The 124518-nt window shown below is 40.8% G+C and overlaps 2 protein-coding genes across 5 annotated transcripts; one reads left to right on the top strand and one right to left on the bottom strand.

Moving 5' to 3' along the window:
* Positions 1–16333: 16333 nt before the first annotated feature.
* On the bottom strand, positions 16334–68584 carry FRMPD2 (FERM and PDZ domain containing 2). The gene is made up of 46 exons (XM_026050452.1): positions 68461–68584; positions 66465–66622; positions 65472–65537; positions 64529–64714; positions 63954–64080; positions 62127–62258; positions 60674–60758; positions 58328–58478; positions 55775–55846; positions 54923–55097; positions 54031–54181; positions 53792–53930; positions 52776–52928; positions 51079–51264; positions 50021–50177; positions 48289–48499; positions 47704–47807; positions 46606–46704; positions 45736–45843; positions 45504–45620; positions 44761–44996; positions 44088–44192; positions 42789–42882; positions 42238–42323; positions 41913–42060; positions 40735–40949; positions 39651–39749; positions 38188–38540; positions 34989–35271; positions 33919–34077; positions 33085–33259; positions 32148–32358; positions 30864–30901; positions 29429–29515; positions 28957–29021; positions 27793–27954; positions 26883–27054; positions 25340–25425; positions 23201–23274; positions 22008–22117; positions 21277–21425; positions 20760–20850; positions 19267–19601; positions 17612–17827; positions 17314–17376; positions 16334–16423 (listed from the first exon to the last, which is right to left on the bottom strand). The coding sequence occupies exons 1-46, from the start codon at positions 68582–68584 to the stop codon at positions 16355–16357; spliced, it is 6582 nt and encodes a 2193-aa protein (XP_025906237.1). The 3' UTR covers positions 16334–16354.
* On the top strand, positions 67686–121637 carry MAPK8 (mitogen-activated protein kinase 8). Of its 4 annotated transcripts, XM_026050311.1 has the most exons (14): positions 67686–67747; positions 69300–69400; positions 83308–83419; positions 101491–101657; positions 103647–103776; positions 105050–105108; positions 105220–105358; positions 109695–109860; positions 113798–113869; positions 116111–116293; positions 116716–116840; positions 117762–117825; positions 118806–118883; positions 119413–121637. In XM_026050311.1, the coding sequence occupies exons 4-14, from the start codon at positions 101536–101538 to the stop codon at positions 119556–119558; spliced, it is 1284 nt and encodes a 427-aa protein (XP_025906096.1). In that variant the 5' UTR covers positions 67686–67747; positions 69300–69400; positions 83308–83419; positions 101491–101535; the 3' UTR covers positions 119559–121637. The 4 variants fall into 4 exon arrangements, with proteins under 4 accessions (XP_025906096.1, XP_025906085.1, XP_025906091.1 ...); XM_026050300.1 differs by lacking the exon at positions 69300–69400; XM_026050306.1 differs by lacking the exons at positions 69300–69400; positions 113798–113869 and adding an exon at positions 114227–114298.
* Positions 121638–124518: the final 2881 nt, after the last annotated feature.

A 124518-nucleotide genomic window follows, 5' to 3' on the forward strand; every position in this document is an offset into this window, starting at 1 on the left:
TACAGTTTCTGATCTAAAAGACCATGAGAGAATCTGAATTAACTCCAGAATCCCTCTGGATTTATTCAAGTCAAGCCACGAGCAGAATTCATGCTGCTGCTCTAGCCATCCCTCACAGCTGCTACTGTGTTTAAGGAGAGAAGAGGATAACTGCTGGTTTGCAAGATAAGGCAAGAGATAAGGTTGAGTATGATCCAACAACCATAGGCACCACTGGCGCTAAAATTCTATTATATATGTTAAGTACATAACTAAGAGGATAGAGGAAAAAGAAAGCAAAAAATATCTTGTCATAATCCAAGTCTAGGTAACAACAGGGAAAAATACTTTGCACCAAGCCTTCCCCTCTCTCTCCACTTTCTTCCCACTGTTTTAGTATCAAATATAACCCAAACTTTGGAGTGCCTCAGCTATTGGACTACAATGTTCTTTCGTGCCTGATTTCCATCTGAGTTTGGAGGCAGAAACGCTGTAGTGCCACAAGAGAGGCCCCTCGCATGCTGCTTCTGATCATGTCCAGGAACTGGGGCTGCCCCCAGGAAGGGACTAGATGTGTTGCAGGATTAGTGGCATCCGCCAAGAGCTGCAGGTGCTTTTATAATGCCAAGCCCTTGGCTCCTTAGAATTCACCTTTGTAACTGGACACATGTAAACTTCCCTCATGGATCTATGCAGGATGTGGAGCCTTTCCAGACATTGAATTGGACCCGGTCATGACAGCTTGTGTGAGCTTATCGTGGAAAGTATTGTGCAAAATGCTCAAGAAGGATGATAGGTTTCAGCTTGCTTAACTGTCTTGCACATTACAGCTCTTTCTGAATGTTGCTGTTAATGTCACAGAAAAAAAATATCCTAAGTTTCGTAAAGTATAGAGATAAGGAGTAAGAATGTGTCATGACGTTGGTTAAGCTTGTTAGCTTTAAAATATTCTGGGGGCTTTGCAGCAAAATGCCTCTATCTTCCCTTATCCTGACAAAGTGCCCTCATTAAGGCATTAAAGATGTTTTTGTAATATTGCTCATAATGTATACACTTTGAAGCCCCTTGCATCTGTTTTCTGCTCTGTGTATCTAATCATCAAGACCCCTATTCATATTTGCCTTGCAGATAACAGGGCAGGATACCAAAGGATTCCGGGGCTGAGAGGAAATGACAGAGGGTTGGGGTAATGGACTAAATAAAGACTTCAAGGTCAGAGGAGAGAGATCTGGGATTCTGAGGCGTGGAGAAACTCGCAGCACTACCCTGTTTCTACATGAACAAAGACGTGTTCAAAGCTGCATGATGGCCACATCCCAAAGAACCAAAGAACATGCCTTGCCACGTCACGCGGCCTCTGATAAGTGGCTGATGTTCAGCCACACATTAAAGGGAGAAGACAGGCTCTACTCTGTACGTGATGGACTATGAGGAAGGCAGACAACTTGTGTGAGCAGAGAGCTTGTTCCTAGGAACTGACAGGCCCCATCCGACTGGATCACACCTTTTCTTCGTTCTTGCTAACCTGTTGATTGAATCCCTGTTTTAGACAAGAGAGCCCATGGGCAAGAACATTTCTGCTCTCTAAAGACTACCCAATGTTTTGTGAGGTTCTTCTTGGAAGGCAATTTTAAAGAGATACTTGAAGAATCTGCAGTTCGCATCCTCTACTGCTTCATCTGACAAATGTCACTGGCAAATCACTTCCAAACAGATGCCTGTGCACTGATGGGAGAAGATGTGCCAGATCTGAGACCCAAAGCTTAGAGCAACATAGAGTCTGCAAGAGCAATTGTCCTATCTGCATGCTGCTGCAGCTTTGCTCTTTCCTGGACATTCCACAGCTCTAGAGATGGAGCTGAGGGACTCAATGAAATGCTGTGGCAGCTGAGCGCCGGCTGCACGTTTCCTTTAATACGACCAAAAGCATGTCCCACAGGCAGGTGTTTGACAGCCCCCCTTGAAAGTCCCATGCTGTGGCAGAGTATTTCATGCTGTGGGATTGGAGCTGTGTATTACGTGACCAGAATTGTCATGCACTTGAGTGATACTGGTCACAGCTTGCCTTATCGGTATAGTTGCACTGGTGTGACAGACCTTGCCTTCTGCTGCCTCTGTAACTGGCTACGAGGCTCGTCTGCTTGGAAAGGTCCCATCTCGGCTTTAGAGCACGCAAAACATGAATTAATTTGGGGCTTTTGCAAACTTCTGTCACTGCATCAGCATCTCAGTTTGGTTCTCAGTTTGGGTTTAGGGAGAGAGCGAGGAGACTGCTAGATTCTCTAAGTGAGATTTTTCTAACTTAGAATACTAGTAAAGACAACTAGTAAAGACAACAGGAGCTGGCTATACGCTGAAGACTCAGTGGAAAATCTCTTGAGTTCATTGTAAAATTCTGTCTTCTTTCAATTTTTCCCTACATCATAGTTCTTTTATTTATAGTGGGCCGAATCAAACTTTCTTATTTGAGCTCTGTGAAACTAATAGAAGTGTGATATACAGATCAGAGCAGCAATTCAGACACATTCCTGATTTCTGCTCAAGCCTCTTCTTGGGCACTGGAACAAGAGGTGTTTGTTTGCAGCTGCTTTTCCTCCATAAGGGTGACCTGGCAGAGCGGTGTACCAAAGCATACATAAAGTTCAGGATGTGCAGTGAGATTGTTTTAGCCAGAACTGGTTGTTGTCCTAAACTAAAATCTCTGATGTTTGAGGAGCTGGATGAAAGGGATCTAGTGCTGGAGCCTGGAGAGTGGCTAGCATATAGCCCCCCTCTGACAGGTATTATAGCTACTTATCCATTACTAAATCTCCTGTTTGCTTCTGCTAATCCATGCAGGACCTCTGGAGATGGTTTACTTGTGGTATTGTGGGAAAACACATTACAATAATCCTAGTTTCCTATTTCCTAAAGTAATTTTTACTTCACAGAAGTGCCATGGGATATGTTTTCAGAGTAGTGAACAGTAGGGCTGGAAGTGGGCTTAGTGGTTTAGAAGATACAAATTCTTTATCTGACTCTTCTCCTGGCCTCCCAGGAACACTAAGTCAATTTACTTTTCTCTACCTCAGCCTCCCCAGCACTAAAGTAAGATATCCTTTGTAAAGCACTTCAGAATTGATGGGTGAAAAGTATAAGACTGGTTCACCAGAACGAGAGCCTGGAGTACTCCGTACTGTACTGCTCTCTCACCCTCTCTTCCTCTTTCTCACACACACACACATACAGAGTTATATATTTTATCATCATATCTGTTATATCTATCTATCTATCTATCTATCTATCTATCTATCTATCTATCTATCTATTTATCTATCTATCTATCTATCTATCTATCACTAGCAAAGAAAACCACTTTTCTGTCATTTTCCCTGTCTGGATTGGAGATCATCACCTAGTTAGAGGTGTGATAGGCCATTCTTTCCCACCTGACCAAGTCTCTGTTCATCATTCCCTCATCATTTCGGGGCAGAAGGCAGTCTCCCTCCGTCCTGTTCCTGTGGAGCAAACTGAGGGGAGGCAGTGGCCTGTGTGAATGGCCGTGATGAGCAGCACACCCCTGCTACCTGTCACAGTCACATGTTAATCAGGGTACAGTAATTTGTGAGAACATTAATAAATACAAATCACTCTCCAGGAGACCACAATACATTATTTTACCTCTCAACAATAACAGTCCTTGTTACCTTGGAGGGAGATGCTCCTGTCAAGGCAATCAAGGATGGCCACTTTTAATGAAGACAAATGATCTCCTTCAAAGGAGCACTGAGCTTTCATTTAGCTTAATGGCTTGCTAATACGAAGCATGGATTTAATCAGAGCTCCAGCTTCTGTCATGCATGGACCTTGAAGTCAGGTAATTGGAGGCAGGTGCTAAGTACAATTTAAATGAAATATCTGGTCAATAAGGACAGTTGGAAACGAGCAACTTAACCCTCTCTCGCAAGCCCTGGTCCTCCCAGGGATGTGGAGTCAAACAGCTCTGCTAGGGCACCAAATGAATTAATTTCTCATCATTGCCCCTCTCACTCCCAGCACTGTGCATATGCTTTAAGCCTGTCATATGTCCTGGCTGAAGTGATGCTCCTACAAGATAAGACGCGCCCTGGAGGGATGGTCAGTATGGGTTTGTTCTGGAAGAGGCAGCTGAACTGCAATTCAGACAGAGATCTGGTCCATCTGGCTTTTAAGCGTGTCTGAGTCCAGGGGGGAATCTGGAATCATATTCTCATCACTGCTGGTGGCTGGAGAAGGAAATGTGAACATATCATCCAAAGCAGCTGCCTCATCAACCCAACATCTGAAAATAAACATTTGAATTTTAAAATTTTGAGGAGGGACTGACTTCTCCCTCTTTTAAGGGAGGGAGTGAGGAGGATGGGTCGGCCTCTTTTCAGTGGTGGCCACTGATAGAACTAGAGGAAACAGCCACAAACCGGGGCACCGGAAATTCTGCAGGAAGTTAAAGAAGAATTTATTTCCTGGGAGAGTGACAGAGCCCTGGAACAGGCTGCCCAGAGAGGCTGTGGAATCTCCTGCTCTGGAGATCTTCAAAACCCGCTTGGACGCAGCCTGTGCCATGTGCTCTAGGTGACCCTGTGTGTGCAGCGGGGTTGCACTAGATGATGTCTAGAGGTCCCTTCCAACCTTAAGGATTTTATGATTCTATGATTCTGTGAAATTGGAATGCAAATATCCCTGTGGGGACTGCATGACTAGAAGAAACCACAACCTTCAGCTGTTTCTGTGATGTGCTTCTGGGAGGCTTACTTCGTTTTTTCAGTCAAGGGTGTACCCAATTGCAAACAGGGTGCATTGGTGGAGTTGAGGAGCTAGATGCCTCCATGAACTTTCTTAGGATGTTATGTGTTGTTTTGCTTTGCAAAGGGTCATGCAACAGACAGGGCAGCCTCTCTTCCACACTGCCAAAACTTCTAAAATTGAGCTGTAGTAGAAGCATCTATTTCTGAGTGTGTGGCGTGGTAGTAATAGGTGAAATAGATTTCTCTCCATACTCTCCTGCTCATATTGCAGCAACTGCCTTCTAATGGAGCTTCTTTAGAAAATAATTTAATTGATTTCTCAAAGGTCTCAAATTCCTGTCTCTTGTTTCCTGCTTGGAAGCAAGAATTCTTCCTGGGGCCCTTGGCAATTTTGTCTAGATTTTGGGAAACCAAAGAAGTTTTGGCTTTTCAGATATATTTTGAAATTCATTGTTGATTTTTTTTTATCTTTTCTCCATTGTCTAAAGAGGGAAAAATGACCATCTGTAATTAACAGATGAGACATAGGACAACCTTGAATGGGGCAATGGGTCAAGAAGAAAGATGAGAAAAATATGGTTATCTTAGATTAGTTAGTGTTCATCTCATCATACTCCTGCTACTCGCCTGCTTTTTGGCTTGAACGCCTTCCAAATACCAGGTAGTTAGCCCGCCCGGAGTGTGGAAAAGTTCCTACCAGAGACAAAACAATTAAAAGGCAAAATGCTCCATCGACTTTTTAAGTCTACATCAACATTGGATGTGATTGCAACTCACCTGCTTGTAAAACAGCTACTAGTTATTCAAATTAATAGATCTAGCTAATTTGGGACCCGAAAGCAGTGGTTATTCAGCAGCATGGACTGCCTCACAAACTGAAAAGTCTGTCTGGCACCTGAGCAAGGTCACAGTGTCACATGTGAACACTTGTCAGGGCGCCCAGGAGTGAAGGCACAGTGTGGAGATGTTCGTTCTTCTGCACATCTCCCCATGCTTTGTGCATGGCATGGAGCAATGTGCACTGTGTTCCCAGCTACCTGGGGTAGAGAGGTCCTTTGCCGTTGTGGACAAGGAGCTCTTCATTACAGTGCCATTTGAGAGAGGAGACACAATGGAAACTAAGCAGCACCAAACCAAAGCAAGCAGGGTGTAGGAGCAAGGCACTAGGACGAGGTTCATTTGTGCTTCGCAGGATTCACATTCCCTGCTCTGAGAGATGTTCACCACGAGGCAGTGGCCAAGTTACTTTGTCTCAGTGAGTACTTCGGTGTCTGTAAAAGGCCGCAAATAATGCTACTGGCCTCAGGAGGGAAATGGTTTGAGGCCCTCCATGAAAGGTGCTATAGAATCCCAAGCTGCCATTGTCAACCAGGCCCAACAATAGCTCAGGGAATGTGAGCCCTTTCCATCCCGGCTGGGGCCGCGGGAACAATGTCCCTTCAGGACAATGGGTGCCTGCAATTCATGCGGAATTTCCTTTCCTTCTCTCATTAAAATCCATTCATTTCCCGTTCGGCCTCTTCATTCTCAAACATACATCTTGGATATTTGTCAACTTCTATTCATCCTATTTAGTCTGCGCATCTAATCTCTTTGAGACTAAACATTTCCTCCGATGGCAGAGCTTTAAGAGTGCTGTTCTGCCAACGGGGATGTATTGAGGAGAGCCTCTTGGCAAGCCAGCTCATGCTTGGGGAGCACACATATTTGAGCAGTGAGACCTCAGGCATTTGTGCTGTGCAAGGGCCCACAATGCTGAGCACTCAGTGGAGCTCAGGAAAGAGCCGCTGCCTTGGAGAGCAGGATGCTCCTGGCGAGCGTTCTGCGAGACGGCCGTGGAGAGCTGGCTTCAGGGCCCACTTCAGCCCTTGACTTCCCAGGCAATTTCAGCACGACTGTTTCAGAAGCTCTACCTGTGGAGTAGTGACTCTACCTGTGGAGAAATTTCCTTCTTGTGCCGTTTGCCACCGTTCGTCGCACCTGCTCTGCTCGGTATTTCAGGTAGAAGTGAATGGAAAGGCTTAGTGGAGGTGGTCCCTGGTGGCAAGTGTAGGGAGATGGACTCTGGTCAGAGTAAGCAGCTTTGCTTCAGTATCAGTCAAGCAATAGTTGATCCGCTCACAAAAAGTCTCTGTCCTCAGCTCCTCACACTCGCCTTTTTTACCCTGTTCTCTTTAAAAGAGAAACATTGAAACTCAGGCAGGAAGCTCCTGCTGGCCGGACACCGGCGATCCATGAGGACTTGGTGACAGCTGGTGGCAACAGGGAAAATTACAAGCCTTTTGCTGCCATTCTCTGCCACCCTCCTGCACTGTGCTTTTCTTCAGGGCAGGAAGTCTCTCAGGACTGGAGCTGTGAAAATCTTAGGAAAATATCACCTAAAGGAAATCACCTTTTCTTCTTTGTCTCTTTTTAGGATTTGTAATGGAATGAGAAAGAATGAAAGTAGAAGGAAATGAGTAAAACAATGATTGAAATTTTCATGACTGATTGAGAAGGCTACGCTAGATCCAGGAGCTGCTGAGAGTCCATCACGTAGATTCACAGCATCTCCTGAAATTCATCCCCCTTACAGGATCCTGAACTTGAGCTTTAAAGTCACGGTAAGCTCACACAGCCCTTGCTGCAACCTATTTACCATTTCTTCCTTCAGTAAAGGAGGGTTAGGGTGGAGAACAAGGTAGATGTTCAGGGTGAAATCCATCAAGTCCAAAGCTGATCTCCTCTGAGCTAACAGGAGGCCGGGGGAACGTTTTCACTTCAAGTTGCTTGTCTTGAGTTCCTCAGAGCTCTGCATCCCCTCACACACCAGTTCCTCTCCGCAGTGATGTCACAGCATGTAATATCACTGCTGGGAACCTTGTTAGCAGAGCTGGTTCTCCAAAAGCCTCCCTACAGGAGGCTATAGAATGAGCTATGGCTGTATTGTTTATGACAGCATTAGGTGACCTAATTCACTCCAGTGGGCCCATCACACATGTCCTCACAAGGTGTTTTTCCCCTCTGACAGGCCGCTGTCAGCACCCCTTCTTCTGGTAGTCTGCTGGCCCTAGTGTCACGTATATACATGTGTCCCCTCCCAGGAGCTAGTTAATGGGTATTTGCAGGGCATAGTGAGCACAGAGCTTTAGAATTCACTGTCTTATTACATGGGAATAAGCAAAGTTGGTAAATCTACACTGAGAGAGAAAGTCGTGTTCACCCCACGCTGCATGTGCCAGCTATACTGAATGTGATGGCATCTTTGGGGCAGAACTGAGATTCTCCATCACAAAACAGAGACTAAAGCAGGTTTTGCTTCTCCGGAAGCTGGGTAGACCTGGTGCTGTCCACAGACCCGGTGCCTCTAACTAAGGAGGAGATAAGAGATTTAAAAGCAGAGGTCACATCCCAGGCAGTGTTCAAGGAACAGCCTGATGGGAAGAGAAGTGCTTAAGTTTTGGAGAGAAGCCTCAAAAATAACTGAGCATGTGTGAATCCTGTGGCTTAAAGCTGTGGAAAGGAGGCAGCCTTGGGTGGATCAGGAGAAGAGCTAGGACAGATCTCACAACACATCAGTCAGATCATTTTGGTTCAAATGTAGTTATGCTTTGTGTGGTGGAAAATAAGAGATGAGCCTGAAGTTAAAGAGGGCATCATCTTCAATGAAAATACTCTTTTCCCTGCCCAAGGCTGTAATCATTTTGGATGGGCCGCAGTGTAGCATTACTCACAGTTTGGTATAAGGTCGCTGACAAGCAGAGGTAGCTTTGCTGCCCCTTGGATCCCTCAAGGACTTTAACACCTAACTGTGAGCAAAGGTACTCTGTGAGAAGCGGGTGGTGGCTGGTGTGAGAACATGTTGCCGTATTCACCAGACAACTAAGAAGGGAGAACTGTTGCCAAGGGGGAAGGAGGGAAAGTTTCATCTAATGGATATTATTAACATATTTACTTGTTGGTGGTGGCCCCTGCTTATTCTGTGTCCTTCTCAGTACTGAAGGAGATAATTGAATTTCACTAGATGCTTTGATAGAGCTCAAACCACTATTACGTAAGTGCCCAGGAGGAGCCGTTGGGTAACAGAACCTGGCCTTGTGAGCTGCTGACAAATCTGGCAGAAGAACAGAACCAGCAGCCACCCACACTCTTAGAGTAGGATCTAAGTGAATGTTGATGAGAGGGGGAGTAGGTGGAGAAGTCTCCATGAGATTGAAAATCCCAGCAGGAGCTGGCATGGAGCACTGCGGAGAGAGATGCTGTTGCCTGGGGCAGTGCTGCAATGAGGGAGCTGAGTGTTTGTGTGGAGCTGAGAGGTGCAGTCATCCCACTGCTGCCCACATCCCTGGCTTTGTCCGCATGCGGATTAGGGGAACGGTTTTAGAAATTTTGATCTGAAATTGCTGTCAAGCAAAAGCAGTGATACTCAGTCTGTGCTAAATGGCTCAAGTTAGGTGCTGCTAATAGGATTTCTAGCTGTGAAATAGCCACTTCGGCCCTATTTGCTGCTCAAATGATATTTTAGTAAAATCTTCCTCCCTTCCAGAGATCAGGTGAGTTGGATGAAAATGACTCTGAGTCATACAAAATACTTGTTTTCTTTAATGAAGTAGCAATTTTGTGGTACCAAGATGGATTGCTGCTTGTATCCTAGCACACATACAGCAATGCTGGTGAATTTATGGTAATAAAAGGGTAAAAGCATGAAGAATATTTTGTGATTTGCAGTATCTTTTCATGAGCACTTCCCTGACATTTTGCAAGCATTACCTGTGAAACACATATCTCCTGTAAGTTGGAAAAATAGTAGACAGGGAAAATGAGGCATGATTTCATTAAGTAGCTTGTCGTACAATTACTTGTAAGTGTGGTGAAGAGAAGAATGCAGGTGCTGTGGAGGGATTTGTGTAGTGCTAGTCCAAGTTCAGTAATGAAACACTTTATTTGCCTTTTATCTCCTGAAAATCGAAATTCCTCAATACAATTATTTCATCTTGAATCCTAAGAAAATCAGAAAGCACCACCTATTGAATACATAACTGCAAATTTTACCTGGGTTTGGGGGAGAAAGTAGATGGAAACAGGGTCATTAAGTGGGAGATCAAGGTTCTGCTCTTGCCCCTTGTGTATGACAGCCTTCAGGTCTCTGTGACAGTGTTACCAGTAGGTGGTTTCTTTATGTGGTGCTAAACCTGCAATAAAATGTGGAGCCAACTGAGTGAAGTTTGGGATTTCCTTGCAATTAATCAGCAGTTTGGGAACACTGAAGTCTCACCCAGCATTTGCGGAGGTGTGTGAGCAAAGAGGGAGCTAAGTTGCTGTCTGCCATAGGTGTGTTTTTGTGTGAGGAACTATCTGTGGGCAGGCTGCAGGCCAAGCGCACTCTCTCCTGATGCTGTAGCCCCTGCTCCTGCTTTATCAGCCCTTTCACATACACAATAGCAGCAGTTTCCCTGCACTCATGGAGAGGATTTGCTTTGTGGCTACTAGTGTTGCTATAGCTACATTTTCCTAATGTTCATTATTTCCCATAGTGTCCTTGTCACTTATGCAAGGATGCTGGCATTAAGCAAGCTCACAGCATGTCCTTTCTGCCTTGGGAACCATTGCTAGGTGGACTGAATGGACCAAGAGGTGCTGCAGCTGGTGCCTTGCCTGGGATAAATCTGCTTCAACCATGAAGGAAATGGTCAAGGAAATAGGAGGTTTTTACAGCAGTGTGATGGGAAGGGAAAGCCTACAGTTCCTAGGGCTCCTTTCCAAGGGAGCTGAACTGGAAGAAGGAGAAGGGATTGTCATCTCTCAAGAGAACAAATGAAGGGAGGGGAGAGCGTGTAGGCAACAGTGGTTAATTGCTGGGTTGTGTAATGAGCTGGGGCGCTGGGCAGCTACTGTATAGTCCCCATTGTGTCTGTCGCCTGGTTGGGGGTGTACTGCTCTCGGGCATCTTAGCTGTTTTTTTGTTTGTGAAGGGTTTAATGAGAAAGCTAAATAGCTCTGAAATTCAGAGCAGGATCTCTAAAAGCTCGCGGTCCCTCACATGTGTGTGTATCTGGTGCTGTGCACACAAGGCAGTGAATTCTCAGCAACCACCTACTTTTCTGCAGGAGAGAGATCAATACAGGGATCGCAAGGAAAGACACTGAAGAGTCAAGGTTAGCTAAGAAGTAGAGCTGGTCACTGGCAGATCTCACCAGCTGACTTCAGAGAGGTTCTTCTGACTCTGCACCCTCTTTTAAACACTGTCTTAGTTTCTCAGGGCTTGATTAGTGCTTAAGTGATGTTAAAACAGCAGCTCTCTAAAACCAGTCAGTACAAGCAAGCAGTGTATCTCCTAATTTCTATGGGCAGTTTTTGGATGGAATCCCTTCTCTTCCTTCTCTTCCTTCTTTCCCTCCTTACTTATCTCTTCCTTCATCCTTTGGATGGAATCTCTTCTAGTTGTCATTGACATGTTAGAACCAGGAAGGTAAGTAAGGGATTGGAGTATATGTCAACAATTTCAGTCAAACAGACTGAGAGAGATGTGGTTGTTCCACCTTGAGAAGGGAAAGGCTCAGGGGACATCTTGATATGTATAAATTCCTTGACAGGAGGGAATAAAGAAGATGAAGCCAGATACTTCTCATAGTATAGAGTGAAAGGACAAGAGGCAATTGGTGCAAAGTGAAGTACAGGAAATTCCATATAGAGATAAAGAGAACTTTTTTCTATGAAGATGGACAAATACTGGAACCAGGTTGCCCAGAGAGCTTGTAGTGTCTCCATCCTTGGAGATACTCAGAACCCGACTGGACATGGCTCTGAATAACCTGCTCTGGGTGACCCTGCTTGAGCAAGGAGGTTGAACTGGGCCATCCTCAGAGGTGCCTTCCAACCTCTACTGTGTTTTAGTTTTGTGATTCTGTGGTACCTGCTCAATGCTCTCAGGTCTGAAGAAGCATGAGTAGAGAATGAGTTACCCTTCTTCTGGTGTGCACTGAGGCATTGATCGCAGCAGGGAAAAATTACCCCTTTATGGCACTCCAGTGCACTCTTCCAACTTCACAAACTTATTTCTAAACCTACAGAGCTACATCAGAGCAAAATTATGGGCAAATAGTACTTTACTGTTATACATGGCTTTTTAGTTCCTGTATCTTCCCATCACACAAGCTATTGGACATTTAAAAGATCGAACTAATAGTTAACTCTCACCTTCTGTCCACTTAAGCTGCACAGACCGTCTCTCTCCTCAGGGTGGAGATGTTGTCTGGCATCCATTTTTTATACTATTAGGATAATAACCAGTCATCTTTGCAAGCACTAGGCCTCCTGTTGATCCCAGAACTCTGCTGATTTAACAGCTGTTGGAAATACTGTTGTCCTTCACTGGGAACAGACACACAACAGTTTCTCCAGTCTTCCTTCTACAGATGACTTTGCATCACACCTGACTAAACAAATCAGTGGCCTAACAAGAAAAAGGAGCTTACGGTGTTATCTCACACTAAATATGCCCAGCTAAGGTTTAAATATCCATGTTTAAGCTGATTCACCTCATCACAGTGTTTAATTAAAAAAGTGCTTATAAAACTCCGGTAGGATTTCAGAAAGTGGAGAAAATGCATCATTCCAAAAGCAGCCGAGCTCCCAGATGAAGAAGAGGCTTAGGCACGAGTTAGGCTCTGCTCAAGAACTGGCCAGAGCCAAAGTCCTGGCCATGTAGTATCTGCTCTTTCCTGAGGTAGCCACAATATTTCCTAATTCTAGGACCGCTAGGACGAGCGGCAGGCGCTTGCCTGGCCCCGCAGAGCTGGGGAGAGCTCTGCCTCCGGCCCAGCACGTCCCACAAGACTCTGGGGAGAACTTGAGCACAAGCCAGTGGAGCAGTTTCCTCCCAAGGGCTCGAGTGGCTGCCTGTGATTAATATTGCAGCACTGGCGGCTTGCCCATAGGTGGTGGTGTGTGCTGGCTGTTACTTCGTGATACGGGCGGCTTTTACATTTACTGCGTTTGCGCCGTTTGCGCCCTCGCGCCACACTTTGTTGCCAATGCCCCAGCATTCCCGGCCTGGGGGATGCAGCTGCTGTGATTTAGGATGTCACTGGAGCAATGTGGCGATTGCACCTCATTACTGGAGGTTATATGCCCTGTTGCAAGGGTGCCTGACATGGGTTTCCTTCCTATATTCCAGTTATTGCAGTTCCTCATATAGGGTGTCAGGTGTAATTATCTTCATCAATCAGAGCTCATGAATCAAAGCCCAAACTGGTTCTTTTTATCATCTGTACACCTCAGTGTAATGATTATGTCTAATTTCTAGTCCTGAAGATGAATGCAGCAAATGGTATCTATAGTTATAAAATTACATTTTTATGAGCAACAGTTTTGTGGATTTAGATGACAAGAAACCCACCAAACAGAAGTATAAATAGTGTGATATTTCACCCAAAGGCCTGTGGGCAGTGACAGGTGTGTTGTGCATCACAGCTGCACACTGGAAAACCTTTCAGAGAATTACAAGAAATAAAGCAAGTTTGTTGTTTCTTAGTTAGAAGAAGTAGGGAATCTTGAATTAGAGATAGGTCTGCTGCTTTTCTTCCCCATAAATACAGCTGGTCACCAAAGTCATTACTTCTCTGATAGGCACTTCTGATCAGCATTTTTAAAAGCAGTTGGCTCAGAAATAATGCTGTGACTGTTTATAAGAAGTTCTTTTCCAAGGCTGGCTTCAAATTGGTGCTTTCATTTTTACATACTCATTTACATACATCAAAACTCTTTTTTTTTTCCCCCTTACTCCTGCAAGCATATATCTCAAGGAGCTACAGCTGGAACACAGGCTTACAGTGTGTTCACTTGAAACCATGCACATAGATCTGTAAAGCCATGAGCAGTACCTAAGCATTGCTGCCGTCAGGGGCCTCATTATATAAGAATTCAAACATTCATCCTCCCTCAGAAATAGACTTTTCTTATACCTGCTTATCTTATGCCTACCTGTAGAAGGAATGTTAACTAGAGAACAGTCATCAAAAACATCTTTCTGAGGGGAAAGAAAAACGAATTCAAAAATTTCTAAACTTTTCCCATTGTGCTCAATGAGTGCATGATCCTGGCACACGTATCAGGCCCTCAGAGATGAATGGGTGAGAGATGCTAGTTTGGGTTCAGATATGAACTTGCAAGTACAAAACAGCTCAGCAGAGTCCGGGCTTGCGGAATCTGGGATGTATGAGGTGCCCCATCTGCGCCTGCGGCCACCCCGTTATCCATATTCCTGCGAGGAAACAACCCATTTCAATCTCTCCATGAGAATACTTCAGCTGGAAAAAGCAGATTCCCTTGCCAATGAAATTCGCTATGCTGAAATGAGTCTTAAGAGTCTTCTGTCTGTTCTGAGCTTATCTACACCTCAAATTCAGTGGCCCAGTCTATAAAGGACTTCCCCCCCACGGGGGAATTTAAATATAGGCCCCTATTAATAAAAGATTAGTTTTCCCCAAAGCTCTTGCTGTTTGGTTAAGTATTACAACAGCCATTTCACACAAAGCAATGAAATGAAACCCAAAGTGTTTTTTTTTTTCAGAAATCTTTTTTAATATCCCTGTAAAACAAGAAACACTTCTGTTACACAGCAGCAAAGACGATGCACAAATCTGGAGGAACAAACAGTGCCACAAGAAATATCTTCCCAATCCAAATTCTTGTCCTAAACTACAGGGAAAAAAAAGCATCTTTGCATAAAGTCTGGGAATATTTTCACTGAGGAGCTTTTTGAAGTTGTTGTGGTACAAAAAGTGAATTGTGCATTACTGTGCAGTGTTACTTTGCATAGTAGTACATGTACAATAAATAAAGTCAAAGTAAAAGGCCAAATACCAAGTGGAGGTAACAAAGTTATGAACAAAAAATTGGCTGATGATGCTTGACAAAATTGTGCAAATAGTCGTTTATATGTAACATAAATATAGTAATTCATAATATAGAGAGAATAATAATTTCTAGAAGACTCAAATTCAATTAATTTAAGACAAAATATTAGATTCTGTTTATATTTATACCAGTGTAAGTCCAGTGCTACTCCACTGATTCAGAATTACTCTGGATTTCTATCAGTGTGATTGAAATTAAGCATCTGGCTCATATTAATCCTATTTCATTTTTTTCCAGCAAACTATCTGAGGCCAGAAAATCAAGAATAGCCATTGGCCTTAATTATAATTGTATTACAGAGACTTTTTCTAAAAGTCATACTTTTAATTTGCATTTAATGCCTCATTCTTTCTGAGTCATAAATCTCTCATTTCATTTTATTGTCTTTTTCAATACTGTAGTTTTATAGTCAAATGCCTATTAACATTTTCTCCTTTTTGAAATCAAGGAAGTTTTAAAAATATGTACAGTTTAGTTAAATAAATGTTGTTATCATTTCCTATGTTTAAAAGTTCCTCTTTCTGTGCATATCTAACAATACCATTTCCATATCTATCACCTTCCAGATAAAGGAATTGGAACTACTATAGAAATAGTTACAATCTTACTAACTCAGACAAATGAAACCCCTCAGTGAACCTCCCTGTCAGAAACACCAGAGAGCCTTCTAGAGTTTAATTCAGGTTTCAGCCTCACAAGGGCAAACAGTAGCTGTCTGCTCAAATACAAACTGAACCACTTTTTACAAGGAAAATAATATGTACAGATAGTTATTTACTTTGACTTAAAGATCTGATTCTTCCCCTACTGAAATGAATGGGATTTCAATAAACTGGGCCAGGTACTACATAAGAATTATGAGATATTTAATCAATGGAAATGATCAGGAGAAGAAGAAATGTAAATGGGTGCCACAATACACCCATGTACATGGTTATTTCGTCTGGTTTAGTATTGCATTCCTTTCCTCATGGACGCCCAATGAAAGGAAACCAACACTGTCTAGAGCTGTTTCTATCATTGAAGAAAATGAAAATTCCTTCAAATTTCTGGAGTTCTCTTGCTGCTCTGAAGAGCACTAGCTATGGTTTTGGTGTGTCCTGGCTTTCTGTCAGTCTCGTGATTTCAGATGTCCAGTGATGATGGTATGAAGTCCCGTGCTGGAGTGATGCCTGGAAATGATTCGATATTGTTCAGACAACTAGAGCTACACAAATGGAGTCCTTCTGCAGAAAAGCATAACTGCACTAGGGAACATTGAATTGCAGTATGGGAGTCAAAAGCTTGCAAGAGTAGGTAAGGATCAACCAATCTTCAACCAACACCAATAGATCTTATAGATCTTTTAGATCTTTTAGGTTTTAGATCTTTTCTGCTGCTCTTAGAACACCAAAACTGCTTCTAGAGGCTGCTTTCTCTTCATCACAGTCCAAAAATACCTTCCTAACAACTGGTGTGTTATTGCAGAGAACGCTGGAATTGTCCGTGGTGGTTTAACATCATGTTGCAGTTCTGGCTGTTTCTCCAAATGGTGAGCCAAGATTTGTACAACTTACCTAGGGCAAAGTTTTAAGATGGTTTAAAAATCAGAATAATCTTACAGAGCATGTAGTACAACACTTGTCTGTCCTGGCTTAACATTGTTTTGTAGGATAGTTGAATGATCCCAGGGAGTCCAAGAATAACAGCAACAGGGAAGAGTCTTACTGCAGTCTCTAGGGATCCATGGCTTGAATGTTCTGAAGGACCTTCAGCACAACTTGATAACAGAATAAATACTGATCCTGTAGGCAGAGGCACCAACATGAAGTAATCAGTAAAATTCAACATATTATAGACAAAGAACAATGAACTGGCTGAAATGTTGCTTATAACAGAAGCAACTTTGCAACATGGGTACAATAACTGAGACAGTTACTGTTCTGAGACATCCTTATTCATTTTATTCATGCATAAAAATTCAGGAATGCTCTCTTCTGAAATCAAGTATCTGTTGAAGTCTCACTGAGGTCAGAGGAGGTTATCTGCAGGCTTAAATTTAGGCCTATGTTCAGTCATTACCCTGAAGAAAGATATATCCAAGCATGTGCCTGAATACTGGTCTACATAAAGAAAAGGGAACACATAGTGGCCTCTGTATCGCTTAGCCCAGTCTTATCCTGCTTTTCTTCACACCTTCTGTTTGCTCAAAGTTCAGCTAAAATCACCTTGTCTTTTCCTTTATAAGAATTCTCGGTGGGGGCAGGTTTGGTCAAATAGATGGTTTTACTGAGACAGGAGCTCAGCACAGAGCTCAGATCTCAACTGAAGATTGCAATTTTGCAGGGCAGTTTGTTTGAGATCTTACCTGTTTTGTTCAAAGCCCTGTTTGCCTTTCTTTTTGCCTAAAAGAAAATAGTTGGCCCTGTATAGTTGGCCCCTGTACAATATTGCTGTTTTGTACTAAATTTCAGGTGCTTATAAGCTACACCAAAGATTGTTTTCTGTTTTTTATTTCTGTTATTTAGGAAGGACCAGAATTTTTGTATTTGACTCTATCTAGTAGAGCTGTTGTTTTCATCAAGTGAGAGGGCTGAAGTTATGCTTTAAGCCCCTGGTTTATCAAAGCATGTAGATCTGTACCATGAATTGGGCTTTTAAAAATCATACTCTGCCTTGAATATTGAGAACTTACCTTAGTTTGAATCATGCCAAAACGTTGATGTCTCAGATCTCTCACTATCTGCTTGATGTTGAACTGTCAGAGAGAACAGGTTTTATATTATTGAAGTCCAGCTTAAAAGGGAGAATTTAAACATATCCTGACAGCAAAGCTATTCCTCAGTTCTTTTACAAATAATGTATTGTTAGTTAACATCTCTGTTGTTCAAAACAACAAAAGCCGGTCCTACCCACACGTATTGTTAACATACATCCGAGTTTGTAGTATATAAAATACTGCAGTACTTACCAATGACTTGTTTGATACTTACACATAAATCTTTTTCTATATAGCTCAACAAAACTTCAACACACAGCAAAACTCCACTTCTTCCAATCCCAGCACTGCAGTGAGCTACAACAGGTCCTGTCTTGTGAGCTTTTCTCATGTAATAAATAAATTTTACAAGCTGCTCTGCCAGTGTGGGAGTACCGTGGTCCGGCCAAGTGGTAAACTGCAAATGACTTACACAGCGTTTCTCTTCTGTCTGGAGGAAAAAGATTGGATGTGTATTGACTGAAATATTAGCATATGTATAGTTAATAGAAACTATATTAGTATAATACAGGTATATAAAGGCAACTGAAAAAAAAATGAATACAGACAACAGAGGAAGAAGCTTTTGCTTCCAGTGTTTTCGTCAAAAGTGCTAAATTTAAAAAAAAAAAGGAGTAGTGTTGTCATATTATGGTACACTTGTATCATAAAGACCTGAGTCTCTTCACTAATTCTTCTGCAAAATCATTATTTAGGTAACTGAAGACAACACAGAAGATTCCAGGAGCTTTTAGGACTCAAGCCTTCCTGATAAAAGTTCCAGTCAGGGTTACTTAAGGAAATAAAATGACCTTTGCAAACCAGGACATTCAGTGAAATTGAGCCAAATTAATGTCAAGGTCAAGAAAACTTTCTTATTTTGTGAGCTTACTTGTAGAAAGATTGTGAGCTGCAAGGCAAATACCAGCAAAGATGGGTGCGCAGAGAGAAGATGGCAGTGGCTGCCCAAGTGTACCAAGTGTTAGACCTCTGGGGGCTAGGCTCAGGATGCAGTAAGTACATGTGTTTTAAGTATTTTCTAGCTTTACAGAAGTGCACTCTCAGAATCCAGAAGTCTGAGAAATGTGCTTGATATAATTGTGCATGAGATACTGAGGTTTTATTGCCCCATAAGGCTGTAGTTATCTTATTTGTTGGTTAGAATTAAAAAAAAAGATATTTTTATCAGAACACTCTAGTGTTCACACTAGAGAACACTCTAGTATTGTTTACTGAAAATGAGTTTTGCACTCACCTAAGATCTATCATGTTTTCTTTATAGAGAAAAATAGTTTTCTTGATGGAAAAGGAATAAAGTTGGTCTGGAACAGGATAGAATGTCATCAGAATTACTTGAATTAATCTGTCCTTCCAAAATTACTGTGAATTTTTACATTCCAGGTGCCATGTTCTTGCAACTAGTTTCTGTTTTTGTTAGGCATTTAATTTGCTGTCAGCAAATTTGTAGCTTCAGCTGCATTCATGTCTTTTCATGAATGAAAGAAGTGTCATTCTTTCTACATTCTGGAATGAAAACTACCTTTACCTCCCCTTTCTTTCCACCCATCATTACCGAATAGGAGTGCACCCTGGCAGCTCTGATCAAAAATGTGATTTGCTAAGAATGAAAAGCAATTCTGTACAATTCTGAGCACGCTGGTTCTGTGCCTATTGAAGAAATAATTTTGAACTTTCTTGTCCAAACGTGTGCAATATTGGATCCTCTGCTTGTTGGATGAGCAAAGTAGCATCCCATTTACCCTAAATCCACACCTATTTTTCAGATATTCACATTTTTAAAAAGTACCTAAATGTATCAGAAGAAACAAACAATAATCTCAGTATTTATTCACATAAACAATTTCTTCACCTACAAAAATATTAACTTACCTGCTTGTTGATCACTTCTATTATTCTAATAATGAAGTACTCTAATATCTGGTAAGTGTCTAGCCTGAGATGGAAGTTAGCAATGTCTATAGATTCCTGTGGAGGCTCAGGCCAGTATCGATGACATTTGGCCTTTCCTAGCTCCACTTCTTTTGTCATCATGGCAATCACGTTGGATTCATTCTCCCAAACCATTTGCCAGAAATCAGCTATGGTGGAAGGCAGAGGCCCCTGGGTTATAATATAGAAATGTTCCTCTTCTCCAACTTTCATTCTAATGTAGCTTGCGTTGATGTATCCATTGTTTTCTCCAAGAGGAACTCGTGTTTTATCGTCTGTACGGAAACAAAAAGTTGCTCTTTCAGCTTTAGATCTGAAACAGATTTCTACCATATCTAGGATTTAAGAGTTGTGGAACCTGAGCCTGTGGCAGCCAAGTGTTATCTCTGGTTTTTAGAATACATTTGGCTAACAACACTAAGAGCAATCTATGATAAGAGGGATTCCTATTCCAAGTACATCATGTGGTTCACTGCAACTCTGTTTCTCTTAAGGTACTTCCACCACACTCTGACCAGCATTCTAATCACCAAGGAATTGTTTGGCACTTGTTCAGAATAGTGTGTTCCACGCTAGCATTCATTTATAGCATGGGACCACTGCCACTGATACTGGGATTACGTAATAGGAAATCCAAAATGTGTCACAAATTTTGCACATGTAGTCCTGCTGCATCAGTTTAGAAAGACTTCAAGAACTCAAAAGTAAAGGGTTTTCTTGTTGTCGTAATATCTCTCAGGGAGTAGTTGGACAGGACATTGGAGATTGGGGTTTAGAGATCCTTGTTAACAGCAATCATTCAGCTCTCGATTCAAGTCTCTCTTCTAAAATCAGTTTTCAGTTGTGAAACTTCCTTTAGGTTTAGAAGCAGATCAGAGTCGAGTAGCTGAAAGATCAGGTTGGATATCAGACTTTCAAATACTTGTGAAAAGAATCTTGTAGCTTCACGAGAGCTACATATTTCTGATTTTCACACTTTCCAGATTATATATGTATTTCTCTCAGTATGTGCTTTCCACAGCTCCGCTGTGTCGCAGGCAATAGATATAACTGTAGATTTAAATAGATTTAAAGAGCTGCTATTACAGTTCAAGTTACATTTCCCCACAGAAATACAGTAGATGCATGTCCCTCAGAAAGAGGGAGGGAAACACCAAGAGAGCTGGCCTCCTACTACACCAGGTTACGCCTCATGGAGGATGCTGCTTCAGAAGGTGACATATCTTGCAGCAAAGACATCCTTACAGAAATTGTCAAGTCAACCCCCACCTCTTTTGGAAGAATCTCACACATTTCATTATTAGTGGCGCTGTTCGTGATTCAGGATGCATTAGATTTGCCTCCTACAACTCAGTTTTAGAACCATTTCTTTTGATTTCCCATGTCTTCATCCTCTGAATTTGTGTGTGTGTCTCATTAGTGTGCATACTTACATGGAAGAATATCTCGGTATCTGTTTTTGTCACGGTTTTCTGGTGCTTTGCCAGTTCTGCAGTCATCTATTGGTTTTACATTTTCTAAAGCCTAGAGAAATAGTTAATCTATAGTTAATGTAGTTAATATAGATAATATAGATTATATATATGATATATAAAAAAGAATATATATAGATAGTAGTAGTTAATCTTTTTTGCTCTGCCCTGCAACACTTCTTAGGCTTAAGTTCGACAGAACACAGGGAGAACTGAGAAAAGGTGATCTATGCAAGAAAGGTTAATTATAGGAGGAACTTTGGACAAGAAACAATGCAAGCCAGACCTGTGTGTAATGAGAGAGATCCAAATGTAACATTCACTAGAAAACACAAAGCAGAAGCCACATTCTAGCTGGAATAATTCTCTGAAAAGGTGGAAACAGTGTAGATAGAGAAATAGATCTCCCATACAAGTAGAAAGCTAATAAAAATCACTTTGCTAAATACTCACATCTTAAAAAGAAATCACACTTTACCATAAACTCTTTAAAGACCTCTTGGTTCTCAATCTGCAGCTGAAGACCTTGAATAAGACCTTTGATGCCAGTCCTTGGACCTACTCCAGTCATTGAGGATTTAAAGTTAATTAACTGAGCTGGTCCATCTTCAGAAACAGAAGTTCTGCCTGTGCATTAACAAAAAGAACAGAAGAGCTTTTGCTGATTATTATTCATAGAATATAGCCTTGGATTTAAAAAAAGTACAGTTCAGTACAATGAATGAAACTTCGATACAATTTTTTTACTTATACTATGGCAATGAAGCAGAAAATATATGGGACTTAGGTTCACCAGGAGAAGAAGAACTCAGTACCATGTATCCAGACAACATCAAGTTTCTTGAGATTTGAAAATGGATTCAACTGCTGGAACTTCTGCCCTTACACAGATTCAAAATAGTCTCCTCTGAATGAAATGTTCTTACAAAATTGTGAGTTTTAACATCAGTTTGTGTAGGAGACTCTCACCACATCTTTGTAGTAAATCACTTTCATGATTCTAACAATTTTCCTACTAAAAACAGTCTTGTCACACCATACTGTTAGGAATTGCCACTGTAAGTTCTTCCACATGGCCAAAGTTAAGACATAAAGACCATATTCAGACCAGATTCTTTGCTTGTAGAGGAGGGATTAGTGTTCATCTCACTGTACATGTACTGAGGGCCTGGCCTGTTACATTAGGGAAATAAGTTTTAGCAAATATACTTCTGTGTAGAAAGGAAATCCTGCAGGGTGTTTCATTCTCTTCACTGGTCCAGTTCTCTGACTCCGACTGCTGACTTTCCCTTCTTGTACAGCTTTTACATCCTGCACATCTGTAAAACAAGGTTAGATGAATAATTATGCTAGAAGTGGCATAAATAGTGCTAGTCTGGCCTGTCCAAGAGTTTTGGTTTTAATCTCTTTTCAATTGCTTTTTAGTTTCTTGAACAATTGTTTTCAAGAATTGTTGTGAACTTGGAAGAACATAAGCTCAAGGATTAATTTCATCTTTTTCTCTGGGGTAGTATTTGCAAACATAATAAAAAATGTTCTTGGTAGAAAGCAGGTCTGCAGTCCAGAATACAGCTGTAGTGTGTACAGAATAGGTCAGATCTGCCTGTGCCAGCCAAATCCAGTACTCTGCACAGGTAACATTTGCACTTAACTCTTTTAGAAGGCTTGAGTGTATTACAGTCTTATATAATCCTATCCTACATAGTGTCAATTATAATACATAATGCAAGAAGTAGAAAAAAAAAGAGGGAGAATAAAAGAAGGGAGCAAGTAGCAGCTTGGCAAATGTCAGTAGCTGTTGAAGGTTGTGCAAGTTCAGGTTAGCTGGAGCTAACAATACATACATTTGTTTACATCAAATAGAGCAAGATAATTTAATAGTAATCATACCTTATTACCTGGTATAGATGAAGATAATTTTGTATTAATGATGAGGAAATAGCTAGCGGCACTGAGCCCATGTTCATGTGGATGTTGTCACTTCCAAATGCTCCCAGGGCTTCTTTCAAACTCTCTATGCAAGTAAGTTAGGGAAGATTTCCAGGTAAGTGTGTAGTCTAGCCTGGTAAGTTCCAGACTAGAAGTTAATGCTACAAGTGGCATTAGTGGGAGCAGAATGCTGTTAGTGCCCCAGAGAATGAGGCCAGTAAGACTATTAAGAAAACAAGGGAATTTGTATATAGGTATGCTTAAAGAGTTTTTATCACATCTCTTAGTTGTTGCATGAAAGTTGTTTGGCAGCTCTTTTTGCAGATGGAACTGCATTTTGATAGAATTGTGTTTAAATAATTTGGGACATCTGAGTGCGTTTGTGTATCATAGAGGGAGAGATCTGGAACCTATCCATATGGTAACCTGTCCTGTCATATTTTGATAATTTTTCCTGTGTTTGAAGGACTTACCCATCTGAATTCTTGATGGCAATATCCTGATGTTCTGGCTGACTTTGAAGGGATCTGTGTGTGCTTTTGGAATCCTGTAGGTATTTGTAGGTAACAAAAATGTGTGGAAAAAAATAGTAAAAAAGAAACATAAATAATATAATTACTTTCATCAGTAGTCTTATTATTTACCAAAAATATATTCTTCATCAAAATGAAAGGAAGGGAAGATAGAAAGTAAAATTTCCACTTTCAGAAGAAAAGTACAGAACTGATTCAGCATTGCAGGATGAGTATAAAGGCCCAGCAGCCGTATCTGTGAGCTCCGTAACAACACGGTCTCCCAAAGCCTCTGTACAGGCTGGCACGCACGGGTGAACTGGGAAAGGTTGGTGTTAATTACGTCCTTGCTGATCTCATAAGGAAAGTGCAGACACAGGAGTCATGATCCACAGTCTGCTCTTTACCTCCCAGCTCTTGGCAGCAGCAAGCAGCAGTGTTGGAGCCAGAAGTGCTGGCAATGATTTCTTTTTTTATCCCTGACACAAGGATGCCAGCTGTTAGAAGCAGACTGCAGCTGCTTGCAGAAGAAAAATGCCATGGAGGAGGCAGATGCTTGATTGCCCTCCAGGTGGAGTAGAGGCAGTAGCACTGGTGGCTGTTCTTCAGTACTAGACAATGATAACTGGATTCTGCATTTATATTATGAGGCAGAACATCTGCCTTCACTGTCTGGAAGTGGCCCCTGCGGAACTGTAACACTTGACAGACAATTATTTAAATTTTAGTTCAGACTGGAGTTCATCATCATCTTCTTTCCCTACTTAATATTTCAGATGCGTTCCGAAAACCACTTTAGCACGTTACACCGTATAAACTATTGAATGATCCAAAGAATCATTACAGTAGCTGTCACTTGTACCTTATTTTCTAACTTTCATCTTTATATTTCTCCATTAGAATAATTTGTGTGTGCATATTTAACCACAAATTCATTTAGCCAGTTTTCAGCATGGAGATGATTGGAGAATCAGTGGGGTTTTGTTTTCTTTTCTGGGAGGGAAAGAAATTTTACTGCTGCTTTTATGTATCTGTTCTTTTTTTATTTTTATTTGGTATCTTGTTATTTTCAAAGACTCCATGTTTGCAGTGGACTGCAAATAGTTCCTGTTCATAGGAGACAGTGCTAAAGGCAAGCTGAAAATAATGAAGAACAGAGGCTTTTAAGAAACTAATTCAGCAAAAATTTAAGCATGAGCCTGAAGTTAGGACTATCCTTTTCTGGACCAGATGGACTTCTCCATTTATTTTTCAGCAGGTGATTAATAGCTTGCTAGCACTGGAGTGTAATAAGGAACCTGAAACCTTAGCAGAAACTCTCACTTCTCCTTAATCTTATTTCTTCTCTTTATTAGATCCTAGATATAACCTAGGTTTGATACTGTATTTTATCAGTCTCTAGCAGTTTATTTCCAACATTCATCCTAACTACACACTGAAAACTTTCTCATTAGATTTCTCTTAAAGGTTTTCCTAACTTATTCAGTACAAGGATTCCTTCTGTTTTCCCTTTAGTTCCATGAAAATTGCTTCCGACAGGGTTTGGGACACCTTTTAGCTCTTGAGATTAGAAAGATTTACATTTATCAGATTTTCTGAGGAGAGATTTTCCAGTTGTATACCTCAGAAAGGACAGATGCTGTGAAATGAATGTGGAATGTTTTGGAGGACTTGCCAGGATTTAAAAACATAACCCAACTGAAAGACAGATAATAGCCTTAGTGTTATGTATTAAGAGGAAGACAGGTGAACAGCATTCCTCTGAAGTATATTATGTTTTGAAATACTAAAGGAATGACAAAACTGACCTGTCCTTCATGCCCAAATTATACAGCACTAGAGCTGGCATTGCTTGTGCAGCTTTCCTTTGAGCACCCCTCATTCAGCACCGATACTGCGCTCATCATGAGCTCTTGTCTCAGTGGAATCCCTGACGCACTGGCGCGTTACCAGCCCCAGTGACACTTCCCGCAAGTTTCTCTTTTTGTCATGAACAAGGTGGCACTCTGAGGTCACCTGCCCGCATGGCGCCAAACCCTCTGTGTCAACAGGCACGAGCGCAGGGCCCGGTGATGCCTAGAAGTCCCATCCAGCACTTACCTGGCTGCCCAGCTGGTCACATTCCTGTGCTTCTTTGAAAGGGGAAACAGGCCGAGCTCCTGTGCTTCCCTCAGTGCTGGGGTCATCTGAATATGAAAAAAAAAAAAAAAAAACAAAGTAAAATATCTCAAAAACATGAAAATATAGCTCCATTTCTTCTGGGTAGCCAATGCCAAGGAACTTTGGTCTCTGAAGAGGAACTGAGGTACAGAAACAGAAGCTAGAGGAAAATGTTCCTTTCCTGGTTGCTCTGGGAGGAGCTGAAAAGCATAGCTGGCAGATATATAGTGCCCTTTAGGAAGCCAATACAATTCAGGTAGCAAGAAGATGCACTGACGTAGCTGCCTGCATAAGTAGAGGTTGTAAAATGATCCCTAACAGAATTTAAGTCTGCCCTTCCGTATCCAGACCATTCCTCTGCGTTGATGAGAGACAAATAGCAGAGCTTTCCTTTCATGCCGATCCTTGCTTAATTACATTGGGTTTTACAGATTCAGGAAATCAGATGGAGCTCCCCAGCAACTCTCTGTTTCACCAACATCATGCAACAATCCAACAAATGTTCTTCTACTAGTCCTTCAAATTTGCGCACCAGGAGGGAAGCCTGGTCTCACCAAAGCTGGTGAATGTTTTGCCAAACCCTTCAGTGGAGGAAGAAATGAGTGAGTCTTCTTATACCTATCTGCCTTTCGTCTTCTGCCTCATTTATGCAAAAAATGAAATGGGAGCTGGGATGGGGAAGTGAACCTTTCCCTTCCCAGCCAGAGCTGAACACAGTTCCTTCAGCCTTACAGAAATAAAAGACTGATTGAAAAGTCAATTGCAAATCACTGAGAAAGAGGGAGGAAAAGTTAAATACACTGCTCCCTTCCGTTACTTCAGATTCAAGGTAACCCTGAGGACATGGCCTTTTCTGACTTACTGACAGTCCTAGTTTGTCTACCAGAACCCCCACTTGTCCTACGCCTTCTCCCCAGCTCCTCATGACAACCCTCTTGGCATCTCAGCATCTCTCCCAGCCCAATTTGTACATCTCTTCTTTTGGAAAAACCCTGCTCTTGAGCAAAGCAAGGGGCTCTCCAGTGGTCATTGCACAGGGTAGGAGCATGAGCTGTTAAGAAAGGGAGAGGAGCTCTTGGCTGGGGAGGATTACAAGTCGCAGGGCTCCATGGAGGTAAGGGAAATGGATTTTAGCTGCTGGGTCAGGAAGTGGATGTTATTTTTTATCAGTAGATTCTACAGAACTAGGTAAGTTGGGGCAGAGCAGGAACGATCATGGGCTAAAAACACAAGCCAAGTTAAGGTGCCTATGAAGGTCCCACCACCTTATCTCCACCATTCCAACACTCCTGGCATTCCCTGTGCTCTGTGTCTTACCTGGCCAGTGCTACAAAGCAGGATGAAAACTTGCTTATATTAACAGCTATGAATTAGGCATGACTGTAAAGTTAGGGAAACTAAATTGTTTTGCTGATGGGAAAACTGAGGCCGGGCATCACACGATCCCCCCTTCAACATGTCCTGAGTGGGGACAGCTACTTACCAGGCTGGGCCGCCGCGGCGCGGGGGCAAGGTGGGCTGCTGCTCCGGTTGCCCGAGCTGGCCCAGCGCAGGGCCGTGCTGCGGCACACTGTGAGCTGCACCGTGCCTCGAGCCTGGCGAAGCAGATCTATAACAGCTTGCCGTGGCAGACCAGACACGAACGTCTCGTTCACCTGAAAAACACGACGAGGGGCCGCTCCAGATTCTTGTAGCAGAAGGCTGTGACATAGCACTGAGCATATGCTGTACGTCTCTACGATTCCTCTCACTCTCTTCCATTTTAGTAATTCACTTGATCCTCTCTGCTCTGTTTCTATACCATAATTGCCAGCAGTGCACAACAGAAGTGTAGTCTGTGCTTTCTGGCACATTTCGAGGGCATCATTTCCCTCCACTCCTCAGATGGCACAAGTAGGAGACAAGGAAGCAAATGAAAAATAGAAGACAACAGTAAAAGAGTGAACCTCTTGAAGTGGGAGATAGGAGAAAGGAAAAAATAATGTGGGGTACAAAACATGATTTGCCATTAAAAGTTTGCTGGTACAGAAAGATTAAAAAAGAAGCTTCACAAGCCCTAATCCGTGTGCTTTTAGACTGCCTTGATACTACCTGACTAGTAGTGTCACTACCATTGTCCTGTTGGTCTGCTTTGTATGCATGTTACAGTCAGCTAGCTGTCATTCCCCTAATTCCCACATGGAAAATTTTCACAAAAAAAAAAAAAAGCAGGGCAGCAGAAGTCTCCCAGAACATCATTCTCACTGCCAAGAGTCTAGGACCCTTTCTTCTGCATGTCCCTGGGTCAAGCAGCCTCCTATCTTTAGTCTGTACAATCTTCATCCTGAATGGAGCACTCACTGCAGAGCCACTGTAGTTAAAGATGTCCCAAAACAATGAAGAACAAACATTACCTTCAGCAAGATGTCACCAACTTGGAGCCTCCCATCTAGATCTGCAATGCTGTCTGGGCTGATGGCTTTTATTAGGATAGCCCTGCCATTTCTTCCACCGACCAGTGCAAATCCTAGGCTCCCATTTTCTGCTTTTTCCAATTCAATCTTAATGATAAAGTCCTATAACACAAAGGACACAATTTAAAGTGGAGCTTATTCAGAGCTGTGTTTTATTTGTATTTTTAATCCCCCCAAATCCCAGTATGCTTCACAGTCCTCACTGACTGATGTAAATTATAGGATACTTTCTTGTCTTGAATGGAGAGGTAGAGATTCCAGTGATTAACAGAGCAGCTGCATGTATATATCAAAAGGAAAATGTTACATAGGAAATGTTGTCATGAAGTTTCAATTTGAATATTCCTTTCCATATATTTGTGTCTGTTCATTGACAAATAACGTAATTTTGCACCTGTAAGAAACTTGAATTGTATGTTGAGTGTGAAAGCTGTTTTTTTTTTTTTTTTTGAATAGTATTGTGTATTTTGGGAATCCATCACTTCAAAAGTACCATCACACCATTACATAATAATAATTGTAAACTCCAACCATTTTGATTTATGTAAACATTGTGTAATACTGTAAAGTTTTGGAATCATTTTACCTTTCTTCAAATGCCCCATATGAGAATTTTGAGAAGTTTCAAGGATTGTTTGGCTTTGTTGTGAAAATAAGTTATAATTGCAGTTACACTTCTTTTCTAGAATCCCATTTTGTGCCGTTATGCCTTAGGCTTTATATTTTCTGTACTGCTTTCTTTATAAGTTAGGGCTTGATTTTATAAGCTACTAAGAGTTACATTAAGACCTAAGAGAGGAGTTAGGTCATATGAGTCTTGCTTATATTACCAAGCTGGTGAGATAGTGATATTATATTATTGAAAACAGCAGTAGGATGGTCTGACCCCAGAAATTGCTCAGCATGTTGTAATTCATGAATACTGAGCCAATTCCAAACGTGACAAGATGCCCCACAAATGTATTCTGTCCACATTTCCAAAATAGAAGGAAATATATTAAATTCTAAACCATTTACTACTATTGCTAGTTAAATACTACTACAGATCCATCTAGATCACTTTAGTTGATGGGCCGTCTCACAGTTGGCTACACTGTCACTTACTCTGTGCTCTGGGGAATCCGAAGTGTTTTGCTCATCACCAGAATTGGCTTCCTCCAGATGTTTCTCTATGAAAAAGCAGCGAGAGTTTTTATCCAGGTGTACTGGAAAAATGTTTTATATTGTAGCATTCAATCATAATACAGACATTATAAAATATTGCATATTTGACATTTAAAAGAATGCAAAAAGACTTGATCCACTCCTGGACCATGAGACTGTGAGCCGAGCTTTCTGCATCTTATCTGACCTTATGCTTCTCAAAAGCCAGTTTCCAAAATTAGGATCAACGACTCCAGCTGGACAATAGGTAACATATGAATGTTCTGTGATATATCAAGGAAGACAGTTTTGCTTATTAATAATTAATCTTTTCCATGAACTGGCAGTACCACCTGCAGACATTATTTTCTTTTGAAGAGATGGCACAAAATTTTACAAATGCTATTTCAGAAATGCAAAATAAAGTCCTTACCATGCTGCTCGGGTGGATGCTCTTCTTGTGGATTCAGGTTTTCATTTGACAGAGAGACACTGTCTTTTTCCGTCTCCACAAGCGACCCTAAGAACATATATTTTAACTGTTTTTAACTGACAGACATTCCACGAAGCTACATATACCCCAGGGAACTTAAACTTGTATAAAGCAAAGAACCAAGGATCATGTTTTCTCAACACATCCAGTACAAAAGCAGTACAAGACATGGTTACACATGGTTAAGTTTCCCTATTTGTGCATCCATATAAACAATTATTTCAAGAACTGCAGAGATACTTGTATCTCAGTCACTGCTGGTTTTCCGAATTATGACAACACTCAAAAGCTAGACTGAATCCTTATAGACATGAGGTACTGATTAAATAGGGGAAGAAATGGGGTGTATTAGTGCTCACGGGGATGGGTGTGTGAGAAGCCAAAATACTTTTTTTTTCCAGTTTTGAGTTTTGCATTGTCATTTATCTTATTTATCTATCACAAAGAACTTCCAATCTATGAATTATAGAAAACAGTGAACATTCTATAGTTAGTATATAAAAAAGACCTCCTTATTGTAGCTGCACTTTTAATTTACATTTTTGTAACTAAGAGAATATGCAAAGTGAAAGCATGCCTCCCTCCATAATGGGCATTTTTTTTACAGATTTTTAGATAAATTTGTCAGAGTTAATAGCAGAGAGAGCAGCACCAAGCACAAACTACAATAGACCTTTGAAGTAATTCACAAAGGCAAGAATTCTTTATTATAAATGAGAAAGAAAGGCAGGGTGCTGCACTATTGTGCTATTAATGAAATTGCATCACAGGTAGATGGTGGCTGGCAACCTGTTTTGGAAATGTCTTGAGAAATGTATATGTGTGTATATATGTACGCATATATATATGTATGTATGTGCAAGCACACACATGAGCATTGATAGTAATGCTATTTTAATTAAGAAATGCTATTTTAATTAAGAAATATCGGTACTGCCTGTGATTTTCTCTAGATGTGTTGATATCAGTTTAAAAATTTGGCCTAAGTGATCAAGTAGTGGTGAAGTATTAAAAGTATGATTCAAAAATACTAAAAAAAAATCCCTTACAGATTAGTTTTAATCAAAACAGGCCATGAAAATATGCACACATAAAACTCCCATTTAAGGCAACAAATTAGAAAAAAAGGCAACTATAAAAGATGCAAATGGATTAAAATTAAGTGAACAATTTTTTAAAGCATTCCACATTTTCTATCTGTAAACTAGCTGTAGATCTAGCTAAGTTTTTTCAAATCTGTTATAGAACAGAAATACCAAATGCCAAGTTGTAGCCTGTTAGTAACTTTTTTAATGCAACAAATCAATGCCATGTATTTATTTCCAAAATGAGAAGCAAGTTTGAACTCAAGAATAAAAATATTAGCATTACTTACTATTTTCCTGCTCTATGGGAACAACTGGATTGCCATTTCTGGGGGCAGAAGAAAGTGAAGTATTTGAACCATTGCATGCTTTGTTAAGTACATAGGAAAAATACTTCTGAAAAGCATCTTTGTACTTCCATTATTTTATCATTCTTAATTATGCTATTTTAAAGTGCAGTTATTTCAGTATAGGAAATATTTATCTATTTTTACCACCAATAATACATTTTGATTATCAAAGTTTGAGAAGAAAGAACACTTCACACCATGTGCCCCAGCACAAAACTGCATTTAAGTCTATTTTGTTGAGTTCACCTTCATTTTCTCCTCTATTAAATGTGCATAAGAATTTGTAATTTCCTTTACTCTTTTTCTGTCTGTGTCCTTAAATTGCAAATTCTTAAGATTAGGGTCTGTTGTCTACTAAGTGCTTATACAGCAATAAGCATAAGGAGGCTGCAGTTCCTCCCGCTGCTCCGCAGTGCAAGAAGTTAATAAAACACCGATGGAAGTTTGTTGAATTACTTGAAGCTTGCTGTGACAGGGACACCGTGGCTAACTCTGCTTATGTAATTTAGCCATTTGTGTGCTCTGGCATTACTATTTGACTGGTTGTGTAAGATCTGCAGAAGCTATTTCTATATCAGAACCTCTGCTGGTACTCTGTTAGCCTGTGAAACAAAAGCAAAGTGCATTCAAGAAGTGCAGAGGGAAATCCTTAATTGCGGGTGGTAATTAACCTGGGGATGAACTTTGCTTTACGTGCTGCAGATGGAATGTGCATTTCAACACCTTTCTCAAATGGTGGTTGTTGGAAATACCTCATTTTCCAGAGAGAGGTAGTTGCTTGCCTATAACTGTGAATCTAAAAGCATGTGGAGGTGTTTGGAACTAGAGACAGAAATACAAAGCAGAGGATTTCCCGTTCCTAGGGAACAGGATGTCTGAAAATAGTGGCCTGCCTTGCAGTTACCGATGCAGGATGATGCAGGATGAAGCTTGAGGGTACTTGTTCCTGCTGTACGAGTGCACCTATGCCCATATCCTTGTGTGTTTGCTATAATTACAAGGAGATAAGGTGCCTTGTGGATGCTACCCATCAGGTCACAACCTTTGGACCCTTGCAGTACAGAGTTTTTCTTGTTTGCCTTGTAGATATACAAGTTAGAGATCTGTATTAGAGCTAAGATTGCAATTCCCTATGATCTGATTCCATCCTAAACATAAAGTTACATACTTTTTTTTTTAGCCCTTACCCTTTCCTTTCTAAAGGGACCCGAGGGGCAGATTTACCTTGTTGCCTTGATGCGGACGCTCTGCGTGGCAGCTTCACACACTCTCACAGCCTCATCCAGGCTGATGCCCTCAGTCCACAGGCCGCAGATGTACAGAATCTGGTCCCGGGGCTGCAGGCTGCCCTCCACGCTGGCCGGAGAGCCAGGCACTATCTCCAGCACGTAGATACCTTGTAACTTGCTTCCAGCTCCTCCTGTCAGCTTCAAGCCTAGAGTAATGCAGACAAAGCATCTTTGTGGTGGGGTGCTCTGAATGTCACTGTCAGGGAGGTACCGACTAATGGACAGACAGGGGTCTTTGAAGGATGGGCTGAACAAGACACCAACATTAGGGCCAATTTGGCACCAGTTTGGATCCAGAGATCACCTACTAGAGTTGTGTCTGGAAGAGTGAAATGCAATTAGGTGTTAAAAAAAAAAAAAAAAAAAGGAAAAAAAAGCAAGCGGTACTGTCCATCTTGTCCATCTGAACATTACAGCTGTTTCATAGCACTTTATTTCACCTGCTCTTGAAGAGCCATTTGGAAAGGGCTCTTACTTGCTTGGAAATGCCCCCCTCAATACTGCGGAATCTAAGTGCCTTGTAATCTTTAGAGTATTTCTCCTCAGACACCTGTAATGTAGGGAAACTCTATTAATTCTGTTGTTCAGGAGAGCTCAGGGGGTGGCTGCACTGCGCAGAGCAGTCCTGTGCACTGCTACTCGTGCTGTCTCCAAGCAAGCCAGTGTCTCAAATGGAAGCAGGCTGCTGTTGCCTGTTACTCCTGCTGTACTAACAGCTGTACTGTATCTTGGGTATATGATTTTATCTGTGTCCAGCACTTGCAGCATTATGTAGAAATACCAAGATATTCATCCTATGGGGACCTCTCAGTATAGGCATAACTCCAGTGACAATCCCGATCTAAGAAAAAAAATGCATATTTACCACGCACCTAGTTGTCCATTGGCACCTTTTGTAAGGGTAATTTCAGGAATCTCATCCAGCCTGACGGAGGGACATGGATCACTATCAGCACGGCCAACTGTTAGGTGCAGATCAGGAGGAGAGCTGTGTAGTAAAGCCAGGACTTCACTGCATGGTAATAGGGTGACATCAACTCCATTCACCTAAACGACAAACCATGACAGTCACGTCATAGATGTCATTGACCATCAGATACATGTCCCCAACATGCTCTGCAAAAATATACTGTGAAATGTGAACTTAGAAGTAGTTTTCACTTTAGTGTGATTACTTTTCTATGGCAGTTAATGACAGTGAATGCAACAGTTAAGAGTATATTTAATTTTTGAATTTTGTTTTCCTGAGTGTCCTGTTTGCATAAATGTATACCTTTCTTTTTCTTGAATTTTAAAATCCCATAGCAAAAAACCAGGGAGATAAGTCTTGATGAAACAAATGGAGAGTGAACCTTAAAATAGATTGTGTTCATATATTACGAAAGACCCTTTGCAAAGGATGCAAATTCCTGCATCCTTTTAGGTCTGCCTTATTACATTAATTTGACTTATTTAATTTAAATGGGAAGGCAGTTACTGTGCCAGTTGTCTTGCATTGTTGCTAGATCTCTGTTGTATTCCTAGGCATACAAGCCCTTCAATTTGGAACTCATCCTACTGAGATTAGTAGAATGATTCATCTGCATTTACATGTATAGCTGGTGATAAATTAGATCCTGCAATGATAAAAATAAAAAATACTTAAGTCAGATGGCAATGATCTGCCAATATTTTTGTCTCCTTTTAAATTCAGAAGATGACTCTACCATAATGATTCTGTCTCCTCTTCTCAGTCTTCCATCAGACAGGGCAGGATCATTCAAGATCTCATCAACATACAGGCAGTTGTCCAGTTTGTTGAAAACCACTGAGAATCCATAACCACCGTTCTCTGACCTTCTCAGGGTCACAAAGACCTCCATTTCCTATCAAGTGAAGAGAAAGATGTGCTTCATGTAGGCTTTTCTGTTGCTTTATTAGCATCTTTCATTATGTTTTATATGCAAATTGGAATCAGATCTGCACATAGTAAAAGGCAGCAGCATATGCAAGGATCCTTCTGAATTTTCACTCTGGTAATTCCTGAATTCATTTTTCTTTCTTATACCTAGTGGACCTTCAAGGTGATTGATTGATTGATTGATTGATAGGGCCTAACAGGGCACAGAAAGCCATGTGGGATGTTTAAAATGTATAGAGAAAGTCTTGGGATCTTCTAGGCTGACAAGTATTACAATAAACGAGGAGGTGTTATTGCTGTTGCTTTTCCACTGGGGGAAATGGTCAGGATATAAATTTTGCCCTCAGTGTTCCCCCATTAGTAGGAATCGAGATCTCATTTGTGCAGCAGAAATGGAAAATGTTCAGTTTTTTGGCAGGACTGAACCCAGTATTTTGAATTGTAATTAGTACAGGGATTATCAGAACATTACAATGATATCATTTTAACAGCGTGATTTCGCACATGGGTTTAAAACAAGAAAAAAAAAAAAAAGGGACTTCAATTAATATCAGAGGTTACTAGAGAGGAGGACGGGGTTTGGGCCCTTATGTGCTGTGAACAGGACTGCAGAGTGCTCGAGAGTTGAAGAACATCTGGATGGCCAAAGCTCCGCAGGGAGGTGACTCTGGGGAAATGGTAGAGAGCTCTGCAGGGCTGGGCACAGAGAAAGGTTTGCTTTACTCCCATGTTGGACTTTGCAGGAAAATAAGAAAAGCTGTGCAAAAATCAGACGGTAAATGGGCTATAATTGATGTTTCTAAGAACCACCATGCTTAGGTTGTTTCTTCCCCCATTATGAGTGGCCTATTAATATTTTGGTGCCTATCTACATACCCGAGAGCAGTCCTCCTCCTCTGCCTTCAGCTGCTCCTCCAGCTCTTCCCATTCGTTGTCACTGTCACCTGGCCCTCTAGCAGGTGGGGAGGAGGAGAAAGGGCCACGTGCGTGTGGGGTGGCCGTGGTTGAGGACAGTGTCTCAGCGCTTCCTCCCCGGGAAAGCGAGGCCGCAGACGTTGAGCTGATGGTGAGATACTCTTCATCAATAGGGGTTAGAGAGAGAATTTCAGGCATGCGATTTGTTTTGGATAGGTCATCATCACTCTTATTAAATACAGGGCTGCAAAATAAAAAGATTGCAGGGCTGGGCTTTCCTTCCACGTGTTTCACTGCCTGCCTGCTGAAATCTCTACTGCTTATGCATAACCTTGAATTTTAACAAAGCAATAGTTATGGTATTAAGCTGCTGATTGAATCTTCTGAGTGTTACTGTAAAATAAATTCAAAAGTAATACTTTGCATTGCTAGTAAAAAGATAAAAAGATTTCAGAATTTGAAAAGGGTCTTTGCAAAGTGTTTCATACTTTTTTAAGGCATTAGTACCTTGTTGTTTGAAAATCATTATTGGACAATTCTTAGACTGCTAGTATAAATTCTTCCATCTGCCATAAACAATTTAATTAACTTATCTGGTAAGTGGTATGAACATTACAATATTCCCTCCGTTTTCATAATTGCCTTTTCTTCTTGATAAAAGGGAAGCCAGCCACATTCCTGGCTGCTGTCGTTCTTGCCATGGTAACTAAGAGCACAGATCGCAAAATGTATGTTATCAAGAGATAGGAATTATTTAATTTTTCAAGTCTTAAATTCCCTTGGAAGGCTGCTTTTATTATACCCTTCTCTTAATATTCCTTTAAAAAAAAAATTCAAATACAAAGACCATATGCACTCCAATATGCCTATATTGATCCCAGATGAGAACAGCTGAAACTCAGTTTTCGAGACATCTAAGCCACTTGTTTAGGGAGTCCTAGTTTTTCCTTTCCAGTTTTCATAAAAGCTGGCTTCCGTGCACATAGGTCTGCTTTTCTGGTATCCTTGTCTGCTTTACTGTGGTTTCAGTTTTCGTATTACACTAAAGTTAATAAAGTTAATGAAGCCAGCAAAATATAGGGAGGCACCTAGCACTTAGATGCTTGGTCAACAGTGCATGAAAACATATGCTTAACTTGGAGCATAAGAGTTGTCCTACTGAAAAGAATGGATTTGTTCCCTCACTTATAGTAAAATTATTATTTAACTTATCCAACTATATTGGTGACAGTATTCAGCATTTCTGAAGATCAAGTCCAGACCGTGTAATCGGCGTTCTGTTTAATGTTATGTTTTGGCCATTGTCTTTAGTTAATTGTTATTATTATAGCTATTGAACTTACCATTAAAGCCAATAGAAATGCTTGAAACACATTTTACTTAAAAGTGTCTGTCTGCATTATATCAATCTTAATTGAAACATTGCTAAACAGGATAACAGATACTTACTGTGGAAGAGTATGAGGATGGTTAAGTGAAATGTTTAAGGATAACAGCAAATGTTGTTTATTATTTTCTTTAGAAAACAAGGGAAAATAAAAGACCAGCTCAGTGGACCTCCTGTAGTGAGGATGGCAGGGAAACGATCACGTGCCAGGGAGGTGCTGAGCAGCCTTCCAGGCTGTGGGAGGTCTGGGACAACGTGCACTGCCTCAAGGCAAGGAGCCAAACAGGGGCTTTGTCACAGCACAGGCGGCAGCGGCTAGCCCAGCGCTGCCTCTCCAGGGGGAAGATGTGGGTCTTGGTCCCGTGGGCCCCTGCACAAGCTCCACGAAGACCTTGTCTGGTGCCCCCGATACCTGGACTTCCCTGGTATACCCCTTCCCAGGACTTCTTATGGGGTAACACTATCAAATCTATGTTTTCTTAAATTTCTTTCTGGTTGCAATGAGCAAAAGGGCAAAGAGGATTGTAAAACACTGAATACAAAATTTTTGAAATTTATATCAGAAGATTTCTGTATTTGCGTGAGTTTTCAACAATTTGTAGGAATGTAGAAGGGATATTTTTTTCATCAATGCCTATTGCCTTCTGCTTTTATTTATTTACCTATTCTAACCAGAAGGATCATTTGAGATGCGATAGTAGTATCAAAATACTATTTCAAGTGCATATTTTGTGAAACTGCCTTTTGAAAAGGCAAAAGCTGAAATTAAGTTATACTGAGAATATGCCAAACAAAAATGTTTATTTCAGAACTTCTTGGGAAGAATCCAAAATTTTTCTTCGAAACGGATATTTCCCCCCAGGAACTCAGTTTGATGCAGCAGGGTCCCTCAGTGCACATGTTTGCTATGGCCGAAATACTGGGGGGTTAATCGCAGCATTAGAGAAGCAGGATGGAAGCAGGAGGCAGTTGTGCTCCCACTCGACTTGCTGTCACCGAGCTCTGTGGCTCCCCAGAGACCAGGATCCATGACTGGACCTTGTGCTGGAGAATGTCAGCAGTCACAAAGGGGCTTCAGGTGACTAGGGGAGAAATAGAAATAAGTTTCTAGAGCAAATTAATAAAGCTATAAGTGAAATTGGTCCTTCATAAAGGAAGAGCTTTAGCTTGTCTCTCCAGCAGCCCTTTCTGTTCTGAAAATAATAATAGGAAAGAGCATTAAAATGGAATGGCTAGGTCTGCTGTTGTCCAGTGGCTAGTGTTTTCCAAGGAGTGTAAAAGGAGATTTAGTCTCTCTAATATATATTATTGTATAATTTGTCTGGCTCGAGGCTTCTGCTGGTTTCTGAGAGCTGGATTGTTTTTTTCCTCCTTGATCACAGCTCGTCTTATCACTCATTTTTCCTCTGAAATTTTTGAAATTAAAAGTTCATATAATAAGTAGGAAACGCTTTGATGTCTGTGAAAGTCAGCATGAGTGTTTTCACTAATTTCAGACTGCAGCCAGACTCAGGTGAACAGTAAAGTTGCTTGCAGTAATGGAGTGCTCATACAAATGTGTGTGTGCAGATGCAATATACAAATGTAATCCATATTTACGCTCAGTTCCAATGAATAGAGACAGTGGTTAGGCTGGCCAGAAAAGACTGGTAAATCAAAATGTTCAGTAATTAGGAGTAGTTTAGTAGCAGATAGTTCTGTATCTGAAAAGTTAGCAAACCACGTTCAGAAATTTGAGAGCCAAAGGAAAGAGCAGCGTTCAGTATTTCTTACCTTTTGGTCCATCCACATTCACGGGGTGAGCAGCAGTTCTGCCTCACCTCTTCCTCTAGGGACTGGAACATTTCAGCACTGGCAGCATCTCGATAACACTTCCAAAGGTGCCTGTAGCAGCTTTCCCTGGGAGGCATAAGGGCCTGTAGGGGCTTCTCTCGAGCCTCCGCTTCTTGTTCTTCATTAGCGGAGCTGTCCTCCTCCGGCGGCTCACTGAAATCTGCTGCCGCTGGAGAATCCAGGCAGTCTTCCAGTTCTGGAGAGGTGCTGCTGTCCTCACTAGCAGACTGATCCATACTGTTTCCTATCCCTGGAGTGGCCACAAATTCCTTAATTGGAGATGGTGCTGGAGTCTATCAAAATAATAGAAGATATCAACAGGCATCTTAATATGGATAAATCAAACAGTAGGAAAAGAAGGAAGAAACAGAGGGGGATCCTAGCTCAGTTATTAATTAGATTGGCTTTGTGGTTGCCTTCCTCATTCTTCAACAATTTCCAACAGGGAACTGTCACACAAATTCATGTTTTTGTAGTGAATCCTTCCCTAGCAGAGACCCTTTTTCATTTCTGTTCATACTGTGCCTCCACCTTGTGTCTATACTGTGTTTGGTGTGTAGAAGTGACTGCTGAACTCCTCCGTTCTGCTGAAATCAAACAAGCCACCCCAATAGTACCTGGCACCTTGTAAGAAAGCAAGAGAAGCCAGTTTTATTCTCTAGAAATCATTCTGACAGTTATTTCTGTCTGCCTGTGGATGGCAGACAGACTATGAAGTCTGGTGGGACAGGAGCCACAAGTGATGCACGCTGCATGGAGCAAGATGTTCATGACAGGAGTCCTTGTGCACACATCTGTGAGTTGCATTCAAAAAGCAGGTATAATAATGGCTAGCCTACCTAATGTCACTTTTGTAATCAAACCCATAAAAGAATGTGCTTTTTTCTCTACAGCCTTCATATTGTTTTTTTTCTGACTCTGTAATTATCAGTAGCAATGTAAATAACTCTTTGGAACTATTATTTCACTTAGTTAAGTGGCAGCCTGGGTAGGAAAAGGTCCTTATCTCCCTTCACAGAGCTGCTTCCTCAACCCTGCAGGTTACAGCATGCAGAGCTGCAGTTGAGAGTGTCTGGTGTAAGATCCAGTGGAGCATTTTGGCGGCATCCCTGCAAGATCTGCTTGGGTGCGTGCTGCTGCCTGCAGTGCCAGTGTGCAGTTCAGAAGCTGTAGCACTAGGATACCCCGTGATTCCTATCTGGCATTTCCTGTGACCCTGCTTGCTAAGGAAGTAGCAGCTGAGCTCCAGAGATGAAATTGCAGCTAGGCAGAGAAAGGGATATAACAGAGCATGCTGGAGAAAAGGGAAGTCTGTCTCATTCAAGGCTGGCTCACAAGTGTAGTAGTAGCAGTTTCCCAGAAAAGGGAAACAGAAGCAAGTTCAGGATGGAAGTTGGTCTTACCAGGGCACTCAGCTCTATTTCTGGAAGAACTCCTTTCGGTGGTCTGCAGAGAACAAGTGTCACTTCCGGAGGAGCCCCTCTCAGCAAGTGAAGGACATCCTAGGCAGGGAGAAGGAATATTAGTGTTTTTGCAGAATATGTTTGATCTCAATCTATAGCAGGCGCCTTCTTACTAACTGGGATGGGGAGGGTTTTTAGGTGAATGCTAAATTCATAGTTTTTGTGCCTCTCAGCAGGATCTGGGAGCTAAAAATCACTGTTCTATGGTTACTATCTCTTAGTGGATCATAATATTTATGTGGATGTATATCTAAGGTAAAATAAGTCCTGTTTATAAATTCCTGTTCCAAAAATACACCACTAGCTTTACAGTTTTCTGTTTTCTCAGAGTTGTCAGACAGACACATTCCAACTGCATATGTCAAGCACAGATCTTTAGCCTGTTATTATCAGCATAGCCATCAGATTGCCATAATGATTTAACCAAAAATCAAAGACCGCCCTGAAAGCAATGTTTATTTAGATGCATTTGGCTTTCAGATGTAGTGATAGAAGAAACATTTAATCTAGAAGAAAAAAAATTGTATAGGCAAAATCACCCTATGTGCCCCTGAATAAAACATGATAGAAAAATAAATGGTAAAAAGGAGGTAGGTTTGGAATTATTATCTTAGGGTAAATATAGAATGACTCATTCCAGCAAAAATTACTCTATATTTACCTTACCTGGTGGAATTTAGAATCTGGGGCATGGTATTTAGTGTGACTTTATGGAGCATACATGACAATAGGGGAAAATGTTTTAATTGTATGTAAGAACAAGAAAGATGCAAGTGTGCAAGTCTGCCAGCAGATTTAGTGCATCACTAGTGGAAAGTTGGAAATTAAGTAATGAAAGAAATCTTCTTCTCCTAAGAAGGAGATTCTACATAATGATTCTACAGAGAAATAAAACATAAAAATCAAACTCATTATAAGCAAGTCCCGGCCCCCTCTGGTGATTAGACAGACAATGGGATGAAACTGCTTTTAGACTTAATTAATATGATACTTGGCAGGAAGCCCCTTGATAGCAGCCTGGTACCTGATACAGGAGCCCGTGAATAGGTTTCCCATTCACAGCTAAAATGATGTCTCCGACTTCAATTTGTCCATTCTCTTCAGCTGGCTGCCCTGGAAAGAGTCTTTTGATCCTGACGATGGCTCCTCCAAGGTGTTCACAGGCATCTGTTTCCATTTGCAGAAAACTGAAGCCAAGGCCTCCCGAATTCTTTGTCAATTTGACTTCAAATATATTTTCTGGGCAAAGCAGGGATTGGAAAAAGAATGGGTTGTGTGGCATATGTACCCCTTAAAGTGGTGATGTGAATTTTACCCTCAGCAGACCCTTTCCCTGTGTACTGCAGAGGTAGATCTACTCACACTAACAATAAAATAGAGTCGTGGTGTTCCTTTGCCTTGCAGGAGCCCTAGAATGCACATAGGCAGAGTGGTGTGAACCAGATTCTGTTCCACCATGTGTTCACAGGCTTCCTACCATCTGGCACAAGCCCATAAGGGAAGAAGCAGTCTGTACTGACATAAAAAGGTTCAAATACTCTCCTTTTCAGACTTTTCCCTGTATACATTCAGAGGTCTCTGCATTGTGTAGCTGCCTGGTGTTAATTCAGGTGCTGCACACAAAGCAGCAGATGCCAGAAGCAGAACCACTGCTTTTTCCAGACAGGATCACGGGACCAGCCCTTTCCCAGATACTCTGCTTGGAGCCAAACTCTTGTTATGAGAGGGACAGTGAAGAGCAGCAGCTTTCTCATAGGAAGGAATGGGCAGACTATGGGTCAGCCACACGCTAAGAGATGCAGCATTTATTTGTTGAATAAATTCAGTGGAAGAGATGTCTGAATCCTGAATGCCTTTAAGCAAATGAATGTCTTTAAGAATGAGAGCAGAGGAAGAGACTGCCCATGCCAGCTCCATCTCACCAGGGCTGAGAGAGGCAGTACTTACGCTTAGAATAAATTCAGAGATGATCTCTCAGCCAGCTGTAGCCAATTGTATCTATCTCTGTACTTCAGAAACATTTTGTTAAGAATTAATTTTTGATGATGCCATTAATACCACCCATAGTCTTGTCTGCTCAATATGCAATTTTCCTTCCAACTCACAGAAATTTCATGGAATTACATTCATTCATTCCTTTCTTGCACATTGCAAGAAGTACAGTCATAGAAAGTCAGTAGAAGCCCCTTTTTTATCCCTTACCATCTGTCACAAAGGAGTAGTTCTTGCCACCATCTGTGAGGGATGTTGTCACAGGAACAACCGCACCTTGGTCCTCCTTTTTGGCCTTAGCCGACGGGCACAGATCTGCCAGTTGATTGTGTCCTCGTTCAAGAACAAGCTTGGCAATCTAAAAAGGGAAAACAAGTCCCATTTATAGAATGCACAGTATTTTGCTCTTCATTAGGAGGAAGGTGAGCGTGGTGTGTGGGGAGGGGGTGCCTTTTGGTCCAGATCTGCTACTGTCCTTCCTACCGAGCGCACCTGGCTGCACTGGTCTCTCATTCGGCTCTGCCGTTACACAAACCTGACCAGATTTCTTCAGCCTTTCCACAGCCTGCTTGTGCGTGACGCCACAGAGGCTCATTCCATCCACTTCCAGCAGGCGATCACCTGAAACAAGCCAGAAGAGGCAAATTGTGTTAATGTTCATTGAGTTTTTGCTCCCAAGCTATCCATGTACATTAGAACTTCACACTTGCATATGGGAAATTACGTTATTTTATGTAAAAACGTTCCTGCTTAGGGTGCAATATACCTAACAATACATACCAAGATAGTCTGTGAATATGTGCAGTGACAGTGTCTTGTTATCACAACAGTGCTGAAAGCAGATACCTCAGCATCACCAGCCTCATGTGCAGCTGGTGAGAAACTATACAACATAGGCATGAGATTCTTGTGTTTTTCAAGGGGGTATCTAAATGATCTGCTTTGGCAGGCTGAGGAGCAGAGGACTCTCTATTTTATGTTTCAGAGTTGTAGGCTGTTCAGTCCCAAATGTCTTTCCTTGTCCTATCACAAGCACTTCCTAACACTGAGTTCTGTACCCTGAAGTTTTATTGTCAAGTATGTTACCTATCTTTATTTGTCCGTCCTTATCTGCTGGTCCCCCGGGAATAATTGACTTCACGTATATCCCACCGTGACGCACACTGGTGTTAATTCCACCCTGCAAAACATACGTGCACAGTTTAGAGTGGAGACTTCGCATGTTCTTCCTGTGATAAAAATCAAAGCAACTTAGGTATGCATTGCAAGTGCTTTAGATATTACAATTAAATATATATATATATTTTATATATATATATATTTTATATATATATATATACATATATTAAAAAAATGGAAGAGGATGTTAACTCCAGCATCTTCTCTTCCCCAAACCATAATCAGGTTTTATTTTCTCAGTAAAGCACAGTACATTTCTACATGGCTATATATTTAAAAAACATTCGTAAGTACTTCCCCAGGCTAATGTAATGACACGTTTACCCCTTTAAGCCAACCTTTAGCCCAGCTTCTCAAATATGCAAGTTGCATTCAGCAATTATTAGCCTTCAAACAGTATACGAAGTGTGGGCCTGAACTCTTGTAGCCACCCAAGAACCTCCAGCACAGGGGAATTACAGACTAAGAACATAATTCTGTCCATCTGCATCCCTTGGACAATTCCAGATGAAAATAACAGCCCTCCATTTCTTCTACAAGCACTGAAATGGTTGTTGCTTCCCACTCCATTTCAGCAATGACTGAAAAGACCCCTCAGCCTCAAGGGATGGATTCAACCTCCATAGCCAGAACAGAAAAATAGTCTTCAAATGTGGCCTTCTATGGTCCTCTGAATGAAAGGAGAGCGGGGTTTCCTAGTATTAGAAGTAAAATTGTCCCAAGCCCTTTCCGTGGCCTTCAGAGCAAGAGGCCTGGCACAGCTGGAGCGCACAGAGCTGGGCTTTGTCCTCGCGGCTTGCGCTGTGCTGGCACAGCCGGCTGAGCTGCCACAGGCCGGGCCTGCGGCTGCAGGCGGCTGCTGGCCCGTGCGGCAGGGCCGGCGCTGCCCCTGCCCCCGCAACGGCCAAACCAGCCACCCCAGAGGGGTTTCTTTGGTCACTGCGTGTTCTGGAGGCCATGGCTTCGTCCTCCCTGACAAACCCTGCTCTCAGTGCTAGGTCCTGGTCTCAAACTAAGTGGGGAATGAGTAGAGCCACCACTTCACCCTTTCTCTGTTGCTCAAAGACTGATTTGAAACATGCCATGCTACAAGCTCCAGCTAATGCCTTTTTTCATTCAGTTGTTGCAGATATGTACACATCCCTATTCATTTCTATTCATGTAACAGTTTGAAGGACACATTGAAAGATTAACAGTAACACTTGCAGTCACACTGATTCCAAAAGTCCCGTCTTCTTTGACAAGCTCCACAGTATAGGTATCATTTGAGTGGGTTTCAGCCAGAGATGGTACTTGCGAAGAGTCAGCTTCCTGTCTCGAGAATATAAACATTAATGAGGCTACAGCATCAGTGAAGGAAAGTATATATACATATATATCTATATGTGTGTGTGTATATATATATATATATATATATATATTATAAAGGGGTTGATCCTATACTCTGTGTAAAGCCTGGAGTAGCTGAAGTACCCTGGCATTATTTCAAGCTCACACTAGTGTTCTTCAGAATCTAATTTGGCACAATATGCATAAGCTGAGAGTAAGTAGTAGTAGAGAGTCGAGCAGAAAAAGTACTGGTTGAGATCCTTGAGCTTGCAAGAAAACAATCATTTTATAGCTCCAAATAAGAATGAAATTTTATAGCTCCACTGGAAAAGGAAGAAAATGTGGAACAATTTCCCTTCTATTTTTACACATTCTGGACATGGATATCATTTTGACACTTCAAGATTAATTTAACAAGCATCGTCTTCCAAGTTTTTCTTCCTTCTTTCTCTTTTACTTTCTCAGCTACTTTTTGCTCTTAGTACAGCAACCGTGTTGTTAAGACACATGTCAAGTATAGCATTACAAACAGCATCAAGATGTGTGTTACCTCCACATCTAGGTTGTCAACTGAAAGAACTGGAATCTTGGGGCCCGATTTTGGTGCTAAATTCCGGGAAAGAGCTTTCTCAAGTTCCTCTATGTTTATATCCTGTTCTTTGGAGGGAGCAGTATGACAATCTTGAATCTTTCTTCTCCCATTGTCTACACAGGAGATTTCAGATCCACTAGTGCTGTTCCCTCTTGATAGACACTTTTCTTCATTTAATCCTTCTTCATAAATGTCTGCAAAATGAAACATTGCTGAAGTCAAATAAATGAAAAAAAAGAAGGCACTTATTATTATGTCAGTGTTGGAGGACAAAGTAACTTTCTATATAGACTAGTTGTGAAATCTGGGATCTGTCATATGAGTTAGTAATTATAAAAGTGAGCACTGCCGTTTTAAGTATGGAGAAGGAATTTCCTTTATTGCTGCAGAGGACTCTGACAGCAATAGTGTTTAAGAGCTGTGTTACAGAGCTATTTCTATCATAAAAAACAATGCCAAAATTCCTATTGCATTCAGCAGTGCGAGATAAAGCCCATAACACATCAGGTTTTTTCACACTGAGTGTAGGACAGCACTCACATGGTGCCCACAAGCAGTTGCCTGTTCTCATTTCTAACCTCTGCTTTTCGTAACTGGCACTGAGGGGCTCTTAAGAAAGTACATCCCAACGTCTAATGAATACCAGTATCTAAAGTTAATTCTTAGTATTTCACAGTCAGTGAAGATATTTGACTTTATACCTTTGGGTTGAGAGATGATAAGTTGCACTTCATCAGGAGAATTCTGTATAATTTTTACAGCAGTATTAAATGAAACACCCTCAAGACTAATATTATTCACAGATATGAGTCGTCCCCCTTAAAAAAGCACAAAAACAAGGCAAAACACATTAGAATAGGGAAATAAACCCAAAATAGCTAACTTTAAAACATGAAAGTATTTTAATTGTAATGAAAAACTGAGGACAGTGACCTGGTTTGATATTTCCGGCTCTGTCTGCAGGTCCCCCAGGAATAATTGAAGCGATAAAGATACCAAGGTCTAATTTTCCTACATTTTCTCCTCCAATAATTATAAAACCTGCAAAAACAAGGTAGTATGAGAAAGCCAAGACACTGACAGCATTAGGAAAGATGGACCTTAGGAGAACAAAAGCATCTTATTCCTGTAACATACGTTTTATGTGTGGTCCAGATAATGGGGAGCTCTGGTATACATGGCATCTAACTCCTGATTTGGAAGAATTTTAGACTCAGATTTTAATTTTAACATGATGGTGACTGGTATTTAAATATATATTTTTTCCAATAAGAATACTTTCCTGAGTTGAAACTTTAGAATATTCCAGCCACTTTAGTACAAGAAGCATAAACTGTGTGGACCTGTGAACCTTAGAAATTGTGGTAACACAGGAGGAACACAGTCTATAATCTCGTTAGATAAGTTAGGACATTGTTTTATATCATATAGTCTAGGACCCCTAAGATGGACCATGGAGAATTGTAATGCTTATTTAAGAAGTACTCAATGAAATTCAAAGTAGTTGAATTTCACTATACTATCCCATAATCCTCTACATATTGAAAAAAAAAAAAAAAAAAAAAAAAGTCTTTTTCACTGGTAAATAGTAGAATTTGTAATCAAGACTTTCCACTCAGATCACCATCATTTTGAAATATGATGTTAAACTATATTAATAGTCAGCAGCAAAACTTTGCATTGTCCTTTGCAAAGCCAAGAATAAACGAGGTGAAAATACAGTCTTGCTTAGCTTGTATCAGCAAGGATCAGCCTTAGCACCAAGATCTGACAACAGACATCACATTCATGCTCCTTACTTACCAAAGCCATTCTTGGCGTCACGTTTTAGGGTGACACAAATGATTTCTCTTTCTAGACCACTTAGCAAAAGTTCCTTTTGAATGACTGGTGATCCAGGTGCTGCAGAAACAAAACAGCTAGAATAAATGCAAATAAGTGCAGAGAGGCAAGAGATTCATGGGATATGTACAACTGGGGTTTTAAAAAGTATTTCCTCCTTATTTTCAACATTACCATTACTCCTGAATGAACTTCATTTCAGATGGAAGCTGAAGCAAGTGTTTGGAAATTAGCTTTCTTTAGATAAAATATACATAGAACAGGAAAGCACAGTAGCAGTTTCAGCACCTCCTATGTTCTGTCACAGAATCCCAGAATCACTGAGGTTGGAAGAGTCCTTTGTAGATCATTTAGTCTAACCTCCCTGCACAAGCAGGATCACCTAGAGCTTGTTGCACTGGATCTGTCTGCTATTTTGAGGAGAGTACACATCTAATCTTGTTAAGAATAGATTATTTAAAGAGTTAGACACCTAGCACCCATCGAAAATGAGCAGAATATGGATGCAAAATCTCTTACATGTTCCTTTGAAACATGTCCTTGTCCTAGTCTCTGAGGGCTCTACAGAGACTTTTTTGCTCCATAATTATAATCTCATCTGATCCCAGCACTGATAGTGATGATGGCTTTTGTAGTGTGTAGCTTTTCTTATCCCAGTTATTGTGTGATGAACATAGAAGCACAGAGGAGAGAGCTAGAATATGTTTTGTCTTCTGCATCATTTAATGAGTTGAGGATCTCAAAGGTAAACCAAGTGCTGACCTCCAAGCACTAGGATATTGCCCGTGCAAGAGTTATACTGGGTATACTGAACTACTTCTCTGAAGAACATCAGGCAACACTGGTGGAAAACTTGGCCATCAAGTCCTCAACCATTGATCCTGATGGAAAGGAGGAATGAAAGAGAAGAAAACAACTTATCTTGCTAATCCCTGGCTTAATTCTAGAAGTGGCAAAAGGTTATACTTTGATCTGTAGATAAATCGTATTTTGGTATTTTTGGCAGTGAAACGGTAAATATGGAGGAGTACCATCTTCTTTCATGGTTATTATACTCACCACTGCTTGTGTTCTGAGTTGAGTGGATGGAGAGGTAGTCATAACTCCTTTGCTTGCCGTTCAGATTGATGTGCATTTCTGACTGAGAGAGCCCTGACGTGGATCTGCAGAGGGGGGATGGAGACACGTTACAGTAACCAACCAGCAGTGCTGTTGAGCCCCTCACTGCCCTCAGTCTGTGAGAGCCAGCAGGGACCGCACACGTTTGTACCCTTGCAGAGCTCCTGCTCCACATTCGATGTCCGTACTGCGCCTTCCAGAGCAGGTACACGTTAGGGCACACATGAAAGACTTCACTTTTGTGCTGCCCCATTTTTATCCTTCTCCCTATCCCAATAAGTGGTTCATTTCTGAGTCTGATACAGATTTAAATGCCAAATCCTTTTTCAACTCCTTATCTGGTAGATTGTTAGCTTCCTGCCTGTGCTTGCACAGTGGTTGGCAAATGGAGGCCCAGTCCTGACTGGGTCTTTTGCTGTGCCAATAAATACTACAGAAAAATCTCTGGCACCTCACGGCTTATCAAAGAAATTTGCAGTGAGGTAGTGTGCAGCTGAGTATTGTTTACAGAAAAAGCAAACCTACCTGTCGAGATTACTTTTGTCTCTAGTCCTGTTGCTGATTTCCACACTGAGGTTATCACAAGATTTACTCATCATCCCAGCAGAAAGGTTTTCCAGGTTTGTCCCATAAAGCACATTCTCAGATCGAGACAGTCTCTGAATCAGGGCAAGGTGTTCATGCTGAGCTGCATATGCAGAGCTTGATTTGTCTATTTCCATAAATTTACTGTCCTCTGAATAAGAAGGGAAATTGGTGAAGGAAGAAAAGATAAATCTAGCAACATTATCCCGTCTTTTTAAGTTTAAAGCTGCTTTCTGTCTAACCTTTACAACATGCCAATAGTAAGATTGATGTCACAGATATATTCTGGCATTCTTGAGGATATCCAAGTCCTGGCTTGAGAGTCTGGTTTCCGATCCCTTTATTGCAGAGGAAGTATTTTCTGTATTTAGATTTCATTTCTGTAAATTATACTCCAAATTCACTTTCCACAAAAGCGGGTAGAATGTAGAGATCTGCACAATTTAAATATGGACTCTCTCTGAAATGTATATTGTGTTGAAATTCAGTGCATGGAGAAAGTTCTGTCTGTCAGAGACTGAATCAGCCAGGTTGGTGGTTTCCTACCCCTCACAGGCCACCACTCCAACACAGGTATCTCTGAGGACACACTATGGTCCTTCACTTGCCTTTGGGAAGCCAGTTTTTCCAGGACAACCCGAACCTCAGAGCCTGCAGCCGCGTGACTTGTGAAAGCCGGACTACTTTCAGGGATTTGAGGCACTGGTAACCAGGACAGGGGTTATAACTGTCCTAGCCCTCAGTCATTTTGTCCTGTTATATCTAGAATGCAGTGACTTCATGAAATATTACTGCAAGCAAATGTGGCTCATAGAACTGTAAAATTCACTATTAGAACTCATTTGTAAGCTGCAAATCACAGTTCCACTAAGTTTTGTTAGAAACTACAGAAGCCTTAACAAAAGGGTGCCTTAAAACCTAAGTGTCATTGCAGCACATTATGGAACAAATTTGTGCAGGAGAAATTACTTGGTTGTTGTTTTTGTTAAAGAACTTCAGCGGAAAAAGGCAAGCTTTTAATCATATATCCTATGTTATATCCCATTATATTCCTTCATTGACACCATTTTAAAATTTTACTGCAAGAAAGGATTCCCGTGGATGGGCTTTACACTTGCGTTCTGTTCTACTGTGACTCAGTGTCAAATCTTCAGTGGATGCAGATGATCATGATTCTGTTCCAGCTGATGGAAACCCATGTTGCTCTACTGAAGTCGAGTGGTGCAGATTATTCATTATTTCTTGCAGCTTGTGCCTCAGTTTCCCCACAATGATCCTCACCTATCTTTACAGAGCAAGCTGAGGACCGTGGGTGAGAAAAGCAATGTAACTGCCCTGGGTCAAGCAGTGTCTCAGCAAAGAAAATATGAAAAATCTGACCTCCAAGGAGGTAGTAGGCAGGACTTCTGCAACTGTGGCAGAACACAGAGGAAGAGGAGAGCAGCTAAAATGTAGGTAATCCAGTGAGTGTGACCAGTGTGCCTTTGGTTCAGTGGCTTTGGTCTGGGATTGAACCATAGGGTTGAACTCTTGTCTCAGAGGATCTTGATGTCTCAGGTCTTCTGGTTCTGAGTTTAACTAAGGGCTACTTTTCTTCTTCGAGTTCTCCTCTCCCTTTTAAACTCTAACATTGGTCTATGGCCTGTGTAACAAAAGTACATTCATAACTCACCTGATGAAGCTTGCCGAAGTTGCCTAGAATTCATCTGTGCATTAAATTTGTGTTGGGCAGAACAGAGGTCCAGTAAATATTTGCAAGTCTTTGCCGTGTCTGTAATGAACGTATGCTTCTTGCCACTGAAGCTACTTTCAATCATGAATTTTTTTCTCTGAAGGGGAAAAAAAAACGCAGAGCTTCAAATAACACGTCAGTCATTATACTGAGGCTCTTGAAAGTTTCTTCTGTACAGTCCTTGTGGTTTGTATGGATGTGTTTATGCCTGGCTGCCTGCCTGCCTTTTGGATGCAAAAATGCATATCAGAAAATCAACCTCTGTGAGTGAGGTGCCTGCCGTTCACATCGTAGCTGCCCTATGCTGAAGTCAAGAGCCTTTGCACATTGGCTACATTGGGAGCAGGTAAATAGGTTTGGCAAAACTTGGTCCTGCACATATTAAAATGTATAAAACAACTGAAAAGGAAAATGAGTATGAAATGAATGGCAAATGGGCTGTTTTGGGAGAGAAAACAGGCTGGGAGTGAAGAACACTCTGGCAGTTGTCTGATGGGTCTCTGTTGCAGGAGACTACTTAGAGGGCTTGTAAGCTTGTCACAAATATTGGTTTCTGAACAGACATCAGCTTGCAAGAAGATGGGGTTAGGAAAATGAAATCTAGAAAGAGACATGATCCCATGGCCTGTTGTAAAAAGGAAAACACAGGAGAAAATAAAAAGAAGTATAGAGGAGAGAGGAATGAGTATGGAATACACCATAAAGAGGTTTGGCGCAGTCCCTGAAACAGTTAACACAGTATTGCTCAGTTTTGTAATAATTTTGACTTAAGCATTTGGAAATGGACAAAAACTCCTGCACTGAACATCACTAGGAATTCGAATTCTCAGGATCCACATCCAGATACGGCATTGAGTTGAAGTTGCTTTCAAAACAGATGTGTCTGTATATGACAAGTTAAATTCTTTGTTCTGAATGCAAAGTATTTATAAGCTGGACAGGCAGATAGGGAATAATGTATTAAGAGGAGAAAAGAAATTCATGTGTTTCCAACTCACGTGAGCTGAAATTCTCTCTGTTTCACGCCACTGAAATCTTAAACTGGCAATTCTTGTGTGATTTTTGACCTCATATACAATGATGCCTTTGGCACAGATTCCCAGGATGATGTCCCCTCCGGCTGTTTTCTTCTCTTGGGACACTCGGTAGAATAGTACGCCGTATTCAGGGAGCTGTTGGGTCACCTTTGTAGAACAAAAAAAAAGGAATTTACATTTTATTAATCAGTAAGAGGTGGGAGGAAAGGTAAATGGGAAGGGAAATGGTTGTGAGTGTCTCTACAAATTATTCTTTCACTCTCTCTAGAAACATGTGGAAACTCTTACCAGATTTTCATCTTTGCTGCCTCACCTACTGCCTTACCTGACCGTGATGTGTCATTAGTGCATTGCATGCACTAATTTTACATATGTAAAGTTAAAATAACATTTCTCCGACATCTTCTTTGAAGACATAACAGGATTATTCAGTTTCTTGCACATTATAGCGGCACTGAAATGTTCCGTGTTACCGCTACTCAGCTCTTGTTCAGATTTCCAAATAGAAATGCATGCAGAATTAATGCTGCTTGACTGATGTTAAACATTGTTCCTTTCCATTTTCCGTACTGTATTTGTTTCCCCCAAAAACATGAGGTACAGCAAGTATGCTGATGTTGCTAAGACTGCTAATACTTTGGCACCAGCTCTACCCTCAGCTCTACGGTTATAGGTGGTTTGCTTTCCACAACAGCAATGACAAACTGGAAATCCAAACAGGAAGGAAGCCAAGTAGCTTCCTTCCTCAGCTACTTAGATCCCACAGTCCTTTACCCAACTTTAGCAAACAAATTTGAAGATGATTTTCTGACATTTTTGTGACCTACAGATCAATAAGAATTTTCTCTAATGCTTTTTTTTTTTCCCCCCTTGGAAGCGAATGCAGGAACTCAAAATAGCTTTTCAACCACAAATAAAGATTTTCAGCAACCAAATTGAAATACTTTAAGAAGATCTATTTTTCAGAAAACATCCACAGTAAAAATTTCAGGTCCCAAAAATTGGAGCCTTCCTACTGACTAGCTGAATTTGGAAACCTGCCAAAATGCAGTTATTGATTTTTATCCATTCTCTAATTCGTGGTATTTTCCTACTAAAGTAGGAAAAATAAGGTTGAGGGAGAAGGATAAATCCCATATCATCATGACACCATAGAGGTATAGATACATGGAGAATATTTTAGACAGTTCCCTTCTTCCTTCCACAATTTAAGATTATTTTTAATCAAATAACAAATACTGCTAGTTTAGAAAATGGCTGAACAGCTCCTACAGTTTCAGATCTCAAGAGGATGTCATTCCCATGCTTTACAATTGTCTCTAGTACATTAAATCAGTGTATCAGTGTATTCATAATCCTCTAGAATCTAGACAACACATCTGTTGCATGCTGAAAATACAAATTAACCCTCAGCATATTGAAAATTTGCATGAACTATTTATGAAAGGAAGCCCTATATCTGTGTGTGATATTGGTATTCAGGCTGACAGTCTGTGCAGCAGATTACATTTTCGTTTCTGGTGGAATATCCAAAGTTATCACATCTAAAATCTTGTATTGAACAAGAAGGAGTTAGTAGAAGACAGTAAAAAGAGAGGGACTTGCTGCCACACAAAAAAAAAAGAAAAAGAAAAAAAAAGAAAAAAGTGGTGAGTTACCTTTAAAAATTCTAGTTCAGCCTCATCCTCAAAGAGGGAACGATTCATGCGATGCAGCTTAGCAAGCTCTCGCTGTACGTTTGCCAGCGTCATTTTCTCTATTCGGCTTGTTGGAACATAGTCCTCAACACGAAAATAGCTCTTTCCGTGCATCTTCAGGGGAAAGAAAAACAGCTTTTACTTTGTTCTTTTTTTTCACTTTTCTTATTGGTTCATTTCCATTTAAGGGTGACCCATATACAGAAGTCATTTCCTGCTGACATTTCCTGGGAGAAGATGGGGAGCAGCAGAGAGTGTCCAGCAGCTGAATGCATCTAGTGCAGCCATGGGCAGCCAGAGCCTGGAGCCCGGAGCGCTCCCCTGTGCAGAGGAGGAGCAGGGAGGGCCTGCAGGCAGGACTGCAGCCTTGCGGTTACAGCTGAGGGTCGCAGCAGCATCCAGTAATAAAACGGGAAACCCATCCCAGGGTGGATCAGATTTTGGTTGATTATAAAGCTGCACCACTCAGAATTAATAGAGCTACATGGATTTATATAAAGGAAGATATGCAGAGAATTGTGGATTTTTTTTTCTGTACAAATTGCAACTGGGAGATGGGCCATCAGGGAGCATTGTCTTTACAGTTTATGGATCTGAGCCTATACACAAAACCCTCTGTGAATTCTAGAGTATTCCATGATTTTTCTCTTCTGTGTTTTCTAATCTCTATGAGCTCCTCTTGAGCCTCAAAGTTGTGTCTGTTTTAGGAATTTTCTACAGATATTTTAGATCTTTCTTTCTGGCTGAAGTTATCAACTCTAAAGTACCAAGATTCTTTCCCTAGGTGCCATTCCACCAAATTTCCTGCCAAATTCATTTATCTCATTATTGCTCCATAATAAGGAAATTTTTGTAATTATTTAAATTAAATGTGAAATACAGCTACTATATGATTTAGCTGAAGCTATGTGTTATTGACATTGTTTCTTTAAATTCCATATGACAAGCAAGCAATAAAAATGATTATTTATCAATACCTCAGAAACATAATTGCCCAGCTCTGCCTGTAAAGCCAAAGCACCAAGTTTCAGTGCAGTCTCATCATTACAGTATAGTCGCTCTTCCAAAATATCTTTGCGAAGCTGCAGGTAAAACTGATGCCTTGTCAAGCTGTGCCTGGAACACAAGGAAGTTTAGGAGGATGCCAGGAGCCCTGAACGCTCAGCATAAATGCTACTGATTTTCCTGCTGTCAGGAAAAAAATACGTGCACTTACTGGATAACATTAAAGTGGTTGACAAAGAATTTTATCCTTAGAAAAAGCGTGAAATTAATGATGGAGGTTTTCTTCTTGGGTTGGTCATTCCAGCCCTCTGGAGCCACTTTGTAGAGTTTGGTCTCATCATCCAAAAAGAAAAACTCTTTACCTGAAATGAGAATTGTGGGTTCTGTGATAAGTCTGGAGATACTTCCGCTCAAAGGACTTTGAGCACAGCTCAGAGCTCTGCTACGTACATTCTGTGCATCACTAGCAATAAAGCAATAATAGATCACGGATATCAGTTGAGATCTACTTCCCTGTGCCTTGGGCTAACTTCTTGTTCTTTGAAAGACAATTTAGGATAAAGTTTAGTATCTAATTTAGGATTATTTTTGTTAGATGCTGGATTGGGTGCCATATATGGCAGGATTCAAGGGACTTAAATTCAGGTTACCACTAAGATTCTGCGCCCCACTGCAACCTTGTGCCCTGTACATGACACGTGCTTCCCCCAGCTGCCTTGGAAATGTTTGCCATCTAAAAGGGGTAGGGAGATGTGTGACTTGCAGGTGACAAAGACAGCAGAGACAGTGTGCGTCACAGCAGCCCTTCCTGGAACTTCTGCTGGGACAGTGGGGCCTGGCATCAGTCCAGTGCAAAGCCGGGCAGAGCCTTTTCTGCAGGGGAGTGTCAGCCAGCAGCAGCGTGGCTGTGCTGGTTGCCTGGATCACGGTCCCGGGGTAGACACGCTTTACATCACTGCAGTACAGTTACACCAATGTACCTTCTGTATCTCTTTCCATCTGGAGATCAGGATCATACAGAAATTCGTTAATAAAGTGACTACAGAGGCACTGTCAGAAGAGAACGGGTTAGTTCTAGATATTAGTTAGCCGTATCTCAGTACCTTTTAGATAAGCCAAGCCAAAGTAGAAATGTTCCACTAAGTTTGCATACGCCACCACCGTGTTGAAAACATCTCGCGCCTTAGACTTGATGTCACATTTCACTTCAAGGCACTGCCCGTTGAGCAGAATCACGTTGAGATCCCTTTGGGACAAATAGGATTTCCCTTTTTTAGTCTAAGAACATGTAACAAAGAGTGAGGAATGAGTGCCATGTTCAAGCAGAAATTCCACAGCAGTTTTTACTGAGATCCACAAACCTCCTGTCCCTACACAACCTGCTGGAGCTGTTCACAATACTATGTTGTTCCTTGCTTCCCTTAATAAAACATCATAAAATAATGTCCCAAACATTTCCATTTCTGTGGTGAGCATTCTCAGCTTCTACGATCTAGGGTCATTCTAGGTTTAAGAGTATTTCCAGATTTTCTTTAGCCTAATATCTATGGCTATTTGTTGTTAACTTTCTACTTTATCTTACTGAGGAACAGAGGATATGCCCACAAACTGGGGGAGTACAGTACATTGGCACTAGATGTCTCTTTGCATATTTGCTGCATAATCTTATTCTCAAAAGCCTTGCTAAAGTGAAAGTGAAGAGACTCCTTTCACTTGCTAAAGTGAAAAAGAGAAATGAAACTATTTTTTACATTGATCTCAGCAATACAGATAAGGTATGTAGTTCTGAGAATTAAAGGATTTCCTCTTTGAATCTCACTGTCTCTGCAGGAACCTTAACTTGGCTTGGAAGGAGGACATGGCAGGAAGCCTAGGGTGGGATTCAGATGCAATTATAGAGAACCCCAACTTAAGGATCACTAAATTAGTTTTACATTCTTAATAATCAGACTTACCACAATTGATCCAGGCAGCTGTAAGGTCACTGGTGGTTCACTAGATAAGATAATAAATTCTGGACCTGAGAACTGTGAGGATGAGATTTAGAGATTTAACAAGCATCCATTCCTGTGGAGAATATTATTTAGCCTGCCTTCCCCAGGACATGCTGGCTCTGGTTTAATGTTATGCCAAGCCTAGTTGCCCAGTCAGTGCATGGTTTGATGTGCAGAACATGTAAGTTAGTGACAGAGCTGTGAGCAGAAAAAGATTCTGTCTTCCAAATGTCATAGGGCACTGTCTTCCTTTTCATGCTACAGAAATCTTGAAGCACCAAACAATTTATAGGTGCAGACATCCAGCACAGGAAACTTTCTAAAATTCACCAAAACGATGAACACCATGCAGCCAATCACTGATATTCTGTCACGTATCAGAATTGTTAAATGTCAGTGAATAGTGAATGATTAAAGGCATCTTAGCTAGACCTTCTCAAAGAAGCCAGGAGCATGCGTTAGAAATGTCAGGAAGACACACTATAAAGAAGAGCTTGCTATTTTGAGCAGCAATAATTTAAAGACCAGGCTTTGGCAGTTGCAGAACAGAGTACAGTAAATTAGAGACTTTTCTGATGCAATAAAAAGGCAAAATTAGAAAACAAAACAAAACAAAAAACACACACCATAGAAGAATCTCAAAGGCCCTGTGCTCTGTAAACCTTTACTCTGCTGTCTCATCTTACCACTTGCAGATCGTTACCTGTTCCTCTCTCTGCCGCAGTCATTTCGGTCTGACTCAAGGATCTAAAAATCACAGGTGAATGACAGAAAGCAGCGCATCCATCCTTAGCTGTGCTGAGGAAAAGTCCTTTCCCACAGGGATTTCCCTAGGGATTTTCCCTAGAGGATCCTATCACACCTCTCCGATATTCTCTTTTACATATAAACCCCTACTTTGATAGTGAGCTTTCTCTGACTTAAAATAATTATGTCCAAAGCCTATCTCCTGCAGCATCTGCCTCCAATTCCCCGCAATGGTATAAAGAGGAATTAGAAAGTCATAAAATATATTCTGAAGATTTCTTCCAGTGTGGGAGTAAAACAGAGCGAGCTTGTTCTGTGCCCCTTTCCATGTGGTCCCTGGCACAAGGTCATCAGGTGAGGAGGAGGGAGCTTAGAAATGACCCATTGCAGCATTTCATATAGCATTAAAGAGCTATAGATGTAGAGCTGCTTTATCTTAGAAACAACTGGTGCAGAGAAATGGCCAAAGAAGCGCAACAGCTTTCCTGTGCCATACAGAACCTAGCACTAGTGGGACCCATTGGTGATCCTAGTATTAAAAATATCAAAAACATTAAAAATATTAAAAATATTAAAAATATTAAAAATAATAGCCAAGAAATCACTCTTTGCCCTATAGGGTCTTAATTCTTTCAGAATACACTTTCTTTTAACACTTGTTGGACTCCTTTTGAGGAAGCTAATTATTCCAATGAAAAACACTAACACAAGATCTGTATCTGAAAAGAGTAGTTCAGGATATCCAAATAACTGAAACACTTGGTCTTTAAAGTTTCGCCAATACTGAGTCTTGAGGCAGGAGAGAATGTGAATACTGGAGAATGTAGAGGAGCATGGATGAGAAATATAGAAATGATAATGAGAGCAGCAGCAAGGGAGCATGCAAGTATGATTCACTTGGCTGAAACTGGAGAGGGAGAGCGTTTGAAGAGCAAAACTGCCATAAAAAATGCCCTGGAAAACAGAAACTAAAAATAGAAGCGGTTTTCCTCACTCCACAGAAATATGACTGCCAGAGTTGTTTGCAGCAGTATTACGCAAACAAAAGTAGCCTAGATAAAATATCAAAAGGGTCTGTGTGTGTCTGTGCATGTGAGCTCGTGAACTTGGCACAGGTGAAAGTACTCAGCAGCCTGAAAGCTGGCGCTTCTGTCCTCCACGAGAGAGGGCATACCAGGGGGAGCTGCACTGTGGAGTTATCTGTGATTGTGTTCCTGTGATCTCGCTGCCAAAGAAGCATTTTCCTTTCTATTTAACAGAGAGGAAAACCTCAAAAATGTCCTTCAACAACTCAGCAGTCAAAAATAGACCAGTAGGAGAACCACTGGTTTGGCACACTCACACCCTGTGCTTTCTATCGTGGCATACACACTGCAAAACAAATATAAGACCATTGATCATCATTGACAAGTAAGGGTTTGGGTTCAGGCTCTCTGTAACCTTCTTTGCTGTGCTGCAGTTCCTGTCAAGGTATTTGATCAAAAAACTCCTTGTGGTGTTTGCTGTTTGCCGAAATTGCACATGTAGGTCACAGAGGGTTCAACCCTAAGCTCATTCTGTATGTACAAGAGCTTTCCTTGCCTTCAGTTCTGAGCTGTTTATCACACCTGGCTTGTGCCTGATTTGGAATCTGTCATTTTAGGAGACTCATCTAATGACGTGACTCCACAGTCACTGTACATGTCACTGGTGGCTGATAACTGGATGAGAAGTTTTTCATTAGAGATATTTACATTTTGAAATCAGGTTATACTTTTCATTAGTTACCTTCTCCTTCCTTTGGAACAAACATTTTTGTGATGTGGTGGCTGCTGTGTAGTCCTTTGTAGACACAGAGAAGGTGGAGCCCAAGCTCAGCAGGTTGTGTTTGCTGCTCTTCTGAGCTGCACTAGGGATTTCTTCTACAGCACTGACTGACCTGTAGAGGAGATGTCATATGAGCTGTATGTCCAGTTGTGTACCCAAAACAACATCTAAATCAATTGAATACTGATTTGTTAGAATAAATTAATATCTTTAAGACCTGAGAGAATTTTCAGTTTAATTGAGAGGAAGATTAGTGTGAGAGCACAGTTCAGAAAACTGTTTTCACTGTACTTTCAACCCGTAAAGTTATGGTGTTTTCCAAATGAGTAAGCAAATGTATGAACTTATGAAAGTTAAAATGAACTTATAATACAATAAATACTCATCAGCGAGGAAAGAACGATCATATAGTAGAGATAGGAGGGTTTTGTTGACATGGGTTTTGGTTGCTTGTGTTTTTAAGAGATTGCAAATTCACAAGAAAGCTTTTTTGTTATCCTGAAGTTTCAGTCTTCTCTTGTGCATGTTACCAAGTTGCTACAGGAAATTCAGGGAGTTTCAAAAGCTACTAGGAAGTTAACAAAGAAGTTAACTTCCAGGAGTAGTTTGTCTTCCTTTGTCTATAAATATAGGTGAGGATCCCTGTTTCCATGAATGTAACCACAGAATTGACTATAAGTTGACTTTTGTGGATATAAAAATGTTATGAACTGAAAACCCAAGGTTCTGTAGTAAGAAGATTTTATTTTCCCATGATAAAACAGAATAGAATAGAATAGAATAGAATAGAATAGAATAGAATAGAATAGAATAGAATAAAATAAAATAAAATAAAATAAAATAAAATAAAATAAAATAAAATAAAATAAAATAAAATAAAATAAAATAAAGTTTCTCATACTGATAATCTCTTACTCATCTCTTACTGCTGGCTTTGTGGTGATTATGTATATGTCTGTACATGCACAAACATACATATATGTATGTGCATATGTAGATATCTATATAAGCATATTTGTGTGTGTTTGTGATAGTTATTTCTTCAGAAAAGCTGCCTTCTGCTTGCAATTGTTTCTTTGGGGAATTTTCAAGGTATACTGCAGTATGTCTCATGGTGGCCACCTCATCAGGAAGTTCAAACAGTTTACTTGGGACACATTTAATTGGGAATTGATCTAAATGGAGCACTTCCTGTGGGCCCGAATTACTCATGTCATGGTTAAAAGAAGAAACTCCTCTTTAACTGGGTCAGGAACTCAGTTTAAATGCGATGTCTGTGGGGATTACATGGTGTTTATCTGTGAGGTTCTGGCCTCTGTGGTGCCTAGAGCTAACTGTACTTAACATTTCATTGCAGTCTGGAAAAAGGTACAATTCCAGCTGCACTGTGCTACTACTGAAGGCAACGTTTTTCCTTTGGCAGGAGTTCAGTTTACTTGGCTTTTGTGAAGAAGGTGGCATCAGTTGTGTCCAGGGCTGTGTCTGGGCCCTTTGTCTGTGCCCAGGGCTGCTGTTACTTCCCTGCCTGAAATGAGGCTAATCCTTGTGACAGACCAGGCTGTTTTACTGCTTGTGTCCCTGGTTAAACTAGTGGTTCGGGGCTGGGAATGGTTGAGGTAAGTGAGGTAAATCAGTTTAAGCACTAGGATAGAAATGAATATTATGGATTATGTACATGGTCTGCCAGAGCCCTCCAGAATAAGTCACATCTCAGGCAGTGTAACAGCAGTAGCAGATGCAGGCCCTGACCCCAAATCAGAATGTAGACAAATATGGACTCTGCAAATTGCCATGCCCATAATGGCAGTGACCGTCCGTACATTCTTATCGCTCCCCCTCAGTGGGAATCCTGTGCTCAGATTTTTCCCTTCCACGCTGCCTGGAGAGCTGCTTTTCAGCTATTGTAGCCACAGTGAGCCAGGTGAGCTGCCCTTGTGTTCACCAGTCTGATTTTGACTGCAACACGATAGCTGTGCCAGCGCTTTGTAGGGTCATGACATCTGGCAGGACACAGTGATAAGAGGAAGAAGATGGAAGCCTTTGGTGCGTGTGTTTTGAAGGAGCTGCTGATGGCCCAGGCTCCATTTCCCTCACTGAAGCATTAGGTCAGTTTTCCTTGAGGCCAAATGGAGTCTAGGTGCTCCCTAGCTTTACGTAAACAGTGTCTGCTCTGACAATAGGTGACAGATTCAGAAGTTGATCAGGTGTTTTCCTGTAATGACATGGCCTTTCTACATCTCCTATTGTTACCTAGCCCCTAGGTAATAAAAAAAGCTTCCGTCTTTTAGGAATGCCCGTTTCAATTACCTGTTTATGAAGAGTTTGTAGCTACTTTGTGTCCTTGACCCACTGAGGGTGGGATCCCATGACCTGTGCGTCGGTGGGACTCGGCCTGAAATGAGGACAGGAAACAGCACAACTGAAGCAAGCAGCAGTAGCAGCACTTGGCCTTACCCCCCGGGCCCAAATTTTGGGCCGCAGGGAGCAAATTTTGACTGGCTATTTCTGCCCTCACATGTTTCTTTGGGCATCATAAATGGCTGCTGAGTAGTGCTAAGTCAGTGCTACAGCAGCAGCATTCCCGGTTCTGTAGTTATTCCCTCTTCGCAAGAACAAAGGTGGGAGAGTAGCAACATATGTACACTATCTGTAGTTCCCATACGTGTGTGGGGGTTGTGAAACAGCTTTTGCTCTTCAGAAATTATATTTGATGCTCCTTGTTCTTCTGTTTCCAGGCATAAAATCAAGAAAAATTGTCATGTGATTTCCACGGTTAATCACAGTAGGATATAAAATCACTGAAATGAAAACTAAATATTCCATAGGTTATTTGGTACTTAATTATTTTGTGAAAGTTTCTACATCATAAAAATCTAGAGAGAAAAAAATAAATACAGGGTTTTTTTTGAATCGCCAGCTAATCAGACTTGAATTTTTTTTTTTAATAACTTGAAAATTTCTTTTTACCTTCAGTCAGCTATGCTGCTAGAGAAGGGATAGACATTTCTTGCTCTAAATGTGCAAAAGCTGAAGCTCAGAGGTAGAGCCAGAAATAGTTATTCAAGATGTAGTTCCGTGGACATTTTTTCTAGCAGGAAAGTTGTTTTAAAGCCTTTAAAGAAGGAGGAAGGTACTTAATTTTTTCTTTGCTTGGATCCTTTCATTGTTGTATTTAAATAATTGCCTGTCAAAATTTATGTAGGCAAAATTATAGAGTTAGTAAGTTGAGCTACTGGGGAAGAAATCAGTTAGACTAACATTTTTTTCAGAAAGATCTTATTGTCAGAAAAATATGTTCATGAACTGCATCTTAACACCTCACTTTGAATTCCAGCACAAAAAATATTCCAGCACAAAAAAATTCCAGCCACCAACTGAAATTTTAAAACCTAGGGAATCTACATTTACATGAGTAAAATCTGCAGAGAACAACAAATACGTAACTATCAAGAATTTTTTTTTCAAGCTGTAGATGGTGCTACAGCAAACAAGCTCTTTTAGTTCCTCCTAATTTGGTAGTGACAGAATGTGGTACTGTAAGATAAGGTGAATAGTGAGGGATAGTTACAAAAATCAAGATTCACTTCTCTGTTCCAGTTTAAAAGGATCTTTCTTCACCACAGCATCACACAAATGCACCTCCCTAATGATATAAGCCTGGGAGTAGCTACTGCATGACCATATGAGGGTAGTCTCACATTTCAGGTAACAAAATAATGAGCTGGTAATTTATGACCACTGTTTTTCTGGGAAACCTTACCTCTTCTGTGTCCCTGGTTAGAGAGTATCAAAGAGGTACTTTCTGAAATGCTATTCGAGTCACTGTAGTCCACAGAGAATTGTCTGTAATCTTCTGTTGACTGACTGTAGTTCATTAATCTGGATCCTTTGTCTGGAAACAAATGGAAATGGTAAATCACTGACTTTTATTTTAAATCAGTGTAACTTAGATGGTAACTTAAATATCATTTGGCTTGACTACCTTTTATTTAGTTCATGTCGCTGTTTCTTCAGACCCTAACTGCAGTTCTGCAAAGACCCAGGAAAGGCTGGTAACTTCATTCTGCCAGCTCTGCTTGCTCGTAATCATACTATGACCCAAACTAGCTCTCATAGTTCTCATTGACCGTTCAAATGAAGGGAGTCCAATATATTAATTGCATCTTACCAGCAGAGCTGAAGGGTTACAAAATGTAAACGTATTAGAAATGTGTATTATGAGGATTAAAACTTTGAGCTGCATGTATTATTTTGCTTGGTATATGGTGCCAAGAGGCAGTCCACTGATTCAGCTGCAGAAATTGCTTTGAGAGGCAGCATCCTAAATCATTAAAAATACACATTTCTGTTGCAGCCCAACTTGACTGTGTTACCTAGAAATGTCTGCCTCAAAAAATCACACTTCCTTCTAAACATAATCAACAAATGGATTCATTAAAGATCTTAAGCAAGCATAAGTCATTTGACGGGAATCCCTAGAAAGCACTGAGACCACAGATACTTACAAGTATCTGTAAGGGATACAAGGCTTGCAAGGGAAAGAGCAGAAATGTGTGGTCAACAAGCAGCTGAATATGGGACCCCTGCTTTGGGCAGCAGCCGAGTTTTCACCAGCTTACACCAGTGTGAATCTGCAAGCTCTATCTCTGAATGAGAGGCTGAGCCAGTATTGCTTGAGAGCTGCTTTCTCTGCGTATGTTCAGAAGAATCTCCTTTTCTTATGACTAATAGTACTTAACAGAAATGTTCTACAGGCCATAGGAGTGTTGAAAAGTTGTAAGCATGTGAATAATTCCAGCTGAAGTTACTAAAACATATCTGTGATTGGAGAAGGATTGGATTACTTATGTACCTAATGCATGTCCAAAAAAAAAAGTCTGCAGGACCTGGGCCAGAGGTCAGCTACCCTGCCGGTCAGATTTTCGTTGAAGTGTACATCACAATATAGAGAACTAGAGAAAATAATTTACCTGAAACTGAAGACCATACTTCGGTACAATCAGAAAGTCAGTGTGAGGACTAATAAAATCTTCATCTTACCAAACTGAAAGGTGAAATTAGTGTAGGCTACTTAATTTAGATAGTGGATGGGATTTGGCCTTGTTTCTCAAAATGACCCCAGCAATGTAAGAGTAAATTTATAAGGCATCTTTTGAATAGAGGAATAGAACTAAATATCCAAGAGAAATCACTGAATTTTGCTGGAATAATCAAATATGAAGAATGAATATATGATATTTAAACAGCATAATTTCACAGGGGCCACTTTTACCTTTGAAAATACACTTGGGTACACAGAGTACAAAAACAATTTTGTTTTATATACAGGTTTTATGCAAACTGATTCATTACTGCTTCACAGCTTCTGACTGGTGTCCTTTGAGGAAATAAGGAACAGAAATCTTAACTGATTTGCCTCAAAGTTTTGGCACTGTGAAGTCATTTCTCTGTAAAGCAGTAAATGTTGTGTTCACAACTACACATAATTGTCACAACATGAAGTGAAACAATTCACCTGGCTTGGGAAAGCCTCAGAAAAGACCCTTGCAGCTTTATTAGACAGTTCACATGAGAAGTCTTTTCTTACCTGTGCGAAAAGTCATGCGGGAGGACGACGCGGAGGTGTCCAGTGCTTTTTCGTGCAGTCTTTTCCTTATCATGTGGCTTCTGTTGAGCTGGGAGGCTGCGCTGTCTTCAGTGACTGCCCGTTCTACCTAGAAGCCAGTGGGACTGCAAGTCAGTGCCATATGATATGTGAACTTCAGACCCTAATACTGAGGTGATCCTTGCCCTTGGCTTGTCAAAGGCTGCTATTTTACTTGATATAAGCGACTTCATCTTCTCACATTAACAAAATGGCTATCATGAAGTCTCTTTAAAGGTTAGAGTTGTTTAAGCATTAACTCAGAGAATGAGGATACTGCGAGTGCAAAAGCTGTGCTGGTATCGTTCCCTGGAAGAGCAAGCATAGTCTGAGATGGCTTCTTGTCTCATTCACTTTTCACAGGCCCATGCAATTTACTGCTTAGATTATAATCAAATCTCACTTCCTTAACTGACACAAGCATTAATTCTAGGCAACTGCTCACTTGTATCACAAGTTACTGTTGATCTCTCTTATCAAAGAAAAGAAGATACTTAGAGCGTAAGAGTAGTACCTACCTCACTGACACTTCCAAGCACGAGCTGGGCCATTTTTCTTATGTAGACATTGGCTGGTAAGGAATAGGATTCCTTCTGATGTGCTTCACATGCTTCCAGAATGGATTCAGGGGCAAGTCTTCTGTGTGGCAGATCTTCACACAGTGTCAACAAGAGACTGTGTAGTTGGTCGCTCAGCTGGAGGGACTGGGGCAACATGGACATAATGTTAAATAACATCTCACTCGTCTCATGTCCTGTGTAAATAGGAATTTCTGACAATCTTTTGCATTGGATGGGAGATGGGCTCTGACTTCCATATATTTGGGAAGATTCCACACAGACATCAAAGGAACACTGAATGGAACCTCTCCTGGGATGGAGGGTGGCCTTGGAAAGAACTGGTATGTGCAGAGACTTGTCGGCCTGTGTATGGGGCTTCTTGGTGATAGCCCTCAGCTCGGGCTGCAACACAGCTTTGCTGAGACTGTTCATCTCAGAGATCTGTGCAAGCAAGACATATTTTAGAGCTAGCCTCAAAAAATGCAGGAATTACACCAGCTGTTGGCCTAGATACCAGATACATTTTTAGGAATCAGTTAGCTTATTCTCCCTTAGACTGTGTATACCGTGAAAGGGAGGGTATATGCTAGAAGATAGTGATTTCCAAATCAGAAATGGTCAGTCAAAGGCATGGATATACAGATGAAGAAAAATACATGCCACAAATCTTCGAATGTCTGAGTAGCAAGAAATCCAAAACTGCAGTTAGCAGAGACAATAGTAGAGTTTTCACAGAATAAGAGCTTTCGTTCACCATGACACAAGATTTCCCACTAACAGTGTTCTATCTAGTGGTCCAAATGCAGAAACCCTCTTCTTGAGACTTTAGGTTATATCTCTTAATCTTTGAAACTGCTAATATGAAGTAGAGTGAAAGAAAACAAAAGCTCATGTTACTGGCCTGGTTTGGAGGAACCTGATAGTCTGCTGCCCAGTAGCAGGTCATTCCTAAGGAATACACCAACATCTGTCAGAACAGAAAAGGAAGCCCTTGATGAAGTACACAGTAGTTATGGAAAATCCTCTTTGGCTAGAGAGACTGAGACAGTCTGTAGCCACAAAGTGGCAGGAGCCAAACTGATTTTTTTTTAAGAAAAAAATATTTAAAAAAGACTAGACAGAACATACCTAAAAATAGAGTGAGGACTACATAGCATACAAAGGGCATTGCTTGGTGTGAGCGGCTAGGCTAGGCTGCCTTCTGTGCAAGGAGGTCATGAGGAGGAAAAGAAAAGTTGAGCCGCTGTCGCAGGTGTGAAGCCCTTTGGGGATTAAACCAGTAACCCGCCTCTGGGAACTGGCAGGAGTGTGTCCTGAGGGAGGACTGCTGAAATAAGGGCTCTCTATTCCAAAGCTTTGTGTTTCCACATAGCATGTGAAGTGCTCAATCCTGTGAGAGTCTGAAACTACGATGTTTTCTGCTTGGATAAAGGAATGTGGTCCTAGCAGCATTTAAGTCTTTTAAGTGCTTGATGGTAGTGTCTTGCTGTCTTGCGAGAGGGACTCATTTTATAGGGAGAAGAAAACTAAATGATTAAAAAAAGAATGAACTGATTTCTGATTTACTCTGAGAATTTCCGCCCACTGATTCTGGGATGGGTATTGCCGTAACTTGGGAGATTTCACGTTCATAACATTTTTCTTCTGGGGACCTTTACAAATAACACATTTCTGCAGATACGGAGAACTATATTCAAGGTTCTTGTTGGGGCTGACGCTCATTCTAATCTAATAGCGGGCTTCTAATTCTGTATAAAATTTTCTAACTGTGGCTTAGTTTGCTTAGTGTGATCAGAAGTGGGGTTTGGTGGTAGCAGACACTGGTTTTGCTACTTTGAAACCCACGAGCTTGTCTTCCTGAGGTACCCGCCTGATTTATTTTAAAGTGCTTCACCTTTGTTAGTCCAATGTGCTTGTTTTTACTTGGCCCATGGAGCAATTCGGGTGCACTGAAAGGGACAGCTTCTGACTGAGATGCATGGTTTTGGAAAGACAGACTTCCTTCAGCAGACAGTAGCACTGACCATGGGCAAATCACCCAGATGGTGGGATCTGAAAAACATTAAAGAGAGCCATGGAGTTGTTACTGTTGCATTGACTGTGCTGAGAAAAAAAATACTGTTGGCATCTCAACCACATAGCCAAATCTATCACTTGAGTTTTCTGAAGAAAAACTCAGGAGTCAGTGAAATCAGTGTGCATTGTGCATGGCTGCTTTTTCCCCTGGTGTTCAGTGATGGTCAAAGAACTGTTCTCTCTGTCACATCATTTCACACACACACAAAATATACCAACTTCAGTGGACTTACGAAGCTTAAGAAAAGGTAGAATCACATTGTACATGGCGATTCTGAATTAAATTAACATCTAAATTTGTAATATTTACTAGGCTTTTATATACAAAGCTAAGAGAAAAGCAAAGCTCAGAAAAGCATAATGCTCCTTCCAGTGAAATATGAATACCCTGAAGCTGGCATTTACAAAAGAGTTTTAATTAAATTGCATGACCATTAAGAGCTTTAATTAAATTGCATGACCATGGTACAAATCTCCTCCTTGGGATATTTTTTTCTTCCAGGTGCTGTTTATAGTCAGTAAGATGAGCACTTTAGAAATCTCTCTTTCAGTTCATTTCGTTTAGCAAAGCTGAGTAACTTTACCACAAAGTCCTGTCTTTTCGTCCTCATTGTACAGGTGAAGAAACAGATGCAGAGGAGGCTACAGTGGCTACCAGCCTAACAGAAACTGAGCTAGCCATAGAAACAAGTCCCAGAGCTATGATCTAGTATGTGTTTCCTTTCCAACTGCCCTGAACTTTGGCAACATTTCTGCTAGAAGATAGAAAAACTATCCAACATCCCAAGCTGTTGTATGAGTTCGTTGAACACCAAGAGCAGACATGTTTTACATTCAAGCTTTCTAGCTGCACCTCAGAACAACTGAAAGAAATAAAAAGAAGACTTTAAACAAAAAAAAACCTTACAAGGGTAAAAGTAGACTCCCAAATCTGCTAGGACCTTCATGACACTATTAAATCTTAATGGCCCTCACCTGGGCCCTCCAGCCTTACCTGGCTATTTAATTCAGACCTACAAGCCCCCTGGTTCTCCTTCTCTACTTCTTGTCATTGTTCTTTATCCTCTGATCTTGATGCCCTAAACTTATGAAGAGCATAGGGTAAGTTTATCATCTGCAACTAACTTAATAAGCCTTGATTAGTCTGAGTTGAATCTATCCAGGTGAGGATGTTTTATATAGTGTACTCTTTAATGCATTCTTAGGGCCTATAAATGATCACTAGATCATGGAGAACTGTTTATTTACCCTGCTACAATGGTCCAGTCCATAAAAACCTGTTTCTCTCTGCAGCTCTAGTAGAAATTGTTTTCACTTGTTTTTAATATTTAATATTCTAATTTTATGTCCTTATGATGTAAGAATACATCTCATGCATTGCTCCCTCAAAAGAATTATTCATTGTCATAAGCAGTTCTCCAAGTGCAGCCTGACAAGTTACTCGCTTGTGCTGTGGTTGCATTTATCATGGTTTTGTTGTTATCATTGCTCCTGAAAGTTTCTGCTGGCTGAATGAGGAGTCATGTGGATTTGTCTGTCCTGTTCTATCAGTATATGAAGGATATGATCCTGTCCCTCACTGGACTTTGTGAGGTTATATGTTATTTGGACTTTAAGAAGGACTCCTCTAACCCGTTCTGCCATCTACAGTTATCCTTAGATGAAGTCATTTCTGATATGCAGTTTAGGAAAAAGCTCACACTACTGTGGTGTGAGGCTCTCTGTGGTGCAGCAGTCTGCGTGCGGGGCCAGTAGCTACAGCTCTCAAAGATTCCTCAGCAAACTCCTAAGTAAGAAGGCAGCTTTCATCCCACCTTTGTGAAGGTCCTCGAGAAGCTGTGCTGTGGCCAGGTACAAGAGTGCCCATAGGTCTTCTTCCTCCAAAGGGCTCCCCTTTGCCCACAGGACCTCGGCCAGTGTCACACAGGAACTGCTCATGCCTGCTGCAATAAAAAACACAGTGGGGCAGGTTACAGGGGACTCAGTTGTTCAAAGCAAACTGTAGTGCCTACAGCTCTAACCTTCTAGTAAAAATTCCTTTGTGAGCCAGCACCCTGTCACTTTAATTGCTGAAGTTAGGCTCAGTATATGCATGTCTTAACCTGAGCAAGAGGGAAGAAAAGGGGCTGAACTAAAGGACTTTCTGTTGTCTTTCCCAGCACTTTTACTTCTCTTTTACTTTCCCTTTGTGATCCATTGTAAAATTGGGTGGGATGAATCACCTCTGCTCAGGAAACCCTTCCTGAATGTTCTACTGTTTACTTTGAGTGGTCATCTGAATGGTAGGACATCTATTTTCTTCCTTAATTGGATACTCTTTTCAATTAAAAAAAAGTGAGACAGTGATAAAGTGTAGTCCTGTAGGCTTTTTTTCTCCAGGAATATGGAAGTATCCTAAGAGAAAAGGAATGTCAAAGCGAGAGGTGCTCTATGACAAAAGCCTATCAACATAGTCAAGCAAAGGGATTTTTTTTTCCTTTCGTCATTGCTCAGCAGGCTAATAGCTAAAAGCTTGGAGACTCTCACTAAGTTTACTGAGAGATCTTGTTGGTCCAATAGCCAAGGCATGGAACCTGTGGTTCATTCATACTGATATATTTATAAAGTTGCTTTGTTTTGGTGAAACCGATTAAAAGATAATTCCTCTTGCCAGCTGCTGACTAGTATGCAGTGGTACCCAGCACACTGCCCTACGTGAGCAGGAGCACAAGACCTGGCTACTGGCAAATGTTGGCTCATTCACTCCTGTATCAGGTGAGATGTTGCATCTGATGATTTAGAAGAGGATATTCTGTAATAAACAGGAATTTACTGTCTCTAGGGAAAGTATCTGCTTAATCTCAGGCAACTCGAGACTGATCTACCACTTGAAGTTTCAAGGCTTATTTTTCTCAAAAGGTTTTAACCTACTAAATATTGTCAAGGAAGGTTCTGTTACTCACACATGGGTCTGATTTCACTATTCTGCACTTTTGTAGTGTACTGATCTAAATAGAGCTGCTCTAGATCTGCAACATCTGTAAGGAGGACTGAATCCAAGCTTCAACTTGACTAAAAGCTTCTGGAATTAGTTTGTTTTTGCTGTTGTTATCTTAGGGTGGTGAATTCTGTAAGGTTTTGTCTGCTGTGTAAACAGGGGCATAATGAAGGAAGCTGAAGTGATCCATGTACTGCTTTGTGTCTCTGTTGTTGTCTATAAAGCATCTTCTGAGGATGCTAGGAGGTTGTCCTTAGGTATAGCTCAAAATGCAGCTTTACCTGCAGCCTGAAAGCAGCTCCTTCTCTGTACACAGCCCGCCTACTGCTGTGCTTTGTTCCTCTCCCTGTAATAGTATTTACTGTCCAGTAACTGATTTTTTTGCCAGTTTCCCAGTTATTATGTAGTCTTCAAGGGGTCACTGTGAGACTATTACAAAGTTTTGCAGGATCAACTTGTTTCTGATTAATAGATAGTGCTTAGGCTTTGTTTCCTGGAGCTCTGTGCTGTCTGACAAGGAGTCACAGCAGAGGAAGAACTGCAGTCACCACAGGATTATGGACCAACCTAGTGACAATTTAAATGGAACCAGGACTAATTTTAGTCTGTGTAGCTTCAAGGGATAGTAAAGCTTCTTAAGAACCTAACCTTAATTAGAAGAGACATACAAATCTGCTTAATCTAAGCCATCGCCATCCCTCCTAATAAATTACTGTGATAGCATCTCACTTAACCCTGTAGTACTGGAACTAAGCAATTAATTCACATCCACACAGCTAGAATCTGTGTAGCTTCTCCATAAGAGTAATCCACTAGGCTACCCTTACTGCAATATTATCTGTGACTGTATCTGAGGAGGGGGACTGTAGTTTCTGTTTTAAATGGAAGTACTTAGTACACAGTGATTTCAGTGCTGATATTTCTCATTAGCTTAAATTACTTGATAAGCAACCATCCTGAATCCAGGTCTTTCTGCTTTATGGAGTTAGTAAAATTGGCAGTTACACCTGAGCTGCTTCACTTTTGTAGTTCTCATTTTTATGAGAAATCTTGAATTTCAGATTAATAGTAAGTAGGAATTAAATGAAATTAGCAGTGATTTATTTTACAAATGGTTAGGTCATATGCCTATATGTGTGCTTTTGATGTTAATAAGCTATTGATTTAATGATAGTTCATAGTTAATGTTTAAGCAGTGTTTTGCTTTATAAGCAAATTGACAGTTGATTTTATACTCAAATGCCCTGTAGCTGTGGATTATGCTCTTGATTTTTATTTAAGATTAGCATGAGGTGATATGTCACAAAAAGATAATTGACTGAGTGGAGGAAAAATGTATTTTTTGAATAGCCAACCCAGACTGCATATGTGTTTTGAGACTAAAAGTAATATAGTGGTGATATTATCACTGTAGCACTGTACATATTCATGGTTCTTCGTTTCAGAAAAATCTGTGATCCAGAACTAAGCCATTCTGTCCTTGTTCAGACAAGTACAAGTGATAAGGCAGAGCAGATATATTTGGAGGTAAGAAGCAGAAAGGTAGCAATAACCTTGCAAGAAGAGACCTAGTTATTCACAGTACCAACTCACATCAAAAATGATGCTAGATCTCAATGAGCCTCTGGGGAGGAATTAGGGCTGCAGGAGGTAATCACCTCCTGGAATTTGGCCAGGACACAGAGGTTAATATTTTAGGGCCTGGAAAAGTAACCTTTCTTACACCCCTTCAGGGCCTAATTGGTTGCTGAGGTCAAAAACAAATGGAAGAAGGCAGAGACTACTACTGTGCCATCTAGATAGGAAAATTGGCCTGAAGAATTCTCTCCATTCTAGTATTCACAGCACAAGTTCATTCATTACACAGACCTCTTCAAGTCAAATGATTTCCCCCTTCTCTCCCCTTCCCTGGGCAGAAATTAATCTACTCTGCTTATGTAAATATCAATAGCAAACTAAGGTGGGGTTGACCCTTCATTCTAACACAAACATCCACGTACTCATTACATGTCATCTATTTTATTCTGCTTTGGTATATTTCCTGTGTGCAACCTTTTTCTCCAGTCATTTATATCTAGGGTCAATGAAGGTAATAGAACTGATTATGAAAGATAATGAACTACAATTCTTATATCTGGATTTGACTCTTAATAACAATCAGACATTACTAATGTCAAAGTCTGAGTCACTTTGTGTGCAATTAGACTTTATTAGATTTGGTGTTCTTATTCAGTGATATGTAAGGGAACTTTTGTCAACTTTCACGTTTAATTTTTTTCTCCTCTACACAGAGGAAAAAGGGGCTAAAATTATTAATCTTGGGTAGGAAAACTGACTTTTCCCTTTCAAACACTTGAGAATTAAACACCCTCAAGAGGTAGTGGATCATCTAGGTTCCTAGGTAAAGGGCACACCTTTTCATGTAAAGCTTACTGGGATGTTGGTTCATCCATGAAAACAGTGGCTATGGAATAAAATTCTTAATCCCTTCCCTGGATGGTGGTGAAAAATCAGATTTGGAAAAAAAAAAAAGGGGGGGATTGTAGGATACAGCAGTGAGTAAGACTGAAGACGGTGGAACTGGGCTCAGGTTTTGAAATTACTGGGTCAGGTTTGTTTCTGCTGTAGTTTTAAGGGGGTCAATCAAGAAAGCACTTGTTCCATTTGTATATCTTGAAAGACAACTGGAAACTAAAGCATTGGCAAAAGCTTTGTGTATGAGCACACCAGAAAGCAGCAGAAAACAAAAGATTGACCTTGTGTAAGAACCAAGAATGTTGAAGGGCTTCTGCCTCAGTAGAAATGCTGTTCACCATTCCAGTTTTACTGCCAGGAAGCTGCTTTTGTCAGTTCTTGCCTTTCCTCTGACCAAGCAGCCTGTCCTGCTTCATTACCTTATCCTGTATATTGTAAAATACGTGGGTGGAAACGTGACCACTTTTTAAATTGCTGAAGAGTGCACGCAGATGTAGATTTTACTGCTGTGTCTTCTCCTCCAGTTTGACCATAAATACCCATTCCAACTGATCTGTTACAGGTGGCTGACGTTGAGGGTGACCCATAGGGGGTCTTGCAGGGGACTTGCTTATCAGCCCCAACCTTGGTAAGGGGACATGGGGGTTGTAGATCTGTACTGGCAGGTGAGATGGGAGGTCTGGAGTGTAACTGCTTGCATCTGTACCACTGTGTCCAGAAAATGCTGTTTGCCCACAGCTGTTCTGAAGGCCGATGAATACTTGTTACCTCTGAGGACACATGAAGTTGGCTAATACCAATTTGCTTAATTTAATTGCTACACTCAGTTGTGAAAGCATCTCCATTACTCATTTTCAGGAACATCATCAGAGATCACTTATACAGTTGCTATTTAAGTTACATTTAAGGCTCAGCTACTACCTATAGTCTAAAAATGCCTCCTGTAACAGAACAAGCAAAAACAAGGGGACCCAGTCCTGCTCTTTTACACCCAATGGCAAAACTTCCCGAGGGCAGTGACAGGAGGATGAAGCTAAAGAAAACACATTTTGGAATGAAAAACTCAGCTAGAGGACCCCAGCTGCTACTCTGTAAATCTGCTTTCAGATCTAACCTGATCAAATGCCAGACAAAGGGGAACTTAACATATTATTTTCCTAAGGTGTTGGAGGGCTAGCAGGCTGATTTTAATGATGGGGAATGTATGGCTGTCGTGTGTCTTGCCTTAGCCCTGCAACATCTGCTGTCTAGATCCCAGCAGGGTGAATGACACATGGATCTCCCTGGAGGCAGCTCAGGTGGCATCAGGGGAGCACTAGGTGCTATTTTCTGCTGCATTGTCAGAGGTCTCAGTGCACTCTGTGAAGGTCTCAGAACTGCAGGCCTGGGGGGAAATCCCAGTCCCATCAATCCAGAGCAAGTTCCTAGCAGCATTACTGAGTCTAGACTTTTGTTCACTATTCTTACATACATAGCGGGAAAGGGAAGCTCCATAAGCGCAAACTATTTCAGTTTTCTATATTAACCTAAATTATTTCTGTGTATAGTATTTGAAGTAAACAGCTTGATTTTTAAGATCCCCTGTTTCAGCTGTGCACATTTGGTGAGTCCTTCTACTCTTCCCTGCTTCCCACATACTAGTTGCCTGCTCTGCTCCCCACTGTGTCCACATGGCTCTGCCCTGGTAGATTCTGTCTCCCTTGAAGACTTCTGTAATTCCAAATAATTTGCCTGCAATGAAGAAATAAGTTGTGCTTAGGACATATATTTGGTAATTCTTAATCATCTTGTATGATGAAAAACAGCTATTTATTGCACTTTAAGCAGCATTCATTTTCTTCATATGAGGTGCAGAACTGTGAGTTAATATATGAAATAACGTTTTCTGAGCACACTCTGTGTAGGAAAGAGAGACTAGCAGGATAACAGGTGACAGTGCCTACATTAATAAAATCAGTCTATCCTGTCTCTTGCTTTTCCTCTGTGTTTCTGCACCCCTCAAAAGTTAACATCCTTCTCACTCTGCCTTGAATGTCTTTATTTTTTTAGGAGTAACCCAGTGATGAGTTTGTATCCTTGCATCTTTATCACATAGGAGTTCAGAAGTGGGTCTCAGAAGTCATTGAAGACATGAGTAAATGAGAACACAATATTTGATTAAGGGCAAACCAGATGCTCTGACAACTGCCTATGCTGGCAACTTGAAAAGCAATAAATAAGACCTGGTCACGAAATCAGGTAGATTGAAAAAATAGAACTACTGATAACATTTCAATTGAAGCACAGTTTTGAAATCATCACTGATGATTCCACAGTAGCTTTACAGTGTTTCAGGAAGGCCTGTCCTGAGCCCAGCAATACAGTGCTCACATGTTTTCCTGACTTCCTTGAGTCACTCACTGCCATGGTGACAGGGACAGCATCAGGTGTGAAGTTAAACAGGGCCAGAACCATATCAGGATATGAAGGAGGACTTTACATTTTAGGAAGACACAAGGTTAGAGGCTAGGAGATGCATAAGACTGGTTCTGGGTATCTACAAAATTCACTGAAGAAAGTTTGGGATGAGTGAAATAATTCTGTTATTAAACAGTGTGTCCTCTTAAGTACTCTTAAATGAATAACTTGCATGAGGATCACAATCTTTTGGTGCCCAAGGCTACAAGTTTTCCTTTAAAAACAATCCCAGGCTTGTAATTTGTAATGCTGTATGGAGTATTTGAGGTGTCAATCTACAAGATAACCAGGAGCAGGTAATCATAAGATACTGAAGAAGCTGAGACCCATCTGTCTATCCATGAGAACTCTAAGCCTGGTTTCTTTTGCATGTGATTGTTTCGGTCCACAAAACTGTAACATACAATTGACTATAGAGGAAAGCAGATGTTTGCAGTCGGTAATTGAGTTATAGTCAATAGTTGAGAATGATGTACGCTTTGACTAGAGGCCTAACTACATCTACTGTGTTGATGACAGCTCTGGTATATTAGTTCAGGTTACATTTTGTGTGTAACAGCATTCTTATGAAAAAATAAAATATACACTTGTCATTTATGTATAAAATGATATGCTAAGAAATGACAGCTAAGTATATTACATATAAATATATAAATGTCTGTAGATGTTATTCAAATATAACCCTTAAAACTGAAAATACAAACATTCTCAAAAAAAATTATTAATGTAGTTAAAATTGAACTAAGGGAATGGTGTTTTTATAACCAAGCTAATGATCATTAGTGATAATCTTAGAGGAAATACAGAAATTAAAATAAAAGCAAGTATAATGTCTTAATCATAACTGTATGAATATTTTAGAGAGGGGGAAAAAAGACTGGAATTACCTAGGGAATATAGATTACTTTGCTGAGTACTTCTCTATCTTTCAATGTCCAGCTTATACTCTGAGTATCCTGTGTATGTTATGTCTCTTAGGATCACTGCAGTAACCCTTTAATATATATTAAAAGTTGTCTATAGTATATGCTATCATCTATAGCAGCATTTAACATAGATATTACCTGGAAATACAAACATAACAAGTGAATAGATAAATGCATATGGACTAATTACTTGGCTTAAATGTACCCTACTATATTTGAATTCTAAAATATCTGTGTTTTTTAGCTAGACAGAAAGTTGGAAAAGAATGAAATATATATTTTTGTTAATTTCAGTCATAAACTGATTTATTCACATGTATTCAATGCATAGTTTTTATCCTCCAACTCACTGAACAATTGTTACTGTGAATTTGGAGATATATGTTGTGTTCCCTGTAACACAGATATGAATCTTATGAAGTAAGAAGTTCCACTCAGAAATGAGGGGTACAGCATTCTGGTTTTAGAATGTGACTAAACAGTATTAAGAATGTGTGTTCAAATAAAGTAGGCAGGAGGAGCCAAATCTGTAAACACTGGCAAGTCACTAGGGGAGGTGCCTGTCTGCCAAGCATGTGACTTTTCCTTAGGAAGATTATGCCGTGGAGGTTACAGCTGTAGTGATAGCCTGTGTTGTACAGTATCTTAACACCCTGTAATGTCAAATTATTTGTATTATTTCTGGTCTAGAAACATACCCTTGAAGGAGTAGGAGAATTAGACCTTTAAGAAGTATTCAGCACTCGGAGTGGGGGGGAAATAAAATTTCATTTCTGAGGAGAGACAAATTTCATTGCTTGGAAGTCATGATTAGACCTCTAAGCAAAGACCAGCTTTTGAAAGCCAATTTTTTTGAAAGAGGAGTGAAATTTGAGTCCTGAACTGTGTGGTTGTATGCCCCTCTACTGAATTTTATGGGCTGAGTGGCAAGGGTGTTAAAAGGGATGAGGTTTTAGTACAAGATCTATAGACATTGTTTCAGAAAGACACAGAGCTGCCAAAATGTTATTGTTGCCAAGGGAAAATGTGGAAAAAAAAACCCAGCATCCCACAGAACAAGGCTTACACAGCTAAATTTTGACTCCTTCACTTCAATGGGAACCTTCCTGTAAATTGCAAATGAGAATATTTTGCTGTCTGCATTCAGCCTGCAATGGATGTTCTTTCAATAACAATACATAAAATATCTCAGTGCATAACTCTGGAGAAAAAAAAAGTGGTCCTGTGTGTGTTCATGCTAAGCTTACATACCCTGTCATCCATTTTGGCTGAGTCAAACCAGAAGACATCTTAGTGCTTCTCTCTCTTGAACTTTTGCCATTCCTTTTTTTTATACATTTTTGGTGAAAAGTACCTTCTACAAGAAGACAAATTTCCTGATGGCCTAGAATTTAATCTAATGCTGTTAATATCTAAATACTTCAAAGATTGAAGCTTCAGACGCACACTGTCTGCTGCTGCAGTTCCAGAAACAGTGGGACAGTAGAATTCAAATAAGATGATAGTATTTTTCTTTTATGTTTGTTACTATATGTCATTTTTGTCAGACAAAAATGTTAGTTAGTTTGTGTCCCTTGAGAATCACAGTTACCTTTGTTGGCGGCACAGAGAGACCCAAAGGTTCTGTCCTTGATTCTGCTGCTGATCAGCTCTAGAATCTGGCAAAGTCTCAGTTCTGTCCCTTACCACATCACCAAGGACAATGTGGTTTTCAGTCTTCAGTGAGGCACTTTAGTTGCAGGTAGTAAATTACCATTATTTGGATTCCTTTCAAATTTTTATCTAAAAATTTCTAGTTGATTAATGTTTGTGAAGCATATACCAGGGCTTCTACAAAAACAGCAAGCTGTGATACAGAGACTTGCTTAAAAATGGATGAGAGGGTAGCAGCGAATAAATTGGGAAACCAAATTCTTAATCCAGATTATGTAGTCCCAGGCTGTAATCAGCACAACAGAACTTTCTTAACTTTCTTGGGTTTCTTGGAGTTCAGTGCTGTTTTTAGTAACAGTAGACTCAAGTAACTTATTACAGATACAAAAATGTATCTCTGCCATAAGAGCAGTAACATTCAGCCACTTCTAATTCAGCCATTTTCTTTTCCTTTCAATAGCAATAGTCTGAGGTTCTCTGAATTTTTGCAACTAGAAGCCTGTTACAGGTGATGGTTTCTCTCTGTCCTGCAGGAGAGACTGAGCACAGATGTCCTAGAGTGCAGTCTGCCTGATCCTATGTTACCACATTTAATACGAGCAAGAAAAGCTTTAATGTAAAGGAAAAAGGGGGAGTAAATATTGGATACCTCTGTATAAAGCAAAGAAGATGAATTAGCAAATGTTTATTGATAATGAGATTAAGAAAAGTACATAAGAACCTACCTGTACCAGTTGAACAGTCGCTGCATTCAGATTAATCCCAAATCGTCTATATTTTTCCCCAATATCCAATGCAGTTTAGATCATCATAGTTACAAAATGCACCTAAGACATATTCAGAACTTGCTTTGTTGTCTTCTTGCTTTATATGTGCCCTCTTCCTCTTTTTCTCTCTTTCTTTCTTCTCTCTTTCTCCTGCTTTGTTTATATCTCGTAGCTAAGCAGTGTGTGCTCTGGCGAGTGGCTACGCCAGCAAACAATCAAGTTCCTTCTCCTGCTTGCAAGCCCAGCCTGGCAGCTCCTGCTTTGGAGTTGAGGGCAAAGTCATGGCTGCTGAAGCTGTTTACACTCTTTCCATTTCTGTAACTCTTTCCTTTTTTCTTTCTTTTCTTTTTTCTTTTCTTTTTTTTTCTTTTTGACAGTGCACCCGCCAGGTAATAGCGCCAGCTTTTAGGAAGTGGCTCAGTGTAAAGCCGTGGCCCTGTCAACATGTAAGAGCTCAATTGGATTACCTGACGCACACGGGAGCGCTGGGTCTAAAGCCCTGTGGGCTGATGACACTTTCAGCCCTTGACTGGGCCAGGCAGAAGGAAGCTCCCAAGGCCACGGGGCCATGTGAGAGGGCCAGGGTGTCTTTTGTGGCCAGCCAAATCCTGCAGGCTCCAGTAGCAAGGCAGCTGACACTTGCATGGTCTGCCTGGCAGGGGAAAAACTAACAACGACAAAACCCCCCTGAAAGCTAGAAAGAGATTTCACTGGTTTGTGTTGTAGTGCTCGATCTGAAACATCCAGGTAGTTATTGCAGGGTGAGCCTGTGCTCAGGGATTGCTGGGGATGCCCCAAGGTGCATCTGAGTTGGGCATAAGGAAGTGAAAAGCACATTAGCAAAAATAAATGAAAGTCCTTTTGGATTTATTAAGTTCTTTTTTTGGGGGGGGGGGGGGGGGGGGGGGGGGGGGGGGGATGGAGTGGGGGGCATTGTACTTCATTCCTGCAGGGTTCAAAGCTATTGCTTTCCGATGTGAACTCAATAGCAAACTCTGCCTTCGGGATTATTTTATCATCAGAAGTAATCTTTACTGCAGATCCTTATACTACTTGATGTAATTCTGTTGTCCTTGGTGATGTCTTGTTCTTCCCCAAACTTTTAAGACCCTTTCTGCTCTTGGTTCTTGCCCGTAAGTTTGCCTCTGGGGAGTAATTGGAAGATCCTTCACTTTCTCCCTCCAACTTTCTGTAAGGATTCCGCAAAGCTCCATCTGTTCTGTCTTTTTGCTCGCTATATTTTGTCTCTGAGCAATGTGATTTTTTTTCAAATGCAGTTTTAACTACAATCTCAGATAGGTGTCTTACAGTTCTCCACTGTATATTTCTCTCTTCACGTACAAATGACAATCCTGGATTGTTTCTCTTTGCCTGGCTCCATGTAACTAGTCATTTAAGCTTAACGCAGCCAAAAAATGACCTTACATCTCTCCCTTTTCCTTTCTTAGTTGCTATGATTGATGTTACTGTTGTCTAAAGCCCATACTCTAGGATTCAGCTTCAGCTTCGCCTTCTCCTTTAGGTCAACCCTTTCAGTGTATCTGGATCCTTGCATATGTTTCTGAATAAAATTTAAGAACTATGGCTGTTATCTAATTGGATAACAAAAATTATTTGGGCTTTCATTGCCTCATCTCTATCATTGCAAATCCTTCTCCTGATACTGACAAATGCAGTGTTGCCTTACACAGGATATTCCTGAAAAGATCCATTTTGCCAGTTCTCACTCTAGGCACACCACACTTTTTTTTGCTTTTTTTTTTCCTCCACTGTACCATTTTCATTAGAGCAACAAAATATTTTTCTTTCTCAGTTTGGTCTTAGTCTGTAAATCTTAAAGATAGTCTTCCAGGGATCCAGGCAAGAATAATTTATATTTCATAAAAATCCTTGTATCCATTTCAAACAAAACATTTGGAAATCAGCAAGCCACAATTTTCTGATAATTTTAGCAGCTTTTTGGTAGAGAGCATCCGGTGACCCTTCTGGTGGTTGCTGGGACTGACATTGCTCTTCAAGTCCCAAACAAAGCCCTTGCAATGTGTCCAAATACTAACGGATGAGGAAAAATGTTATCAATGATAAACCCGGCCACCCGTGCACCTTGTGACATGTTCGGCCTGATCATTCAATATGATCATACCTGGAGAAAGTAACACAGAAGTTTGTACTTGTTCCTTCAGCTAATGACAGGGGAAGAGATATGAACTTATTTATAATGGTGCATTTCTCACTACTGAATTTGACTTAAGTGGATCAATGTGTAATATTTCTGGAGTTGAGTGACTTGTTGACTCATTTTGCTCAAAATAAGGTGCTGTGTGAACATGCTCCCGTTATGTCAGGTAAAAAGGTAGATTTGATTAACTAATCAAAATGCCTAAATAATTTATGCCCCCTTCTTTGAGGGAAGACCCCGTTATTCTTCTCATAAAAGCATGAGCCTGACCTGATCTGCCTTGGTGCAGATTCTGTTGCTGTAAGCAGTTGTTCCAAACGCAGCGAAATCAAATTATGACTTGGGTTGCCTGAAAAACTGTCTTGAAAACAGAGCTATTTTGGAAAATGATTAGCATCCCAGCTGTATGAACCTCTGCAGCTCAGACTCCTAAACTCAGAATGTGTGAGCTTCAACTCACACATGTGAGTTAATGTGAAAGCTTCAACTGAATTGATTCAGTTCCCCCACTGAATCCCTTACTGTATACAAATGCCATATGTATGCGATTGTGGCAAAGTTTATGTAACTGGACTACTATGTAAGAAGGTTAACAAGATGAAAGACTATTTATCTCAGTGAAGGAACTGCTGGATGGAGCTTAGGATCTCCCTTATGTTCCGCTCAGCTTTCTGAGAATTGACAAGGGTTAGAATCCAATTATTCCCTGACATTAATGCCTTTTCATCCCATAGAAGCTAAGTGTGGGAAGCTCTTAAAGTTTACATAAAAGTGAAGATTATTATTTACTTCTCTGCTGATGCTGGATGAGATAGGCTGTCAAAGCTGTAGTCAGAGGTCAGAAATGACTTGCAATGCTTTTAGTTCTACTTGCTTTTTACTTCAGAGTCCTATAGAGTAGACCATGAAGTGCTTGAGCAATCAGAGATAAACAGCGATAGCTTGAGCCTTCTGAAGGATCCAGATATCTCCCTTTTTGTTTCAAGACTGCCCAGATCATATAGACCTAGTGACTTTTGGTAATAAACTTCTGTGCATCATCCCTATACTCAGTATACACAGAAGTTACAGACTAATTTCCATGTGGCTTCTAAGCAGATTGGAATTGATCCAGTCATCTATATTTAGCCTAGCAAAGTAATATGGGAATGTGACACTGTGAGTTTGTTTTAGACTTTGCAGTCAGGTGTATTTCACATCAATATCTTCACATCACTGTCTACATTCACTAGGTCTGATCTGAGTAGCCCCCATGCACAAGCAGCTCATGTCTGTGCTATCTGACTCTAGCTTTGCTGCTCCCATAGGTAACTGAATCATGGGCAGTATTCCTATAATGCATCTTCCTATGTGTTGTCCTGTGATACAAGAAGAGAGGATGTGAAAAAAATAAGTAATTCACGAAATAGAGGACAAACTGGCAATGTTTAATGACCAGATGTTCACAGATGGTAATGGAGGCACTCTCTAAATAAGAACTGTGAGTGCACTCCTGACCTTTGCTTTGTTTAACTAAAAGGTTTTATTGAGCAAGTTTAGAGGAAGGGGGAGGAAACAAATATTGTATGTTGGAGAAAACATAGCTGAAATTCTGCCTTTGGAATCCTCTGATTTTTTTTTTTTTTTTTTAAGTCAGTGCTGTCTGAATAGTCATCTAATTTTGGTCACCTCTCAATGGTCCCAGTAAGCTGAAACCATAAAGTCTGGGGCAGAGACTTTTCCAACCATCATGACTTTGTAATGACAAAAGGCAAAAATCTGATATCAAAGTCCCTATGGGCTTCTTCAGAATGCCTGGAAAAGCCCCTTGTTCTGGGATTATTCTTAGAAAGCCAAATATAGGGGCTACATTGGTAAGGGGGCAGCATTAAGCTGTTATGATGGAAAGGGAGATCAGGCATTTAAGTACAGAATTTAGGAAGCGTGTCCCAGGAGTGTGATTCAGATATAAATTACAAGCATGTTTGGGGGATTTAGGAATTAAACTCTGCAACTCCAAAGTTAGACATGCATATAATCAATCTTTACCTAGTAAAGAAACTAGAGCAACACTTGGCTGTGAAGTAGTTGGAAAGTATTTGCAGAATCCAGCCCTCAGCCTGGCACTGTGAGCCCACTCTCCTATGCTGTCATCATGAAAGCCAAACTCCAGGAATATTACCTATAATTACATGGAAGACTCATGCAAAATCTCAGCAGAGCAGTAGTATGAATAAAAGATACCTACACTGTATTAATATCAATCTATAGAAACCATGATGCCATAAACTCCTAATGGTTAATCTGCACTTCTCTCAACCAGCAGTTTCCAGTCATCTTGAGTTGTGTGTCTACTTGGCTGCCCATTTCCTTGGCGCACCTGCTAATACAAATGCACTGTTAATGGACTTAGGGCAGCTCAGAGGGACCTTGGCAGGCTCAGCAAAGAAGAGGTTAATGATGTTAATGCCATTTCAGAGCACGCACTCTTTGTTGACTAGACAGAAGTGTTGCTTTTACTGAGCTGGGCTATACCTTACACACCATCGTGTCCCTAAGTTCATGCTCACGGTCATAACCTGTCGCATGGTGCCCCATGGTGGCTGCTTTCCCTCTCTTGCCTTTGCCAAAGCCAGCAACTACTCAGCTGATGGTGATTACATTTATTAAAATCTGGATCCTAAATAATGATCATTTGCTTATATGCAGAAATAAAAATAAAACAGCATTTAACAATTGGTGACTTTTGGTTTCTAGTTGTGCTCGATGAGGGAACACAGTTTCTGCCAATGAGTCACTTGACACTGATTTCATCCTGTTCCTAAACACATAATTAAATCACAAATCTGGCTGGTAAAAGTGTTTCTTTTATTAGTTTCCATTTGACCTACTTTGTTATTAAAGTGAAATATTTTAGCACCTGCTTTTATCTACAATTAGAAAGTGTGAATTTTGGTTCATTTTCTTTATCTAGTTATTTTCAGGCTCTAATATATCAGTTAATTTGACTTTTGGTTGTAATTAGTTTTCATCAAATTTCCATTTCCCTTTTTAGTGGGAGATGAACTTTTGTATGGCAATTAAGTGAAAAGATGAATTGTTGAAGTAAAGATTTTACTGTCAAAATATTTTATTGTGCATAAACATTCATATTAGTCTTGGAGTTTTCTAAAATGTTATAAAGTCTGGAGGTTGTTTCCATATGTTTGCTCTTAATACTGATACTTATCAACTTGTTTTTCTAACAGGACATGCTTTGTGCTCACGGACACTGATCCTGGCTGTGACATATTAAGCCTTAGCGTGGAAAAAATGGGTCCCCTGAATCCCTACAATTCTTGTTGATCTCTTCTTCATCAGGTAATTAGTGAAGTGAGAAAATACTCTTGGCTTATTAATTTCCAGAAGGCAGCTTTCTCTGATGAGAGATATTAGGTGCTAGTGTAATTACAATATTTATATAAATGTCTAAAAAAAAAAAATACAGTGGCTGCATGTTGACACAGGTGGTTCTGTCTGAGATCAGTGAATTGCAATTTTTCTCTTCTGTTGATGGTAACTTAAGAAATCTTAAAAGGTCCATTTTTTTTCAAATATAAAATAACTTAAAAACTTTTTCAGGACATGCTATTCTTTATCTGCTTGTCTAAATATCAGTGTCTTACAGTTATAATACATACCTAGACTATCTTGTTTCTCTTGCCTACAAATGATTGTAAGCGTAATCAGGTATTTACTCGGAAGCAGCTATTATAGTTTAAGAAATAAACCATCCTATATTTCTTCACTACAGTCTAGTTGAACCGAAACACTTTGAGGTACTTTGTGTATCATCCTAGTCTATTTTGATGCAAAAACAAATAATCATTTTTTTATTATGGATGTTTTGTGGGCGAAAGTGGCTATGTTATATAGCCTTGAGCCTGTTATATTGGAACTTCTTTCTTTTGATATTTTGGTATTTTTTTAATTGAAATGTGGGCAAGATAATCAAATCCCCTGCCTTGACTCCAAAGCATTCAGGCTGAATTATGCTTCCCTTGCAGTTTATAAGCAGTGATACAGTAATTAACAGTGCTCACTACCAAGAATGTGGTAATTTCTAAGAACTTTCTGAAAATATTCATAAAGGTGGCACCTGAATTTCATGACCACCATCTTCTAGGATATCTGTCAGGATGATCCCAAAACCAGCGATCAGTGAGGACAATCCCGAATCCAGGCATACATTATATTTGCATATATGTAGCTATTATGCTTGCAAGAAAATACTTCTGCAAAGCACTTGTAAGAACTACGCTATGGTCATGCTAAATAACATTAATATTAACTGTAATATTAACTTCATCATGGTTTCCAACACCACCGATCTGTCCTTGCTGCACCGTTGCTCTTTGTTGCCTGTCAGCTCTGTGTACAAGCCAGCAATATTTGCTCATGGCACACATGGCTGTGAGTGGTAGTCTTAAAAAAAAAAAAAAAAAAAAAAAAAATCACTTATAAATATGTTTGTGTTCAAGTGTTAAGAGTAACAAAGGTGACCCTTAAAGCCCCAGGCAGATATTTGTGCTGTAAATAGCTGTGCTGGCTGAACGTGGTGCCACCCCCTGGCTCTGGCAGCAGATCCCCAGAGCAGAGATTGCCACCAGAGATCTGCTTGCCAGCAGCAGTAAGCACGTCATCGTGCCACGATCTGCCTCGGGCGGATCGGCAGGGCGAGTCTCATCTGCCCGTGACGATGGATATGACCTTAACCGGATTATTTTTTTTTTCACTTGCTTCCAGTGAATTTCAGGGATTCATATTGCCTTTTCTGCCAGCTGAGCCTGGCCTTTGGCACCAATAAATAAGGAAGAGATTACAGCAACTGATGTATTCGCACATACTTCTATCAGAAATAGCCTGAAAGCAAAAAGGCAATTAATTGAACCCAGGAGCTGCCCCATGAAAATGATGAGAGGTGAAGGGGGAGAAACTCGATTTCCATTCTCTTGGAGAGACACTTCTTAGCTCAGTGGGATGCACAAAGGCCTCCTCCAGGGATGGAGCCTAAGCTGCAGCTTTTCCTGTGGGGATCTGTAATAGCACCTCTTCTAGGAGACGGATGGAAAATGTGCTTGACTAAAAGGAGAGCTGTAAGGACACGAGTGTGCGGAGCTCCCCAAAGCGGGCACGTGAGCAGTACGTTAGCAGCTTTGTGGAAGTGAAGCTCTTCATGCCAAGCTAGCCCGCAAAGCTGCAATAAATACCCCGAAGCACCACCTTCACCGTGTACAAATCTAAGCTTGTTACAGCCATGCAGCAGGATGAAAGCTGCTGGCAGGGACAACCTCGCTGTCGTCTTGGTATCTGTGAAAATGTGACGCGTGGATGTGTAACAAATCAGCTCAATAGACACAGCCTGTTTTGAGTGTGCCGTAACCGATGGACTTATGTCAGTGCTGCTCCCGGGGCTGCTTTGGGCACGCCAGAGCTGCGGGAACACCTTGACGTGCTCCCAGGCCTCCTTTTGTCTGGGGGCAGCGACATCCCCAGGCATGAAACAGCCCCCAGGCTGGGACAGAGCGGGGCAAGTACTGTGAAACGGGCGTGTGGCAGTGCCTGGAGCTGTGCACGGCGGCACGGAGCGGCTCCGGGCCTCCAGGGCACCGCCGGGGGTGGGCGGGAGGCAGCGCCGGCCCCGGGACAACGCGCAGGCCCCGGCGGGCGGCCGTGCCCGCCAGCGCCGGGAAGATGGAGGCCGGGCGGCGCGGAGGGAGGGGCGCGGCGCGGGCGGCGGGCGGAGCGCGGGGCCCGGCCATGGCGGCGGGGCGGCCCGGGGGGCGGGCAGCCGCGGCGGGCGGAGCGCGGAGCGTGCGCGCGGCCCGGCCCGGCCCGGCTCATTACTCAGCGGCCGAGGCGGCGGCGGGAGGCGGTGAGTGTCGCGGTGGCGGCGCGGGGGCAGCGCGGAGCGGCGGTGGCGGCCCGGGCCGCGCCGCTTTGTTGACGCTTCGGCGCGGGGCCGCTCCCGCCGCTGCGTGCGCCTCGCCATGGCAGCGCGGGCCGGGGGCCGCGGCCGGGGCCGAGCCGCGCGCGGGGCCCGGCGGCTGCCGGTACCGGGATAACGGCGGCGGGGGGCGGGAGCGGTTCTTTGTTGTCCGCCGCCAGGGGCCGGGCCGGGCGCCGCGGGGCCTGCGGGGCCCGCGACCTTGCGGTGGCGCCGCCCGCCCGGGAGCGGCCCCGAGCTCGGCGAGAGCGGCGAGCTGCCCCCGCGGGCTCCGCGCTGCCTTCCCGTGCGCGGTGCCGTGAGCGCGCCCGGCTTTGCTGCCGCAGCCCGGCCCTCTGTGCGCGGCGGTGCCATCGGCGGGGCTGCCCGAGCGCGCACGTGAGTCCCGTTGGATGGAGCGGGCCGCGCCGGGGCCTCCGCGCCGGGCCCGGCCACTGCCCAGCGCTGCCCGCTGCGCTCCGGCCTGCCGGCTCGCGGGAGCAGGACGGCTGTTACGCATCGGTGTGTGGAACGAAGGGCTCGTGCAGCAAGGGTTTCGCGAGCCTGGGTCACAGCGCCGTCTGGGGACACCCACTGCTGGGGGCTCTGGCTTTAGGTGAGTGCCAGCCCTGCCTTCGGAGGTGCAGCCAAGCAGCCGCTGGGAAGCCAGAGCGTTTCAGGTGTGTCAGACTCCGCTGCGTGTTGGCAGGTGTATCTGTTTAACTCAGAAACGGTTCCAGCTGTAGCCTGAAGAGACACAGGACCAAACCTAGATCAAGTCTGCGTGTCTGCTCATCCAAGTGGGTGCTCTGATGCACTTGAGCTTTCCATGAGTGTAGTGAAGGGGTGCGCCTAATTATTGCTATCCTGCCAGAATCGTAATTCTGGTAATGCCCAAGAAATGTATATTGAATTTCCAGTAGTCCCACGCTTGACCTCCCTCCCTGGGGACAGCCATCTTGGGTGACTTTCCACACTTGATGTTGGACGGGTAGCATAGGCTAGTTTGGCTGGAATGTTGTGTCTCATCCCACAGCAGTTCCCATCTGTACTCTAGCTCATATTTTGCACTTTCTTCCCTCCTTTTACCCCCTCGCTAACTGACTAGGTGTTCAGCAGTTTTCACCGAAGTGCCCAGTGCTGGGTTCTGCAGTGCCTTTGCTGCCAAGGCAGGGGCCAGGCTCTACATGTCCCAAATCCCTGTGTCAGTTGTCAGGTACTAACAATTTTCAGGACAGAAAGGGCAAAAAGAAGGGAAGAGGAACATCTAATGAAGAGAACTGGTCCAGAGTTGGAGAGGATGCACAAAGCTGCTTGGTCATAACTCTGACAGAGGAATTTTTAACTGTCTTCAGTGCAGAAGTACCCATCATTTTGGGGCCAGTAGCTCCTTTGAGCATGTGAAGTGCCTTATAGATTCCCATGTGCTTTATGGAGACTTCTTGGTCAATCAAAAGATGATCTAATATGATCCCGATTCCTGCTGCTTGGGAATACTTGTTCTGGGCAGAAGTTGAGTTGTGTTTTGTGTTGGGATTGTTTTCTTGGTGGTGCTTTCTTGCTTTCTTGAATGCTTCCCTTTAGTGAACTAAGCCTTTGCTGCCTTTGTAGGGGTATAACCTCCTTTGCGAATCCTTTTAGGTAAAATAGCTGTATCAACCAATTGCTATGCAAATGTTAGCGGATAAACAGGTGCTTTGGAGTCTTAAAAATGGAATTTATTTTTGGCCTGCTGCTTAGCTGAAATGATTAGATGTGGTTGTTGCTTGTTCTAATTCTTACCCCATGAGTTAATGGGATGATATTTGAGATTGTAATACTACTTGCTTGTTTGTTCCCTGTGTGTTTGTTTGCTTTGTGCGTGTGTGTGTGGATTTTTTTGTTTGTTCTTTCCCCAACTACTGACATTATGTGAGTGATTATTGTTTAAAGATGCATAAAAAGTAAATGCTCAACCCTTCATTTCTGAGGATCAATCCAGTATTCTGGAATAATGAGGAAAATCTGGTTTTGTTCATTAGCTACATTTTTAATAAGTGATAATATATTTTATTGCCATAAATGTTTCTATTACAAAAATAGGTCTTAACCCAAAACTAACAGAAATAGAATTTTGTTTGTTGTGGGAAGATCTTTTGTTTTTTAAGAGTTTCTTAAAAATCCAATTGAAGCTACTTACATTGCTTGCCTGCTGTGAAATTCATCTCAGCTTGGATGGGGATTCAGCGAAGCAATTTTTACTTTGCTGAACATCTAGGTTTTGGATCTTTTTATGAGTCCACTTGTTTAAATGGAGTTGAAGATTCCCCTTCAAGCTTGAAAAAGGGTGCTTCTGGTTTCCATCCTCATGGAATCATGAGCTCTAGTTAAAAAGGCATTGTTCCTTTGAATGCTATAGTTATGTGGAAATACAGAATCAGTCATTGCTTGCATACGTTTTTAACGGTGACTTCGGTGGGAGATAGTTATTTGAAAAAGTCTCTGGGTTTTCAAACGGCAATAATCCTGTTTTTCTGTAATCTCAAACTGTAGCTCCATATTCAGAGGCTACCGCACTGGAGCAATCTTTCTCCCTGCTGTTCCTTCTTGCCAGGTGCTCTGTGGATGAGGGATGATGAGGGAAATAACTCATCTAACTGAAAAATCTTCCTCTCGAGCTCTTCTTCACCACGATTAATTCCATTTGGTGTATGAACAGCTATATTGATTCAACGGTGGGAGATGGGAGACTGCGGAGGTGGGAATTGCTATCAAAGACCTGCCTGTGACCCTGCGGGTTGAGCAGTGGTTGCTGCCAGGCTGGAGTAGCAGAAGCGGGAAAACCTCCTCGGTGTTGGGAGGTTCTTGTTGTAGGGTTGGCTGCAGAGCGCGTCCTATGCGGGTGCTCATTAAAAGCGTGAGCCACGTGCTTGTTTTGTGTGTTTGCATTCACTGTGGAGGCCTGAATGAACTGGGGGTGAGTTCCTGCTTGGCGATGCATCTTGATCTAGATCAAGATCAGTTCTGAATCGGGAACTTGCCCTGGAGGGGTGTCCTTTTCCAGATCTACGCGTATTAATCATTTCAAAAGATCTGTTTTGTATCAGTAAATGCCCTTAAGTCAGATAATATGAAAATAAGAAGTGAAGCAGAACAATGAGGCAGAAGATGCATCCTTGTAGTGCTGATAACTGTTTGTGTTTTTTGCCTTTTTATTTTTATTGATGTTATTTCTAACACTGCTTTTGCTATGCTTGTCTTAGTGCTTATGTAATCCAGGCTTGAATCTTACCTTCAAACTTCAATGGCCTATATATTCATTTCTACATAAATAAAACTGTAGGGCTGTATTCTATATGTAGGACTAATAATAGCAGTTTATCTATTATGGCACTTGAAAACATGGAGAGCAACTATCTGTAAGATTTTTCTGTTGGTAGGAAAAAAACCCAACCCTTTGCATTCATCATTCAAAGCTTTTCTAAATATACCTCAGTAAAAGATGAAAATTTTCAAATCAAAACCTTGAAATACTCTTTCTTTCTTTATGTCTGTCTGTCTATCCGTCCGTCCTTCTTTCCTTCTTTTTCCAACTATAAGCCATTGATCCATTTCCCAATATGTTTGTATTTATCATGTCTCTTGAGTAGCAATTTATTAGTACCATTTATCTGTAAAAGTTTGTGACAAAACTGTAGATCTTTTCCCGAACTGTGATTGATATTTTTTATGAATAATAGTTTCTTGAATTGGATGTCAAGAAGTTCAGGACTTAGTGATTAGTGGAGACACCCTTCAGTAGTTTGGTTTGAAATTTATGGGAAGTTGTAATTACTATTCATGATTACACTTTTTAATTAAGGAATTAGGGAACTATTACTTGAAGATATAAGTCACTTAAACCTAAATCCAAGCCATTAAAAGGAACGACTTTTGTCTTGCAATAGGTTCACTGTTTCAATCAGAGCTGGTGAATGCTCTCAAAATGTATCTGAAGCTCTCTGCTGTGTGGTGTGTGTGGGTTTTGTGCCTTCAGTAAAGACCTCAATACGCACTATCAAGTGTCCTTTTGTGAGGTGGAAATCTCTGGCACAGATTTTTCCCTCCTGTCTAGTTTAAGAAATACTCTATTTTACCATTTATTGAGTGAAAACTCCTCTGTAGGAGGAGACTGGAGTTGATGGCATCAAACTGTGCGAAGGAGATCTCTTGCTGTTACCGAATTGGTTAAACATAAAGAACTGCCCAGACAGCTGTGTTTGCACGGTACTGGTACCCTAAGTGCTCTTCGTTATGTAAAATAATCTTCAAGGAGTTTGGGGTTTTCTTGGTTTGGTTGGTCTTTGTTGCCTTCCTTTTTTTTTTTTTGAGTTACTGTCTGTATTTTCTTTTCACCTCTGTTGTCTTTAGAAAGAGATTAAAAACTAATAATTCTGCTTTAGTCCAAATTGATTGCCTATAAGCTTAATGCTAAAATAAACCTTGTATTTGTTGCCCATATTGTCGCTTTTTCTGTTAGATTAAATGGTATTTAATATGCAAAGAGACAGGATGTTCATTAATTTTTCTCAGTTGGATATTGCAGAGTAATGCTTTAATGGTGGCTGGCAAAATATATAGCTTCAGATAACTTAATAGTCATTTGTGTTGCATGCAAAGCAAAATAAAATACATGAGATTCTGTTTGTGCCTTCAAATAAACAAGAAGGAAAGGTATTAATCAACTGTGCTGCTGGAAGACATATTCACTACAATTGTGGATTATAAATGTGTATTCAATTCGTGGAAATTATACCAAACTCCTCTTACTACAGAGCCTAAAAACATGTAAGAAAAAGCATGGCTGTCCATGCGTGTGTCAGGAGCTGTCGAGCTTGCTAGGGGCAATTTCTGCCCCGCGTTGGGTTTTCCAGCTGACGAGAGCAGACAGTGCCGGCAGGGCAGGGCAGGGGCCAGCGGGAGGTTGTGGCCCCTGCCGGGTTCGCGCTCGCTGGGACGAGCGCAGGAGCTGAGCCCTGGGGGGCAGCCTATGGGAAGGGGCTGTGGAACCACGGGGAGTTTGTCCAGGTCTGCTTTCATGGACTGTAAAGTTACAATTCAGAGTGGTTATTCTGCCTGGGATGAAAGCAGCTGTGCTGGGGTTTGACTCTGTAGGTAAGAGTGTGAATACTCCTGCAAGAGAGAAAACCTTGGGAAATCCACTGTTGGGAAGGGTGTATTGTTTTGAGTCCTGGATGGATTAATTGATTCTAGTGCCTTGGTTAGCACAGTTAACGGTAATTAACGTATTTGCTTAGACGATATAGGGCATAAAAATATACATATTGTTTCTAGCAATAACCCTAATCTTATGGTTTACAACAGAAACAGCAAAAAATGAATGTCTTGATTGACATGCTCATCAACATACATTAGTTCATAATTGCTCATTATGCAAGTGCTTTGGAGGATGAGAAACATGGCACAGTCATCACATTCGGCAACGTGAAAGGGTAGACACTTGATACCCTTCAAAAGCTTTATTAGAAGTGTATGGGCTATGTTCACTTGTCAGTTATTGCCATGCAAAAAGGCTGTTCAGGTGACGTGAGGTAACGGATCGTTCTGTTTCAGTCGCTCTCTTGATGAGCAGTGTTTGTTATTTCCAACCTTCCAGCAGTGACTGACTTGCATATTCAAGGGTTACAGCAGTGCAGAACTCCCTGTTGAACAATAGTGCCAACTGTGGTGGTTTCTAAATTGAAGGGTAACAAGATTCTTGTGCCATTCATGTGTTAAGCTGTCGGGGAAAAGGGCAGTTCAGTTTCTGCCGGTCTTATGTTGGGATAGTGTTTCAATAGTGTTAATACATGATGTAAATTGAGTTTGTGCAGGTACCAGGTCTGACTGGGGTTACTTTGTTCTCTCTCCATTTATTTTATTCAAAATCCTTTCTACTTTTCTCCAGATGTTTTCTTAATGCGACTCTTAGTGTGCACTAGGTTAATGTGAATAGCAATACTCCTGAGGGTTTGTTCTGCTTTAGAGAAAAGGAATTCTCAAACTTCTCCCAGTTTGGGAACCTCTGTTATAAGTGTATTTGTTTAATTCTTTTTGTTTGTTTGTTTTTAGACACCCTTAATATCTAATAGCAAAAAGAGGAACTGGGCAACAGAACAGACTATTTTATTGCCATTAGGAGTGAGTTCTCGAGACTGATACAGTGTCTTATAAGCTACTTAAAAAGCACAGCCTTTGTTTTATAACGTACTGCCTTTCCTACCCAGTAAGTTATTGTGCTAAGTCTTGTACTGTATTACAGGAGGTATCTGGGAAGCAGTTGTTAGTGCTGAGATTGAAATATGGTTTGGATTTTTTTCTGCATTCTAAAGCTCTTTTTACTGAAGCATTTAGTACCAAGTATTTTAGACAGTAGCACGTTAATCTGCTGTATTTAAAAGATAAATGCATAAATTAGTGAAAGTATCACTCATAATTGGATTCTAAGTTTTTGTAGCTGTAAATTAAAGTTAAGATGTTTTAAGTTTTGTTTGTTTTTTACTTTTTCATAGAACTAGTGATGTGAGTCTTCAGAAATGTATAAAAGCTTTTTTTCCTAGTTACATAACTCCCCACTTCCTGTAGTGCTTTTCTGGAGCTGTTGCCCTTTTTATTATGCTCCTTAATGAGTTTTGTAGGTCACTAGGTATCCTTGTTTATTTGCATCCTTTAAAAGATCAGAGAACCCTCAGATCTGCTAAAACACGTAGGTGCCATGTGCTTGAACTTCCCCTGTAAGAGGAGGCTCCAGAATTCAAACGTGCTCCCACCAGAGTAATCCTGAAATGGAATTTTACTTCTAGACCACTTAGTTTGCAGGTGATTCACCTAGTTAAAATGTAATTTTAAATTATCTTTAATTTAAAGGTAAAATTTCCTGCCTTGCCAGCAGCTAAGGCAGAGAAGTGGCTTATTTGGTCGAGCTTCCATTGCTCTTGTGGTGTAGTCAGAAGTAAAGGTCCCTGAAGTAAGAGGCTGAAACAGGAGAGTTCCCAGATCAGTAGTGTCTCCTCTGCACGTGAATTTCAGGTTGCATTGCTATTGAGTGTTTTCAGATACCAAAATGTGTTGAATGGGCCAGGGTGTATGATCCTTCATCAAAGGCAAGTGTATAAACCCCTATGGAATAGCTCTCCTATGAGCACCATAGTTCAAATGATTTGCCAGGGATGCTGCGTGAGTGTGTGTGTTAATCTGCTTTCTGGTTCCTACAGCATGTGTCCAAGCTGCAGTTGCACAGCTGAGTTGTAAGCATCCATTTTAATAAACAGGACAGCTTTCTGAAGAGTTACTTACCTGCATTTTCACTGGCTTCTGATTTTAACAACACGGTAAAAACTACTGCGGTGACAAAGAATTTATTGCCATAAAGCTGATGATAATCTATAGAAAGCAGAATTGTATTTTTAAGTCAGCAGTAAGATTTCTCTTTCCTTAGTTTAATTTCATATTTACGTATTTTACTACTTCTTTTGATGGTTGTTTTTTTTTCTTCCCCAATACATGTCCTTTTGTATATACTTTTATTTGAAGAAGGATTAAAGAATTGGAAAAGCACTGCCTTATCTTGTTATTTCTGAGAGTTTTGCTAAGAATAGTTTTTTAATCTGCTGTGATAGCAGCTTCTTTCCCAAACTGTAGAATTACACATGTTTCCCTTGGTGGAGCCACTCTGATTTATGATCTATGTGGCAAAATTAACCTGCAAGAGCAGGCAAAGTGTAGTTTTGTATGTTGTGGCCATGTGGTCCCATTCTGGTAATAGCTGTTCCAAGAAAATTACACATGTTAGACTTTTTAATTTATGATTAAAGCCATAGTTTGAGAGTGTTTTTAAACTACACCTTTGGGAGGAAAGGTGAGACTGTTTTAGGGTTACAAAGGCCAATGTCTAGGCTGCTTAATATTGTGTATTGCAGCCTCCATGCCTTTTGTGTCATGCCATAGGGACATGTGAATTTAAAGCATGCTTTAAACAGAAAGGAAGATGCTATCTTTTAAAAAAAATCTCTGCTGTTGTGCCTTTGAAAATTGCTTTAGGATAGAGAAAACTGCAGTGTATTCCATTACAAATCTATCATTTCACTGGGCAACCTGTAGTGTTGATCTCTGCAATAAACACTTATCACAGCCCAAAGTACAAAACTCCAGAGAATGTAACTGTGCAAAACATGAGTTTTAAAGTAGCTTTGTAATAAACTAAATCAGAGGTGATTTATAACTTGGTGATGATACGTATGTTAAATAAAAGTTCCTGGCATTGGTAAGTGCTTTGCAGAGGAGGGCTACACTAGCATTCCGGAGCAGCTGTGTTTACTTACTGCTCCTGTTACAGGAACTAACTTGATTATGAGAAGAGCTGGAAGGTTACATTGGTTGTCAGAAGTCCCTCTGGTTGCTGACCTGGTTTTCCTTGGTGATTTAAATATCAGAGAAATTGACTGTGAGCCTCAAAATTGGGGTAAATATCAAACGAGGCAACTCCTAGTCCCATTTCCAGCAAGCTTTAAATGCTTATCTAGAGATGGTGGCTCTACAGATTGTAGTTTTTTAAATAAACACCAAACATACACAAGAAATTGGGAAATCTGGATAGCACTATGTGCTTAATATTCGCAGAGGAGCAAGAGGTCTGAGGATTCGTGCCCCCTGCCACACACCAGCTGACTTGGATGCTTTGTTGGAGGAAAGGGAGGTGAGAGAAAAGGAGGCAGATAAACAGGCAGAGATTTTCACATCTCTTTATGCCGCTGACACTGTGCATTCATTTACACTCATTTCCTTTGTCTCCAGACAGTTGGAAAGCTGGGTCGCTGTTAGGCAGACTGGATGGTTCAACTCTTTTGTTAAGATAGCACCTTTGTCTGGCAAAATTAATATATAGTACATCATTTTCAATTGCAGTGCTTTTTAAAAGCCAGATTGTTAAATAGGAATTGCATTTAGGTACGGGTGTCTGGCCAAAGCAGCTGCCCTCATTTTATTGGATATACTTTAATGAGCAATATGATTTTTAGTCCGTGCAATACACTTGGACTTCTCGATCTTGTGTTATATGATTATTTTTAGCTTTACTTTTTATGCCTTAGACTTAGAGCTTCTTGTTTCCATAAGATCTATTATAACTAATTGCCATGGAAATAGAAACAGGGCCAAAAGCAACAGCCTGTGTGTAGTTTTTGTCTGTGGCCAGCTGCTTCAAAGACTACCAGGAAAAGGAGATAAAATTGGTGCAAAGTGCCCTGGGTCTGTGACCTGAGTGTGTTAGGTTTGGAAACTGTGTACAGCAGAGCTAGAAACTTGCAGACCCATGAATCTTTTCCTGTGCTTTGTGTAGATCTCCTTTATTATCTCACACTAACAAACAGTACCTTCTTTCTTCGTGACTGCCTTTATGGTTAGTATTTTCTTGTGACAGAAGGGCTGTAGCTTATTGCATAATACTGATCTCTAGTGCTTTTAGAGCGTAGAGAGAATGCAAAATGGGAAGGTGAATCGCATGAAATATCTCAACTGGAGCAGAGAAAAATATCTATTTTGAAATGGCAATAACTGCAACTTAAGTGTCATTTAGGAATTGTTTACTGAACTTGTGTGTTTATTTTTTTGCCTCTCTGGTTTCCTCCTTTTGCAGGGTGTCTCTGTGGATCTGAATGTAAAGAATTTAGTGGACAATTGCATTTGATTGCACGTTAAAGAAAGCAAGGAAATTTGCTTTAGAAACAAAACAGATTATACCAATTGTCTCTATTTTGGATGTTTTGAAGGAGATGTTTCATAATAGGAGAATTCCCTTTATAAAAAGTGTGTGGATGGTTCCTGATTGATTTCTAACAGGGTATTCAGCTGCTGAACCTTTATCCATGATGAGCTTTGAGTTGCTGACCACCATCCCCCGCCATCCCATAGTACCGTGTGTGTCTGTGGGGTCTTTTTAACCATTTTGCAAAATGATGCTGCTTGATACTTGGCTTGCAGAAACGCTGCTTTGCTCCTCTGAGGAGAATGTGATGTGAAGCGGCCGTGTGGGCCCTGGCCGCGCGCCGCGGGGAGCGGGATGCGGCGCCGCTGCTGGAGCTCCGGGGCTGCTCCCTGCCAGCTGGCCAGGCCCGCCAGGCCACGGCTCAGCTGGAGCAGTGCTCAACAGCAGGAATTGTTTTTGCGGCTTTCTGCGTGCTTGGAAGTGATCTGACACTGCATATTTCTAGATAAATGCCAGTAGCTCCATGTTCTGTTAGTTTCAGTCTTCACTTTTTTGCTTTAAGTCAGGGATTTTTTTCTTGCTGGTAAGCAATCTCAGAAAAAGTTAGTAAATTCTGCCATTATATCAGCCTCTATGTTACATGAAATATGGATGTAGAAAAGCTTAAAATTGCAACAGTTGCCCAATGCAAAAAATCCTTAATGTTGCTCACTTTCTCCAGGTCCAGGTTTCCCCAATTTCAGGTTCAGCTGTTGCTTTTTGGCATTAATGACAATAACCTGAGACTCAGCTGATTGTTATTTTCAGCTGCCTCGTATTCCAGTGTAATTTGATGCAGGTGGTTCAACTGGTAGTAGTGCATAAAGCCTAATGTTGCAACCAAGCTGTTAGAGTACAGTTTTATATCCATGTTTTTATTATTATTCTTTTATCATGGCTTCTGGAATGTTTGGGGTGGGGTTCCCAACAGTGCACACTGCTTTCAGATGCATCTACTTCTGGCTTAGAGGCCATGGTATTGATTGCAAAACTCATGGTGGGGACGATAGTAGAGAGACTTGCCAGCTTCAGGTTTTTGCTTGTAGCTTGTGTGACTACCCCATAAATACAGTCCCTGAGGGTGACTAGCTCAGTGACACAGCAGGACATCCCATCAGCCTCTGTAAAATCTTGTTTGAAAAGGAGATGCAGAAATAGGGCTAGAAGGCCACACTGAAGGGGTTGTGTTTAACCCCAGCTGCTACTGAGCTGTGCTTGGAAAAATTGCATCTTCTCCTTCCCAGGAACAAAGCCTGGCTGCCAGTAGTAACTCTCCTCCTTTCCCTCCCTCCAAAACCAACAAGCCAGCTCCTGAATGCTGGTAGCTCTTTTAAGTCACCCGAGTCATCTGCGCCCTAGCCTGGTCTGGAGCTGCAGCTGCTTTCCGAGGCTATTCCAGGAGGGCTGACTGAAGAGGTGAGGAGAAAGTCGGTTTAAGATGAGGAATGAAACATGCTTTTTCTCCCCTTCTTTGTATGTATGTATTTGCTTTCTTTTGATAGCTTATCATCTGCCCTAAGGCTGGAACTTAAACTCTTCTGAAATTTAATAGAGGCATTCGGCCCCCTTCATAGTAGGGACCTTCATAGCAAATACATTGTGTGCAGTGGACAACACAACGTCTGGCTTGGCAATCACAGTTCATAAAATGTGTAAATGTTAAGGTGTGAATGACCTGAAGAATACTCACCAAAAGTAATTAAAGTTGTTGGTTGTGTTAGCTTGAGGAAGCTAATTCCTTTCCTTTCTCATCCCTCGAGTTCTGTGTATATAATAACATTAGAACTAAAGCTTCACTCATTTATTTCAAGAGGACCAGAGTGGGCTGTACCTGGTTGTCTGCTGAGAGCAGCTCTGAAATACTGCAGAGTTGACAGGAGGTTCCCAGTAAGTAACAGGAGTCCCCTGTTCTGGGGCAGTCTCTGCTTCAGCTGCAAGGAAGCGCAGGAAAAGCCCTCCTGGAAGCTGGAGATGCCAGCTTAGTAGGATGGATGCTGGAAGCTGGAGATGACGGATTCTTAGTAGGCTTTCCAGATTGCAGGAACTGTTTTAATATTCAGTTTAGTTGAAAAACATGAAGAAAGCTAGTGAAGCATGCTAGAAGATGCCACGTGGTCCAGGTGCAGTTTGAGGTTAGAGACAGTATATGAACCTGTAAGGTGGAATATTACATCAGTGGGAAGATTGCATTAGCATTAATGGATTTCTGGCATTGTTAATAGAAGGCTGTGCAGAGTTGTTTCATGCAAAATGCCCTGAGAATAGGGTTAGCTCAACAGAGAGGGCACGGAGTCTTTGCAAGAGATTTACTAATCTGGCAGTGGTGTTTGCTGAATCACTGAGGAAATTTGTCCATCTAAAGAGCCTGCATTATATATCTTTTTAAGTTGCATTTTACTAGCATATATGCGAAAGCTTTTTGCATTAAAGCTACATCACTTTTTTCCCCTATACAAAACATGTCAGCTTTTCTGGAGATATTATCTTTAGTGAAGAAAACTCGTTAAATAGTCAATAGGCTGTTGGAAATCAAGAAAGTAGTGCTGAATTTTCTATCAAAAATAGATACCAGCCTTAAAGTTTCAAAAAAATGAAATGCCCTTTAAATCACTTGTCTTCAGGCACTGTGACATGATGTCCTTCTCTATTTGAACTTGAAAGCACTTGGCAAGTCGTAACATAGAAATCTAAATGCTCTTGTTAGGATTAGGCTTGCCCTGCCTCAGCATTTCTCTTCTCAAACAAAACTGAGGTCTTCTGCTCACATTTGCTTTACCGAGTCTGTGATTAATGAAGATTGGCTTTGACAGCCAAACAATGTGTTAAAAATGTAGTTTCCTTTTAGGATATGAATCTGCTCTGCATCTCTGGCCTGTGCTGCCAAGGAACAGCTCCAGTAGTTGCATGTATAAAATGGTCCTCAAAATCAAGCTGTAGACTCAAAGTTTTGTGATACCCCAGGCTTCATATGAGTGGCATAAGCTCCTATAACGTAGATGCACATCGGGTGAAGCAGGAGGCATTTCTGTATTAATTATGCACAATCTAGAGACCTCATTAAACAGATGTCAACATTAAGAGCAGCTTAGGCAGTCGTCTAGAAGTTGCTCAATTCATAACCATCTGACTTGTAAAGGTGTAATTTTAAAGCTCTGCAAAATTAAGAAAATGAATGCCTCCACCAACAATGATGATGTTTCAGTTTAGAGTAATCTTCATATTATTCAGAGGTCTTTCATGTTGATGGAGGTCTAGTGCTTCCTGTTTGCTCTGCTGATACTTTTTTCGATATTTCTTATGTGTACTAGCATTTAACAGAGCTTGAATGGTTTAGAAGTATAATTTTCCTTTTCAAGGACAACATTGAAAATTAAAGCATTAGTTAAGCCAGGATTACTTTTGTGAAGAACTATTTTAATTACAAGTTACCTTTAAGAAACAGAATGCTTTAGTGAAAATGGACTTTTCTCTCAATATCCCATTTAACAGATGTCCAGAAGCCTTAAAATGTGACAGCTGAAAATTAGACAAGCATTCACAGACACATGATGCATACAAATTAGCTGTGTGTGAACTGCAATTTCACAAATTAAATAAAAATAATGCAAGAACTTTATACATAATGTGTATTTGTTTGGCTTTCAGTAGCCATCAAGCATATATTTGAAATTCTTTTGGCTTTTTTTATGTATATCTCCAGGTCAACTTAGAGATTGTTACAGAAGGTTAATTTTTGTGGTCTGAAAATCCTTAAATTAACTGCAGTGTTTTGAAGGAAGTTACTGAATCATCTTTGATAGGGGACTTATGCTGTTTTATGCAGTGTATAATTGTTTTATTTTAAAATCACCTTTTTCCTGCTTCTGCGTCTCCTTATCATGCTTTTAATCTTTTGTTACCCTACTTCTAATGAGCTTCCCTGGTAATCTGCTTCCTTACTTGTACGGTGCTTGTTCCCCAGAGCCCCCAGACTCATAACTGCCTGTCACTCCTGCTGAACTTGAGGCTTGAGAGTCTTGGTGCCAATGAGCTTGAGTTGACGTTCAAGGCAAAACCATAGATTACCCGAGTCCAGTCCCATTGATGTGGTGGATATAGAAGGTCTGATAACCTCGTCTGTGTTGGGAGCTTCACCTAGCCACACGCTTGGGCTGAAGCACCCTCATGCCAGCCCTGGCTTGAACACACAAAGTTCACTCCAGTTTGGAAGTGCTGTTTAGAGTTGAAACTGTACTGCTTGGGAGACCTGTGTGTGGCACAGTCCAGTGGTACATGCAATAGATATAAACAGCATCAAGTGAAAAGGGGCCTTTTAGGAGCAAGTCGTCTTGCTGCTTTCTAGAGAAATCCACATAGGCGTTCTCTAAAGGTGCATTTATTAATATATTGTTCTTATTTGTATAGTTTTGTGTTATGAGTCTTTTATCTGTGTGTAAATCCATCTGGCACTTTTGAAGGCTTTTAGTGCACCTGTAATAAGCTAAAAGCTCTTCCTTTAAAGGGGAAGCAGGTGACCAAAGAATGAACTTCTTTTCTGGAATGGATGTGGGGGTGACTGGCCTGTAATTGTCTGGATCTTCCTCGCTGCCCTTTTTGAAGACTTTTAAAGATGATGGAGAGTGGCCTAGCAATAACATCAGCCAGCTCCCCCAGCCCTCCTCAGTATATGCCATAGTAACCTATGGATTTGTGAGTGTCAAGTTTGCCTAACTGATCTCTGACCCAGAGATCTAGCCCGCAAACAAGGGCAAGTCTTCCTTCCTCCAGACTTTGTCTTGTCCCTAGGGCCTGGGATACCTGAGGGTTGACCTTTGCAGTAAAGACTGAAGCAAAGGAGGCATTCAGTAATTCTGCCTTCTCTGCACACTGCTCAGCAATGGGCTGACATTTTCCCCGGTCTGCATTTCGCTGCTGGTGGTTTTGAAGAAGTCCTCCTTGTCCTTGACATCCCAAGCCAGATTTAATTCCCGTTGAGCCTTGGCCTTCCTCCTCACATCCCTGCCTACTCTGACGGCATTCCTGTATTCCTCCCAATTGGCCTGTCCATTTTTCCCACAGTCTGTATTCTTGCTTCTTCTGGGTTTTGCCAGGGGCTCCTTGCTCATCCATCTCCTGCCCCTTTTGCCTCACTTCTTACTCTCAGGGATGCTTTGATCTTGAGCCTGCAGAATGTGATGCTTCAATATTAACCAGCTCTCTGGGACCCTCCCACCCAAATAAATTACAAAGTGAATGTGTATTTGCATATTATAGACAAAGTTATGTATCAATTAAATTACAGCCTTATGTTGTACAATTATCTTGAAGGTAGCACGTTTGTATACTTCTGTTGAAGTAACAAGGTATTTGCCTTTCTTGAAACAGGTATGAGTGAGAGAGGTTTTTACATAAACTTTGTTATACAGGGTTTCTGTTGTTCTAAAATCTTATTGCTATTTTAAATAAGCTTAATTTAAAGGTTAGTGAAAAAAAAAGTGTCAATAAAACAATATTAAAAATCCAAATTTCTCAAGGTTGCTCTAATACCTGCTTTTAAAGATTTATGCTATAAGGTAGAAGGTTTTGGGTATGTACCACCTCATTCCTGCAGACAGAAAAATAGCGTGTGTTAACATATGGGATTTTGGGGGCAAATGTCTTCTCTTTATTGCAAAGAATTTCCATTTTATTGAATATGTAAAGTCCTCAAATTTTACTTCTTTGCAGGTCAGAAGCAGAATTTGGATGAAGCAATCTCGCTAAGCTGCCGTCATGAGCAGAAGCAAGCGTGACAACAATTTCTACAGCGTTGAAATTGGGGACTCGACTTTCACTGTGTTGAAGCGATATCAGAACTTAAAACCAATAGGATCAGGAGCACAAGGGATAGTATGGTAAGGTTTCTGTCAAGCTTGAGTACAATTTGAGGTTCATTTTGTTGGATTTTCTAAGTGCCTTGACTTCTGTATGTTACAAAGGAAGAATTTGAAGAACTACGTTTTATATGAAAAATAGCAATATTGACTATTAGCCACTTTTTCCTCAGCAGTGTCTCTTGCTATTGTTTCTTGACCTGCGTGTCTTCCTGCTTCAGAACTTGATGCCCTTCTGTGCAAACCCAAACCTAGCTGGATGTAATGAGTTCCATAAATAATGGGAAAAAGAAACTAATGAATAAAGAAACTAAAATTTTTCCTGCATAAAGAAACTAATCCTAAAATGCAGTGCTAACACTGAAACAAGAGCTAGAAATACTTTCTGTATGCATTTGGTGCTTGTCATGATTCCTCTGTAAATGATACTTGAAAGTAGTTTGTTAGCAGCTTGGTTCATTCAAGTTAATAATCTAACTAGCCTGTGATACCAGTCAGTAGGCATTTATCATGCTGACTGTCAGTGAAATATGTAAATACCTGACATAGTCTAGGAAAATAAGTCCTGACAATAAAACTGTTTGGGTAAGAGCTCTGCCAAGTGGACTAGAGGGTGTCCAATTGCCTTAAGAGCAGTGACAGTTAACTGCTTGTAGGGCATGTTCTCTATGCAGTTATCCCAAAGATAAATGTTAGTTTAAGCTTCTTTGAGCAAGCTTCTCTTTTATGATCAAGATGAGGTTGTAGATAGCACAGGAATTTGCATACTTTCCAATTTGTTATAACTGTAAAATACTAAGGGCAAAAAAAATACAAAAGAAACATTAAGAAATAGAAACTATTTGAGAAAATTATGTATTTTCTTCCTGGTAACTTCTTTTCTTTCTTAAGCCTGTCTTGATCTGTGTTTAGAGCAGCTGTGTTGCATTTTTTTTAATTCATTTTTGCATTTTTGTTGGGATAAAAGATAAAAAGGTATGTTTAGTGCAAAACACCAAGGTAAATAATCAGGAAAGAGGAGCTCTTGAAGTGATAACTTCTGTCATTAGGATTATTTGTTCTGTAAGCTGAAGCAGCAGCAGGAGAAAAAAAAAATATGAATTTTGGTCGTGTGTGTTATTGTAATGAGAGTAAGGAGAGTTGCTTAACCACAGTCTCTTCAGTTGCTACAAAATGACTGCAAAAGCTTTAAGTGCTGCTGCTGTTCCTCTGATTCCCAAATCTCTGTTACTGCCCAATTCCCAAATCTACTGCCCCTCCCTGAGCTGTATCTCAAAACTGCCCGGGTAAGGACTGCCAGTGTCACTCAGGGGAAATTGAAACCTCTTCAGTTTAAACCACTCTAAAAGGACTGGAGTTCTCATGTGGTTACATCTTGCAATGTTTGGAGGACGTGGCGTGCAATTCTTGTGGTTTGTGGTCTCTCTCTCTTTTTAACTAATCCAACCTAATTTGCAGCAATGTAAAGTAGATGCCCAAAAGGCTCAATTGTATCTAACACTGAAACAGACTCTGAGGCCAAGTCCGGGAACCAGGGATGCAAAATTTTAAATACTGCTACAGGAATCTTCCACAGGATTTTTTTCCTGACTATCTCTGCCACTCTTGTGTAAGATAGTCCGTACTAGGGATAGAAGGGGGAAATTCCAGCTTCTTTTTTCTTTTCCTTTATTTTTTCATTCAGTCCTTGAGTGCCAGGGAGTGGAAAGAACTCAGTACCTTTATAAAGGTACTCTCAGAAATGGAGATTCTGCTTTTTTTTTTTTTTTTCTTTTTCCCCCTCGACGTTATGATATATTAGGACTCTGAGACTGGGAAAGTCTTTCTAAATTCTGAGGTGCTCAGCATACAAGTGTACTCTGCTTTTATGATTGTAAGTTGAATAATGCTAGAACTTTGGTTTATCTGTAGACTTGATGCATGATAAAAGCTGATATATGAAGAAGGTGGGAACTGTCACAGCTTACAGGAGTCTAACACTGGGATATAATAATTTGATTTTACTTACAGTGCAGCTTATGATGCCATCCTTGAACGAAACGTTGCAATCAAGAAGCTGAGCCGGCCATTTCAGAACCAAACTCATGCTAAAAGAGCCTACCGAGAGCTTGTTCTTATGAAGTGTGTTAATCACAAAAATGTGAGTGCAGTTTCATACTTTATATATTAAAGAATTGACTAGAAGGTATTTATTTCTAACAATCTTTAGGACGATTTCAGAGGATGACATCTTACACAGGCTGAAGAGGTGTTCAGCGCATGGCCCTATCTCCGTGTTAAGTACTTAAGGATCTTTGAGAAGAACCATTGTTGACTAGTTTTATTACCCACCCAATCTTTAAATGCACTCCTCAAACTCAGAAAGGTTGTCAGTGTTAACATTGCTGCATTTTACAGACAGCAGGCAAGTGGATATACCATGACTGGTAACTATATCCTCCTTTCTGCTGCATCTGCTAAACCAGGATGAGGAAAGAGGCTGCAGCAGATTTCTCTTCTTTTTTCTAATGCATGAATGAATTAAGAACCTTACGGGGTGACAACAGGAACTCTCTGATGTTTGAGAAGCTGTAAAGCAGAGCAAAGCATAGAATTACAGAGAGAATAAGTGATAAATTTTACAGGGTCAGACTACGGAAAGATGTTACTAGTTTTTTCTTCCTTCACAGGCAGCTCTATGCTGTCTTCCTTGCCCTCACTCTTAATACCTCTTCACTAAGATAAAATTTCTCCTGACTGTTGTGAAAGATGATTCATAGAAGGAATATTTTCTTATGGTTACTTTGGAAAATTCTGCCTACTTTCTACGACAGGGATGGTTTATGTGTTGAATCTCTGAACTAAATTTTATCTAACAGCATAATTTGTGTGATGGTGTATTGTTGTTAGCCTGACTCTTCATGATGAACCACAGCTTGACCTATTTCTGTATTTTCTCTCCATTCTTAGCAACTGAAAAATATCCTAATGTAGCTGTAAGAATCTGCTTCTCTCTTTTGGCTTTCTGTCATGTTGCTTACACCTCTGTCTGTGGCAAAGTGGTATCTGTTAGTGTTGGATTTGTTAGTGCCAGATTTTCTTCTTAATGGGATTTTTATTACAGATAAGAAAACCATATCAGGTCTGTTCAAGCAAAGTGGATAGGGGAAGGATAAACTGGCTGCTTTGGGTTTAAACTTGTTAACTTGCAAGTTACCTTGTTAATGCAGACAAAATGTGTTTAGATTATGTGGTATTTTTCCTGGAATCCTCAGCATCTACTATAGTGTTTAGATGCAGTCGAGCCCTTGGATGTATCCGAGCTTCAGTAAAGTTTACCAGGAGGCTTGAATTAGATTACTGTCTATCAGTTTCAAAATGCTGACTTTGCAACTTTGCTATTCTGATTATATTTCCTTGCCCGCTTCCTGCAGATAATTGGCCTACTGAATGTGTTCACACCTCAGAAATCCCTGGAAGAATTTCAAGATGTGTAAGTCTGATTTGAACTAAAGCTGAGAATTAGTTTTTAAAAGATGAACAAGTGAAAGAATACCATAAAATGGCAGTATTATCTGATTGTTCTTTTTTGTTGCTTCATAAGTTACATAGTGATGGAGCTCATGGATGCAAATCTCTGCCAAGTGATTCAGATGGAACTAGATCATGAACGAATGTCATACCTTCTGTATCAAATGCTTTGTGGTATCAAACATCTTCACTCAGCTGGAATTATACATAGGGTAAGTGAGCTTGCCATGTTTGTTTTGTTTTGCACCTGCTTTTGTCTTGGATGTTTAAAAGTGCTAGAAAAAAAGCAGGAATAGCACAAAATACTTCTCAGGCAGAGAGAAAGCTAAAAAGAATTTATTTACCTTTTTTTAACATAGTTCTGAATTTAATCTTTTGAATGTTTTCCTGGGTTTGAGAGTAATGTACACAGAATAAGTAAACAAATGTCTTTACAGTGTATTACATTACATCCTCTCATTCTATATAATAATCTTTATTATATAAAAGATAAAGGTCAGGGGAGGAGAGACCATTTGAAACCATCCCTTCCTTTATTGCTTTGATAACCAAACCTGAAATTCCATCTTTTGAGCTGCCCTTATTGCTTCACCTCTTTTACTAGCAGAGTAATGAATACACACACACACATCTGAAATCTCGAGATAAACAGCTCATGATGAAGACCAGTACATGGAACTTAATACAGCTGCATGTCACAAAGCATTCATTCAAACTGCCTTCGGGAAAACTGAGTATGACTTGTAATATAATACATTTAATTTAATACTAGGTTAATATATATAATTTAATATAAGATTGCCTGGTCAAGTTCAGCATCTTAAATGTTTGTAGGTAGTGTATGAGATTACCTAGTTATAACTTTCTAAAAATACTTTCTGTTATTTTTGGAATCTGTCAACTTGTGTTTTTAGATTTTTTTAATTAACGTTTTTGAGAGGTTTTTTTTGTAAGTTTCTATCTCTGGAAGGATATAGAAGAAATAAACAAACATATTCATGTTGCTTTCCTCTCAGCACTGTATGGTCTTCCTCAAGGATGATGGGGAGAGGAAAGTAAATGGTGAAAAGAGATGTGCGTTGCTCTAGCAGGCATTGTCCTGTTGAGGTGCCACACTAGGGCAGCGGGCTGCTGGCATTATTCTGGGAATGCTAGGGAAAATTGAATTTTGTGACAGAGTTGTGATAACATATATGACGGATATTTTGCAGACCTTTGTGTGCTAATAAGTGTATGCTTAAAGGTATTGAAATAAAAGCGTTTTTTAAGGCCTTTTTGTATTGGAAAAAAATGGCCTACTGTATACACATGCTTGAGTAGGTTAGAGTTTCTATTTCTGTCGATTTTAGTGGTCGCAGAAGGGAGCTTCTTCACAAACAGTTGAACAAATGGAGATGTTTGTACATTTTTAGAAAAGCAGCAGCTATTCTGGTAGTTGTTGAGTAGGAGTACAGGCAGGAGCTGGGAGGGTAGAATGGATGCCTCTAAATACGGGTGACTTTTGAAATGCTTGATAGTGTGCAGGAATATAAAGTTTAAGAATAAGCTACTGTAATGAGGTAGACTACAGCTACACTTGCTATGCAAATGGTAACATGTATGCGTGAATGCTTTCGAAGGACGTGGGCACGTGCATTTCACCTGCTGCTCCTCGGGATAGGTTTTCATTGGACAGCCCTTTTCCATACCTGTTAGGAGATGTAGTCTGTAGCAAAGCGGTAGCATTGTTTACCTGCAATATATTAATATATTATACCTTTACACGTAAAGGTGCACAGTGTCAAGATTTGTTCTGCCTGGAACAGTTTTTTTAAAAAAAAAATCTCTGAGGATGAGGGTGGCAGCCTTCACCTGGAACGGAGGTGGTGGCAGTAGCAACTTCTTGTGGCAGTCTGTTGGGCTTTCAGCAGCACTGCCCTGAGGGAGTAAAGCTAATTTCTACAATGAAACTGCATGACTTCGTGTCTGCTTTTGGACTATTCTTGGTATTGGTCTAATGTATTTTTTTGCATCTTAGGTTTTGAGCCTTTTTTGTCAGTAGTTTCACATGGTTTTTGAGTTGGTTCAGTTTTTTCAGAGAGCTATGGTATCTTAATTAATATCTCCATTTTTTTTTTTAAAAAAAAAAGCTGATTGAATTTCTAAAGCATTCATATTCTCTGTAAGTACTGTTTGACACTGCCTGCTGCGGAAATAGGTTTTCTACAGACATGGAGCAAAGTAGGGATCGCATTGAAAGAATTTTAGACTGTGTTGCATTGGAGTTATAGAGGGCATACTTGACTTTCACATTAGTAGATAAAGATTTGGCTGTGGCTTTACACTGACTTTATCAGAGGTTGATAAATAGTATTTAAAGCCTTTTGTGGAGATGGGCTTTGCAGCAAGTCTGGAGATAGATACACGTTCATTTCCATTTGCACCCTGACAGGGATGGCTAGGGTTGCGCCTCGCTGACTCGCTGAAGGACAGAGTGGGTTGTTAGTCGTGCATGGAGGCTCTGTTTTCTCCTCTCTACTTTGGAATACTTAACAAAGATGCCTAATTGTGGGAGCCCATCATTCAAATCTTTGTATAGAAAGAGACTTCTTCAAAAACTGTTTTAATCTATTTAACGTTAATGAATTACTCTCCAGCGATGCCTCTCCATTCCTGCTTTGTTCTTAGGGAATCTGCTGTGAATTATTTCTCATTTTTTAGGCACCGGTATTTAAGAGTTTAACATTAGATTATTTATTTTCTGCTATAGTTTCTGAATAGGTTTGTACAGCCCAATTAGTTATCCTTATAGGAACTTTAGAGTTCTGATGTGTTTAAAACATAGGAGATATTCATCAAGTCTGGATGAATTTGGAATGCAGTTTAGGTCAGCGTTTGCCTCTGGCATTTTGAAGGGCAGGAGTTTTGTATTCCAAATTCCTGTATTCCAGCATATTCCTAGGCTTCGTGACAGTCACATAATGTTCGGAAATTAAGGAGAGGCAATAATCTGTAAGCCCTTGCTTTTTGTTCTCAAAATTTTTCCCTTGTATGAAGCAAACATCTCTTAACATTTTCAACTTTAATCCTGCAGCTTTGAAGAGGATAAATGTGATTAATGTCACGAGCATGCGCCTGAGGATCAGTAATGAAAACAGTCTAAATAATAGAAATGTGTAAAAGTAAAGCTGATAAATAGGATTATAGCAGAAACAGAAATGTGCATATTAAGTATCTGAAATGTGTACTTGAACTTATTTAATGCATTTGAGAATCTTTGAAGCCAAAGTTGTCTGCAAGGTCTGCGTGTGATTTGGAAAAATGTGTGAGTGTGTGAGTATGCAAGACTTTAAAATTGTGTTTACCCATTACCCTTCTGGTGTTCAGGTTCAGATGGTTCTCTTGTCTGTGGTTTCTTCTTTGTCCTTAGTGCATACTTCCATATCCTTAGTGCAAAGTAATGCAAGTGAAAACTAAATAAATCGTGCAGATGGCACCTTTTAAGTCTCTGAAATAGTAAAAGGCAGGCCTAGTAATCAGGTGCTTGCATCAAACACTGGAGTCCTGTGTGAGAGTGTATTTTTTTTTATGGGGATCGAATTAATATTGGTAGGTTGTAGGCCAAAAAGAGGATCCAGGCCTCTCTGGTCTGTTATGGAAGATTTTGTGATGATTTTAAGGCAAAGTTGTTTGGAAGTTGCTGTTAATGTTTGCTCTGTGACATTCAGTTGTATGTAAGGTCCTGCTGAGCTGACAACTGAGTTCGTCTGGATAGCATCTATATGAGTAGACACTGCAAAGCCAGGAGTGTCGGTGTGAATTTGGAATCCTTGTGACTTTTCCTGGAAGAGTGAAAGGATAAAAGGGGCAGCAGAAAACTGAAAAGTGATTTTAGAATTTAAGAGAAGAGAATACATTTACAACGAAATTATCTCAGGGCATTTTTCACTCTTATTTTGAATATTAAGTGATAGTGTCTGGCAGTTTTTTATTGCTGACCTTTTGGGTTTGGTCATCAAAACTTACTGTAGATGTAAATCAAATTGTAAGCATTAGTGTCTGTGAGCACTGATTTTCATCTTGTTCAAAGAAACCACCTGCATTGGTTTACAAAGAGGTAACGCAGCCTCAAATAATAAAGAAACTCTTTACTATCACATGTTGTATTTAAGAATTTTTATGTTGTGATGACTGTTGCATCAAGTGAATTCAGAATATTCATGTTAGCTGTGACCTGCGTTGCAGTAACAGCTGTGGTTCCAGTGGAGAGTTTCTAGTGCTTCCCCCAGAGCTAATGCTTCATAATAACCTCAATTCATCTCAGACATTGCTAACGTATCTGTAACACTAGTTGTGGTTTTCTTTTTTAATTGTTAACTAATCTAGAAGCATAATAATAAAAGGAATAGAGTTTGCTGAATGCATATGAATTAAAACAAGGGGAAAAGGCACTGTGGTTATTCACATAACAAAGTTGTAAATGTGGGTTGACAGTTTTCTTTTTAAAAATGTGAAACACCAAGTACTTGTGTTTGTCTTAGCAGTCATATATGATGTTTCTTTTTCAAGGATTTAAAGCCCAGTAATATAGTAGTAAAGTCAGACTGCACTTTGAAGATTCTTGACTTTGGACTGGCCAGAACTGCAGGAACTAGTTTTATGATGACGCCTTATGTAGTGACTCGTTACTACAGAGCACCAGAGGTCATCCTAGGGATGGGATACAAAGAAAACGGTCAGCAAGTACAGTCTTTCTTTGGCATAGCTTTATTTATTTTTTTTTGTTTGGCACACCACATTTTACATGTTAATGTTTTTATTTATTTCAATCTGTAGAAATTATTTATAAATGAGCACTGCAACCAAAGTGCACAGCCTGGTTACACTGATTCGTTTATTTAACGAAACACATTGCATTAATAGGAGAAGAAATTGAGGGCCTTGTTTGTTTAAAAATTTGAATAACCTATTTGGAAGAATAAGTTTCATTCAGGAAGAGCTGAATTAAACTTAATTTAGGTATTTTCTTATAAATTAAACTTATTTTAAGTATATTTAAGTATTTTCTTAGCATTTGTTACATTGATATACCTTCACTGACTATATTCCTGATAAAGATGTAAATTGTTGCTCATTGGTAATTGCATATCCCAAATTTAATTTTACATGACTATATTCAATGTAGCCTTTAACCTAAAGGAACTTATGGGCTACTGAGATGTGAATGAGCTCAGGCTGCCCGCTGTGACATTGCCTTTTTTTGAAACGAGCCCGTTCTAGAAATTGTGACATGAAGTTCTTGCTTAATGGCACTAAGAAAAAGTGCACTTCAAATGCAGAGACTTGTCACAAAACGTCCTGGGTTCTTTGAGGTCCCTGAAAAGGGAATTTCAGAAGAGGTGATTGTTTATTTTGTCCCCCTGCTTGCAGACATTTCCTTTCTGTTGGTACCCACCTTGTGTCCCTTCCCAGAATCTTAGATAAGAAACTGAGGAAGGTTATAAGGGAAGATGAGGGCAAGTTACGTAATGAGGTACATGACATCCTTCACGTGCCCACCTGGTAGCCCTTAGGAAGCAGAGGTGAGGTGACATTCCTGAACGCAACTGCGGCGCTCCCGGTCCCGCTGCCGCTTGGCGCGCGGGGCTGCAGCTGCTGCTGCCGGTTCTCATCCCGGTCGCTCAGCGCCGGCTTCCCCGGGGGCCGCAGGGCGCCCGGTCCCCTCGGCTGCAGGGGTTTTAGGCTCCCTATTGATCGGACCGGCCGCGAGCCCCGGGACATGACCCGCTGCTTTGTGAGCTGAGATCCTGCCCCCGTTACAGCCGGGGCTTTACGCTGCTTTTCAAGATTTGCTGCAATCTGCAGACCTCCCTGGCAGCTGCATAACATGAGGGCAAATGGCTGCAGGCTCCATGTAACTTTCAGGAGCACAAAGATTTGATTTTTATTAAAAGAAAACAAGAATAGCTCCTATTGGTGCTAATGGGGGAAGATGATAGTTCAGAGAAATGAGAATAGATTCCCCCAAGGCAGTGGTTTATATTTTCTCTATGGCTTATTAGTCTGCATGAGAGGAGTATATATGCTTTTAAGTGGCTTTCACACTTTTAAGTGGCCATTTTTTGTATGGCTTGGAAGTCAGAGCCTAAATTTAATTTTCTAACTGATGAATTTTAAGTTTTGCAGACATCTTGAATTCAAGCTTTTCTTTCTCTCTTTTTTTTTTTTTTTCCTCTCTCTCTCTAAGAGAACTTAAAAAGTAACTTAGTGGGCTGAGCTGAGTCCAAAGACAGTCTGGATTCTGTATGTACTTCAGCTGGTTTTTAACTGAATTGCCCAGTAGGGGATATCTGAAAGCAGGAGAAGGGTAAGCTCATTAGCAAAACATCATCTAATTACAAGGCAACACAGGATGACTTGGTCAGTGAGAGTAGCTCAGCAAGTGCCCAGCTGGTAGGAGGACACAGGTCTTCTGTCTGGCAGCCTTCTTGCTGGCTGCAATGAGAGGGTCCTGAGGAGGAGACAGGTCCAGGGATGTCGCTAAAAGATGATTTACATCAACTGCTGCTGCTCTTAAATGTTTTGTGCCACGGGCTGCCCTGGGTCCCCAGCATCTGTTGCTGTTCTAGCCCTTCCCACCTAAATTTGAATTGCAGGTCAGTGTATTTCACTCATAGGTAAATCAAAGGCTCTTGAAAATTGAGAGCTAGCTATTAACTAGTAAAGGAGAAGCTAACATTTAGTTTAATTGGACAGGATCAGCTCACAGCTTTATCGAGCTTTAGTGCCTTTTAAATTGTGCCCCCAAACAAAAAGCGAGTGTTGCAATATATAGATGATGGAGATCTACACTGTAGCAAAGTACTCCTTCTGTATATTGCATGTATATATAAAATGTTTAATAATGTTAAAACTACAAAATAGCATTAGCTCTATGTAGACTCCTTGATACTGAAGCGGATAAACCACTTTTGGATAGATCGCATTAGAAAGCAAGCCTTGCAAACATGGGAACTTGTACTCGATCACAGCACCCAAATAACACTGCACAGTAGTACAGAAGGGTTTGCCTGGTACCTTCAATTTAATTTCTCCATCTTAAAATATTTAGATTTGTGCGTAGTTATGCCTTTTACTTCTAGGGAACATTTCATTAAAAAGTTAGGAAACACCCAAAGTATCTAAAGCAAATACTTCTTAAAGTTCCTATTCTGTGCGCTTGGTTTCAGCTTCACTTTTTCATTTTTTTTCTCTCAGTTATAGAAAATAGCAAATTCACATCAGACAGGCTTCTGAAATAAAAAACTATATTACTAACAGTGGACCTTAAAAAGGAATTTTCAAACCTATATTTAGATTTGACTCAGTCCTCTATAACAGTCTTCAGAGGGGCAGCCCTCTGTGAGTAAGTTAGCCTAGCTTTGTTAAAAAAAAAAAAATAAAATAAATAGACATATTTTGCTTTTTCTATTTTATCATAAGATGTAGACAATCATTTTTTAAATAAACCAGGCCCTTAATTTTGTTAATGTATACATTAATTTTGTTAATGTATACAACTGTGATTTGTTTTTGTATGATTTGGGTACTATGTCAGAGGAACTACTAAGTAAGAAGAGGAGGAATATTTTCAAAAAGAACCAGTGTTGTTTGCTTAAAACTGCTTAAGTCCCTTGGAACTTTTACATGTGATTTTTATTATACAGTTGTTTTCATTGAAATTGATTTTTTTTCCTGTCTTATAAATGCCAATCTTGTGTTTGATGCATAACTTTTCATAATAATACCAATTCAGCTGTAAGATTTTAGGAAGACTTTTGCATATAGCCACCAGTATCTCTGAGAGCAATAGAAAAAAAATGGCATGCTTCTAAAAAGTAATTTTGTGCATCTTTCAGTATGTCTTCGGAGTGATTTATCTTAAGATAATGTAGCAAATGTTTTGTGGACAGAGCTGTTATTGTAGGAGATTTTTGTATAAGATGTTATTTGAACAGAACTGCAGAAATAGTTTTATACCAATTATTTAAAGTAAAAAGGCTTATGATAACATGCTAATACTGTCTTTAGCTGATCCCCTAAAATTATAGGTGATCTTCTACTGAATGTGTTTTACTGATTCCCCTTTCTTTAAAGGGAGAGAGGAATGCATGATAAACTGACTTTTAGGAAATACTCAATGGCAAATTTTTATTCTTATACAACACCTAATTAATTCTGCTCCTAAAAGTAAAAGCAATTTAGATGTGCTGTATTTTTAAAGGTCAGTTTGGTTTGCTATTTTTGAAATGATTCCTATAACTACACTGGAATTAGTTTGAGGAAATGTACTTATCTCTGCTGCCTCAATCTAGTCTATTGGCAGTGGCAGCTTTGCAAGCCTCAGAGGCTGAGGAGCTTTATAGGGCTGATTCGTGTGCCTCTCTGCCCCCTTTCCTCTTGCTGAGCCCTGTGTTAAATGAAAGGCTGCTTTGCTGCCTTTCACTTGAGATAGTTAAAAGCTAACCACCTTTGTACACTGTGTTTTTAAAATGGTTTCATTGATTGATGTAAAGACTTGCTCTTCTTCCTGTGCTGTCTCTGCAATTTGTAGGATGCAATCATGTTATGCTTCTTTTCATTTTAAATGACCGTTTGCTTTGCTTTTCCTTCTTTTTGTGCTACAAACATAGTGGATTTATGGTCTGTGGGGTGCATTATGGGCGAAATGGTTTGCCACAAAATCCTCTTTCCAGGAAGGGACTGTATCCTTGTGCTGCTGCAGCAGGTTGAATTACTAGGAAGTGCTGAACCTTTTCCTTAATGTTCTGTCATGAAGATGCACGTTGTACAATCTGTCCGTGAAATTGACATGAATTTTTCTTGTGATAACGCTTAAAAAATTGGGGAGGTGAGAACCACATTTATCCCGAGGCTGCACCTAGCAGTAGGACATAGTCTCTGCTGGTCCTGTAGCTAGCACACGTTCATCTTCACTCATCTTCATTACACACGCTTTTTATAATCACTTCACGTGTGTGTGTGTGTTTGTGTGTCTAGGTATTTTTATTTACTTTATTTTAATAACTTTTATGTTAATACCATTGCATTTTTGTTTTCAGTTGACATTTGGTCAGTTGGGTGCATCATGGGAGAAATGATCAAAGGTGGTGTTTTATTTCCTGGTACAGATCGTATCCTTACCCTTGGCCTAGGCTGTAGTTTTAAGATACAAGAGGTCAAAAGATACTGCAGCAATTTAATTCCAGCTTAAGGTAGTTTTTAAAATACTGTTTTTAAACTGCCTTTTAAAAATAAGATTTGCAAGTTTGTGATTTTCATTCTAAGATGTTGCAAATATGACTGCAGTTATGCCATGTAAAGCGGAGCCAGAATGCAGATAGCATTGTCATGTATTATTGTCTATGTAGATGAATGCAAACTAAGAAACTCCAGTAAGATAAACCAAGAAACATGTGGGCAACCAGGTTTATTTTTCCTTTTTTCCTTTGTTTATTTTCCCAGTTTAATAGTGTCTACCATTGCTTTTGGGTGTTGTCACATTCAAGATAGTTTCGTTGTTTTGTTTTGTTTAGATGGCACTGTAGTGATTCACATCAATGGATTTTTGCTTGGAAGCTCATTTTTATGTAATAATTTATTAATCCTTTTTGGTACCTGAGGGCATTATGTTATTTTTGTGTTTTATAGAAGATAGAAAAATATTTCTAACCAGATAAATGGCTACAGTCTGGAGTTCTATCCTAGGCAAAAATGATTCTGTCTGAAGTAGCCAGCACTCACGTGTCTCTGTTCCGTGAACGGCTTGTGTCCGTGTGGCTTGTGCCATGTTAACTCTGCTACCAACTTAGGATCTGTTGCTTGCAGATAAAACCAAAACCCTCTGCATCTTCACCAAAATCAAGGGGATTAGAGTTTTACTGGAAGTTAAACTCCAGTTGCAGACACATGCCCTGAGATGCTTTTCCTGGCTTTGCTGCAGGTTGGTTGCCTAATATTGGATACACCACAATTTATAGGTGAAGATTTTGAGGCAAAGTGAGGGGATGCAGGGAATCTTTACTTTCATGCAGCTCTCTCATTGCATTGGCTGTGCTGTACCTAGCTTTATAAATCTGCTTTGCTAGCGCATGGATGTTCAGTTTATCCACCATGCCATACATTGGCAATACTTTTTTTCTAGGTCTGTGATAAATTAAAATAGAAGAGCTTTAAAATCTTTATGCAAACATGTGCCACTGTTCAGAGGCAGTGTTCAGTGCTGGCCTGGCATGAAGTTTAGCCTGCTCCATATCCTGTCCTTGAAAGCAGCCCAAGAGAAACAGCTGGGAGGAGTGCCCGAGCTAGATAAGCACATCGCAGACTTCTCCTGCATCCTCTCCCAGTATTTAACCACCTGCAACTAGGAATTCCTGAGCCAAACATGGTTTTTGATGTTTGCATCCACTGGGGTCTTCTGCAAGTTCTATAAACTTACTAATTTGGATGTGCACTACGTGCCCTTGGAGCCGTTCGGCTCCTGCCTTGAGGCCTTAGCTGAAGTTCTCACTGACTTGGGTGGGGGCCGAGGTTCCCGGCGGCGGAAGCTGCAGCAGCCGGGAAGCTCCTGCCCGCCCGGCGGCCTCCCTCAGGCCGACAAGGTGCTTCCCAGCCTGCTCGCTGCCCAGCACGTGTCTAGATCAGACAGTAAGTTCTTCCCCAGCGTCTCCTCAAAAGAAGAAAAAACTTCACATGTATTTGTTAAATCGTGTAAGTCTTCTCATTTACTCCATTTCTGAGAAATATATCCTTTGCCAGTTAATTCATACAGTTCTGGGTAAAATTCATGTTGGCTTGATTACTGTTCATAGTTTTGCATTAATGATACGAACCTGTTCTTTCGTTACAATTGCCTATATTTTATCTCTTTTGCCTATTTCATATGGTTTAAACCTAACTTTTTAGCTGAATATTAGACACTGTTTTTCTTAGCTGCGTAACCTTAGATATTGATCAATGGAATAAAGTTATAGAGCAGCTAGGAACACCATGCCCTGAATTTATGAAGAAATTGCAGCCTACAGTCCGAACTTATGTGGAGAACAGACCTAAATACGCTGGATATAGCTTTGAGAAACTCTTTCCAGATGTCCTTTTCCCAGCTGATTCTGAGCACAATAAACTTAAAGGTAAGGTCGTCTTTTGTTTGCTAAACATTCCTCAAGTATTTAAACTTTTGAATATGCCCAGATGTATCCTTTCCTTCCTCCCTTTTTTTCCCCTCCCTCCTTTTTTGTTTTCTTTTTTTTAATTGCTGTGTAGACTTCCTGTTCCAATAAGAAGCTTGATAAATACAAAAAGCTGATTTTTTTGCTGTCTGTACTTGCTTGTGGGAAGATTATGCAGCATTAGAATGTGGTGTTAAGCTATTTTTTGTGTTTATCTTTTTTCACAAAAAAATATTTATTCACTTTCCGAAACTGCAAATAATGTGAGGCTTATATAGCTATTAAGCCTTGATTTGTTTACCATAAATCTTTTCCCATATACTTGAAAATACTGCATTATATGCATATGGCGCTAGTCTAAATAGGCAATTTCACTCTTGCAGCAAGTCAAGCAAGGGATTTGTTATCAAAAATGCTGGTTATAGATGCTTCTAAAAGAATCTCTGTGGATGAAGCCCTGCAGCACCCGTACATCAATGTCTGGTATGATCCATCAGAAGCAGAAGCTGTAAGTCCTTGGTTTAGGCTCCGGTTAGTCGAGTACTGTATTAAAGCCAACTTAGAATTTTTATGCGTTATTTAATTGCCTGAAAGAAGATTATTGTCTGAGCTACACACATCACTAGAAGCTTAACTGAGCTATGATCGTATTTTAGTGGTGTATTTATTAGAACATAAGTATTAGAACTGGTGCAGGCTTGCAGACAGCTGAAGTGTCTGTATCTCTGTGCGTGTTGATTCGTGTGTTAATTGCATATAACCTGCCAGGCATTCAGTAATGCATCTAAAAGCCCTGGTACTAAAGTGTAATTTCCTGAGCTTTGTTTATTTCAGTGTGGGTTGGTTGCGCTTGATAAAAATCTGAGACATTTACTACTTGGCCAGAGAAATACTCTCATTGCAATAGTCTAAGCAGTAGGTGTTCCAGCAGAAAGGGAGTACGAGATCTTGAGTTTTCTAGTTATTGACACTAATAAAAACAGAGAGGAGGGAGAGTAACTTATTTTTTTCTCCAAAACTAGTTTCAAGATTTTTTAGAGGTGCTGAGAAATAGCTTGCTATTTTTTAAGAGAATGAATGGTATTGGGCAATGTCGCACTGGGAATGGGAAAAGGGGCTTTATTTAAATGGTACTGTCAGAATTCTGATCTATAAAACTAAAGGAAAAAATTAGTAATTAACAGTAAATACGTATAAAGGGCTGTTTGAGACTAGAGACTGCAAGCTATTTTTACCAGATTGGGTTATGATGATAATCCAAGCAAATTTGCCAATCAGTTGAAAATGTTACATTTGATTAAATTTGAATGAATATTTGATTAAAGTATTTTTAAATTGGCTTTATATTCTGAAGTTCTTATTTTCATTTTTATTTATTCAATTTTTGTATCTCTTAATTACTTTGTCATGAGTTGGTTTTGTTTTTCAGCCTCCTCCGAAGATACCAGATAAGCAGTTAGATGAGAGGGAGCACACGATAGAGGAATGGAAAGGTAAGAAGAGCCCTCTGAGTACAGCGAGGCTGATGAGTAGGCTTGGCCCCAGGGCTCCCGGTTCCTGGCGCACTCCGAACGGCGTCCGCCTCCGTGCTCCGGAGGGCCGGGAGGATTCAGTGCAGCTTCCGCTTGTTTGTTGGGATTTTCTTCCCTTCTTTCCAGTAGCTTGTGGTCTGGCCTCTGGAAACGAAAGAACAACTCTGCCTTCCAGTGACAGAGGGTCTTCAGCTGATGCTTGCCAGGACTCACTTGCGCAGTTACCATCTTTTTTTTGAGGGGGGATTTTTTTGAGGGGGGTGTTTAAAAAAAAAGAAAAAGGTGGCAGATCAAATTCTAAACATTTTGAATTTGTTTCAGAGGTTGAGACTGCCACCTAATGGAAAAAGTAATAAATGTAGTGTGTGAAATGTTTTATTGAGGTAAGGAAGAATCAGTGTGGGAGCTGAAAAACTTCTCCAAAACAGCTGTTTTTTCCATAATATTGCCCATCAAATTTGTACGTAGCTCTGACTTTTGGGGTGCCAGTTCTACATGGTATTAGCACAGCTCGCTTGAGGGAGGATTTTACGCTGCAGGTGGGTGGAAGGCTTGTCCAGAGAAGTGCCATCCAGCCCCTCTGATCCTGCCTAGGAAGCACTTGGCTTGGTGGTTCCCGAGGGAGCACAGCTGTGACGTGCAGCCCCAGCAGCAGCCGTGGGGCTCCGGGCAGGTCCCTTGGAGTAGAACCAGCTCCTGGAGCCTCAGGGAATCCTTGAGAGGCCAGGGGAGCTCCAACAAGAAGAGAATTGTGTGTTGTTGCATCACTCTGTATTCATTTCTTTATTGCAGTTTCTCTGTAGCTAATACCTGTGTTGTTCAAAACGAATTCCAAGTAGCAATAAACCTGTGAAAATGAAATGTACATTGTAATAAGAGATTGCTTATCCATTTGGAGTTTGGGGATTTCACTTTTCTGCTTTCCCTTCCCTGTATTTCAGAGTTGATATACAAGGAGGTCATGGACCTGGAGGAGAGAACCAAGAACGGGGTTATACGTGGACAGCCAGCCCCTTTAGGTTGGTTACAATAAAAGCACAGTGCCAAGCTCCCGAGTTGTAGGTCCGGAGGCCGTAGATCTGAGATACCTGAGAGTAACATAACGCAAAACCTGTCCAAAACCTGTCTCTTTTATGACCTGTCAGCTCTTGAATTCTCTTTGAGGTGATGCTTATTTTAATGGTATGTACAGAGCTGACATTACTTAATGGAATATTTCCCTTTATCAGTCTGGTAATCTCCTCTGTCATTGTCCCCATATAACCGATGCTTCATTTATTTTTCCTCAAGAAGCATCCAGGAATATACTGGTACCTTATTGCCAGAATCTGATTGTTCCTGGTGAGCTGTGTGACAGGCAACTGGTGCGGTATCACAGAACGATATAACCACCACTTACATACCTTAAATAATGAAATAGGGCATTTCTTCAAACTCGGTGATCAACGGGGGAAAAAAGTGACTATGAGGAGGAGACAGACTAGTGCAAGTACTGAACCATGCAACTGTATCTGCAACTGATTTGCTGTTTTGTTTCTCATAGCACAGGTGCAGCAATGATCAATGGCTCTCAACATCCATCTTCATCGTCATCCGTCAATGACGTGTCCTCAATGTCAACAGATCCAACATTGGCCTCTGATACGGACAGCAGTCTAGAAACATCAGCTGGACCTTTGGGCTGCTGTAGATGACTACTTGGTCTTTTGGGGGGTGGGAGGGGAGGGATCCTTTTAGTCATTGATGGGGCACCTTTAAGAGTTGGTGGTATTTTTGAGTGTTTTTTCAGAAATAATTGTAGGATTCATCATAAAGTGCTGTAATTTTAAACTGTAAGTTGTGTTAAAAGCAGCCACTCTTTTTTTTTTTTTTTTTTGCTGTAATTACCTCTGTAAAATATTAAACCTGATAATTTTTATTGTGGTTTTAAAATCTGCATATTTGCTTTACTATTATGCTGCTGATCTTTTTTTACTGAATTTTTAAGATTTGTTTTATGAAAGCACATGTTAATGTTGTCATTACCATATCTTGAATTATTTAAGATTTTATAGGTTTTTAGTTTTTTTTAATTAGAATTTATTCCAGATGTTTTGTTCATGATATCCTTCAAAGTTTTATGCTTGGTCGTACATCCATATCCAGTTGGAGGGGGAAATAATTCAGTGTAGCCAGCTGTAGTTTTGGGCATACTACTGTAGTGCTGGCAGGGAATAAAATCCTCTTATTTTGGCCACTTGCCTATATATTTCAGTAAAGGTAGCAATTAGTGAATTGTCCTTTGCAAATTAATCTCATCTGAATGGCTTTACAAACTTAAGAGAGCAAAGCATATCTTCAAAACTGCAGAAATGTCTAGCCCAGCAAAGGAAGATGATGTTTTCTGCAGAGATGGGGCATGCCAAATCTCGTGATCACCGTAAAACACGAGGATACTTCATGAATAACACATTGCAATGCAAATAAACTTCTAGCTCGTAGCCTGTATTTGTACACACAGAGCAAGGCGTATCCAGGATGTCTAGACTGCCAACAGGGAAAACCATTAGGCTGTAGCTCGACTTCCATGCAGTACGGGATTCTTGGGAATTTAGTTTCTTACTATTTTTTTATTATTAAGGTGAGTGCATTTTGGGGAGAAGAAAGTGACGTGAATGCAATAGGGGCAAAACTTCAGCCATTCTTTCTCCAGCAAAATTAACTGCTAAAAACCTTTATGTGGCAGAAGAACCTCAGGATGTTAAGATTTCTGTAGCTAATGCATTGTGAGCAATATATGCCATCCAAAGGAGGAGAAAATAGTGCTGTATAAATAAATATTTTTCACTTCACCATGAGACCAGTGTAGCAGAAATCTTATAATGGTTCATTTTAAGTCATAAATATTCAGTAGTTTTCAGCACTGAAGCTCCAGGTTTCGATACACTTTTTAAACAAAAGATATATTGAAATATATAGAACAGTTACTAAATAGTCATGTAAAATGGTGCTGCTCCTCACAGAAGTATTTTAACTGTTTACATTTTATAATTACATGATGATTTATGTATAACTGACTTAAGTTTATGTATTTAAACAATCATTCAGAATTTATTCCTTTGGAAAATGCAGATTTCTAGTGAAGCTAGGCTGTAGAATTGGTTGCCTTGTGTAGATGCATATTTTGTGTAGTGAATTAGAATGTGAAGAGGAAGGCAAAGCAGCGATCCCCAGAGCTGAGCCTAAGGCAGTGGCGAAGCCTTGCCAGGCACAGAGCAGGAGCCCGTGCTGCGCCTGGCTGCCGGGCGCGGGGGAAGCTGAGCAGCTTTCGGAGGTCGTTACTGAAAGAAGAACATTGGCCTTTGCAGCGTGTTTCAGAAAGACGTAAGTGACAGTAACACTTTCAGTACCTTAACAGATGTCTTTAAAACAAACAAACAAAACCCCACAGGGTTACAAGAAATGGTAATGTCTCAAACACGACTAAAGTGATAACCTGCACAGTTGTTTTCCTGGCCTGGCTAGCCTGCTGGTAAGTGATACGTGTGTGTAATTTTGCTCTCCTCGCTTGTATCAGATGTTTCAATATTGCCTTTCTAAACCACGTTAGGTAAGGCAGTTGTTCTTACAGGTTCCTGCCAAGTTGTGTATTACCTCAGAGCAGGCAGGACATGTTTGGATTCATCTGGCACTGGGACGTAGAAAATGTGCTCATGTTGAATGGAGACCAACAGAACAGTCTATCTTGTAACTTTTTATTAAATTTTAAGCTGTGAATTAAGCCAAACTGTTGAGGCATACAACAGTACTACATTGTATGGTAAGGTCAAATGATATTCTGGTTAGCCCAGTATAGTTAACGATGACAGAATTGACTTCTAATGTTTTTAAGAACAAAATTTGACAAATATCACTTGTATTTAAAATGATTTCGGACCCCCCCCCCCTCGGATTGCAGTGGTAGTTTAAATATTTTGATACTTTTGAATTTTTTGGTATCACTTTCCAGTGTCCTCAAGAAAATATGACTTAAAGTGAATATGAAGTGAAACAATTTCTCTGTTCCTTTTTCTTACAACGTACAGGTTGAGTCTAATCTTTCACCACTGGGTGGTAGCAGTAGTAACTACATCGAGTTTATAAGCAGGAAGGAGAATTAAGCTTCGTTCTTTGAAGACAGGCCCGATGGAGGGACTCTGCAGGACAACCCTTGGTATGAAGTGAGGTGTCGTTCAAGGTCTGGAAGGTCAGAGCTCGGCCTGTAGGAACCTGTAGTTTGGCCCCAGCTTCATTGTGATTGTACCTGTCTGCAGTTTGTTGTATGTTAGGCAGTGGAAAGGGAGGGCAAATCAGGAATCTAGTATCCAAGTTATCACAATAGGCTCTTCTTAACTTCCCATTTTATTTGTTGAAATATAAAACTATTTCAGAGACGCCGTTACGAATAGTAAACAGATGCGTAGCTGGAGTTCAGGTGTATTAGTCTATTTTTCTGTTGTTTGCTGCTACACTATCTAATGCATTGTACAGCTTTACATTATTTTCGAGCTTTATTTTATTAGACGATTCCCAACTATTTTCCTAACCATGACTTTGGCTGAAGTGCATGCATTTCCCCCCTGCAGCGCCATTCCCGTGCCCCGGAGTGGGCAGTGAGCCGACCCCGGTGCCAGGTGAGGCCAGCACGCGAGCACGGAGAGCAGCGCGTTAATTCCCGCCGTCCGGGGTCAGCTGCGGCCGGCGTCGAGGGCAGCGCAGCCGGGAGCGCCTTGTTCCGTAGCAGTAGGTGCGTCACCCTTTTCACTAGAGCGAGGGAGAGAGGAAAGGTTAGTGCTGCTGCTCTGCGCGGCACCTGCCCCAGAGGCCTGGTGCGTGTGTGCACGTCCGGGCGAGCGCAAGCCGAGCTGAGCCAGCCCATGCTGGCCGGGTTGCCCCATTCCTCTCATCTGCCCCCTCAGCACAGTCAGGGGGCAGCCTGGATTTCCACCGAGTTGCTCCTTGCCACATGTAGCCGGTGAGGAATTCCTGCTGGACACGCTGCTGGTGGCAGTGTAAAGTACAGGAGCACACGCAGCTCTGCCGTGCGACTGTCCGCGGCAGTAGCTCCCTCTACTGATGTAGTGTAAGGAGGAGTGTTCGGGATGGGTGGGTTTGTTTCATGGAAAATTGCATCCTTAAAGGCAGAGGCTATCCAGCTAGAACCAAAGCACTCTGACAGGCATTTGTGAGAAGGTAATAATGCTGCATTAATGTATACGGCAGTCAGCAGTGGGTGAAGAACAAACGATCACAAATCCAAGTGGATGGCTTCCTACTTGTGCAGGAATCCCACACACCTGAGACTGAATTGTGTCAGTGCTTGGTCTTACACTTGTAGCAGCTAAAGTAAGTGTAGCTGTACTTGCTGTTGCCAGCAGCGTGCTGGGCTGCACATCTTGTTGGACTGCCAATGGTTTGGGTTGCCTGTTTTGCCCGATGTCCTTAGTTTGAGATTTAAGGTTAAAATAGAGCTGTCAGCTTTTTTCGTTAGGATTAGAAAGAAGGCATTAACAGAGAATGTGCAGTGAGACTCAACTGGCTCTTCAAATTTTTAATTCACTTGATTTATTCTTAGTTAAGGGCACTGGATTAAAGTGATAATGTCAGTAAGGGAGCTGTTGCCTGCCCTTCTCCTCCTTAGACCTCTCTGCGTTACAGAGCCATGACTCTGAGCACTTCACGTGGTGTTTCCACTGTCACAGTTAAAAATTTAAGCTAGGTTTTTCTCGAACTACCTCACACAACCTTTCTACATTTCTTAAGTAAGCCAAGCTAACCCTTGCTATTGGAACTACACTGAATGTGAACTGCAACACTAGACTTCCTCTAGGAACTAAAGCCCTGGCCAATGTTGAGACACTATCAGTAAGTATGTTTCTTATCTAGTTCATGTGAGATGTTCAGGTGTAATATATAGCTCGTGTACAATACTGTACATCTAGAATATTGTGTTGGCTGTAAATTGGTGATTTTCTTATTGTAGTCTGGTTTTGTAGGTAAAAATAGCTTACTGGTAATGTCAGCTCCTCCTTTACATTTTACAAAAGGAATAATTCTTGGTAAGCTTTGCATACAGATGAATTACTTTTGTAGGCCCAATATCTAGTCTATTTTTGAGAGCTGTTAAATGTTTATTACTAAAGTTGAGAGAAAAAAAAAGCCTAGTTACTGTGATCATTTCTCCTGCCCCTTTTGCAGTACATTCTTAATTTGATTTTGTCCTGAGAACTATGAAGGAGACGACACACCAGGAGCAGAGTGGGTGAACATTGGGCTTTGTTTTCCTCCGCACATGTGCGACCTTTTCTCTCCAAATAAGCTGGGGGTGGGACATGACTGAGACCGCTGTGGTTTCCCTTTGTCATTCATGCCATAAGTCACTCCGTGTGCACCACTGGAATGTATACAGTGTTAGCGAGTCTGTTAATGATATTTTAAATAAAAAAGGAAAGATTTGTTTCACTGCTGCAGTTCAGCTGTGCTCTTCTAGAATCACAGAGTGATGGACCTCAGAGGTCCTGTAGTTCAAGCCCCCTTGTCAGGAGGGAGAGAAGGAGGGAGGGAGAGAAGGAGGGAGGGAGAGAAGGAGGGAGGGAGAGAAGGAGGGAGGGAGAGAAGGAGGGAGGGAGAGAAGGA

Source organism: Nothoprocta perdicaria, unplaced genomic scaffold, assembly GCF_003342845.1.
Source record: "Nothoprocta perdicaria isolate Ctin4 unplaced genomic scaffold, notPer1 scaffold_110, whole genome shotgun sequence".
NCBI classification, from domain to species: Eukaryota; Metazoa; Chordata; class Aves; order Tinamiformes; family Tinamidae; genus Nothoprocta; species Nothoprocta perdicaria.

Excerpts from the sequence above, each read along its gene's own strand:
- FRMPD2 (XM_026050452.1), bottom strand. The coding sequence starts at position 68,584 with ATGAGCAGTTCCTGTGTGACACTGGCCGAGGTCCTGTGGGCAAAGGGG. Across the intron at positions 55,098-55,774 it reads AGCTGCCTGGATCAATTGTG|ACTAAAAAAGGGAAATCCTA; the intron begins GTAAGTCTGATT and ends ACATGTTCTTAG. Across the intron at positions 38,541-39,650 it reads AAATAGAGCTGAGTGCCCTG|ACTCCAGCACCATCTCCAAT; the intron begins GTAAGACCAACT and ends TTATTTTGATAG.
- MAPK8 (XM_026050311.1), top strand. The coding sequence starts at position 101,536 with ATGAGCAGAAGCAAGCGTGACAACAATTTCTACAGCGTTGAAATTGGG. Across the intron at positions 101,658-103,646 it reads GGAGCACAAGGGATAGTATG|TGCAGCTTATGATGCCATCC; the intron begins GTAAGGTTTCTG and ends TTTTACTTACAG. Across the intron at positions 118,884-119,412 it reads TGGACAGCCAGCCCCTTTAG|GTGCAGCAATGATCAATGGC; the intron begins GTTGGTTACAAT and ends CTCATAGCACAG.